General features: G+C 33.1%; 1 protein-coding gene across 1 annotated transcript; it reads left to right on the top strand.

Moving 5' to 3' along the window:
• Window positions 1-19,542: 19,542 nt before the first annotated feature.
• On the top strand, window positions 19,543-120,572 carry LOC114337893 (acetyl-coenzyme A synthetase). Its single transcript, XM_050656586.1, has 7 exons — window positions 19,543-19,758; window positions 26,602-26,835; window positions 56,820-57,128; window positions 69,157-69,290; window positions 78,193-78,382; window positions 83,889-84,078; window positions 114,246-120,572. The coding sequence occupies exons 1-7, from the start codon at window positions 19,687-19,689 to the stop codon at window positions 114,689-114,691; spliced, it is 1,575 nt and encodes a 524-aa protein (XP_050512543.1). The 5' UTR covers window positions 19,543-19,686; the 3' UTR covers window positions 114,692-120,572.
• Window positions 120,573-120,791: the final 219 nt, after the last annotated feature.

Genomic DNA, 120,791 nt, shown 5'->3' with positions numbered 1-120,791 from the left:
ATCCTAGAGTGCAAAATTCGTAGAAATATCTTTAAAACATGACTCATCAAGCTAATGGTTCGGTAGTCACTACATCTTTTCGCGTTTGCTTTTTTAGGTATCGTCACAAAAGTCGACAGCAGCCAATCCGTTGGTATATAGCCAGTTTGATAAACTTTATTAAAAAGATGAAGGAGAGATCTTTTACCTGAATTTTCGAAGAGCTTTATTATTTCATTCGGTATTTCGTCTGGTCCCGTCGCTTTTCTGGTCTTTGCTAATCTTATTGCTTGTTCAATTTCGTCCATAGTTATGTCAGGTCCTGTAACTACTTCGTTAATTTCAAGCTCGGGCCTTTCATCATTAAACAGTTCCTCAATGTATTCTTTCCATCTGTCTATTTTATCCAAATCAGTGATAATCAGTTTTCCGTCTCTATCAACGATGTTATTTGCATGTTTTTTGTTCTGACCGGTAAGTTCTTTTATTTTTTTATACATATTAAATGAATCATGTTTTCTCTGCAACTCTTCAATTTCTAAACATTTTTTTTCAAAGTATGTTTCTTTTGCCGCTCGTATTTTAGTCCTTATCTCTTTATTAATGCGTTTATATATTTCGATGTTTTGATTCTTAAATTTGCGTCTTTTTTCCATCAAATTCAAAATCTCATCGTTCATCCACTGTTGCTTCTTTTGATTTTTCTCTTTGAAGTTTGGAGTTGAGTTGCTTATAATCGTTTTGATTTGGTTCCAATGATCCTCGATGGATTCTTGTTGTTCGCTATTCTCAAAATTGCTCTCTAAATTGTTTGAAATCCCCTGACTGTTGTTTCTAATAAAATCGGTATCCAGTTTGTTAAAGGATCGTGGTTGTTTTATCCGTTTAAGTTTTAATTTTATTTCGGCTAACAATAGATTGTGATCAGATGGCACATCGGCGCCAGGATAGGTTTTTACAGACTTTACTGCATTTCTGTAACGCTCACTGATGGTTATGTAGTCAATTTGGTTTCTTACGATATTATTGGGGGTATCTGCTGGAGATTTCCACGTATATAATCTCCTTTTAGGTAATTTGAAAAAGGTATTCATTATACATAGATTATGTTCTTTGCAAAAATCTGCGAAATAGTCTCCCCTTTCATTTCTATCGCCCAGTCCATAACAGCCAATAATATTACTTTGTCTGCCTTTTCCTATCTTAGCATTAAGGTCACCCATCAGAATGGTGAGATCTCTAGTCTTGAGTTGGTCGGTAATAGTTTTTACATCGGCGTAGAACTTGTCAAGTTCTTCCAGTTCACTTTCCGCTGTCGGTGCATACACTTGTATTAAATTTATGTTTCTGGGTTTCGCGTTCAACTGAATCATTATGACTCGTTCAGATACCTGGCATACCGCTCTAACACATTTGCTAACCTCGTTTGAGACTATGAATCCTACACCATGACGATGGTAATTACTCTCTTCTCCTGCATAATATACTTCATGATCATCCACATGGCATTGGCCAGATCCGGGCCATCGCATTTCACTGATACCCAGAATTGATATTTGCAGCCTTTTCATCTCATTTATGGCATTGTGTGTTTTTCCTGGTTCATATAAACTCCGCACATTCCATGTGCCTATTCTACAACTTCTCTGTATATCAAATTTGGCCAAGCGGGAGATTCTTCGCACCCCTGCCCCATTTAAGAAGCGCCCGTACTCGGGGCCATCGTTTATTTCCTCAGCCATATTGATTAACCTGGGAAAAATAGTGTAGTAGTCATTCCCTTGGCTTTCTACACCGCTGTGTACACGCTGTTTAAGTGGTTGCCACCGCACCGAGTACTATTCTGTATTTACCGTTCTGGCCTAAATGACTTCCGCTCAATACAGATACTGAAAAACCAGCTGCCGATTTCCAGGTTCGATTTTATACAAGCCCTAAAACCAGGGGGCTGCCACCTCCGTCCTCCAGACCGTTGTGAAGACCTTCTTCTCCGCCCTGGATGCCGTTGTGGGCTTCATCCGTGACCCTGGACAGGGGACCCTTAGCAGGTACTAGTTTCCCTGGTCAGGAAACACCTGGAATCTCATGTAACGGTCACGTTACGAAATTAGCTCTTTAATTATTATTATAATTATTTTCCCTCGGTCTCCATTTAAATTCTCTAATTTCTCGTATAGGACTACTGAGGTGACGTCATACCTCGGTGATGGAACGTACTCCACCTATCGAGAATTATTTCGTGTTCTGAGAGAATTTGACGTTCACCTTGGCGGAGAAACGTCTCTCGTTCGTCACTTGATTTGTGGCTGCTAAGTGGGTTGGTTTGGTACTTGGTACTGGTACCATGAAATGGGGGATGAGTTCCATACACCCTATTTTATAACATCGATCCAGATTTTAAAGTAAAAAGTTACCAGCAAGGGTTGTCTGGAGTTAGGGAGACATGTGTGTGACAACTCCTGTTGGAGCCTAATATGAATCATTCGCCATTTGGAAGAAACCCTAACATGAAAACGTAGCCCTTTGACCACCTAGGGAAACCACTGCAGCCACGGCCAAGTCACCATTGGGAGTATGTCTAATTGGGAGCAAGCTATGGGAGCGTTCCAGCTCAATTTTCGTCTTGGCACCTGGGCCTACAGGAGTCATGGGGTCGCACCATCCTGGTGCATCATTTTCTAGGATGCAACCGCAACCTCGTTTGGGAACATTTAGTGAGGTGTTTTAGTAACTATTGGTTTTTTTTATATTTCAGACTATCTGTTAAATACACTATGTTTTTTCCAGATTTAGGTTACCTCTGGTTTTTTTTTGACATATTTGTATATTAGATTATTTGGTTCCCAAACTTTGTATCTACGGTAACTTCTTGTGCACAGGAATAAGCCTAGAGAAAATTAGGTTTTTAATACTTTATTATTGCTTTGATATTGGTTTATGTAATTCGGGTAAATTTATTTTTTTTATATTACTAGCTTGTTTCCCAAATATTTTACTGTTATTCGCTTTATTCCGTTTGTTCGGTTAATTTAGGTCATCGTCTGTATTTATCTCAACTTCATTTCTACTTTAGTCAATTGTATATTTAACTTTATTTATTCATTATTGTATTTTCCCTTAGTGAGGCTTGGGCCTATTTATTTGTAGTATTTTCATCTTTGTCAGTTTCCTTTAGTTGTACGTAGCAGGCGTACTATAACCATTTGGTAGAAGACTTATGTAATTTTGTACCCTATATGTTAGTGAGAGGTACTTATACCTGTAATTTTGTAACAGATAACATTATTGTTGTTATCTTGGATATAACTTTTGTATAACTTATGTCATTTTAGAGTCACATGATATGCACTTTATGTAACTCAGAGATTGTCAAAGATCTAGCAGTTATTTTTAATAAATATTTATTTATTTTGTATATCAATTATTTTATTACTCCTTTATGTTCATTATTACAGGTTTGATATATTTGACAGCAGTATAAGATACCTGGGAAAATGATCGAAGATCATTTTCATGGCGCCCATGATTTGTTAGATTTATTTATCTTGTTCGTCTTTAGCAATTATCCATCTTCATTCAGTTTCAGTAAATTATTCTTATTTTATTATTTCATCTTTTAGTCATCATTACTATCTATATAGAGCTACTGTTCTTCGACAGGCATGCAAACGAGCCGTATCCATCCTTGAGTGTCAAGTGGTTTTCTTGCATGTCTTGCTAGCCAACTCTATTCAGTTTGCCTCTGTCTCTTCCCACTTCTACTTCTATCCCTTCTAATCCCCCTTTCTTCAGTACTACTGCACTTTAGTAGTATTTTTTTTTATTTTTCCTATTGCGGCTTCTCAACGTAGAAGTCACTTCACCCTTTTCTTTACACACCCCACATTCTCTTCTTTTCAGCCACAACTATTTAGTTACCTAGTCTTTTCTTTTTTTTTCCTTACTTCTGTTGGAGTACCTATATCTTTCTTTTTACTTTCACTCCAACAGAAGTTTTCTTATTTTTGTTACACATATACTTGGATCAAATTTAGTTTCGTGTGTGATGTCCTTATTTGTAGTAGCATCACTCTTTCTGAGATTGGGACAAAACCCTCTATTGACTTGTTGACCTCTGTATCGTATTGCTACTCCACGTCTATGTTGGTTGTCAGTGTTTCCCGAGTAATATAATGTACCGGATTTGGTCGAAAGGCATCCTGAGTTAGGCCACCACGTTTCGCTTACTCCTAGTATATTTATATTTAGTCTTCTCATATCTTCAAGTATGTTATGCATTTTACCCGGCTGATACATGATTTTGACATTCCACGTACCTATCTTTGCTTTCGTTAATTTTAATTTGTCTTTTATCGGTGTTTGACAAGGCTTTCGCCGGTTAACGACCTGGGAGTCCTTGTCTGTTTCCCCCCTGCTGGAGCTTGGGCTCCGATTCCCATGATCAGTTTCTTTTTTTCTTTTAGTACTCATTGCCATGATAATTGTACTAGATATATCCAATTGGATCTTTAATACAGTGGTTTCTCCTTGCCTTCTGTATCCTTATGCCGTTGATCATTTACTTGAGTCATTCGCCTTTGGTGCCAATTTCTTAGCACCAGGACAAAAGAGTGCCCTTCCACTTACCAACTCATCCGCCCGAAGCCGTTGGTCAGTAAGTGTGGGATTGCTTATACCGGCAATCGCTCGGTGGAGTTTTCGCCATATCTGGCTACCCTCACTTAGTTTAGCCTGCAGACCAATGCAATTGCCCGGGGTGTGGCACGTGGAGCCATAAGGGAGAGTTAGTTGTCTTATGAGAACCAGTTATCAAGTACTCGTTGTATCTCCCGTTGTATCTCCCGTCTATGACGCTCGATGTGGTCGTTCCGATAAAAGGTGCTACCTCTATAACACAACTTTACATCCCGAAGATAGGATGCAATGGAACTATTTACGGGAAGCCTTTCTTCAGTACCGCCGATTCAAAACGGCGAATGATGAGTTTATGATTATGTGTTCTCCGAGAGTTAGAAGTTTTTAGTGTGAAGTGTGAATAAGCTGTTTGCTGACAGTAAAGATATGAACTGCTTCAAATCATCTTGGAAGGTAAAGTACAGGGCAAAAATCACAATACAGGGCAAAGTTAGGAAGACGCCAGAACTCGTGGCTGAAAGACCTGAAAAGATGGTTGTTATTGTACAGTTGCCATTTGTATCATCATCCTTCAAAAAGAGATGGCGCAATAAGAAGAAGAAACTGGCTTGCCTCATTCATCAACCATCCTTTATCTAGGATTGGAACCAGGAATTGTATCTAATGCCTACTCACGGTACTGCGGCGTCGCTCAATTTTGTTGAATTCGACTAATTGGCAAAAATTTTTGATCGTGTATAACCATGCATTAAACAAATAACTAAAAATCGTACAATTTGACCACAGAGATACTGGCCTGTCTGCTGCAGAATTGATAATATATCATCGATGATCTTGTCGAACGACACCGCAGTACCGTGAGTTTCCGGCTTAATCTATCATCTGAATCTACTAGAGCCACCTCAGACACCGACAAATGACACATCTTTTGCATATTTTTAATTGTGTTCTGTTCAGCAAGTTTGTATTCGACATTCGACACACGTATAGGTAGGTATTTAAAATATTCGGTGCTTGTGATATTTTTATCACGAGTGTACTAATGATTCTTTTATATTTTTCCAGTTGCGCTTTAATTAAGTATTAAGGTTAAGTGGTATTTTATTTAAATCCATATATGCTGTATTAAAAAGCAATTAATAGAAACCACTTAACACCTGTTCTGTTTAACGATTATATTAGACGAGGCAACGAAGCATTAAACCTAGGAATTTTGTGCAGTAAGATGAATCGTCATGCAACTTATTGCATTCGGTTCGTGAGAGTGTCAGGCAATTTTGTGAGCTAAATTGGTCTCCGGCAAAAATTTTTGCACATGAGAAAAAGCATCTTTAAAGTGCATCTCGAAGAGATGAAAAAAAAAATTAGGACTCACGAAATATTGACGGAAATGAGTTAAATTTTTATACTTGGGGTTTTGGAGGTGCCTTAACACGAATTTCATGACAGCGATGGTCTCCGAGGTACCTGGTGCCCAGGGTGGAACTCGTCGCCTGGGACGACCGAATAATTAGCAGGACGATCGAATTATTCGCGAAATGAAGATTGGATCGAAAAATTGAAAAATACGTGTTCAACATTTTTCAAAAATCTATCGAATGACACTAAACACGACCACCCCACTCCACCCCCTGGAGGTGGGGTGGGGGTAACTTTAAAATCTTAAATAGAAACCCCTTTTGTTATTACAGATTTGGATTGCTTACGTAAAAGTAAGCAACTTTTATTCGAGATATTTTTTAGAATTGTGGATAGATGGCGCTATAATCGGAAAAAACGATTTGTTCGTGATACCATAGGTACCTAAATTATGGAAACGGTCTAATATCTCGAGAAATAAACTTCCAAATAAAAAACCAAAAAATACGTCTTTTATATTTTTTAAGAACCTATCGAATAACAATACACGATCCTCCACTCCACCCCCTGGAGGTGGGGTGGGGTGTAACTTTAAAATCTTAAATAGGAGCCCCTATTTTTTATTGCAGATTTGGATTCCTTACATAAAAATAAGTAACCTTTATTCGAGACATTTTTTCGAATTATGGATAGATGGCGCTATAATTGGAAAAACACTATTTATTAGCGCCATCTATTAACAATTCTAAAAAATATTTCGAATAAATGTTACTTATTTTTTCATGAGGAATACAAATCTGCAATAAAACATGGGGATTGCCATTTAAGATTTTAAAGTTAACCCCCATCCCACCTCCAAGGGGTGGAGTGGAGAGTCGTGTTTGATGTTATTCGATAGGTTCTTGAAAAATATTAAACACTTATTGTTTGCTCTTTCATTTGGAAGTGTATTTCTCGAGATATTATTTCAAATTTATTTGTGGGGGGGGGGGGGACATTTTGTAGACTAGTTTTCAATTAAATTACATTAATACTCTAACGGGGGAGGACACAACCCCCAAAATCTTTAATGGAAAGGGGGGTTGGGTGATACCTCATTTTAAAGATCGTTCGATTACCTTTTCAAAAATACCACATACATTATATTTATTTTCAGTAGTTTTGGAAAAATCAAGTGAAACCATACAGCTATTAAGTATCGAGTTCAGAACTCCAAAACTTTTTTTGGAGTGTTGAACCCAATTTGATTTTTTTTAGGTATTTTAGTATTTAGAGTATATTTGGAGTATTTTTGGAAAAATCAAGTAAAACCGTAAAGATATTAAGTATCGAGTTCAGAACTCCAAAATTTTTTTAGAGTATTGAGTCACAAGATTTTTTCAAAAGTACTGAACAGAAATATAAGGTGTGTGGTATTTTTGAAAAAGTAATTGATAATACTTTTAAAATGAGGTATCACTCAACCCCTCTTTCTGTTAAAGATTTTGGGGGTAGCTTACTCCTCCGCTAGAGGGTTGATGTAATTTAGTTGAAAACTGGTCTACTAAATGTCCCCCTCACAAATAAATTTGACGTATTTTTGCATATTTTTAGATTTTCTATAGGGACCAAATTATAGGGGGTGGCAACTTTTCAAATTGACACACTGTATGTATTTAAACTTCTATTTATTTTAGAAATAATACCTAAATCATGATTTTATGATCTTTGTTTATTTATTCTAAGATAATTTGTGTGTCGCTAATATCTTGTACTTTATACCATGGATTTGCATACAATGTCAATTTCCTAAAACGACAATAAACAGTCAGGGACATTACCTTAGAATGTATAAACTATCTCATTTTTAAAATTTACATTTAAAAACTAGTGATTTTACTGAAATACTTACGTGTAATGATAAATAAATAGCCCGATCAAAGAACAATCTGACCCCAAAAAAAAATAAAGGAAGGATGAAAATTTGGGAATAGGTAGTTGAAATTGTCTATTATTATATAAGAAAAAGTTTAAAATTCTACATCTCCTCCATTTAAAAAAAATGGAGGGGAATAACCCCCTCTCGAAGATGAAAAAAATACATCAAAATAAGACCGGAATTGAATAAAATGACTAATTCTAAACAACTTTTTTTCTATAGAGTTTTTTCACTAAGTCAATACTTTTCGAGTTATTTGCGAGTGAATATGTTCATGATTAACAAAAGAAAACATGTTTTTGGACGGTTTTTCGGAGATAACTCAAAAAGTAAGTATTTTAACGAAAAAAATATTCTTAGCAAAAATATAGCACATAAAAAATTGAAAAAAAAAAGGTGTATACATGAGGTCTGTAGACCCAGTAGAAGCAGAGTTGCAGCTAATGAAAAGCAGGTTCTTCTTCGTCAAATTCCAAATCGAATATTTCAATGTGAAATAACCCAAAAACAGAGTACTTTTAGGGGAAAATTCATGTTAAATTTTTTAAAGTGTTTAAAAAAAGGTTCATTTTTGTTTTTTAAAAAAACTTGTAATATTAAAAGTAAGTGAGTTACGCTCAAAATATTGTTGGTCCCTTTTATTTTTTCTTAAAAAAATCGCGAAAATCACCCCCTAATTAGCATCACATATAAAGTTTAACATTACCACTTCACAAATTACTTTGTCTATGTATTATTTATATGATCTGCAAGTTTCATCGGTTGAAAGTGCTTCGTTTTGAAAAAGCTGTAGTTAAAATGGCTTGAAGGAGTAACTAATCACGAGTTTAGGCAAATTTTGAACAGCCATAGCATAACCAATTTTTGTCTAACAAGAAAACAAAAAATCAAAAATATTCAGAAAAGCAAAACGTAGGTACATTTTATTACTCTTTGAGATTTTTGGAATTCCTAATTTTTTTTTTAAGTTAATTCCATAAACAATGAGCAATTTGAACCAATGAAACTTATAGATAATATAAACAATCCATAAGTAAAGTAACTTGTAAAGCGATAACGATTAATTTTATTTGAGAAGCTAATTAAGGGGTGATTTTCACCATTTTTTTACCAAAAAAATAAAAGGGACCAAAAATATTTTGAGCGTAACTCTTAATGTTAGAAGTTTTTTTAAAAAACAAAATAAACCTTTTTTTAAAGACTTTAAAAAAGTTGTAATTAATTTTCCCCAAAAAGTGCTCCGTTTTTTGGTTATTTCACATTGAAATATTCGATTTGGAATTTGACGAAGAAGAACCTACATTTCATTAGCTGCAACTCTGCTTCTACTGGATCTGCAGACGTCACGCATACACCATTTTTTTCAATTTTTTATAAGCTATATTTTTACTAAGAATATTTTTTTCGCTAAAATACTTCCTTTTTGAGTTATCTCCGAAATACCGTCCAAAAACATTTTTTTTTTTGGTTAAAAATCAACACATTCACTCGCAAATAACTCGAAAAGTATTGACTTAGTAAAAAAACTCTATAGAACAAAAGTTACTTAGAATTAGTCATTTTATCCAATTTCGGACTTATTTTGAACGTAAGTATATTTTTTCACCCCTGAGAAAAAATTTTTTCTTACATAATATTAGACGATTTCAACTACCTATTCCCAAATTTTCATCCTTCCTTTATTTTTTTGGAGGTTTTCGTAAAATTTTGCGTTCCCTGATCGGGCTAAAAATCAATAGCGTCATTTGCCTAACGTAGTTTTTCGTGTTTTCCATTGAACCCCCGTGTTTTCGTGTATTGATAATGTTTTTAAACTTGTTGACTACGGGCTCTTATTTGTTAATAATTTGTATATTTCATACGATATCATTTGAATCTACTTACCATCATCGCCTTAAACTATTAGGGGAAGGTGACCTGTGATGGCCCCCCCTAAACATTTTTTGTTATAACTTTAAAACTAGTTGAAATATAAAAACAAGCTTTGGTGAAAAATTATATTATAATATGTTGTTGTCATTGCTACATAATCAACTTTATTATTTACTTCTAGTTTAGAGTAAAATATAAAAATAAACTTACGTGCATAGAAATCGGCCCGCCTAAAAATTTGGTCATGTTTGAAGTCTCGTATTTCCTAAACCTGTTGGCCGATTTAGGTGATTTTTTTAATATTTTATAGCCTTATTCTTTAACAATTCCGCTGTGATAATATTATTGTTAAACAGGTAAGTGTTATTTTATACCGGGTGTAACAATGATAGTGTGTTTTTTCCTGAAAGTTCGGAACACCCTGTGGAATATTCTAGCGTATTTAAAATATTGAGTTAGTTTAACAACTAGCAACGTTCTTCATCAATACAGGGTGTTTCTAAATAAGTGCGACAAACTTTAAGGGGTAATTCTGCATGAAAAAATAATGACCATTAGGTTTATAATCATATGTTCGCAAATGCTTCGTTTCAGAAATACGGGATATTGAATTTGTTCGTACAATTTGACGATTTATTTATTGCTCTAAAACCGCATGAGATATACAAATGAAATTGGGCAAGTTTTAAGAGGTAATTATTGCGCATTTTTTGCATACAGTTAAGAATTTTATATTCACCATTGACGTGCATACTGGTAATATGACCGGGTAATATGACCCGTATGCACGCCAATGGTAAATATAAAATTCTTAATTTTATGTCAAATATGCGCAATAACTACCTCTTAAAACCCACCAAATTTCATTTGCGTATCTCAACCGGTTTTAGAGCAGTAAATAAATCGTCTGTTTGTAAAAAAAATTCAACATCCCGTATCTCGAAAACGAAGCATTTGCGGACATATGTTTATAAATGAAACGGTCATTATTTTTCATGCAGAATTTCCCCTGAAAGTTTGTCGCACTTATTTAGAAACACCCTGTATTGATGAAGAACGTTGCTAGTTGTTCAAATACTTAACTTTTTTATTATCCAACATAAGCGAATGAATAAAAAAGCAAAATGTTAAGAAAGTCTAATGCTACAGTTGAGTTTTAATTTCAATATTTTATATACACTAGAATATTTCACAGGGTGTTCTGAACTTTGAGGAAAAAACACACTATCATTGTTACACCCGGTATAAAATAACACTTACCTGTTTAGCAATAATATTATAACAGCGATATTAAGAAAATCACTTAAATCGGCCAACAGGTTTAGGAAATACGAGACTTCAAAAATTACCAAATTTTTAGGTGGGCCGATTTCTATGCACGTAAGTTTACTTTAAAAAATGAAGAGGCCGTCATAGGCACATGTTATCTAATGATGGCCCCCTTAAAAAAATTTAAAATCGGGTTTTATAAATAAAATTATTTAAAAATTTTCAATTAAAAAACAGTCAAAAAAAACGTATTTACGAAATAGGTAGGTACTTATATTTTATAATAAAAAAAATTTAAACATTAAAAAAATAAACAGCAAAGAGCTAGAAATGCTTTTCTCGCTGACAAACATCACAAATAAAAGTCTTTTTTGACCTAGGAACATCAGCACATTCCGTGTGACACCAGCTATTGCAGTTCTGCCACTTTAGCTAAAATTCGTTAGGACGGGAATGAGAATAGAGCTCGTTGCAGTATAGACATGCTGTATCTGATTCATCACTATCGTTCTGATCATACATTACTTCCTCAGGACTATCTTCTTTTATTAGTTTATCAATTTTTCTTCTGGCTGTATTTGCTGTTTTTCTTCTCTCTCTTTCTAATACTTCTTTTTTGGTTTCCTTGATTTCTTCTATATCTGGGGTGCTGTTGATAACACCTGTCTTTCCACGTTTTCTTTTCCTTTCCTTTATTATTGTTGCCTTCGGAAGAGGGGACAATTCTTCAATTTGCTCTCTGCGTATGTAGTGTTTGGATGTGCTTGGAATGTGGTCATTTTCATTTCCCTGGGAATTATGTAAGATTGTTGTAATGGAATTATTGCTCACTAGCTGACTTTCATTTAAGATAGGATCCTCGATTTCATTTTGCGGTTTTTCTTTACTGTTTGAATTTATGAGTTGTGATTCTTCAGATATATTTTCCAACTCCTTATATGTTGTAGAAGCAGCAGAAAATTCCCAGTCTTGAAAAACATCTGGATTAAACGGATATATTCCAGTTTTTGTAAAAGAGTTTATTGCATTTGATGGAGTTGCAGTCTTGAGATATGCATTATTAAAAAGTTTTGCTACTTGGAAGTAAGTGACAGTGCGTCCTGAGTTAACTCTCATCCATTTTTGTATTTCAGCATTATAAAAAGTTTGTAGTGGTGCAAAAACGCTAACATCAAGGGGTTGGACGCGATGGGAACAATGTGGCGGAAGACAAAATAGTATTATTCCATTTGCCTTACTATATTCCAGTACTTCCAACCCCTTGTGGCTACTATGTCCATCAAGAGTTAATAGGACTTTATTTTGGTTCGATGGTTTAACGTGCAAGACAAAGTGCTTTAGCCACTTGACAAATATTTCTGTAGTCATCCAGCCTTTGTCTTGGCAAAATGCTACACTGCGTACAGGTGCGTCATCCATTAACTCGTCTTTAAATCGTTTTCGAGGAAAAATAAAGGCGGGAGGAACGAATGTTCGTTCATACAACAAACAGCGGTATAATTTTGTCCACGTTCAGCGCTGCTAATAAATCCAATTTGTTTTCTTCCTTTGGTTGCAAGAATTTTGGGAGGTTTTGTAGGAACTGTACTCATACCAGTCTCGTCTACATTGTAGATATTCAGGAGAAAACTGATATTTGTCCATAACTTCTCCAATGGAACTGAAAAACTTCCTAATGTTCTCTTTATTGAAAGCCTCTGCTCTTGCGATAGATGTCTGCTCGGGAGTTCTAACAGTTATCTGTGGGTTCCTTGCGAGAAATCCCTTCAGCCACTTTCTACCAGCAATGCCTTTTTCTTTATTAAATCGGTGGTTAATTTTATGCTTCTCCGCTATTTGAAAAACAATCTTTCTTAATTCTGTACTGGTAAGACCAAAAAGCCTGGTTTCTAAATTAACAACATGCTTTGCTATTTCGGCTTCAACATTGACATCAAATGTAGGCTTATATCCACCTAAATATCCTTTTATACTGCCTTGTTCATTTTTAAATCTCCTACGTAGAGTAGTTCGAGGTACTTTAAAGGTTTTACTGCTGTTGTATAACCCATTGTTTTATTTCGCAATGCTTCTAATGCTTGCGCCATATTTTCTTCATCCCACTGCTGTCTGTTTTTTAAATTATTCTGAAATAAAAAAGTTTTATTATATCTATCCCTACGATGGTCCCTGTGCAAGTGTGCATATGCTTATGATGGCCCCAGGGCCATCGTAGGTATACTAACCTGGGGCCATTACAGGCAAAATGCAGTGTAACACAAAAACACTAAAAACTTTCCACATATGAAAACATTAGCGTAAAACTACTATCGTATATGTAACAAAGAACTAACTAAAATCTCTTTCTCCAAATGATATCCCATTATCCCTTTAGATACAAACGTAACATGCATTTTCAAATATCAATTTTTAACATCATTTACTTACCGGATTCATTTTTTTTTATAGCAGCCACATTAGACACTGATGCTTCAACAAAATTCGTTTACAAACTAAGCGGCCGATATCGAAAGCACACGGTAAACAAATTAGGCAACCAGAGCTACATACTGGAAAATAAAAAATCAGGGCCAGCACAGGCGCAGGGCCATCACAGGTCACTTTCCTATTTAATAAATCATTCCGACACCAAACTCCAAGTGCCAGCGTACTTGTAACTTAATCCAAGTTTATGTCGACACATTATTTGTTATTTGAAACGGTCCAAATGTTTGGAATTCCTTTTTTCAGGTATCTATAGCTTCCTCCTTGAACGTGTTAGCTGTTGCTTTGGAATCCTCAAGGTCTTATAACACGACTACCAAAAATTAGTTGCATTGCTCTAGTAATGATTCTTTACCAAGTTAGCATACCCCCATTCTAACTTGCTACACCGTACCTACTGATGATGACCGACTAGTCAGAAATACGTATTTACGATTGTCTTCCATCTTATATACATATTTTGTGCATTTCTTCCTAGTTGCGCGAGATGCTGATATATACTTTTTATTTCTGCCCGGTTATTACTTAATTCGCGTTAACATTTTCTTGTCATTTAAAACGTTCTATATGTTTGGTATTCCTTTCCTCAGGTAGCTGTAGCTTCCTCCATGGACGTGTTAGTTGTTGCTCTGGAATCCCCAGGGTCTTCTAACGTTACTCTCACAAATTGGTTGGACTGTTCCTGTAGTGATCCTTTCCCAAGTTAACAAACTCCTACTCTAACTTGGCTACACCGTACTGATGACGACCAACTAGTCAGAAATGAGTATTCACGGTTATATACATATTTTGTTTTTTCGTCCTTGTTGCGTCCTACATATACATATGTATATAAATACATTATAGGTGTTTGACCGTCAATGTTGATACCATAATACGTAGTTCACAGGGATATATTTGTGAGTTATATCATACATTGGTGGAAATGGTGGTATTTGGAAATTTGACATGTACAACTGAAAGGAATTTATATATTTGTCTAATTCTGTATATCATACTACCGTTATGATATCCTATTAATTATCGAAATATCTTTGTAGTAATCATTACCGGATACTGATTGTGTAAGAGAAAGTTCAAGAGCAATTCTAAAAGATCAATATCTTTTGTTAGGTACTAAGGAAGTTCAGGGTTGTAGCAGAATTATATTATATGCCTGACAATGTGTTTTAATCGATAACCTGCAAATATCTGCCTTTCAAATTGTAACTAATATTTTATCTGATAAAGTAATAATTAATGTTATATATCTGATTTTTAGTAAGTACTGTATTTGAGTGTCCAAATAATTTTGTCTAAACTTATAAAGATATTAAACTTTTTGGTTTATTTAGCGGCATATATTATTTTCTATATTTATTTTGTTGGTATGGTATTGGGTGCGCAAATAAATTTTAAACATTATAATTACATGCATATTTTATATGTATACAGAGAGAGGCAAAGTTATGGAATAAAATTTATTTTTTCGAGAATGGGACATTTTGGAGAGAAATAACGAAATAAGTCGATTTTTATTTTTAAATTATAATTTTTGGCATATGTACTATACTAATGACGTCATCCATCTGGGCGTGATGACGCAATCGATAATTTTTTTAAATGCGAATAGGGGTCGTGTGATAGTTCATTTGAAAGGTAATTCAATTCTCTATTCAGTAATATAAACATTAATATAATTAGGCTAAGTTTTCACTCTAATGGCATATAAAACAACATAATGCTATTCTACACCCCACCAGAATGAAAACAATGGGAACCTTCTCTGGTTACACCTCCGAGGCTTCTACAATTTGCAAGCCATACGGATGCTGAGACTAAGGAAGATGAGGGAATTCTACAATTTACAATTCACGTCCCATCTGCTCAGCGCGGTAAAGTTCCAACGAGAATGGTTCCCTTCATACTCCACACAGAGTAAATGTAAATCAAAAATGAATAACCATTTTCAATTTCGTTGCAAAACGAAAACACAGCCGAACCATATTCTAGTCCAATCAGAGAGTGCTGCAAGCACCCCTACCGGTTTCGAAACTTATTAGTCTCTCATCAGGAGGCACATATGCTGCTCTCCCTGATCCAACCAAAACAAACCCCAGCGTGCAGTCCCGGATTGCAACGAACGAAATGGCATAGATGCCCTAGCGGCAACTGCTAGCAAAAAGACTAAGTTTTCACTCTAATGGCATATAAAACAACATAATGCTATTCTATGCAACCGTATGGCTTGCAAATTGTAGAAGCCTCGGAGGTGTAACCAGAGAAGGTTCCCATTGTTTTCATTCTGGTGGGGTGGAGAATAGCATTATGTTGTTTTATATGCCATTAGAGTGAAAACTTAGTCTTTTTGCTAGCAGTTGCCGCTAGGGCATCTATGCCATTTCGTTCGTTGCAATCCGGGACTGCATGCTGGGGTTTGTTTTGGTTGGATCAGGGAGAGCAGCATATGTGCCTCCTGATGAGAGACTAATAAGTTTCGAAACCGGTAGGGGTGCTTGCAGCACTCTCTGATTGGACTAGAATATGGTTCGGCTGTGTTTTCGTTTTGCAACGAAATTGAAAATGGTTATTCATTTTTGATTTACATTTACTCTGTGTGGAGTATGAAGGGAACCATTCTCGTTGGAACTTTACCGCGCTGAGCAGATGGGACGTGAATTGTAAATTGTAGAATTCCCTCATCTTCCTTAGTCTCAGCATCCGTATGGCTTGCAAATTGTAGAAGCCTCGGAGGTGTAACCAGAGAAGGTTCCCATTGTTTTCATTCTGGTGGGGTGTAGAATAGCATTATGTTGTTTTATATGCCATTAGAGTGAAAACTTAGTCTTTTTGCTAGCAGTTGCCGCTAGGGCATCTATGCCATTTGGTTCGTTGCAATCCGGGACTGCACGCTGGGGTTTGTTTTGGTTGGACCAGGGAGAGCAGCATATGTGCCTCCTGATGAGAGACTAATAAGTTTCGAAACCGGTAGGGGTGCTTGCAGCACTCTCTGATTGGACTAGAATATGGTTCGGCTGTGTTTTCGTTTTGTAACGAAATTGAAAATGGTTATTCATTTTTGATTAATATAATTATTTATATAGGATGGCCGGAAAAATAATTTTTGAATTAAATTAATTAACAAAAAAAGAAGAATGTATGTTATTTATTTGATTCAAACTACATTTCACTGCTGTCAGAAGGCAGAAAAAATGTCTATTTGTCTATTGACCAATAAACATTGCTTTTCGCTTAAATTCAATGTTAAAGCTGCCACCCTGCCATCCACCTGCCTCTTGGCAGTTTGAACATCTAGTTTAAGCGAAAAGTAATGTTTACATTTGTCATATAGACATTGGTTTCGGTTTTCTGACAGCGGTAGAATGTATTTTAAATTAAATAAATTACATACTTTCTTCTTTTTGTGTGAACTGGGCAGTTTCAAATTGAATAATAAAAAGACACATCTTCGTACAAAAATATTTAATCATTACTCCTCTTAATTACCTGGTAAATATTGTATCTCAAAATGTTCGCTACAATAAATGTTAGAAAAATGGAAATGAATAAAAAGTTATAGAAGAATTTATTTTGATTATGGTCATATCATAAATGTGTATTCTTATTTAAATCTTAACAAAATCTACATATACAATTTAATCACTACTAATGACCTTGTAAATACTGTATATGAAAATGTCCTCTATAATAAACGTTTGTTGTTCTTTAATAAAAAAATGCTCTTGTTAATATAAATTGTTAAAATAAAAAAACTTGTTGCCCTCGTGCCACTTTGACATAAATTAAAACTGTCAAAATGTCACTCGGGAAACAAATCAATAATTTTAGAGTTTTCGTGCAATTACTACTGATTATTTCATTCATAGGAAATTCTGACCAATAGAAAGCTACAGAAATCTAAATTAAGCTGATAATTTTTGATAATTTCCCGTCGATAAGTATATTACGTCAGATACCCTTCGTTGCTACGAAAAAATACATTCAGTGACATTAATGACAATTAATGTTTTAAAAATTATAAAAGTGATGACTTTCCACCGTCAAATATTTATAACAACTGTGTGTTTAATTGTACTAATTTGTACTTACATAAATAAATTACAATAAAATTTTGGTTTTGAACAGTTTTATTCATGAAATAATCGCAACAAATTGCACTCGATCTCTAAAATTAATATAGAATTTTAGTGCTCTTGTGCAATTACTACTGATGATTTCATTCATAGGAGATTCTGACCAATAGAAAGCTACAGAAATCTGAATTAAATCGATTATTTTTGATAATTGCCCGTCGTTAAGTATATTACGTCAGATGCCCTTCGTTGCTACGAAAAAATACATTCAGTGACATTAATGACAATTAATGTTTTAAAAATTATAAAAGTGATGACTTTCAATCGTCAAATATTTATAAATCCTTTGTGTTTAATTGTACTAATTTGTACTTACATAAATAAATTACAATAAAATTTTGGTTTTGAACAGTTTTATTCATGAAATAATCGCAACAAATTGCACTCGAACTCTAAAATTAATATAGAATTTTTGCCCTCGTGACACTTTGTCATAATTTCACTCGCCTTTGGCTCGTGAAATTAAAACTGTCAAAGTGTCACTCGGGAAAAATTCAATAATTTTAGAGCTCTTGTGCAATTACTACTGATAATTCGTTGATTATCAGTTGAATAGGACAGTGTGGTTTTGGGTCGTCGTCATGGAAATCAATTTTATTTTTTTGAAAATTTGGTTTTGATACCCTTGTCAGGGAACGTACCTATTGAACAATTCAAGGATCAGCTTGCATCAGTGTTACATTTGCAAAATGCCACGAATTGCTCGTTTACATTAATTATTACAAAGTAAAGACATTCTTGCTTTTCCAAATGATTAAATTTGCATATATTTTTGTATTTCGTACTCGTGTTTTAGTCTTAAATAAAAATTGATGTTTTACTCTATAGGTTGTGGCTTTTTTCCAAGCGTACGGCCGTAGAAAAAATATTATTCCTAACTCATGCGAAAAGTGTCTTTCTTGTACTCGACTGCTTGCCCTAAATCCGCTATCGCATCGTTCGGGTTAACTGCAGTCGCAAAAAAGTATGGCTTTCCGCACTTATCACAAAAATAACTATTGCAGCGTATAACTGGATACATTGACAGATATTATTTCAGCTTTGGTCTTGTATGTAGGCAGCAACTATCTTAGTAAGAGGTAAACCAGAAATTAAGAAATCCATAATAGCTTACACAAAAGCTTCTCAAGAAACACCTACATTGACAAAAGTGTACCCAAGCAAGTGTGGCGTATACAGCAATGAGCGCGCTTATAACCGGCAAAATAACGCAAAAGATGGAAAACAAAAGTTGTTTCCCACCTTTAGACGTATCAGAGGAGTATGTGAACTAAAACTGTCACTGTCACAGTGGCAGTTGCCAAACTAGTCCGATACGTCTAAAGGTGGGAAACAATAAATATAATGTAAATATATAGGTTTTTATAACTAAATCTCCCACCTCTATTAGTTCCATTTCTTTTTATCTCACAACTTAATATGTTATCCATCTTTTACGTTATTTTGCCGGTTATTAGCGCGCTCATCACTGAATATCCTCAAGCCTAACTTCCACGAAAATCTAAATGGAAGTAAAGTAAAATGTTTCTCCTTCGTACTAATTGCCTTAACCTTGAATATTTGTAGTTAGAAATTCTCAATCTCTACTTTCTCGAGGCATATGCCCTAGGCATATGGCTGAGGTATATCCCAAACGTAACAAACACGTAGATTATTCTAGCGGCATTTGTCAATGTAAATAAACAATTGGACCATGTTTATTCTCTTCCAAGATTTTAATACGCAACAATAAGTGTTTTTCTTCGAAGATTTTTAAACGCAATTCGAAATATTATGTAAAGCCTTTTAAATTTTTTTTATTACATTTTTTTAACATACAGAGTGGAAAAAATGCTACAGTAACCTTTACTTTGCTAAACGCACTATGTGTTCTTTTTGCCGATTGTTTATCTAAAATATTCCTTCTGTTGCAGGGAAGGAAACCATCCTGACGATTACAGCAGATTAACCTACAAGAAATTATTGGAAGAAGTATGTAGATTCGCAAATGTACTTAAAAGTAAAGGAATTCAAAAAGGAGATAGAGTAGCTGTGTATATGCCCATGATATTAGAAGCAGTAGTTACTATGTTAGCTTGTACTAGGATAGGCGCTGTACATTCTTTAGTGGTAAGTGTATTTAAAATTATATATTATCCAGTACACTCTTTGTAGTTAGCAGTATTTCTAAGAGTTCCACAACACCTATTATTTATAGGGTCTCTTATGCTCTTATTTTTATCATCATTATAAAATTACATAAAGTATATCAGTCTTCTTGGACAGTTCCAAATATGAAATATTTCCCAATGAAATAATGTTTTATAAAAATATACCTGTACAAAAATTGTTTTTTTTATGTATGGGAAAAATGAAAAAATAATGTGTGTGTGTGTGTGTACTTTGTACGCACTTAAGAAGTTATACTTTTATTCTACGATTTCAACGAAATAAAATACTTTTTAAACGGTTTAATTTTATTTTATTTAAATATTAAACTAATTTTAATACTTACCACATTCCAAACATCCAAAAATTAAAAAAAAAATCAATGTTTATACGGCTTCTCGGACATTATGACAAATCACGGTATAGACAAGTCGAAAACGGCGGGTCCGTTGGGAAAAATATTCCCATGAGATTTTTTTGGATAATCACATTCGTGAGACATCCCAGAATAAGATTCAAGAATTCGCCCACGTGAAAAGTGGATCAATTTTTTTAACATTTTTTTAATCAAATTGCAAAAAATCAATATTTTTGGCTCGGACAATTTTTTTTTAGGTTTTTTGGACCATTCTGGACAATAAAGGTTTATTATAATTTTTCTCTAAAGTTGATCTTTTTCGAGTTATAAGCAATTTAAAATTTGAAAAACGCGAAAATGTCTCTTTTAAGACTTAATAACTCGGTTAAAAATTATTATTATGAAAGTTAGAAAGTGACTAAATCAAAATTTAAAGCCTCCGCTACATGATCTTGAAGAAATCTGTGTTATAAATTTATTACTAAGCAGTTATTTTTAATTAATAACAATGGGCGGTTAGATCGTATTGACGCGGCTGTAAATGTGAGTGCAAGTACGATGCACAATTGGACTGCCGGAATGGCATATCTCTCGCACTCAGCATTTACGGCCGCCTAACACGTGCATGGCGCTCAATATTATTACTTAAAAATAACAGCTTAGTAATAAAATAAGGGCAAAAATTTCTTCAGGATCCTGTAGGCGGGCTTTAAACTTTGATTTAGTCACTTTCTGACTTTCATAATAATAACTTTTAACCGAGTTATTAAGCCTTGAAAATCGACATTTTACGTTTTTTTCAATTTTAAATCGCTTATAACTTGAAAACGATCAACTTTATAAGACACCTTTTTTATTCAAAATGGTCCAAAAAACCTACAAAAAAATTGTCCGGGCCAAAAACACTGATTTTTGCAATTTGAATAAAAAAAATTGTCAAACAAAATTTGGACCACTTTTCACGTGGGCGACTTCTTGAACCTTATTCTGGGTGTTTCACGAATGTGATTCTGCAAAAAAAATATCAAGGGAATATTTTTTTCAACGAACCCGCCGTTTTCGCCTTGTCTAGTAACAAATAGACGAAGTGAAATAAAAAAATGTAAAAATATACGTATTATATTACTCCCAAGGAAGGACAAATCAAAAGACACAAAAATTATAATAAATATATTTACTAAAAACATTAATATATTCTTTACACACCTTTTTTGGACTGATACATACATACATATATAACTTAAAAGATTTAGCAAAGCATAGAAGTTAAGAGAGAGTATATACTTTGGATTTAGCAACGAACTCCATACTGTCTGTGTGCGCATGCGCGCAGAATGATAAAAATTCACTCCTAATCGCGCCTAAAGAAGTATAACTTCAAAAAAATATATTTTTTATTAAAAAAATCTTTTTACAACCGGTGAGTGTCTAATGAAAAATCTGTGTCTTCATTCCCGTAACCGTTCTCTATCGTATCATACTCTATTATTGTAGTAATCGCAGACTTTTGTATCGACAGCTACAGTTAAATATACTCCTTATAAACTAGCAGCATGGTACATCAAAGCGTTCAGTTGATTCTAACTATGCCCAGCTCCTAAGGTTGTGAAATTATTTACTATTTTTGTTGCCATTTAGACGTTATCTTCGATACTTTCAATCTTGTTCAAGTAAAAACTAATTGTATGAAATCGTAACCTTCCTCTAATCATCGACAAACTAGCTCTGTGTAGAATTTTTTGTGACCTTCCGCTTGAATATGATTTCGAACGAGAATGTCTTCTCGTTAAAAAATTTTGAAATGCAATTCGAATGTTCATAAAAAACTCTCTTTAAAAATCAAAAAAACAAAAAGTCTACAATACTATTAGTTTAGATGTTTTTATGAAGTTTAACTATATCACCTTGCCAGTCTCTGTGTTTGAAAACTTAATTATCTTTTAAAAGTTCCTGTATTCCTTGTTGACGTGCATATAATTAACTAATCTCTTTTGATGATTTCGGTTTATTGAAGTTCCTTGTTATGCATGAATAATAATCAATACTTCGCGTTGGTTAATTGTGTATTTATTTACTTTACTATCTTATCTCAATAATATTCTAAGTTTGCTAAAGAGATTTTTTTAATTAAAAAAGAATGTGTGTGTACTTTGTACGCACGTAAGAAGTTATACTTCTATTATAGGATTTCTTAAAAATAAATATACTTTAAACAGTTTGTCTTAATTTTTTTTAAACACCAAACTAATTTTGTGCTTACCGCTTTCAAAAAAATAAAAAAAGTATAGGATTGCTCCGGATTCGAACTCAGACCTCTCGATCTCTGGCCGAATGCTATATCAAATACGCTACGAGGACTGTGTCTGTATCGGTTCGGACGTCATCATCATCATCATCATCATCATCATCATCATCATCATCATCATCATCATCATCATCATCATCATCATCATCCAGCCTCAGAAGTCCACTGCTGAACATAGGCCTCCTCCCCTCGTTTCCAACCCCATCTATCCTGCGCCGCTCTCATCCAGTTTTTATTTACCTTTCTTAAGTCGTCAGTCCATCTTGTAGGCGGCCGACCGTCGCTTCTCTTGTATTCTCTTGGCCTCCATTCCAATAACCTCTTCGTCCATCGCCCGTCGGACGTACCTAAGGACAATTCACGGTAACAAACAGACAAGGTGAAGTATAATAAATATACAATAAAAGGTTTTAATAATACTCATCTTACTCCTGAGGAAGACAAATCCAAAAACACAAAAATTATAATAAATATATTTACTAAAAACACTAATATATTCTTTTCACGCCTTTTCTTGCACTGATATATTTATATACTTCGTCTAATTTACTAACCGTTGCACGTCATCCGCGTCATAGCCTGTGACGTCGCATGATACCAACACGAAATATTTGGCGGTAGGTGTGTTCTTTTTTTATAATCATTTTGCCGAGTACACTGGAATTACAGCCACTAGACATATTTTATTATATACGCGTAGAAATAATATTTGAAGATTTCTATTAATGTTAACCTAAAGAAATACACAATATAATATGTTTCATTTAATTTGTATAAATGGATTCTAAAGCGTTTTTATGAAGCACATTTGTTCGGAGCACACTGTGACTGTAATCGAATGAAGGTGACATTTTAGAATAAATTGGTAACATTTATTTGACAGTTGCGGTGATGACACTTCATATTTGTTTATATTCTTTACTATACATAAGTATCTGTTCTATTATATTTACTGTTTTTATTATTTACTTTACTATAGAAAGATCCTCTACTATAAAAATATAAATTTCACCTAATTTTATCACGACTTGGAATAATCGAGGTATCTGACAACTTTTTTAGTTGTTATTGTAGATATATACAAAGAAACCTATCAGCTTCTCCCAAGAGTTCGGAGCCGTTTTTTAATAATAATTAAACAATGCAGTGCAAAAACGCTTGCACTGCAAATCTTAAATGATTATAACTTAATTCTTGTTCTCTATTTCTTAAGTTTTTATTTATTTACATTGAATATTAATTTGTTTTGTTGTATAATCCACGTTTACAATAATTATGTGATCTATTTGATTTAAAATGGATTCAGGATTTTTTATACTTTGGGTAACTATGTCAACTTAGATGTCTGGCGTAGATAATGACGTGAAACGGTAAGTAAATTAGACGGACTGTATACATAACTTGAAATATTTAGCAACTAAACGGCATACTGTCTGTGTGCGCATGCGCGCAGAATTATAAAATTTTACTCTCAATCGCGCCTAAAGAATTATAACTTCAAAAATTTTAACGTAATAAAAAATATATAAACGTTTTTCGAAAGAAATGGAACATACTTTTTTTTGGTCTCCAAAAGGAAATATGGCGCTTTATAAGAGGTCAAAGAACGGAGGTAAAGGAACTAATAGAACTAAAGCACATAGAAAAGGATACATGTATTGACTATTTAAAAAAGATATATATATATATATATATATATATATATATATATATATATATATATATATATATATATATATATATATACAGAGGAAGAACAAATGATGCTAGAACCCGAAACACCAGAAATTACCACATATGAAAATATAAGTACACAGAAAGTCCGAAAAGCATTCGAAAAGCTGAAGAACAGAAAAGCTGCAGGTAAGGATTGAATACCAAACGAATTACTGAAATATTGTGAAGAAAAAATGACATAACAATTAACAACATTAATTACCAAAATCATAAAACACAATAAAATACCGGAAGAATGGAGAACGAGCGAACTTGGTTTCAACTTGTTAAATACTACCCTATGGGCCGGTTGTTCGAACGCTAATCAACAATGATCACTATCAAATATTTAATTACTGTCACCAAAACTGTCAATGTCAACTTTTATTGGGTTGCTGAAAACATAATTGATTAAAATTATGAGATTGGTTAATCAATTAACATAACAATTATTAACATAATTAATTAAGTAATTTCATATTATGTTTTCAGGAACCCAAACAAAGTTGACATTGTCAGTTGGTGACAGTAATTAAATATTTGATAATGATCATTGTTGATTAGCTTTCGAACAACCGGCCCTAAAACTTACAACTAAAGTTTAAAAAAATCATTGGGAAAAAACCCAATAGTTGGCTGTATACCATGGTTTAAAAAACTCATACAGAAGTAAAAACTTCAACTTGTATTCTGGTATAAAATCATTTATTAAAAACTATTTAAAAAGTCATCCAAATGGATTGCAAAACGTTTTCGTTCTAATTCCGAACATCTTCAGTGCATTCTGCTAGGTAGTTTGAAACTAGCACACTAATTAAAGTGATAACCCCATAATACATGGTTTAAATATCGTATTTTAATAGAACATGGTGGCTACAATTCGATGTTGTTAGATATAATAGAACACATGCTCAAAGGGCAATATGGTTCCCTGCTCGAAAATGCTAGGTACTTGTCAGTTCAATGGGCACAGACCAACTCTGTAGCCACCAAGTTCTATTAAAATAAGATATTTAAACCATATATTATGGGGTTACCACTTTATTTAGTGTGCTAGTTTCAAACTACCCAGCAGAATGCACTGAAGATGTTCTGAATTAGAACGAAAACGTTTTGCAATCCATTTGGATGACTTTTTAAATAGTTTTTTAATAAACGATTTTATACCAGAATACAAGTTGAAGTTTTTACTTCTGTATGAAAATTTAAAAAGACCTAATGAATCAGAGTATAACTTTAGCAGATGAACAACAGGGTTTTCTTAGTGGAAGATCGTGTAGAGATGCAATATTCGCCATAAAACAAATTACTGAGAAATTACTAGAGTATAATAGTCAAGCATTTCTATGTCTGATTCACTTGAAGAAAACATTTGACAGAGTAAGACTCAAAGATGTAATCCATCTTCTGTATAATAGAGACGTGCTCCTAGATATCCTAAAAACTATTGAAAACAGCTACTAAAACAACAAATGGAAGTCAGAATAGATGGACAACTGACAGAACCTATAGATAATAAGCAGCGGAATAAGACAGGAAGACTCATTGAGTCCTATGCTCTTCAATTTAGTAATGGATGGAATCATCAAAAACGTAAACAAAGGAAGAGGATATAAAATGGGAAACAAGGAAGTAAAAATACTCTACTACGCAGACGACCCAATATTGATAGCCCAAGATGAAGATAGTCTGCAAAGATTAGTCCACAGATTTAACAAGAGCAAAAGAATTCAATATGACAATTTCATATCAGAAAACCAAAACAATAGTAGTCAGTAAAGAACCAATCAGATGTAAAATAGGAATTGATGGTATCAGTATTGAACAAGTAATGGAAGTAAAATACCTTGCAATTACATGGTCAAGTTACGGAGACCTGGACAAAGAAGTGAGAAATCAAGTACAAAAAGCAAATAGACTGGCAGGATGCATTAATAACACAATATGGCGAAACAGACATATTAACACTAAGATGAAGTTAGGAATTTATAATGACAGTGTAAGACCAATAATGACATATGCCTCAGAAACAAGACCCGATACAGTCACAACACAAAGACTACCGGAAACGGAAGAGATGAGAGTACTGAGAAGAATTACAGGAAATACGCTGAGAGATCAAAAGAGAAGTGAAGACATTTGAAGACAATGTAACGTACAGTGTATAAACGAATGGACACTAAATAGAATAAAAAATGGAACAACCACATAACCAGAATAGGGGAGACACTTGTGGTTAAAATAGCAAGAGATAAATCACGAAACGGTAGAAGAAGTATCGGCCGACCGCGCCAAAGATGGAGTGACCACCTTCCATAGAGGTAATCAGAATTGTTTATAAAGAGGAAGAAGAAGAAAAAAGATATAACTATTTAACATATTTTGCTCCGATTACTTGATTCTAAAATATTTTTTTCTATTTCAGTTTGCCGGATTTTCGGCCGACTCTTTTGCCGAAAGAATACTAGACTGCGAAGCCAAAGTTTTGGTTACATCAGATGGAGCATGGAGAGGTGAGAAACTTCTTCAGCTTAAAGCCATCTGCGATCAAGCTATGGCTAAATGTGCACAAAAAGGACACAACGTTGAAACTTGTATAGTAGTATCACATTTAGGAAGAGTTACGTCACCAACAGGCGTGCAGTATAGTAGCAATAAGGTAAGGTTTATATTTATTTAAAAAATATCTAGGATTGGTAAAATATATAACTTTTAATCGGTAATCTTATCGGATTTTCTTTCGGTATACTAAGTAGGACTTCGTGCAGGGCAGAAAGGGTGGGAAAGTTACCATAGCCGACATGGTGCATGCTAGTACTCTATAGTCTATAGGGAATGTCCCATGAATATCTCGGATAATAGAACAGGTGTGAATAAGGTATAACCTTAATACCCGCATATCAACCTTTCCTTCCGTTCGTCATCGATCCACTCCTAAATATTAGTATCTTCCAATTGCTTCCATCTTTCTCTGTCTTGTGCCAATCTTATTCAATATTTGGCTCTCCACTCTATTATATTGTCTACTCATCTCTGTTAAGGTCTCTCTGTGCTCATTTCTATTTCTCATGGTTTCCACTTTTCTCAGATTTTTTCCATGACAACTTCTTCTTATCACGGTGTCTGGCTGTGGTTGCTCCACCCTCATTTGGTTTTTACTTCCTACTTCATTCAGGATGTACCTAACTTTTGTTCTCTTTTTTATCTCGGTGTTTCTAATTCTGTCTTTCAGTGAAACTCCAATTATGTTGTTTTTAGTTGTTTATGCGGCTTCATGGTAACGGACATGGTCTCTAATCCACAGTTACATACCCGGAGTAAAAAAGTGTTCTTTTTTAATTTTATAGGAATTGAGCTGTTTTTTATGTATACCAATTTATCATAAAGAGGCGCAGATTAATTGCGTCCTTCATTTCATTTTGACATCTTAATTTGGTTTTTTTAGCTTAACGAAATGACGTAACTATACCCATGATACTATAAATAACAAGATAGTATCTTCCCGTAGCTCAAATTCGTCCGAGTTCGCGCATGATGACCTAAATGGAGACCGGAATTTTAATTTGAATATTTATTGTTAAAGTTAAATGGAATTTGTATGCATTCTGTGATGAACTGATTCAATTCGCAAAATAATATTAAACAAATTTTTTGTGTCATTTTTGTTTATAAAAGACATCTCACTTTTACAAAAATAAAATATAAAATACACTTAGATTACAACAGCGAACGATTCAAATTAATCGGACCAAATCGGACATTTTAAACCATTACGATTGTACTTGCGGGTCTCCAGTTACGTCACGATTCCCCTTCTCTTCAGGATGTGCAACATTATAATATTATTATCTCGTTATTTATAGTATCATGGGTATACTTAAATTTTCGAAATTGTCTGTGATGTGATTATATTGTTGTACTTGTCGAGTCTTGGTTCGTTATTTTTATTGCATTGTACTTCATTTTTAAGCCTACCGTTCTTGATAGGTACTTGTTTAGTTGTAACATTTCGTTCAATTATATGATATTCTTTGCTATTAATACTGTGTCATCAGTTACTCTGAGATTGTTTAGGTATGCATAGTGGATGTTAATATGCACACAATGTCTGGTGTTTCTTCGTAGTTGCCTAAACATTATTAGTTTCTTTTCCTTTAAATATAAACATACTGGAGAAATAAAAAAGACTTCCTTTTGTAGCTGGTATAAATTTTATTAAAAAATTTTCTTAAAAAGATCAAGTTTAACAAAAGCTTTACATCACAGATGAACGAACGTTTTCGGTCTTACCAGACCATCATCAAGCAAGTTAAACTCTAAATCGTTGTAGTTGAAACTAGCCACAGAAATTGGTCACATAATCTTTGAGTAACAAATTTTAAGCCATATTTGCTTAATTTGATGCGACAAGTCGATGTTAGAAGATTAAAAATTTATCAAATGTGCGTATTCAACTTTGCTTCAAGTTTGCACCGTACACGTGCTGGTTTTATGAGGAAGTCGGACCAACTTCAGTTGGTCCGACCAGTTCAGTCCTTATAAAACCAGCACGTGCACGGTGCAAACTTGACGCAAAGATGAAGACGCACATTTGATAAATTTTTAATCTTTTAGCATCGACTTGTTTTCCCATCACATTAAGCAAATCTGTAACTACTGCTTTGCTGTACATCCGCAAATAGATAGTGTGGCAAAGCCATACCGAAACAGATCGATTTTTGATTTTAAATTACGATTTTTGGCATACTTATCAAGCTAATGATGTCATCCATCTGGACGTGATGACGTAATCGATTATTTTTTTAAATGAGGATAGGGATCGCGGGATAGCTCATTTCAAAGGTTATTCAATTCTTCAGTCAGTAATATCAACATTAACATAATTATTTATACAGGGAATTTTTTTCGAATTAAATTAATTGACACAAAAAGAATTTATTTTATTAATGGACACAGAAGGAAATTTATTTAATTCAAAATATATTTTATTAACTGCCAGAAAATAGAAAAAAAAAATGTTTATTTCACAAATTTAATAAACACAGATTTCGTTTAATTTAAACGTTCAAACTACCAAGAGGCAGGTGGGTGGTAGCTAGAACAATTTATTTAATCGAAAAGCAATATTTATATGCCCAATAAATATTTTTTCTGTGTACTGACAGCAGCAAAATGTATTTTGAATTAAATAATTTACATACATTCTTCTTTTGGTGTCAATTAATTTAATTTAAAAACCTCTGTTTACATAATTATGTAAATGTTTACATTACTAAATAGAGAATCTCATAGCCTTTCAAATGAGCTAGCACACGACCCATATTATTTTAAAAAATCATCGATTACGTCATCACGCCCAGATGGGTGACGTCACTAGTATGATATATATGACAAAAAATCGTAATTTAAAAATAAAAATCGACCCGTTTCGGTATTTTTTTCCAGAATTGCTCATTCACGAAATAATGAATTTATTCCATTTGGTTTTGCCACACTCTATGTATAGGTATTGAAAGTTTACTTCAAACCACTGCACTCGTGGTTAAGTACAACTTTGTTATGTTATCGATAAAAAAACACTTATGATACTAAAATAAAATGTAGCATGTAGACTGTAGACTGAACATCTTTGTAACTGAACGAATTTTACAAAATAATTGATATTTATTTTAGACTGCCGTCTCTAATGATTTTCCTTAATTTTAAGGCTTAAGGCTTGTATTGCATAAAAATGATATAATGTTAATTACTAAAAAATAGGAGTACACTAACAAACCGGAGTAGCTTAATGGCTATTAAGATACGTGGTTCGATACGTTGTTTTTTATATGCTATCTATTTTTACTAAAGTTCAGCTTTATCATTAATTGCAATATTGTTTACATTTTGCAGTAAATAGTAATATATATAAATAGAAAAAAAATTTATATTGAACTTAAAAAACTATCATATTAATGTTTATATTTTTGTTGTGGAGTTAAATAATTATATTACCAAATAAATGGCGATGATGGAATATTCCCTGAGATTTTAGTCTGAATATATTACACAAAATTCCATTTTACATAAATTTATTTTGAATGGATTCTTTAATGTAGATATTTTCGTGTAGGTTCTGTCATGAATATCAATTATCCCGAATATGTTATCGTCATTGTATCACCACCGAAACCAATTATTATTTCTTACTGGACTTCTTTACTTGTTTTTTTGCGGAGACTTCCACGTATATCGTCTTCGCCTAGGAAGTTTGTAGAAAGTCTCTGTGATTATGAAATTATTCTCTTGACAGAATTGTAACAACCTCATTTCACTCACTTCTCTTCCGTAATCGTCTACACGATTTTTCGCAAGTTCCGTTGCCAATCTTGGCATTGACGTCCCGCACAATTGTAATGTTCATGAATTACCCTACTGAATTCATATTCCCGTAAAACAACTCGTTATCTTCGTCGTGTAAATCGGCAATAGAATTCTATCAATTTATTCTGAAATAGATTAGTACTTTTTTATTTAATAAACACCAATAAGATTCTTAAGAATATTACAATCTGATCAAACGGTATGAGCAGTGATTAACTTTTTCCTAGCCTAAATTACTACGAAAAATTTAAGACTAAGGACAAACTCACTAGTATCCCTCCAACATTACCCAGCCTTCTGCATCCAAAGTTAAACATAAGCCTCCTTTAATTTCTTCCAGTTCTGTCGGTCTTGGGCTTCCTGGAACCAATTCCCAGCAACTCTTTTGACTCGCCGTCGTCTGTCCATAGTGTAGGTGGTCTAGCTATACACCCTTAGGGTCTGATTTATTGCACATATACCATCACTTGCACTTTACTCTGCTTTTTTACTTAGCTAACTCTAAGGGTTTCTTCCTCTACTAGACTCGCTTACTGAGCCACAGAGGGGGTTATCGGCATATAATATCTGATTATTATTTACATTAACAGGACTGTGTTGTTTTTGCTTGTTGGTAAAATTAATGTGCACTGACTTCATTTCGTTTAATGACTTCATTTCGTTTAATTTAATTCGTCAGCTTTTAGTCCGGTTGTTAAGCCCGTTAACAGTTGCTTTTAGTTTTCTTCCTCTGGCCTCTACCTACAGCCAAGACGACGATATCAAGAGCAAAGGTACCTATTATGGTTAATTCAGGGATATCACCAGTGTATATTAGGAACAGGACTGATCCTATCACAGTACCTTGTGGTACACCTGCATTGATTTCTTTTAGTTCCGTTAGCTTAACACAAAAACTGTATCTGGAATATATGATTCCAGTTATTCTGTGTATTTACTTCGCAAAATCCTGCTTTATTTGTATTTATACTAAATTTACAATCAAGATGCAGTAGAAATAAACAAACCAAGATACGTTAAATGCTACTAGGAGCACTCCCGAGTCATAATTTACTTTACTTATAAACTTTGGAAATCATGATTTGGGATTTACAATGTACATACATCAGTGTATATGCATATGATTCGGGAGTGATCCTAGTAGTAGCATTTAACGTGTATTGGTTTATTTATTCCTACTACATCTTGATTGTAAATTTAGTACAAGTTCTTCGTGCCATACTTTATCAAAAGTTTGCGCCACGTCGAGGAAGATGGTGGAGCAAACTTTCTTTTCTTCTAGTGGCCTCTCTATTATATCCATTATTCTATGGATTTGGTCAATAGTTAAATGACTTTCTCTAAACCCAACATGATGGGATGGAATTAGAGCCTTTTATGAGGTTTCAGACTTTTCAACAACAGCTTCTCTTATAGCTTCGAAATTACAGGTAGTAAAGAAATTGATCTGTACGATGATACTGTATTGGTATCCAATACAGTATACTGTATGGTTTCCAGGGTTAAGCATATATCTTAATCCGAACGAGGCATTTATAAGATATATCAGTTTTACTATGGATTTTTTAGAGAGTTGTTTTAATACTCCCCAACTAATGATTATAAAATCTAAAATAAAATTAAAGTTCCTGGGATTAATGTGTGCTTTAATTTCGTTGGATATTTATTTTAGAGGGACTAGTTTAATTTTTTAAGAAAATAACAGAAATTGTAAATAAATATTATATACCACTACTTAGAGTACTCGATTTTGAAACAGAATTTGATTAGGTGGAAAATTCGAATGTAAAAAATGTTAGAAAATAGTCGAATTAGTTATAGGCAGGCATGAGTTTTGATACACAATGCCCATCTATTTTGAAAACCATAAAACATAAATTAGTTTTGTGGATAACTAAACTAATTCACCTATAGATTGTTTGGATAATATTCTAGTGACGCATTCAATTAAAATTATCATTTGTTAAATATCATTGGTTTTATGATATTCTAGTTACAATTAAAAATGTCGAGCAGGCGCCATCTTATATAAGCTAATTTAGTTAATATGATTATAAGAAAAGTAATACCTGATCTGAAAACGCCTGTGTCACTATATTATGTTCCTATCTCTTTGTGCTATTCTGTCATACCATTTCTAAATAGTGACCGTTCAATGTCCAATTGTGACTACTTAAAAAAATCATGCATTACCTTGATAATTTGCTGCTCTTCAGCATTATTTATAAAAAACGCGAACTCGAACAGGTGAATTTATTTCGGTCTGAATAGAGTCAAAGTTATATATTGATAATAGCGAAGCTTAACACACCGGGACTATTGCATTTAACGCCTAAAGATAAATGGACTAAATTGACAAATATGAAAGGTCATTCTTACGGCATGCGGCAGCTTAATCAGCTAATTTTTGCTCCCTTTTTATAAATTAAACTATTTCGTGTTATATTTCACATTTGAATTACTTTGTATTGCATGTTCTAATACTTTGTTTTAAACCCCATAAAATTGGAGAAAAGATTATTCCAATTGAAAATCGAGAACATCAAACATTTATGTTTACATAAATTAAGATACCCATCTTTGCCATGTAAAACATATTATTTACTTGTTGTTCAGTGTATTAATTATTTGTATGTATGTATGTATCTTTGCAAATTTTAAATTCGAAATTTTATCTATGTAATTTTTTTTAATAAGATTAATACAGAATTCCAACTACAGTGGAACCCCGATAAGTCGGCCTCCGATAACCCGGAAATCCGGCTAACCAGGATCGATTTTCATCAGATAAAATAAAAATGTTTTGACTTTGACTGAGATTTTTTACCAAGAAATAAACTATAATGTATACAACTGTACGTAATTTAGATATACTGGACATAAGTATTTCATTTTTTGGCAATTATACATAATTAAGTTTATTTGTGAGAGTATTATTAATTTTTACCATATTCTCCGGCTAACCCGGATTTTAGATAACCCGGATCGGCCGTGGTCCCGATTAGTCCGACTTATCGAGGTTCCACTGTACTACGAAACCAATTGTATTTTTATAATTGGCAATTCTTATATATATTATTATTTTGTTTGAATTTTTACAAAGAAAATATTAATCAAGGACATCTTCCAAAATGAGAAATCCAAATAAACAAAGTATGTCAACGTAAAACCTCCATCATATGAAATTAATGTTTAACAAAACCTTTTAGGTGACAATTAAATAAAGTGTAAGTTAAAAACAGTGTTTGTTCTATGATATGTAGTATCAGATGAATTAATAAATCGCAGGAAATTAACCAAAAAATCATTGCAATATATTATATATCTAAACAAAATATTTACCAAGGATATTTTTGTCATACAGCTGTGTACGTTAAATTAGATCAAACAGTTTAAAGACATATAATTAGGAATTAAAACATAAAAATATTGATCAATAATGAAATTTTTCAATATTACATAACTTATATTATTATGTAAATAATGGCATTCTAATGGCTTTCGAGTATTATTCATTTCGTATTTACATATAAATTTTTAATTTATAATTTTTTCTTTGAGCTGCATTTGTAACACATTATCTTGACGTTGTTCAGCTAGATTCCCAGTACCTCGAAAATGCCGTAATTGACTTTAAAAATAATACTTTATGAGTCCTATTTATTTCGTTCAAATTTAAATGATAGCAGTCAATCTTAAAATACAGTATTTTACCGTACCTACAACTAGACAAGAAATGTATAACACCCATGAAATCGAAACTACCATACAGTTAATGTACGAAAATGCCGTTGTTCCCCTTCCTGTAAATAAATTTAGTAACTAGTAAGTGATGCGTTTTTTGATAATCTATAAAAATATACAGACTCAGCATTTTTAACAATAAAATATAATTTAGACATCCGCGAAAGATTTTTACTAATTTTATAATTTCACAAAAGATTCCCTAACCTGGCATCACTAATACACTTGGTACAGTCTACATACACTACACTGTACTAATTACACTGTACTAATTGGTTTACAACCAATTTGCGACTCGAATGCAAAATGCTTTTTTTTGTTAATTTTTGCTCTCTGAATATGATTACGATAGTAAAAGAGTTCCTAACAGATTTTTGAGTTATGATTTGTTCAAAAAATGAGTTATGATTTTTAAGTTTGTGAGTGTTTTACTATTTTTTTTAAACAGTCATTTGTAATATATTGGGCCGTGATCTTATCAAATTAACGTTTTTTCTAAAAATTATTGGAACACTGGGGTATCTAATGACTAGGAATAACACATTAACATTTAAATAAATAATAAACCAAAGGTAGTCCTTAATCAGTAAACCTAACTTACATAGTTCTAAATCATTTTAACGACTGTTACTCCTGCATGACAAAAGTGTCTGGGTTTTCAAGGAAGAGCAAGCATAAAATTAAATATCCAGATATTACCTCAGCAATAAAACCGGTTTTTCGTGGAGAAGATTTACCAATTCCAGCACCTCGGCAAATTGGGAGAAAGATTTGGAAATGTATGGTGACAAAAGTGAACCTGATGATATAATCATAAAAAAATGACTATTATTTTCCCGGAAGCGACGAAAAAGCACCTTATTGCATCAAACAAGCCGAATTACATGATTTAGTTCGAGATCTTCACTTGTTCAAAGGACTTGCTTAACTCTTAGGTTCTATATTAAAATAATGGATTTTTTTTAAATGGAATTTACTAGCCAGGACAACTTATAATATTTAAACCGTAACCAGGAGCTATCCTCGTTGTTTTTTACTATGCAGGATAAAATGTGTGTTTGTGTTTATACAAATAGTGATATGGGAAAATTGGCATATGCACAAAATTGTGTACAAAAGATTTAATATTATATACAGCTATTTTAACATCAGTCGCAACTTTTTTTTGTTTATTTGTTGACTAGTGTTATATGTTTTTGCGAAGTTGGTTAAATTTTGGCTGAGTGGAAATTATTATACAACCAAGAACCCATGCTTATAGAATAGAATAGAAATATGCTTTATTGTCACTGAAAATATTTACAATTTTATGGACAAAGCTTACATACAGTCAAAAAAATAATATCAATAACAAATAACAACTACAATTTACTCAAATTAAATAAATCGTCAATAGACAGTATACAAGATATAAAAACAAAGACAAAACAATTTATTGCAAAATTTATATAAATTGCAAATTAAACGTACTTACAACAAATAAAATACAACATTAGGAACTGACAAGTTTAAGCTACTGCGTATGAAGTTATTCATTAAGAAATTCTTCTATTGAATATGTAGTATGGTATTTTAGATATTCGGAACTTTGGGAAAGATGTTGCAGATTTAAGTTGTAAAGAGAGATGATTGTAAAGTTTTTTTTGCGGAATATAATATATATTTATTTACTAACTCAGTGGATGGGATCGGTAAATAAATATCAAAGATTGAATGTCTGGTGGAGTAAAGATGATTGGGCCTTGCTGGAAAGACATGAAGGTGTTTACGAATTAAACAAACCGTTTCTAGATTATATAAAGATGAAAGTGTTAAAATTCCGTGATCTCTGAAGTAACTTCTGCAATGTGCAGATCTTCTGAGGCCACACAGATATCTGATTGTTCTTTTTTGTAATTTAAAAATAACATCAAATTGAGCAGCTGTACTAGAACCCCACAAAGGAAGACCATATCGAAGATAAGACTCGAACAACGAAAAATATGTTACATATTTTAGAATATGCTAAATTGAGTCCCCCTGAGACAGATCTTATTGCATATCAAGCTGAGGCGAGTTTCTTAAATCGATATGAAGAGACCATTTGAGGTTACTGTCTAAAAAAAATACCAAGAAATTTTACAGAATCAACTGCACTGATCTGGCTGTTATTAAGAGGCAAAGGTTAAAAAGCTCCTTTATAGGATAATGCCACTGTTTATCTACGTTAAAAGAGAATAAATTAGAGTCAGATCAGGTCTTTATCGTCAGTAGATCTGAAGTTATAGTTTCATGAAGAGATGCAATAGTTGAGTTGCTCGAAGTGATACTGGTATAATCAGTAAAAAGAAAAATTTTCCCATCGATTTTTAAATTAGTGATGTCATTTATAGAGATAAGGAACAGAAGAGGACCCAATACTGAACCTTGTGGTACTCCACATACAATGTTTTTGATACTAGAGTCAGTATAATTTGCTCTAACTAGTTGTTTCCTAAAAAAACTAAGTTTTCAATCTAATAGCATATAAAACAACACAAAAAAATGTTATTCTACATCGTACCAGACCAAAAACAATGGGAACCTTCTCTGGTAACACCTCCGAGCCTTCTACAATTTGCAAGCCATTATGGATGCTGAGACTAAGGAAGATGAGGGAATTTTACAATTTATAATTCACGTCCCATCTGCTCAGCGCGGTAAAGTTTCAACGAGAATGTTTCCCTTCGTACTCCAATCGGAGTAAACATGTAAATCTAAAATGAATAACCATTTTCAGTTTCGTTGCAACACGAATCTACAACCGCATCATTATTCCAGTTCAATCAGAGAGTGCAGCAAGCATCTCTACCGGTTTCGAAACTTATTAGTCTCTCATCAGGAGGCACATATGCTGCTCTCTCTGACCCAACTAGGACAAACTCCGGCGTGCAGGTCGCGGATTGCAACGAACGAACTGACAGGGATGCCCTAGCGGCACCTGCTAGCAAATAACTAAGTTTTCAATCTCATAGCACATAAAACAACACAATGATGTTATTCTATATCCTACCAGACCGAAAACAATGGGAAAAAATTTCACCATGCCCCTCATCAGGTTCTGGTGATTTCCCATCTTTAATCCGCTTAATGACCATGGTTACTTCTTCGTTTGTTATTTCTGGGCCGTAGGGATTGTCTATTTCATACGGACCTCGTGCAGCATCTTTGAATAATTCTTGCATATATTCTTTCCATGTTCTTAATTTATATTTAATTGTAGTCAAAATCTGACCTTCAACGTCTACGACTGTGCCTATATTGCGTTGTTTTCTGATGTTTTGTACTTCTTTAATCTTTTTTTGCATATGAAAATCGTCATGTTTGCGTTGTAGTGTTTCAATTTCCGTACATTTCTCCATCAGCCATGCTTCTTTTGTCCCTTTTATTTCCCTTAGTATACTCGTATGCAACTTTTTGTATTTATTGTTATTTCTACCTTTTAATTTCCTTCGCTCTTCCATCATCTGCAACATTTTATGTGTCATCCATTCTTGCTTCTTTTCTCTTTTTGATTTAAGATATTCATGCGAAAGTGTGTTAATAAATGCCTTCATTTCGTTCCATTGTTCTTCTATGCCACTAGGAGTGTCTTCAACTATTTTCGCAAAATTCTTATTAATCTGTGTTTTTTACTTTTTCCTGGATGTTATTTTCTTTCAGTAGTTTTATATCTATCTTGGCAGCTGGTTAAATGTAAATTGTGACTCTGATGAAGAGATAATAACTAGGATCGAAATATCACGGAAGGCTTTTATGACCTGGAAACCAGTTTTATGTAATAGAAACCTGTCAATGAATATTCGAAAGAAGGTGCTGAAATGTTATGTGTGGTCTATCCTATTGTATGGTTGTGAGACATGGACGTTAAAAACCACAATGCTAAACAAAATAGAAGCATTCGAATTGTGGTGCTATCGACGAATCCTAAAGATATCGTGGGTTTCGCACACTTCCAATGAAGATGTTCTTCAAATGATGAATTCGGAACGTCTGCTCATAAGCATCATAAAGAGGAGAAAAACAGAATACTTCGGCCATATAATTAGAGGACCTAAATACCATCTGCTTCGCCTTATAATACAAGGAAAGGTGGAGGGAAAGAGATGGATTGGTCGAAAGAAGCTTTCATGGCTACGTAATATTAGACAATGGTGTGGCTGCACAGTAGAAGAATTATTTCGCGCAGCAGCCGATAGAGAGAGATTTCAAGAAATTGTAAACATGATGACGGCCAACGTCTGAATACAGACACGGCACCTAAAGAAAGAAGATATCTATCTTGGGTCTCATTTTCTTATGAATTATTTTGAGTCGTATGTTGATATTTACAACTAATAGACTGTGATCTGAGAAGACATCGGCGCCTGGATATGTTTTTGTTGAGGTGACAGAATTTCTAAACCTTTTGTTTGTTGATAAAATCAATTTGGTTTCTTATGATTTTCCCTGGGGTATCACCGGGTGCTTTCCATGTATAAAGCCTTCTTGGATGTAATTTAAAAAATGTGTTCATTACAACCATATCCGTCTCTTCGCAGAATTGTATCAGCCTTTCTCCTCTTTCGTTTCTTGTGCCAAGACCATACGACCCCATAACATTCTCGACTGTACCTTGTCCTATTTTGCCGTTGAAATTACCCATGATAATAGTTAGCTCATGTTTTTTTGTCAGCTTGAGAGAGTTTTCTACAGTCTGGTAGAAATTTTCTATTTCTTCTTCAGTTGATTCGGATGTCGATGCGTAGACCTGAATGATATTTATCTAGTAAGTATTTATCTGTAAGAAACTAACTGCGGTAACACAAAATGTGTGTAAGTAACTCCTTGGCACAAGTTAGAATAGGGGGAAAATATCAAATGCTTTCTGCGTAAATTCTGGACTGAGACAGGGAGATCCGTTGTCCCCATTGATGTTCAACCGGGCCTTAGAAAATGTCATGCGAAAAATTACTCGAGAAGCAAAAAATCGTACTTGCCTTTGCCGATGACGTAGATGCAGTGGCACAATCAATATTAGAAGTTAAGGATATTTTCTCGAGCTTTGAAGAAGCTGCATTAAACATCGGTCTAAAAATAAATGAAGACAAAACAAAATACATAGTTGTTTCAAAACAAGAACCTAGGCGAATAAGGCAAAACATTATTATAAACGTAGTAATTAAGTAAGTAATTAAGTGATTAAAGAATTTAAATATCTATGAGCGACAATCACAAATGACAACAAAATAGAGTGAGAAGTTGAAACGCTAATAAACCCCGGCGCAAATTGAACATAAGCCAGACACAACCTGCGTCGGCGGACTGCGTAGACCGTTCTGCGCATCCTACTATCAGTTCATGCGTTCGCAGGTCTCGCCTGGGAAGGTTTGTCGTCAGCGTACAATTTTCTTGTGCTTGGGACGGGTGACTCACCGCCAGATGTTAATTTTTACGTGTTTTTGTTTGCGAGATGGAAGTATCTGAAATGAATACGGATGATATTTACAAGTATTTTTCAGCTAACAGACCGCTTTGCAATTAAATGCTGATAACTTCATTACCAGCGGACCTGATAAACGGCGATAAATTTTACACTATCTTTATGAATAACATTTTATTGCTCTGTTGTATCAATCAGCACTACTCAAAAAGTTTTCGTTTATTCGTTTAAATATTTTATTGCAATAGTAGGGAATATAATATATCTGATTAAAACAGTGAATTTATTACATGTTAATTATTTTTAATTTCTTGTGACGTATCTAATGTAGATTTAGCCAATAAATCAAAGTTATGCGTTTACAAGAGCATACATACTATTTGAAAAATAAGGAGTACCGTGTGTCATAATTATAATCTCCTTTATACAGGTAAAAACATTGTTTAGTATGTATTTCTTAAATCCACACAATCATTGGAAAATGATTCATTGTATTTAAAAATATCTGTTAATGACAATGTTATCGATAAAGTCGATCAATTTCAAACTTGTCATCAAATTAGACTTTTGTTTATCGTTAAAAATTAAATGATGGTTGTGAATTGTATTTTTTGTGTTATTTAATATTTTAGCAAAATACACAATCAGCAAAAATCCTATTTAAAACATGCGAACCGTTTTTGCAATCACAATCAATGCAGTGTTTAACTTATGCTTGTTATTATAAAAGTATGTAGAAATAAGGTACTCAGTGTAAGATATCTTTTTATGCACCTGCTTATGATCAAATTCGATGTTTTCGAAAGTCATACCGCTACGACTACTAGGGACGTGTAAGATATTTTTAAAACGTTACTAGTTACAAGTACGGAACTACCGATTTTAAGTTGCCTACTCAATTCAGTACAAGGATCAGATACATCAGTATTTTGTAATCAGTATTTGTACTCAGTACCACTGAGAACCGGTATCAATAGTAATCGTTACACGTCCGCACTTATTTTGCCCGTCTCTATTCGTTACGGCGACAGCCGACGGTCGGTTTGGCTTGTGTTCAATATGCGGCACGCTAGAAAAATAACTGCACAGGTCACCCGTCCCGCCGGTGCAGGTTGTGACTCGCTTAGGTTCAATTTGCGCCGGGGCTAAAGGTACGACCAGCAGTCGCGTATGGAAGTGAAACATGGACGCTAACAAAAAGAGAGGTAAATAAATTGCTGGTGTGGGAACGTAAAATCCTTCGAACGATATATGGCTCTTGCAGAGACAGCGTGACAAACTAATGGAGGAGCATATTCAATAACGAATTAGAGTCTCTATTGGGAAAGGAAAATCTAGACATAAATATAAAGTCCAATAGACTCAAATCGACAGGGCATGTGATACGCAGTAACCACAATCGCCTTATAAACAATGTGTTCAGGGAAAGGTCAGATGGAAGAAGGGAGCCTAGAAAAAGGTGGAAAGATGCATTCAAAGAAGATCTGGAGAAACTGGTAGTGAGACAATGGGAATTAGATACCTCATTTGGCATTCTATTTATTTTAATAACGGAGGAGTTATCTTCGAGGATAGAAAGACAAACGGACCGAAAGGCATCAAATCGGAAGTATATATTTGTGCTCGTCTTGTTAAGGCGCGTCGAATAATATATCGTTTGTACTATTTCGGGACATTAAAACAGTACTTTATTTTGCAACTCTAAAACTGGAAGTCCTAGATCAAAGTTCTCACCTTAATATCATCTTTGGGCTATAAAATTTCATTCGATACCTCATTTGTCATTATATCTGGTCTAAAAACGGAGGAGTTGTGTTTAAAAAGTCTCTGGGCAGACAGACATGGATAATTTAAGTTTCTCACATTAATGGTTGAAAACAACAAAGGTTTAAATGATTATTTTTGAAATTTTATAGCGTTATGTTTAAAAAGTCTCTGGGACAGACAAACAGGGATAATTTAAAGTTTTCACATTTTTTTCAAAATGCTTGAGAAAAACAAAGGTTTAGATGTTTAATTTTTCAATTTTGTAGCGAATTAATATTTACAAATAGAAGGTTTGTAATCGAATTGACTGAATGTATACTCCCACTATCCATGATTATCCTTTTTTTTTTAATAAAAAAAGTCTGGAGCAGTAAGTTTATTTAAGATACCACTATGTGCTAGGAATTGTTGTGTTTTATGTTTCCGATCTAGCAAATCTAGCAAAATATCCCAAACTGAGCGAATCGAGTATATCGGCAACTCTAAGAAAAGGTGTATTTTTATACGTCAAAATAATGTAAATTAGTTAAATCCTTCTAGTGACTCCGGTTATACCTAAAGTTGGCCAAAATTTCTTTATTTTAAATATGACGCTCAGTACGTTATGATGCATTTCAATAGAACTGCTCTTTAAGATTTTCTCAAAACATATAGCTTTCAAAATCTTATTTTCCATGGTTAGTTTTCGCAATGATGCCTTTCCTGTTATTTTTTATTTTTATTTTTAATTTCAGTGATGACTAAGAAGTAGACACAGGCTTTCTTATAGGATATAGGTCCTTATTCATATTGTTCTCCTTTTTATGTAGTCTGTCTGTTTTTTGTCTGTTGAAGTCCATCGTTTTCGTGATATTCATCCCGATCGCAATCCTATTAAGGAACCTTCTTTCGCCGACTTAACTACTTTATTTTTTGTCATTCGGCTTACACAATCGTCTCATTTCACTCTTCTCTTTCTTACCCAGTCTTTGGTGTTTTCCACTTTTCATCTCCGTCATATGTCAGTATATAATATATAGACCTGGATCCCGCGTACCAAAAAAAAGTTGAATAATAGCAAGCTGAAAATTTGTTAACAGCTTAAAGTTGTCTAGTCGGACAAACTTTGATGTACTTATGGGAACACTGGAACAGGGGAAGTTTTAATTGTGGAATAGGTTAAAAATTTGGAACGTCAGACTACGAAAACGTTCCATGTATTTTGTCGGACATTTTTTAAGACAAGTTTTTAAGAACTTCCAATTGATTTGTTGGAATTTTATTAAACTCTCATGCAAAAATCAGACTGGTGTTTATCACCAACTGGGCATTTTAATGAGTGGAACACGAAGAACATGTCAAATGGCATGAAACATGTTGGTTAGTAATAGCAGTCTGATTTTTGCATGAGAGTTTAATGAAAGGTTAACAAATCAATTGGATGTTCTATCCGACAAAATACATGGGACGTTTTCGTAATCTAATCCAAACTTTTAAACTGTTCCACAATTAAAACTTCTCCTGTTCCAGTGTTCCCATAGATCAATGTTTGTCCGACTAGACACCGTTAAGCTGTTAACAAATTTTCAGCTTGCTATTAATTAACTTTTTTTGGTACGCGGGATCCAGGCCTAATAGTGTCTTGTCATTAATTTTTCTATGGATTTTCACATAATGTATGCTGCTTCTAGCATTATATTTTGTTATCTCTTTGACAGGTCGTGTTTCTGCTGCGTATATATCATTATTGGTCTGATGACTATGTTTTGTAAATTTTGCCTTTCATTTCTTTAGCAATATTTTTATTTCTCCATATTGTTTCATCCAACTAAGATGGGCAGGCCACGTGCACAGATTTTATAACGAGAGACGTGTAAGATGGTATGGGAGGAGATTCCTACAGGCAAAAGACCACTCGGCCGTCCCAAAATGCGTTGGAGAGATAACATCCAAGCAGATCTCTGGAAAATGAACATTCCATTTGACACTACGTTGATGGAAGACCGAACGAATTGGAAAAAAGTTGTAAGTCAGCAAAGACCCACCCAGGGTTGTAGCGCTGCGTGATGATGATGATGGTGATATTATTTCATTCAGGCATCCTACGGCTCTATTTGCTCTATTCAGCTGATCTTTCACTCTGTTGCGAGCTTTCTGTTCCAGAGAGTGTAGTGCCTAGATATTTAAACTAACTTAATCTCGAACTATCTTTGACTGACTTACTCTACAGCTCCAATTTACATGCTAGTAAATTTGCTGTGATATCTATGCATATTGTTTTTTTTACAGTACCGTCACGCGTACATAACATGGAGAAAGAAACCACCTAACTATATCACCAAGTTCAACATATAATCCCTACAAGACGAAAGTACTAAGGATCTCTACCAAAAAAGACTTGAGCAAAAGATCAATCTTAGCCCTATTGAAATCACAGGCAATATAAACGAAGCATGGGAAAAAATAAAAAATCATATAACTAGTAGTGCAAAAGAAGCCATTGAAGAAAGAAGAATTGACTTAAACAGTGGCAGAAACCAAAAACCATGGTTCACACAGGAAGTCAAAGATTTAGCAAACAAGAAGAAAGATGGATACGTAAGATATATTAACAATAGGACCCCAGAAGAGTATCAAAGATATAAATCAGAAAGACATAGAACAACTAACAGAAGCAAAGATCTAAAACAAATATATTGGGAAAAATTCTCAAATGACATGGAACATGATTTACGAGGAGGTCAAATGAAGTTATGGAACATGTTGAGGAACAGGAAGAAGCCGGTTAGCAAAGAATTACAAATTAACGCAAAAAAACCAGAAGAATGGGTAACTCATTTCGAGAATCTATACAAAGACGATAACGACGATAATAATGAAGTACAAAGAAATGACCTACAAAACATTCACCAAGAAGAAACAGAGCATGACAACATCACCCAAGAAGAAGTAAACGAAGCAATCAAAAGATCAAAAAATAGAATATCACCAGGTCCGGATAATATACCAAATGAATTAATTAAATACGGAGGTACAAAAATAATAGAAGAGATAACAACATTATTCCAAAAAATTGTAAACAACATGACAGTACCAGAGGAATGGAGAGATAGTATAACAATATCCATCTACAAGAAAGGCCTAAAGACAGATCCTACGAACTACCGAGGAATTACACTACTCAATTCTACATCAAAACTATTGACAAAAATTCTATCCCAAAAAATATATAAGAAAGCCGGTGTATCGGAAGAACAACAGGGTTTTCGACCAAACAGATCCACAATAGACGCTATTTTCATAATGCGACAATTAGTTGAGAAATCAATAGAATTCGACAAGCCCATGTTCACATGCTTTGTAGATCTGAAACAAGCATTCGACAGAGTGCGATTAAAGGACGTGCTCACTATCCTTGAAAAGAAAAACATAGGTCAGAGGTATAGAAACACAATCAAAGAGCTCAATAGATCCAACAAAACACGAAGTAAAACCACACACGGGCTCACGGAAGAAATCAAAATCAATGCAGGCATTCGACAAGGGGACAGCCTCAGTCCATGCCTATTTAATTTAATAATGGATGAAGTTCTAGGTAGTGTTAACATAATGAATCAGGGATACAAAATGGGTAACCGAACCATGAGAATACTTTGCTACGCAGATGATGCAATCTTAATAGCCGAAAACGAAGATGACTTACAACGCCTACTACAAAAATCCAAAATAACCGCCGAAAAGTATAACCTGACACTATCCAAAGAGAAAACCCAATCGATGGTAATATCCAGGAACCCAATTAGATGTAAATTAGTAGTAGACGACCATATAATCGAACAGGTAATGGATTGTAGATACTTAAGTGTGGAAATATCTAGCTACAGGCATCTGTGGCAATAATCAAAACAGCAGGCAACGAAAGCAGCGAGAATATCTGGTTTCCTGAGGGATGTAATCTTTCGGAATAAATATATGAGCACCGAAAGCAAAGTCCGCATTTATAGGACATGTGTTAGACCCGTACTGACATACGCAGCTGAGACAAGGGCCGAGACAACAAAGACCAAACAAATAATGAGAACAACAGAGATGAAAACCCTAAGATCCATAAGAGGTATCACACTCAGAGATAGAATACGAAACGAAGTCTCATCGAGAGAGCTAGGCGTTCAAGACGTAGTGAGATGGACAAGAGCGCGACGACGCATGTGGAGAGACCACGTAGATCGGATGGACCCTGAACGTATGGTGCATTGGGCGAAAACACAGAAGCCCAACACCAAGCGACCCATAGGAAGACCCAAAAAACGATGGTACGAGAGTTGGAGTTCCGAATCGCAGCAAAGACTGTAACAGAAGAAACAGGACATAGTCCTGTTACAAGAAGAAGAAGAAGAAGAAGGATTGTGAAAAACTACAGTACGATTTAAATAACTTGCTAGAGTGGTGTAAAAGAAATTGCATGCAACTTAATCCAACTAAATGTAAAACTATGACTTTTTCCCGTTCCAGAAATGCTATTGCTTTCGATTACAATATTGGTCACTATATTCTCGAAAGAACTTCCCTTTTTAAAGACTTGGGGGTCACCCTTGATACAAACTTACAGCTTTCTCATCATCTAGAGAATGTTGTTAATAAGGCTTTCCAGATGCTTGATTTTATTAGAAGATGCACCCAGGACTTCACAAATATTACAGCTTTAAAAACCCTCTACTGTGCATTGGTCCGTCCCCATCTTAAGTATGCCTCCTGTGTATGGTCTCCATTTTTATGGAGTACATACTAATGCTCTTCAGTTAGTTGAACATAAATTTTTAAAGCAAATTGCATATAAACTTAATATCTTGGACAACTACAATGATGCAGATATTCTTAATATCCTAAATATAGCACCAATCACTGCTCGTCATAAGAGAAGGGATCTTATCACTTTATACAACCTCCTACATGGAAAAACTGGAACTCCTGAGCTTATTCAAAAAATTAATATTCATGTCCCACTAAGAACAACCAGGGCTACAGTTAGTTTCCATTACCCAATCCAGCGTACTAACTATGTTCTAACAACTTCCTCACTAGAACTGCGAGACTAGCAAACCAGCACCTTAATATTGACCTTTTCCAAACGTATAGCAAGTTCCTGAGTCACAGTCCTGAGGTTTTAGTAAAAATTAACTAAGTAAGACTTATTATTCTGTAATCTAAAAGTTTAAAAGTTAACATATATTATAATTGGGCTTTGCCCGTTTATAAATAAATAAATAAATAAATAAATAAATAAATAAATAAATAAATAAATAAATAAATAAATAAATAAATAAATAAATAATTTCAATTGAAAATACGTTTATTCTGATGTTTTGATTTCTTCTACAGTAAACAATATAGCCTCTAAGATATGCACCCATATATAGTTTTTTTTGTGAATAGAAATCACTTCGACAGCATTTACCCTGTCGAGATGAGATTCCGATTATCGGAATTGTGGTTGACGCAAGCGCATTTTGTTTTGTTTTGACGTTTATATTTTATATATAAAAATAATTAATTACATACTACTTATTTATAATTATTTATAGTATTTGTACCTTTTTTTAGCTGCTTAATTTTTAGTCTGTGGTGTTATTTGTTTAGAGAACTATATATATTTCATTTAGACATGTTGTACGATGGTTGTACGAGTATGAATAATTGGACCTAACCTTATTTATTTGCTACTTGGCGTCTGAATGTTTCCCATTCACATTGTTGCCATATTTTGTTCGTATATTTCTTGTACAATTGCAATCAATGGTATAATGCACAAGAATAGCTTGATAAATAAATATTATACCAGTATACTTGTATATTTATCAGTCAACGCTCATAGCCTGAACAAATTATAGAAAAGATGCCATTTTTGGGAAAAGTTGTTTAGCAGTTATTTCAACTGAAATCGAATCTTAAAGATTGCATATTATTAGTAATATCAATTTTAAATAATTTATTAATAATAATGAATTAATAACATCAATTTAAATATCTTTGATTTAAAAGCATTTATACTTCTTATCTTCACTTATCTTTTTTATTTATCAGTTTATCTTCTTTTTTATATCAATTTTAATTAACTTTAATTTAAAACCATTTATCCTCTTTTAAGCTTTTTGCATCCAGTATTTACACGAATATTTTATTTACTTCTCAAAACTTTGAGGATAGTATGAAGAAAGTATGAAAACATTGAGGAAATGGCAACGGTGTCATATCTCAAGTAACAAAATAGGTCACAGAACACAATTTCGCTGGTTACTGCGCGGCTGCCACCTCCTCAGAACCGCGTGAAATAGAAGTCAGAGATTCCGATTACGATATGAGTTACAGAATACCGATCCAAACACAAAAATGACGCGATAGATATCAAACATTCCGATTTTGGGTAATTACGATTCGACTTGGTCATTTCTATTCGATTTGTTAAAAGTTACAGAATAGGGCTGAATGGCATAGACGTTACTCATTCAGCCAGTTGCAATAAAGAATATACAATCCTATCCCTAATACAAAAATAAACACAATCAATATACTAATACAATAAATAACACAATACAATAATAATACAATAAAAACAATGATGGATTTCTGATAAACTGATATAACATTTATGATAAAGGGATGCAAATCTGAACATAAATCATAAAAAATTTCACTCCCGCGTACAAATCTTATAGGACTGTTTGTGTATCTGACAAGAAATCTATAATGATATTATATATTTGTTGTGAGTCTGTAGCCAACAGAGACTGGATATTGAATGGTGCATGCATATTAAGTTTAATTAAATTTTCATAGAGAGAGTTTGAATGCTGTTGAAACTTAGTACATTCAAAAAAGATATGATCAAGATCACCCTGTTTTCCGCAATGTTTACAATTATCATCTTCAATCACATTTATTTTATATAAATGACTTGGATAGCAAGCATGCCCAAAACGTAGTCGATTTAGAGTTGTTTTATATTTACGTGGAGCTTTAAAACTCTTAAACCAAGAACTTTGTGGAATCACTGGTTGTAAAGTGGTGTATCTTGTGGGGTTTGTTAAGCAGTAAAGATTCCATTGATCTTTCCATATCAATAGTTGGTTTCTTTTAAAAATAGTAATAACATCTAATACACATAAAGAATATGACAATAAAGTGCCTGATGTTATACTGGATTTAGCTAAGTAGTCTACATATTCATTATCTTTGAGTCCAATATGTGCCTTAACCCAAATAAATTTTATATTGAAGTCAGAATCTTCTACTATAAACGCTTTAACATATTAGAGAATATTATCCTCTATTAAAAATATGTAAGGATTACTAAATGTTTTTGGCAAAACAGTATTTTTAATATTCTGTAAAACTGATAGGCAGTCTGAAAGAATTAAGGTTTTTTTAGTATAAGAGTTTTTAATATATTTCAACGCTTCGAGTATGGCCAATGCTTCCGCAGAGAAATTGAAAACTCATTGGGAAGTTTGTACTTGCATTCGAAACCTCCTGAGGGTAAAAAATAAGCACAGCCAGTCTCTTCTCTTGATTTAGATGCATCTGTGTATACAGAGAGAGTCTGTAAAGTGGAATAAATTCAATATCTCAAATACTAATTGTTTTTTTGGAAAATGCTCAGACCCGTCGATTAGTATTTCAAATTGTCCTTTTTGACATTCAATAAAAATATATACAGGGTGTCCCAATTTAGAGATATGACGTCATCGTCGATTTTCTTAAATGGCAACACTGTCATTTTGATAGCTATTTTGATAGGGTTTGTAAAGTTATACATAACTGCAAAATATCAAATTTTTATTCTCTACCATTTACAAAATAATAGAAAATAACAAAGTTATATCTGTAATTTGGAATATATTCAATAATTAAAATACTAACTGTTTTTTTGAAAAATGCTCAGACCCGTCGATTAGTATATCAAATTGTCATTTTTGACATATAATAATAATGTATACAGGGTGTCCCAATTTAGAGATATGACGTCATCGTTGATTTTCTTAAATGGCAACACTATCATTTTGATAGCTATTTTGATAGCGTGTGTAAAGTTATACACATCTGAAAAATTTCAAAATTTTATTCCCTACCATTTACAAGATAATAAAAAATAACAAAGTTATGAAGAACAAGAAGTAATCAAATAATAATTGAATTTATTTATTTCAATTAAGCAAATGCTCATAACGTTGCCCATTGACAATTTGACAATAATTGAGGGCAACATTATGAGTTTTTGCTTAATTTATTGAAATAATTAAATTCAATTATTAGTTGATTACTTCTTTTTCAGAACTTTGTTATTTTTTATTATCATCTAAATGGTAGAGAATACAAATTTGAAATTTTGCAGTTGTGTATAACTTTACACACCCTATCAAAATAGCTATCAAAATGACAGTGTTGCCATTTAAGAAAATCAACGATGACGTCATATCTCTAAATTGGGACACCCTGTATACATTATTATTATATGTCAAAAAGGACAATTTGATATACTAATCGACGGGTCTGAGCATTTTTCAAAAAAACAGTTAGTATTTTAATTTTGAATATATTCCAAATTACAGATATAACTTTGTTATTTTCTATTATCTTGTAAATGGTAGAGAATAAAAATTTGATATTTTGCAGTTATGTATAACTTTACAAACCCTATCAAATTAGCTATCAAAATGACAGTGTTGCCATTTAAGAAAATCGACGATGACGTCATATCTCTAAATTGGGACACCCTGTATACATTATTATTGAATGTCAAAAAGGACAATTTGAAATACTAATCGACGGGTCTGAGCATTTTCCAAAAAAACAATTAGTATTTGAGATATTGAATTTATTCCACTTTATAGACTCTCTCTGTATATCTGTGGCATCACTGTAGCAGTTCAAAGTAGATTTCAGGATATTGTCGCTGATTATGTTGTTTTCGTTGTATGTGGGTATTATTACGTCAGTGTTATGGAAGAGAGCGAAGTAGTCTAAGTTTTTGTCAACTGTGTTCAATTCCTTTGAAAAAATAGGATTGTTCTGTAATGCAGTGCATAAAGGCGGAGATGGTTTTTTAATCCAATACTTGTGAGTAAGATCTGATTCGTTAAGATGACATATACTGGAAAATAATTCGAAATTTGTAGAGTGTGCTTTGAGTACCCATTTTTCGCTTAGTAAATTTCTTCTAATCTCCAAAGGAGGCTCAGAAGCTTCAACATGTATTGGTTGTATAGGAGTAGATCTCATAGCACCTAAACAGATTCTCAAGGCAGAATTTTGGAAAACGTCAATTTTTCTTAAAAGGTTTTTGGAAGCAGAACCGTAGAGAGTAGCACCATAATCTATAATGGATCGTATATAAGTTCTATAAAACAATAAAGATGTTTCAACATCGTAGCCCCACCACACTCTAGTTGTCATTCTAAGGAAATTACTACCTTTATTACATCTATCCAGCATATATTGTATGTGTTGTTTCCAAGTTAGTTTTTTGTCCAGAATGAGGCCCAGATATTTGACAATATTTTTAAATTTAAAAGATTGATCACTCAGTAATACTACTTGGTTTATAGGAAGGTTGTGTCTTGTAAAGACAGATACTGCTGATTTGTTAATTGATAAATTTAAACCGTTCTCTAAGAACCACGGAAAGAGGGAACTACAAACTGCACTTAGGTTTTGCATACCGTTTTCATATTTCTTGTTTTCTGTATAGACACAAAAGTCGTCTGCATATTGTATGATTTTGAATGGGATGTTGTTTATTTGCATCTTGTGTATGTGAGAGGTGTACAGATTGAATAAAATTGGTGATAATACTGAGCCTTGTGGTATACCGTGATAATTATGTCGAGGTCCTATTAGTTTGTTATTATGATCTCTGATATAAATTACCCTATCTGTATAGACACCGATTATTGTGTTAACGAAAGCAATTGGCATATGAAAAAAATTTACCATTTTATGTTTTAAGGTTGATAAACAAACTGAGTCATATGCTCCTTCAATATCTAAGCATAGTGCTGCTAAGTAGTTATTTTTAGTTAAGTTATTATGTACATCTACAACAAGTGTTGTTAAAGCGTCTAGAGTTCCAAAACCTCTTTTGTAACTAAACTGGTTTACTGAGAGTAAATTCTCTTTTTGTAACCACCAATCTAATCTAAATTTTATAAGCCTTTCTAAAGTTTTAAATATACAAGACAGTAAGGATATTGGTCTATATGAACTTACGATTTTTGGGTCTTTTCCGGGTTTAAGGATGGGAACAACTAAGATATTTTTGAAAGAATCGATAACTATATTTTTTTGGATGATATCATTGAAGACATTTAAAAGAAGTTTTTTAGCAACATCTGGCAGGTTGGTTAACATGGGGTATTTTATGTGATCGATACCAGGAGAAGTATTTATACGGTTTTTAAGGGCAAAATCTAATTCAGTTTCAGAAAAAGGTTTTAACAGGAAGTGGTTATTTGAATGATGACTTTGTGTAGAACGTGTAGGTGAATTTTGAGCAAATGGAGGACATACTTTATTAAAAAAGTCGTCTAACAGATTGTCATTAAAGGGTTTTATACTAATAGGTGCTTTTCGATTCATTTTGTTGGCTTGTGACCATATCTCCTTAGAGGAGGTATTTTTGCTTAAATTAGAACACCATTTAATCCAACTAGCTTTGGCTTTTTGTTTCAACTATTTTTTAGTATGAGCAGTAACTTTTTGACAGTTTAGATAATTATCAAGGGTTGGTGAACGTTTATACAATGCTAATGCTTCTTTTCTGTCATTGATTATCAGATCGCATTCTGGGTCCCACCATGTTGTAGGCCATCGGTTTTTGGATTTAAAAATTTTGTATTGAGGGATAGATCTATCTGCAGCATCATTAATGCAATCTATTAGAAAACTATAATTTTTATAAGTATTGAAAGAGTTATTGTAGTTGGAAAACATGTTTTCAATTAAGGATGAATACAAGGACCAATTGGCTTTCTTGATATTCCATTTGCTTTTTGGATAAATTATTTCTTGTGAGGTGTTGGTTATTGAAAAATTCATAGTTATAGCAAAATGATTAGCCTAAAGTGTCAGATAAAACTGACCAAGTGAATTTACTGGCTATATTAGCTGTGCAGAGTGAAATGTCAATAATAGATTTTTGCGTACCATATCTAGGAAGATATGTAGGTTCTCTATTATTCAAAATTACAAGATCTAGGTCTTCGATACTGCTAACAATTTGATTACCAACTGGATCATTACGCAGTGAACCCCATAGTGAGTGATGAGCATTCATGTCTCCCTCAATTAAAAAAGGTGATTTGATTTGTGAGAAGATATTTATCCAATTATTTTTGGATGTACTAATATTTGGTGGTCTATATATAGATAAAAAATTTAATTCTATTGTGTTGCATTTAACGATAGCATCGCAAACTAAAATATCCTCATTAAAATTGTTTCTAATATTTATTTCACAAAATGGTATAGTTGTTTTAATTAAAATTGCAACACCTTCATACCCGTCATATCTATCTTGGCGAATTACATTATAACCTTTAAATGTATAATTTTGATTTGGTTTGAACCAGGTTTCACTTAATAATACAATATCAATATTTTCAGTTATTAAAAAATGAATTAAACTATTTTTATTCGAAACAACGGATCTACCGTTCCATTGCAAAATTTGTAATGATTTAAGTTCTGGGTACATGTTATTTATTAGTGATATCCTCTAAAATCGTTTTTATACAATGGTAAATACTATCTTGACTCATAGTTTTTATATCATCGACAGTTTGAATATTTGTGATCAAATTAAAAATATAATTGCAAATGAGTGTTTCCAATACTCTCTGATCTGATTTGGTTTGACAAATTGGAGTGTTTAAATTAGCAGGAAGGGGTTTGGAGGGCCCAAAATTAAAAGGGAACATGGGTGAATTGTTTTGTGATTGGTTTGGTGATATTTTTCGTTTTTTAGCTATATTATAATAGCTTGAGGAGGGTTGGAATGTATTATTTGATGATATGTTTTGGTTTTTATGCGTGGTAGTAGAAGGGGTTGATTTTTTTGAAGATGTTGGGAGGGGAGGAAAACTGTCTCCGATATTGTCTAGTGTGGAATATCTATTCTGAATGAACAATCCCGAGGAGGACGATTCACAGTAATTTTTTGCCTCGATAAAGGAAATTTTTTGCTCAATCATTACGTTCTTTATCTTCTTTTGTTGTTCGTATTTTGGACACTTCTTGGATATGGAAACATGATCTTTACTATTACAATGTATGCATTGAACATCATTATCTTGACCTGTATGATCTTCATTTTTGAGTTTTCCACATTTTATGCAATGTCCTTGTGGACTGCGACACTGCTTGGAAATGTGTCCAAATCTTAAGCAATTGTAACACTGTATTACTTTGCCAATGTAGGATTCAACTGGAAAAAATACACTATTTTATTGCAATGTAGCTAGGAAGAATATTTCCTTCGAAGGTGACTATCATTGTCCTTTTGTGTACATAGTTAGCTTGACCATCGGTGTCAACTTGTCTGTAAGTTCTTCTAAAGGCTACTATGGGGGAGGGAGATTTACTATTATCTAACAAATACTTTTCATCATGTTGTGTATCAATATCTCTTATTAGACCTCTAATTTCTAGTAAATGGTTAGGGACATACGCTACTAAGTTTTGGTCTTTTAATTTTATATTTTTCACCAAATTATTTGCATATATTATTGACCTTAACAAAACTTTAATTCTGTTTTTTCCAATGGCTTTAATTTCAAAAATATTAGGAATGTTCAATTTTTTATGCAAGATGTCTGCAACAGTAAGTGGATGTAAACGACCAATATCCTGATTGTTTGATTTTTCTATATACAGTAGAACCCCGTAAATCCGAACCCCGCGAATCCGAACTTTCGGCAAATCCGAACCAACGGAAAGTGAAAAAAATTTAAAAATTCAAGACAAAAACTTAAAAATATGTTTATTATACAGAGTAAATCCAGAACATTGGACAATGTAGGATTACTAGGACTTTGACATTTAAAATTTCTTAAAAATAAATATTATACTTTAATATAGAGGTTTATAAAGTGTTTATACAGGTTAAACACAAACTTACTTTGGTTCTCTCGTAGTCAACTTGAGTCCAAAAATATTGTCCACACTCTTGCGAGAACGTTTGGCTACTCAAAATCACAATGAAAGCTTTGAACTAAGGCTAACTTTCGGATAATCCGAACTTTTCGGAATCCGAACAGGCTGTCCCCCCAATTAGTTCGGATTTGCGGGGTTCTACTGTATACATAAACGTTATTAAAATTGTACTTATCTGATGCAACGTTGAACAATTTTTTCTCTAAAACTTTTTGCGGAGGTGGGATTTGTTGTGTCGGCACTTTAATAAAATCTCTGGTTTTAGTTGCAATTTTCGCAGTAGAATCATTCAAATTTTCGATTAAACTTGATTCAATGATATCCATTTCACTATTCTCACTAACACCTAAAAAGTTTTCACCTAATGGTGTCCCTGGGGAAAAAGCTTTCCCCATTGGGGGTCGCTTATAGACCTGTTTAGCGCACTCAATCAATATCAGTTTTTAAAACACCTATATTAATTAACAACAAACACTAATAGTGTCCTTTTTTCTACTAATTAACTCACTAAATAGTTAATTTTATTAAGAGCAGATTTTAATGGGCACTGTCAGTTTGACGTTTTGCGTGACAATGCATATATAGTTATTTAAGTAGGAAAACAAACTCCATAGAAAGAACGCTAAAAGTAGTAATACGTTCCTTATACTGCAAAATATATCGTGTCTTCCTTGCCAAGAGTTTCCGAACCTATCACCTTGGCCTAAAAATTAAATTTTCATGCTTGCCCGAATAACGTCACTCCACCACCGTGAATGTTTTTAGAACAAGGTCGCTCCGGCTCCAGACTCATCCCCGAAGATTGTGGAATCGGTGGAATGTTTAATATGAATTCTCATTGTTCGTATTTTTGTAGTGATTGAAAACTAGAGTCTTATTACAATTTGAGACAAATTAAAATCATATAAGGTATAAACCGTTAGAAATGATTGTATTTGTTATATCTATATCTGAATGCCATTATAATGTTATTAATATATTAGTTTTTAATTTTTCTACATATTGCTTAATGTGACAGAAATTAATTTATCAATCATTATTTTATTTATATTTTGTCGTGGTGAATCATACCGAAATATGCTCTCAACCAAATATACAGAGTGTTCCAACGAATATTTGACCTCCACCCTAGTAACTCAAAAACCAAGAGTTTTTTCGAAATTTAAAAAACATTTCAATTTTTTATTAAGGGGGAGAGGGACGAATTTTCACACAAAATTCGCCCACTTTCTCTGCCCCGCATCAGATTATCAGTTTTTTTTTAAATAACAAGTAGTCGAGTGGCACATCATTTGAAAGGTATTTGTTTTCTCTGCAGGACCCTCTATTTTTTTTAATTTGCGGAATAACCTTAAAGATAATTTTGGATTTATCTAATTTATAATAAATTTGTTAAGTCCAAAATTATCTTCAAACTTATTACGTAAATTAAACTGCGTCGTTTAGAGAAAAAAATGCCTTTCAAATGATGTGCCACTTTACCACACTTGCTAATTAAAAAAAAGTGGGGATCAATGCGGAAGAGTAAGGGGTTACATTTGAGGGCAAGAATTTTTCATGAATATTCGTCCCCCTTCCATTAAAAATTGACGTGACTTTTTATATTTTGAAGAAGCTCTTGGTTTCTGAGTTTCTGAGGGGGTCAAATTTTCGTTGGAACAGACTGCATATTAAAATCACCATGTATTTCAAACTAATATTATTTATTGATTTTGAATCACTTGCTACTATTGGGAAGAATAAAGCGTTTTTATTGAAGACAAACATTCCGGTAAAGCAATCACATAAAACAGCTTCGTATTACGTTATGGACTATTTGCTTTAGCTATAAATTGAACAAAAATAAATAAACTAACTTTTGTATTTAAAAACGAAAATATGCCTTATATGGGGTTAACAGACATGAAAAGGGGAATGATTATTGCTTTGGTGACGAAAGGAATGTCTCAGAGGGGCATAGTTGCAGTGATACAGGTCGTTGTGTTACAAAACTGTGGTAACAGGGATATTTTAAATTTGTAAGTGTACTTCATTTACACAAATTTAAATTAACCTGTTTAATATATTTATAAAGAAAATTTTAACTTGAATTAGATAGGTTTTATATAATTTAACATTTTATTAACAAAAATTATTTTTTTCAGACACCTATGACACCAGGGCGAGATATCTTCTGGCACGACATTGTACCCCAAGCCTCTACTAGTTGTTATCCGGAGTGGATGGAGTCAGAGGATCCTCTGTTTATGTTGTACACAAGCGGCTCAACAGGAAAACCAAAAGGTGTACTCCATACAACAGGCGGTTACATGATATATGCAGCTACAACATTTAAATACGTTTTCGATTATAAACCCAATGATATCTATTGGTGCACTGCTGATATTGGGTGGATAACAGGCCACACTTACGTTGTTTATGGTCCTTTAGCTAATGCAGCTACGTCAGTATTAGTAAGTAAAAATTTGTATTATTTATTTTTAATAAAAAAAAACTTTTAAGAGGTGCCTTGAATATTTAAAACTAGTTACAAAATTTAGACTAACCAGCAATTCATTTTAGGCCTGGATCCCGCGTACCAAAAAAAGTTGATTAATAGCAAGCTGAAAATTTGTTAATAGCTTAACGGTGTCTAGTCAGACAAACATTGATGTACGGGAACACTGGAAAAGGGGAAGTTTTAATTGTGAAACAGTTTAAAAATTTGGAACGTCAGATTACGAAAACGTCCTATATATTTTGTCGGACAGAACATCCAATTGATTTATTACCCTTTCATTAAACTCTCATGAAAAAATCAGACTGCTATTACTAACCAACATGATTCCTGTCACTTGACATGTTCTTCGTGTTTCACTCACTAAATTGCCCAGTTGGTGATAAACACCAATCTGATTTTTGCATGAGAGTTTAATGAAATGGTAACAAATCAATTGCAAGTTCTTTCCGACAAAATACATGACGTTCCAAATTTTTAACCTGTTCCACCATTAAAACTTCCCCTGTTTAACCATTAAAACTTCCCCTGTTTCAGTATTCGCATACATGGTTTGTCTGACTAGACACCGTTAAGTTATTAACAAATTTTCAGCTTGCTATTAATAATTTTTTTTTGGTACGCGGGATCCAGGTTTATTTCTATTAACAATCGTAATACTAACGTTTGTTTAGTTTTTCCTATGGTATATAATTTTCCCTTAAAAAGCTTCCTTAAGTATTTGAAGGGCGAGGGGGAAGAACGATGAATGTCTATATATGTAAGCATTTTCTGTAAAATGAGAAACAAAGTTACAAATTCAATGTTTTCCCCCTTGCGTCCAATCTTGTGACGTGTTTTTAAGACGATTCTCATCGTTATTTGCCCTTTGCCATTCACAGGTTGGTAGTACTCTTTCTAAGCTAACAGATTCTACATAAATCGCAAAATGACCAAAAATTGACATTCATCGTTTTTCCCTCTGACCCTTCATTTGTTTATTGACTCACTTTTAAAGTATTTAAATTTCTCTTTTCCTTTTGTGTCTGGCAGTACCTATGACGGTAAGTCGAAGCAAAAAAATTCTTTCCGTATATTTTGACTTATTTGATTAAACAAGCTTTCGTTTATACACAATATATTAGATATATACCCATAATAAATAGTGTAAATAACATACGCGGCAGGAACACGACCCGACAAAGAGACACTGCCGAAGCAAGAGTTAAACTTCTTTTTATTTCGCATGTTTGGTTATCTCTACCAATTCTAATTTCATGACCCAAGTAAATGTACTTTTCCACTAGTTCTACTTTTTGTTCACGTATAATCAGCTGTCTGATAGGAATCAGGTTAGTCCTAAATTTAGTTTTAGAAAAGTTAATTTTCAGGCCTATTTTCCAGCAGATAGCGTCTAACTCATTTAGCATTTCCTTTACTTTTCCTAGGTCATCAGTTATAAGGACTATGTCATCTGCAAAACGAAGATGATTTAACTTTTCTCCATCTATTGTGATCCCTTTATCCTCCCAGTTGAGCATCTTAAAGGCATTTTCCAGAACAGTTATGAATAGTTTTGGCGAGAGTGTGTCGCCTTGTCTTAAGCCGCGTTCTATGCTTATTTGTTTGGTTTTATCATGTATTTTAACACTCATTGTTGACTTTTAATACATATTATAGATGAGTGTACTGTAACGATAGTCAATGCCGCATTCATTTAGAGCTTCTAAAATGCTATCCAGCTCTATCGTGTCAAAGGCTTTATAAAAATCCACAAATGCTAGGACAAGGGGCTTATTATATTCTATTGACTATTCAATAGGTAATTTTGCTGCCTGCAGATGGTCGTTTGTTCCAAAGTTTGATTGAAATCCAGCTTGTTCTTTTGGCTGGTAAAAATCTAGCTTCTTTTCTACTCTTGATGTCGCTACTTTTGTAAAGAATTTGTACAAGTGGTTTAGCAGGCTAATGGGTCTGTAATGTTCTAAGTCTGTCTTATCTCCCTTCTTATGCAACAGTAGTGTTACTGAGTTTTTTTATTTTTCAGGTATCGACTTTTGATGAAGGCATGAGTTGAAGAGATTTTTTATTTTACCTATAAGAATGTGGCCTCCTTTTTAATGGCCTCTATTACGACTCCATCTTCACCTGGTGCTTTTCCATTTTTCATTTTTCTCTGTGCTTGATGGATTTCGTTAGTGGTTATCTCTGGTAGTATTTCGGAGCCTTGGTTGATTATTTTCTTTGAAACCGCTTCCCTCAGATTATTTTGATTTTGCCTTTGGCTCTTATATAGTTCCAAATAAAATTCTTCTACGATATTTAGTGAATCTTCTCTGTTTGATGTTATTTCGCCCTTTTTATTTTTTAATTGATATATTTCGCATTTTCCGTTGTTCAATTTCCTTCGTAAATTTTCAAACTTTTGTTTACTTCTATGGTTTTCTGGATGCCTTGAGTTTTAAACTTAATTAGGTCTTTTCTGATTTCCTTTGACACTTTCTTGTTGATGTCTGTTAACGCACTATTTTCAGTATTTTCGCTTCCTCTCATTTTACTTCGAGTTTTGATTAGTTCTCTAGTTTCTGGGCTTATTTTTTCATCTCTCTTCTTTTTTGGGCCTTTTTTTGTTGACTTTCTTCAATGGCTCTAATTATGTTTTCATTTAAGTTATTTATACTTTCATCTGAAGTTGTATTTATTTCCAAAGCAGCGTTTATATGGTGTTGGTATTTGTCAATATTTAATGGGGGCGGGCGTCCAGGCTTGCAAAGTTTTCTTTTTTATCAAACGATTTCGTTCTTTTTTGAGATCTATTTTTATTGTGGCTCTTACCATTCGATGGTCACTTCCTGTAGTAAATTTATTAAGGACGCTCTCGTCTGTGATAATCTGTTTTTTGTCGCTGATAATGTAATCTATTTCATTTCTTGTTTTACCGTCAGGACTTTCCCACGTCCACCTTCTATGTAGTTTTATAACGAAAAAACTGTTCATTTGGAACAGGTTATTCTGCAACAAGAAACCTAAGAGTGTTTCTCCCCGCTTATTTCTACATAGAGTTCCAAAATTTCCTAGTGATGTCTCTGCTTCGTCTTCTTTAAGGCCTAGTTTTGCATTAAAATCCCCACACAAGATTGTAAAGTGGGTGGGTGTGTCTTTTAGAGCTACAGTTATATCATCATAAAAGTCTTCAACTTCTTCGCCTGGATGTTGTGTTTTTGGAGCGTATACCTGGATAATTTTCAGTTTATACCTGTTGTTGAGCTTTAGGGTTACATAGGCAACTCTTGTAGACACACTTTTTATATCAACTACGTTTTTCTTATGATTTTTAAGGATGAAGAAACCGGCTCCTCCAACTGCTTCGGTTTCGGAGCCAATGCTATAGAAGAGGTGTCCTCATTTCAGCGTCTCTAAGTTTTCACCACGGTGTCTTATTTCGCACACTCCTATTACGTCCCATTTAATTTCTTTGATTGCATCTTCCATTTCGAAGAATTTTTCTTCTGACAATAGAGTTCTGGCATTATAGGTGGCAATATAGAATGAAAAGGGTTTTCGTATTTCTCGTTTCGTCAGTTTTTTGTCCCCCCAGAATCCTTGGGACAGACTGATAAATCAGTGTGAGACTCTGGATTTATCCTACTCACCTGGGGTATTTCCATCTTTGTTTCAAAATCTGACATTTCGATTTGTTTGAGGGGATATTGGCAACATAAAACACCACGCTTGCCGAACGGGTTGGTGAGTCGCAGTATAGAAGCAAATCAAACTGCTGCAGTCTTACCTGATATTATCCAATATTAGGCCGGTTCCGGATCAATTCCCATACGCTCCAACATGGTACTGGAAATGCTGCTTACCATTTTCAGGAATATTTATGGACCTTCCGGTCTAGATCTGCAATGTTCTGCGTTAACAGGGGCACCTCGTGTAGGATGTGTCTTTTCACCACGGATTACGGTCTTGACTAGAGAGAGGCTAAGGCTCCACTTGGAAGAGCTATATTCGCTTCATCTAGCCGTGCGAGCTTGTGAGGACCAGTTCTTAGTCAATCCGATACAAAGGTACTACCTCTCTAAGCCCACTAACCCCCCAGTGGTGGATCATAACGGGTTAAATTCACAAAAAATCCAAATATTTTTGTCCATTCAGCTTAAGTAATATATTATATGGGACAGTACTCTTGGTACCGATCATACTTACCAAAATGGTAACTCTTGCGTCTTCTGTTTCCAAATTATGCATCTAAAAGTAATGCCATGTCAATCTCTGCAGTTTTATATAAACATGTTTTTTAGTAGAAAAAATCTTATTTGAAAACTTAGGTCCAACATTATAATTTATAAACATGACTGGCAATAATTTTCCTTGGCTATAATATAAACTTTTTACCTACACTATCAAATTCTTATGTATTTTTCCGAATGAATTCATAAAAATTTGTGGAGCTGTTTGTTGAATAATGTTCAATGAGTAAAATGATGTTTTATGTATTATTACTGATGAATTCAAATATGCAATAGAGAAGAAAAATGTTTGAAAAAACTGCCAGTGTTTTTCCTGCATTATTCCAGTCAAAAACAATTGTCTATAACTGTAGTGTTGAGTAATGACGCTCTTGGTAAATTACTTATGGACTTACTAGATTTATCCGAAAAGCATTTATCAATTAATATGTATTAATAGTCTAATTTTCACATCCTCTAAGTAGCTAGGAGTAGCATGATATATTGCTCTGTTTGGGATCTACCGTATAAAAGAAAGGTAGGAAGACTAGTGTTCTACTTCAGCTGCCTCTTGCGGTACATTTTTTATTCAGTTATAGATATTCATTTTATTTAGGCTATATTCCTTTTATTTAACTTATGTTATGCCGGTATTTTAGTTTTAGTGATTTGTTCAACCTAATCTTACTATTAATCCACAATACATCGTCCTTTTTGGAAGATGATTACAGAAGTCTTAAAAATGGTTTTAACTGCTTCGTTTGAGTGAGTTTACCACATTCTGGAAAATTTCACAGTGCAGGTTGGACACGTTTCCGCGTCCCGCGTCATTAACATATTTACGTTGTCGGACTAACGAAACGAGGCTATAAATTTGTCTGACAAGAGATCTACAATCTTTATTAATTAAATATACCTACACTACGTACTTTTAATTGAAAATTAAGAGTTTTGTAACAAAACTACCGCGGTAGAGTGACATTTTGCGGGTGTCGGACTCTACTATCGCGCCCTCTTTTTTGTCCGACAAAAATAATATATTTTATTTTAGCGTATAACTTTTTGATTAAAATTAAATTTTTTATAGTTTTGCAATAAAGAAACCTAACCACGCTAGAGCTACATGTTTAGGCGTGGGGCGTGCGGAAACGCGTCCAACCTGCACTCTGAAATTTTTCAGAAAGTTTTGAAAATTTCGAAACCAAAATCATGGTATTCCACAAGAACCCCCATGAACAAATTACACTCAACATACAAATCAATGGTATCACCCTTCAGAGTTCCCAAAGCTTCATATACCTGGGCAGAGAGCTACACAGGCAGCTAGACAACTCAAAAGAAATTAGAAGACGCATTGAAATAGCAAGATCTGGATTCATGAACATGCGTAAAATGCTCTGTAACCCCAAGCTATCAGTCACAATAAGATTGAGAACACTAAAGTGTTATGTGTGGTCTCTATTAGTACATGGCTGTGAGACCTGGACATTAAAACAGTATGACGTCAACAAACTGAACAAACTGAATTCAGTCGAAATGTAGATGTACCTCCTGTACCTCCGGTACCTACCTGCTACCTCCGGTAGTAGGTAGGAACTCCTTTTGGATAGTCCTATCAGGAAAATTGAATCAATCCCTGCCTTCTGCAGATTCCAGGTGTTTCCTGACCCGGGAAACTAGTACCTGCTAAGGGTCCCCTGTCCAGGGTCACGGATGAAGTCCACAACGGCATCCAGGGCGGAGAAGAAGGTCTTCACAACGGTCTGGAGGACGGAGGTGGCAGCCCCCTGGTTTTAGGGCTTGTATAAAATCGAACCTGGAAATCGGCAGCTGGTTTTTCAGTATCTGTATTGAGCGGAAGTCATTTAGGCCAGAACGGTCAATACAGAATAGTACTCGGTGCGGTGGCAACCACTTAAACAGCGTGTACACAGCGGTGTAGAAAGCCAAGGGAATGACTACTACACTATTTTTCCCAGGTTAATCAATATGGCTGAGGAAATAAACGATGGCCCCGAGTACGGGCGCTTCTTAAATGGGGCAGGGGTGCGAAGAATCTCCCGCTTGGCCAAATTTGATATACAGAGAAGTTGTAGAATAGGCACATGGAATGTGCGGAGTTTATATGAACCAGGAAAAACACACAATGCCATAAATGAGATGAAAAGGCTGCAAATATCAATTCTGGGTATCAGTGAAATGCGATGGCCCGGATCTGGCCAATGCCATGTGGATGATCATGAAGTATATTATGCAGGAGAAGAGAGTAATTACCATCGTCATGGTGTAGGATTCATAGTCTCAAACGAGGTTAGCAAATGTGTTAGAGCGGTATGCCAGGTATCTGAACGAGTCATAATGATTCAGTTGAACGCGAAACCCAGAAACATAAATTTAATACAAGTGTATGCACCGACAGCGGAAAGTGAACTGGAAGAACTTGACAAGTTCTACGCCGATGTAAAAACTGTTACCGACCAACTCAAGACTAGAGATCTCACCATTCTGATGGGTGACCTTAATGCTAAGATAGGAAAAGGCAGACAAAGTAATATTATTGGCTGTTATGGACTGGGCGATAGAAATGAAAGGGGAGACTATTTCGCAGATTTTTGCAAAGAACATAATCTATGTATAATGAATACCTTTTTCAAATTACCTAAAAGGAGATTATATACGTGGAAATCTCCAGCAGATACCCTCAATAATATCGTAAGAAACCAAATTGACTACATAACCATCAGTGAGCGTTACAGAAATGCAGTAAAGTCTGTAAAAACCTATCCTGGCGCCGATGTGCCATCTGATCACAATCTATTGTTAGCCGAAATAAAATTAAAACTTAAACGGATAAAACAACCACGATCCTCTAACAAACTGGATACCGATTTTATTAGAAACAACAGTCAGGTGATTTCAAACAATTTAGAGAGCAATTTTGAGAATAGCGAACAACAAGAATCCATCGAGGATCATTGGAACCAAATCAAAACGATTATAAGCAACTCAACTCCAAATTTCAAAGAGAAAAATCAAAAGAAGCAACAGTGGATGAACGATGAGATTTTGAATTTGATGGAAAAAAGACGCAAATTTAAGAATCAAAACATCGAAATGTATAAACGCATTAATAAAGAGATAAGGACTAAAATACGAGCGGCAAAAGAAACATACTTTGAAAAAAAATGTTTAGAAATTGAAGAGTTGCAGAGAAAACATGATTCATTTAATATGTATAGAAAAATAAAAGAACTCACCGGTCAGAACAAAAAACATGCGAATAACATCGTTGATAGAGACGGAAAACTGATTATCACTGATTTGGATAAAATAGACAGATGGAAAGAATACATTGAGGAACTGTTTAATGATGAAAGGCCCGAGCTTGAAATTAACGAAGTAGTTACAGGACCTGACATAACTATGGACGAAATTGAACAAGCAATAAGATTAGCAAAGACCAGAAAAGCGACGGGACCAGACGAAATACCGAATGAAATAATAAAGCTCTTCGAAAATTCAGGTAAAAGATCTCTCCTTCATCTTTTTAATAAAGTTTATCAAACTGGCTATATACCAACGGATTGGCTGCTGTCGACTTTTGTGACGATACCTAAAAAAGCAAACGCGAAAAGATGTAGTGACTACCGAACCATTAGCTTGATGAGTCATGTTTTAAAGATATTTCTACGAATTTTGCACTCTAGGATGTACCAAAAAATAGAAGAACAGCTTGGTGATACACAGTTTGGATTCCGCAATAACCTTGGGACCAGAGAAGCACTGTTTAGTATTCAGGTTATGGTACAGAGATGCAGAGATGTCGGACATCCAGTTTATATGTGTTTCATTGACTTTGAGAAGGCCTTTGATCGGGTAAAACATACGGAAATGATTGCTATTCTTCAGAAAGTGGGTATTGATGATAAAGACCTACGCATTATCAAAAATCTTTACCGGCATCAACGTGCAAACATCAGGATTGGCTGGGAGACGTCTGAAGAACTTCAAATACGAAGAGGAGTAAGGCAGGGCTGCATTTTGTCCCCACTAATATTTAACATCTATTCTGAGTTTGTTTTCAATAAAGCAGTGGATAATGCTCAATGTGGTATCAAAATGAATGGCGTCAATATTAATAATTTGAGATATGCGGATGACACGGTGTTAATTGCGACCAATTATGAAGAACTTCAACATCTGATAAATAGGATTACCACAACGTGTGATGAATATGGACTCAAGCTAAACACCGCAAAGACCAAGGTGATGGTTGTCAGTAAGACGCCAATACAACCGGAAGTAGTAACAGCTTATGGTGAACAATTAGAAAGAACTAACAGTATCACCTACCTTGGTTGTAATCTAAATGAGAACTGGGACATGAGCAAAGAAATTAGAATACGTATTGAGAAGGCCAGAGCTGCATTCTTTAAGATAAAGAAACTTTTATGTGGAAACAACATTACTTTGAATCTTAAAATTAGATTAGTGAGATGTTATGTGTTCTCTAGTCTTTTGTACGGTGTCGAAGGCTGGACTTTAACAGATACTCTTCTCAAGAAATTGGAAGCCTTTGAAATTGGGGTATACCGAAGAATCCTACGAATAAGTTGGGTGGATAGAGTTCGTAACGAAGTTGTTTTGCACCGGATGGGAAAAGTCACAGAAGTCGTCAGAACAGTTAAAAATCGAAAACTTGAATATTTTGGCCATGTTATGCGACACCCAGAGAGATATAATATACTCCATTTAATAATACAAGGCAAGGTAGACGGAAGAAGAGGGCCAGGTCGAAGAAGAACGTCATGGCTTAAAAACCTGAGAGAATGGTATAACAGATCCTCTGCATCCCTTTTCCGAGCTGCCGTTAACAAAATTACTATAGCCAATTTGATAGCCAACGTTCGATAATCGAGCACGGCACATGAAGAAGAAGAAGTAGATGTACCGCCGAATGCCAAGAATAAGCTGGACCAGCAGAACTACAAATAAAGAAGTACTGGAAATAATGAACACACGTCCTCATCTGGTCAATACAATCATAATTAGAAAGACGTCATATCTAGGACACATAATGCCCCATGGGGAATTTGAGCAGCTTCAGGTAATATTAGAAGGCAAATTCGAAGGTAAAAGGGGTATAGGAAGAAAGAAAAAATCTGGCTTAGAAACATCAGAGATTGGACCCACACAACAGGGAATGATTTAATCCACCAATCCCAGAACATAGAGAAATTTGCCATATTGATCGCCAACCTCAATAGAGAAGGCACTTAGGAGGAGGAGGTTACTCTGAATTGAGAACAGTTGATGCTGGAGTACTCGAAGGTAGTATTTTAGGTCCATTTGTTTGTCTGCTGTACACGATACATCAGTATTAGATACAACCACAACTGCTACATTTGATGATGACACAAATATATCAACAGTTGATGATGATGAAATTAAAGCAAAAGTAAAATTGCAAGAGACGCTCAATGAGGTTAATGCATGGACCAAGAAATGGCGTATCAAACTCAATGAGACTAAATCAGTACATGTAGATTTCACCAACAAAAAGAATAAATAAAACACTAATAGTACTAAATGGCACTACTATACAATATGCCAATACATCAAAATATTTGGGTATGAACCTAGATGTCAGGCTGATAAGGAAAGAACACTTAAAAAAGAAAAAAATAATGTGTGTGTACTTTTGTACGCACTTAAGAAGTTATACTTTTATTATGATTATATGATTATAAACGAAATTAATATACTTTTTATTTATATTTTATTTAAATATTAAACTAATTTATACTTACTACTTCTCAAACATTTTTATTAAAACAGTGCCAAAAATTAAAATAATAAAAGAATAAAACACACACAAACACATTAAAAATGCCACAAATGATTTCTGAACATTAATTGTCGGAAAATTTTTTAACTAAGTACGTATTTTCTAAAAATAAAATTATATAATAAATAAACTTACAATCATAAAATGTATAAAAAAATAAAAGTTTCTATTGGGATTCGAACCAACTTACCAGCGCTCCTGTTATTGGCGTTGTATTGGGGTTCACTCGCATTAAACGCTTCGCCTCGGAGACAGTGTGTCATTATGTGCGAAGATCGACTAACTAAACGGATAAAACTTTTGACGTTTTTAAATTATGTAAATCAAATTATTTTGATTTTGAATTGAAATGATTTAGAATTGAAAAAATACAACAAAACATAGAGTAAGAAAACAATATATTAGGTGAATATTGATAGAAATTTTGATGGTAATCAAATTATGTAAATAAAAGTATTACATACTATGTATCAATATAACGACTAATAAATTTCGCAATCACTTGCATCGTGCAAAGTGGCTATGTTCAAATATCATAACAAAATTTGATCAACTATTTTTAAAACACTTACCAGTGTAAGATTCTTTAGCTTTGAATAAGCGAGATCGTAGATCGTCCCGGTTGATTGTTGTTATCCACAGTTCTCTTCGCCTTCGAGCTAATAGGTTTTTTATCAGTAATTTTGCGGCACTCATGCTAGTCACGGTTTGATGGGCTTTCACATTGGCATGCAACAATAATCTCTTCTATGTTAATAAGTCCAAAAATATAATATGAAAACTATTTAAAAAGGCAGTATAACCATTAACTAACTTTTTGTTTGTTGTTTCTCTTCCTACAAATTTTAAAACGCAGCAACCATACATAACCAAACCACAGTCCCACAGCTGCCATATTGGGTAATTTTTGTCATGTCATTTGAACATCCAATCAGAACAAAGTTGTAATGCGACTGCGCCGGAATCAAAGGTTTTAATCCTATTAAAATTCACCCTCATATCGCGCGTAGAGAAGTATAAGTTCAAAAATGGAATTGAACATCAAATATAGAAAATTATACTGGTTCCTCGGAAGAAATTCAGAACTGGCAGTACATAATAAGCTAATGATATAATATAAACAAGTACTGAAGCCTATAATACAAACAGATGGCATATAGCTCTGGGGATGTGCCAGTGCGAGTAATATCAAAATGATCCAAAGTTTTCAGAATAAAGTACTAAGAGACATTCTAGATGCTCCCTGATACATAAGAAGTAGCGGCCTACACAGAGACCTAGGTGTGGAAATGGTGGCAGATGTCATTAAAGTATTCGCAAAGAAGCATGAAAACAGACATCATAATCATGCAAACGTAGAGCAACTCCTGGATCAGCATGGAATAGTGAGAAGACTCAATAGAACTAAACCTTTCGAGTTAGTGTGAAACCTTTTGAGTTAGTGTAAATAGTAAATGTTAGTATAAATAGCAAATAGTCATGTGCGTGTTAAGTGCTAGGTTTAAGCCGGCTAAAAAAATTGAGGAATACCATTGGGGAGAACTCAACAAACATTAGTTTTAAGATTGTCAATAAAGAAAATTTGCTCGTTAGTCTAATATTTTGTGACTAGTTGTAAATAACCAAGTGTTGTTTAAAATAAAAAAAAACTTTTTTTATATTAAAAATGCTTAATAGTAGATAGTTGCGTTATTATTTGGTAATAATTTTCAAAAGAATTGTGTTTTCGAGAACTATAGGTATTTGTAAAAATAGGCTGAAATTAAATTTCTAAATATTTGTTAAATAAAATGCTAATGTTTTATAAATATAACATATAAAAAAAAATTAAATGATTTGTGTTAAACTGTTTCCTAGGCCTAATATATTAATGTTTTGCATATCAAAATTTTTATAACGATTTTTATGCTATATTTTTATTTCAGTACGAGGGTACACCCTTTTACCCAGACAACGACAGATTTTGGGTGGTAGTTGATAAATACAAAGTTACCCAATTCTACACAGCTCCAACTGCAATCAGAGCTTTAATGAAATTCGACGATGAATTAGTTACTAAGTAAGTTGATAATGTTAATAGTAGAGTAATTTAAAAAGAAAATGTGCAAAATTTTCTGCATAATGCATATGCCTGCATCTCCATTTATTTCCCCACTACTTTGTAATACCTAGGTAGTTAAAACTATTACTTTTCACAATAATTTCACCGTCCAATCACATTATTTTATTTGTATGCTCCTTTTCAGAGGCATATTTCAGTGCGTCACAGTTTTTCGATTTCTTTCTAACGCATTAAGTTGTAAGTGACAGAAAAAAAGGTACGTCCGTGATTAAAGTAATTTATAACCTTTATTCTAGTTGTTGATAGATGGTACTATAATCGAACAAAAAATGATTCATGTATTATCTATACGACTATAATCTGTACAATTTATAAAACTATACAAATCAAAGAACGTTCCTTTTTATAAATGAAATAAACACAATTGATTTGTTTTTATACCAACTTACGATTACGATTCTGACAACTGTCAGATTTAACTAAAATGTCATGCTATGATTCTCTAAATTCTTAAAATCATATATTACATCATTAATGATACTGAAAGACTGAGAAGAACTTTAAATTATCGTCGTATAGATAATAATAATATTATTATTTACCTATTACATATTATGTAATAGGTAAATAATGGTTAAATACCTAAATCTTTTTTCCGATTATAGCGCCATCTATCAACAACCGGAATAAATATTATAAAAATTGTACGTATCCTACCTACCTACGGACCTACCTTTTTTTCTGCCACTTGTGACGCACTGAAAGATGCCTCTGAGAAGGAGTATAGTAACTCCATCTTTAAATGGACACTTCCAGTAATCCGTTTTTGTCCTACTAAGTTTTTAACGTTTTTCCTCAAGGGCCTCGTGTCCACTATATCAGTTTTGGTCCTAAATTGCTTTTACTATTTCCTACAAACACTACGTCATCAGCATATATTAAACACCAGGGAATATTACCCTGTAGTTTCGCTATTATCTGATCTGACGCCAATGGAAATAAATAAATAAGCATAGGTCGTATCAACGTTTCTCATGTGTATTGAGTTTCTGTCATAAATATGTCGTATAATCCGTGTATAATATTATTAATAATAATAAAGTAAAGGTCTTCAAAGTATCAAGGTCTTCATTAAGGTCTCTGAAAAAAATCTGGAAGGTCTTTATTAATGTCTTCCAAAAAAAAATACATAACTAATAGAAAATAAATTTGCTTTGCCGAGCTTGGGTGCAATCCTATTTGACGTAAGTTAAACTTTTGAATTCTAAGATCAATTATTCATTAGAGACCTTTCTATTGTAGCATAGCTCCGAAGATGGCTTTATAAGCCGAAAGCGCTCAGCTAGGAATTATTTGTTTTACACACTTCAAAAGTACACCTTTCCCTGTTGACCTGTGTACAACAGTGTTGACCTGTTCATAAGTGTGTATAAAACTATTTCAGTCTTTACATTTGCAATCCTATTTGTAGTACAGTCAAATAAGTCGTCAATTAATAATGAAATGAATAAAATTATTAACAAAAGCAAGGTAATAAAATTATTATCAATGAAGATACAAGTACACGATAACTAAAACACTATTCACAAATACATACACATTAGGGTGGGTCGAAAAACAATAATGTTTCATTTTTTAATCGCTATACCATTGAAACTTGCCTTTGGGGTTTATATGTAAAATGCAAAGTAAAATAAAGTTTTTTTCAGAAATCAAGACATTTTTCAATTATTTTTACAATCTTTAGCCAATAATATTTAAACGTGCTATAGTGAAAACTGTGTAGTTAATAGTTTAAAAAATAGGAAATAAATTTGAAACAGACAATATCTTTTAATTTGCGGTAGCGCAAAATACTCAAAAATTGTTAAAATTCACATATTAGCACCTTAAAAGAAGGTGTGGTCTAGTATGTTGTGTTGGGTGTTAATAGCACAATCCATTTTTTGTTCTTTTACTTTACACCCCATTTAATAGAAATAGAATTATTATAGTGTGTTTAAAGTTATAAAGGATATTAATTGAAACAAAAAAGAAACCAATTTGTAGCCAAACAATGTCAACAAAGTGAATGAAATTTTGACTTTAGGAAGAGTCTTAGGCTACGGCTCCACGGGCGGGAAATTGACGCTAGCAGTAGCAGTAAAATGAACTTAAGGTTCCGCGGAACGGAATGGGAATAGCCGAACTGAACCGACTACGCACAAGTCCTGTAATCGGTACAGTTCGGCTATCCCTATTCCGTTCCGCGGAACCTTAAATTCATTTTACTGCTACTGCTAGCGTCAATTTCCCGCCCGTGGAGCCGTAGCCTTATACTCATTTTTTCTGAGTGGGTACGTTGAAGCTGCGCTTGCTGTCAAACTTTGGCATCGAAGCTCTGGATGCTACGGCAGATCTTATGAAACCATCTCGTTCCTAACGACTAGGAGTAGGGATGGCGGTTTTTGACAAAACACCGGTTTTCGGTTATACCGGTTTTTGTTGCTTACGGTTATAACCGGCCTGACGACCTGGCGGTCATAACCGGCCAAAAAATCGGTTTTTGCAAAAACCGGTTTTCGGTTTTTTAATCCAATAGGTTACAATGTTACATTTACAATATACTTTAGTTTGCGATACTCCACGCGACTCGATACTCGATATCAATATGATCAAAATTAGTACTATCGAAGGAACATCAATATAAATAAAACACAATTTTTAATAAAACCATTTTATTCTATTAATTATTATATTTATTTATTATTTTATTATTATTATGTATTTATTGATTACTATTAAATATAATATAGTCCAAGTAATGAAGCTTAAAATAGAACAAAACCTCGCAATTTTTACAGAATGGATCGATTTGCTTGAAAATTTGAGAATAAGTAGTGGATAGTCCAAGGATCAAAATTTATATGATGCCAAAAGGCGCTTTTACCATGGGGGTGGTTGCCACCCCATGTCGGGGGTGAAAATTTTTTATTATATTTTGACCGCAAAAGTTGGTAAAAACATTCATTCTAAGCAAAACATGTTCTATACATTTTTTGATAAAATTAATAGTTTTCTATTTATTCGCTATCGAAAGTACTAGTTTTATATTAAAAAAATTAATGTTTTAATCAGTTTTCTGCAAATAACTCAAACAGTTTTTGTTTTATCAAAACAACTTTGCTTAACAAAAATGTACCTTTTGAAAAAATCAACAAAACCGTTTTTTTTTTAATTATCTTACAGACCAATAGCAATCGAGCTATACTATTATATGTTAGGTCTTCTTCGGCAAATGCTAAATATTGTAGTTTCAAAGTCAAAAGGGAAAACTATATATTTTTCAGGATCACTTGTTTAAACTAATTTGAAGTATTTAAAAATGTCTATCTTCAGAAATAAAAAAAAGTCTTTAGCTCAAAAATTAGGTGGCTTATAATGAAAAGAATGTCAGACCCTATATTTTTCAGCGAAAAAGTGATCGAAAGCAAACCCCTAATCACCATCCTGAATAAAATTAGTCATTAACCTTATTTCGTCTTCTTTACTTATGTATTATTAATAGGTTCTAGAAGTTTAACTGGTTTAGGATGATTAGTTTTTACAAAAATGGAGTCAAAAGCAAATATCGAATTTTTGAAGTTTGGTAAAAAATTCCCTTTTCTTCAGAATAGAAAGATTATCATCAAAAATACAAAAAAAATATTTAAATATAAAATTGTCGCTTATTTAATTCCCAAGAACTTGGTTAGCAAAAATTTTCTCTACGGTAAAAATTAAGTGAGCTATTGACAATTAAAACTTGTAATAACATGCAAAAATCACCTTTACCAACCCTTTCAAAGTCACCACTTTTTGCGACTGAGGATTTTAAAAGGATTTGGTATTAACAGTCTTAGGCCGTCCGCATATGAGTCGATCGAAAACAGGTCTCGAAGTTCGCTCGTCTTGTACGAACCCTGCGGCACAAGCGATTGCTCTCCGCACACTAGTCGATTCAGTTTGCTCACATCTTTTTTTTATCAACCCAAACGACTATTTAGATCTGTAAAAAGTACGGTATTGTTACATTTTTAGTATCATTTGTATACAATGAGCATTATACAATTGAGGGTTCTATTTCCCCAACGAATTTTATAATAAACACCTAGAAAAAAAAGTTCAATGTTTTCAGAATTTTATATTACCAACAATATATTTCCACAAAGTCAGTAGGTAGTACTACAATCAATGAACATAACATGCACCGATCTTTAAATAAAAGTAAAATTTCATTCAGCGCAAAAAAACAACAAAAAACGAAGGAAACAAATAAAATAAACTACCTATTATGACTAAAAACGTGCGTCTCACTCGAACTTTCTCGTGCACTACGGATCGCAAGAGACGAGAGTCGTACAAGAGAGGAGACTTTGCAATCGTAAACGCCTCGTGCTCAATGCCACAACGAAGGAACTTGAGTGGCAGGGAGAAATCTACGCGATTTGAATCGAGCCGAGTGCTTCGAGCGTCGCTCCATATGCGGTAGGGATGGGAAAAACCTACTGGTTTAAACCTAAAACCGGTTTTTTTACTTCGCAATAACCGGTTTTACCGGTTTTTTTGTCCCGGTTATAACCGGTTTTTTCTTTTTAAAGTAAAAACCGGTTATTAGGTTTTTACCGTGATTAGGATTAGGTTAGGTATTATTTTTTATCCCAATCACAATTATTATTCTCAAGTAATTATTCCCAACAAAACCATAATTCAAATTTTATTTTATTTTATAAATACAGAAGCAAACTGAAAGTGCAATCTCACATCAGCCAGAAGCAGTTATTTTTCCTTGCTATATTTCCTTGAAAAGGTATCTCTAATCATAATATTTACATAAGAAGTGTCTGTTTGAATTAGAGGCAAACATCATCTATTTTTCACACTAAACTCTTAACTCTTGACATTGAAAGTGGTTGAATGACTTTTTCTGATTACCAAAAATAATGCTCTGACTATGCATATCGTATTACTGATTACGAATACGAATCTCCAAGAATTTCGCTACGTTTTCAAAACGATACACGCATACAGGAAGTATTAAATGAGTTAAAATGTAGGTACCTATTCTACAAATATATAAAAACGTGTTAAAAGTAATACACGATAATTTTTTTTGATGGTAGTAAAAATAAAAGATAAATTGCATTATCCAATTTAGTTTTAAGTAAAATATTTATGTTGATATTATTTTTTTTAAATCCCATTTCAAAGAGTCTGGGAAATTTTTTATAAGTTGAAATGGTTGGGGAATTTTTTAAGTTTGGGAGGAGAGGAACATTGGTGGGTATTTTAGAAAATAAATAAATATATTAATTAATAGAATAAAATGGTTTTATTAAAAATTTTGTTTTATTTATATTGATATTGATGTTCTTTCGATAGTACTAATTTTGATCATATTGATATCGAGTCGAATGGAGTATCGCAAACTAAAGTGCATTGTAAATGTAACCTTGTAACCTATTGGATTAAAAAAACCGATAACCGGTTTTTCCAAAAACCGGTTTTTTCGGCCGGTTATAACCGCCAGGTTAAACCATAAGCAAAAAAAAAACGGTATAACCGAAAACCGGTGTTTTGTCAAAAACCGCCATCTCTAATGTGCGGACGGGCTTATAGATCCTGTAAAAACCTACAAAATTATTTTTTAACAAACTTTTTAAGATAAAAATTAAACAGGTTACGGTTAAAAAATCAATATATTAAAAAAAAAGAAATCCAATTGGAAGCATAATAATGTAAGTTAGCTTTGCTTTTAGTCATTGGCCTTATTAATTCTTCTTTATTTATGTATTAACGGAGCATTCTTTTCTTAATGGTTGATACGAATCATATTCTGGCGATATTTTGTGCTTTTTGTAAAATAAATATTTAATAAACTTGTTTTGAATTGATTCAATTTGCCGCATGTGACCACTATTTAATAAGGTACTCCAGACAATACTCCCAAATTCTAATTTGCTTCTAACAAATGAATTAAAGAGCCGTTTAATTGAGCCGTTTAATGAAATTTATATGTTACACGTTTAATAAGTCACCATAATTTTGTATGACTGAGACATAATATTTTGAACATGTAAGTTGAAACTTAAATTATTTACAAACGTAATACCAAGATCCGTCACTTCATTGACCCTATGTAAGTTATTATTTCCCATATTGTACATAAAATAACTAGGGTTTGCCTGACGACTATATGTCATGATCGTACATTTGTTCAAATTAAAATACAGTTTATTACGTATTAACCAATCATAAGTCTCGTTTAAATCGTACTGTAATTGAAAATAATCATTCAAATCTTTAATTTCTCTAAATATTTTTAAATCATCCGCATATAAAAGTCACCGAGATGTAATTAAAGAAGGTAATTCATTCACAAACAGTAAAAATAATAGCGGTCCTAAATTTGAACCTTGTGGTATACCTGATTCCACCAGGAAAACTTCCGATTTATCTCCTTTATATGATACAAATTGCCATCTATGTGTCAAGTATGTTACAAAAAGTTCTAGCAATGAATGGCTTAGCCCAAAGTACAATAATTTTTCTAATAGAATATCATGGTTGACCTTATCGAAGGCTTTGGCGAAATCAGTGTATACCACGTCTACCTGGTTATTGTTGACTATGACATCATTAATATAATTAGTAAATAATAATAAATTAGCTTCAATAGATTTATTTTTACAAAATCCATATTGTTGTGGGCATATCATTTTTAAAAGAAGTTTGACTGGCTTTAGTCCAGAAAGCCACGGCGCATCCGCTAGGAAAAATATTCTAATTCGGATTTTTTGCACAATCTTACTTAAAAAGGACCCCTTTTAACAAATTTGCATGTTGCCAGAACCAAAAGTTGGTTAACAATGTTTTAAACGTTTTTTTTTGTTTTCTCCTAAAATTATTTTTTTTTTGCATGGAACAAATTTTTTTTAGGTTTTTTGGATCATTCCAAACAGAAAAGGTCTTTAGTGACTTTTCTCTAAAGTTGATAGTTTTTGACATATAAGCGATTAAAAATTGAAAAATTGCGAAATCGGCCATTTTAAACCCTCAAAAACGATGTGAAAAACTGAAAATTTGAATGTTACCAAGGTAGGTAGATATTCTTTAAACATCGATTGACGAAATCACAAAAAGTTTTTTGCAATACAATATCAAAAACCCCTTTGTTTTCTGATTGCCAATAAAGCGTGCGCGACACTATTTTCCACCGTTGCATGTGTATGCAGTATGGTGCAAATGAAAGGAATAAATTCGTTATTTCGTAAACCGGCGACTTTAAGGAAAAATCCCGAAACAGGTTGATTTTTATTTTTAAGTTATGATATGGTGACATATATGTTATACTAGTGACGTCATCCATCTGGGCGTGATGACGTAATCGATGATTTTTTTAAATGAGAATGGGGGTCGTGTGCTAGCTCATTTAAAAGGTTCTTCAATTCTCTATTCAGTAATATAAACATTTACATAATTATTTATACAGGGTGTCCAATAATTTAATTTTTTGTCAATTTGCCAAATGATTTAATTTAATAAGAATTTTTTGGACACCCTGTACAAATAATTATGTACGTGTTTATATTACTGAATAGAGAATTGAAGAACCTTTCAAATGAGCCAGCACATGACCCGTATTCTCATTTAAAAAAATCATCGATTGCGTCATCACGCCCAGATGGATGACGTCACTAGTATACTATATATGCCACAATATCATAATTTAAAAATAAAAACCGACCTGTTTTGGGATTTTTCCTTAAAGACACCGGTTTACGAAATAACTAATTTATTCCTTTCATTTTCACCATACTGTATACACATGCAACGGTGGAAAATAGTGACGCGCACGCTTGATTGGCAATTAAAAAACAAAGGGGTTTTTGATATTGTATTGCAAAAAACTCGTCGGGATTTCATCAATCGATGTTTAAAAAATGTCTACCTACCTTGACAACATTCAAATTTTCAGTTTTTCACATAGTTTTTGAGGGTTAAAAATGGCCGATTTCGCAATTTTTCAATTTTTAATCGCTTATATGTCAAAAACTATCAACATTAGAGAAAAGTCACTAAAGACCTTTTCTATTTGGAATGATCCAAAAAACCTAAACAAATTTTGTTCCATGCAAAAAAAAATAATTTTAGGAAAAAAACAAAAAAAAACGTTTAAAAAATTTTTGACCAACTTTTGGTCCTGGCAACATGCAAATTTGTTAAAAGGGGTCCTTTTTGAGTAAGATTGTGCAAAAAATCCGAATTAGAATATTTTTCCTAGCGGATGCGCAGTGGCTTTCTGGACTAAATCGCATCAATTGTAAAATCAATTGTAGATTCTGTTAGTCTGGTGACGAGATGGGGGAACACGTTCTGAGCAGCTACCCAGGGTTGGATAGGATAGGGCAGAATGTATTTGAATGATAGTCTTTGTAAAACAGGCTTGGCTGAAAGGACTACTTTAACCTAGGAATGAGCCACAATCGAGCTCTTATTGAGTGAAAGGGTAGTGGTTAATATTACTCGTTTTGAGCATAACCTAACTTGTATGTATATCTATGGCCCTGTATTTTTACATTATTGTATATCTCCCTTGTTTCTGTAAGCTGGTACTAATATACCTACTGCTTCTCCATTTGTCCGGCATTTGTCCCACTTTTATAGTTCTATTAAATAAACATTTTCAACCTAGTTTTTTTCTTATGCTTTATAATTGTTACGACTTGGCGAATGGATGCAGTGTCCGCAGTAATATGAACTCAAACAAAGAACTGTTCCCTAACCAGACTTATTTCAAACAGGATAATTAGTCGTTCTCGTCTTGTTTAGAATATGTAACTTATTCATTGTTTAGAATAAAACATCATTTTATTTTTAGACATGATCTCTCATCTTTACGGGTATTAGGATCTGTAGGAGAGCCTATAAATCCTGAGGCATGGCTATGGTACTACAAACTAGTCGGAAGAGGAAGGTGTTCAATAGTGGATACATTCTGGCAAACAGAGACCGGTGGACATGTACTTACTCCATTACCAGGAGCAATTCCAATGAAACCTGGATCAGCTGTAAGTATATGACTTTGATATTTATTGGAATATAAAACAATCTTTTTATCAAATTGTTAAAATCTAGAATTCTACAAACATTGTATATCTGATATATGAAAATTAATGAAAAGTATGAAAAATCATTTACGAAAACAAGATAACCGATGGACAAAACGTATTGTCGAGTGGAGGCCACGACGAGAAGCACCATGGAGCAGAGCACGCCCACCAACCAGATGGACCGACGATCTAAAGCGTGTTATCAGTAACTGGATGCAAGCCGCACAAGACATATTTATTATTATCCCGGTTATTTAAAGCGTTCTTCGCCTTCCGGTTCCCAGTTTCCAGCTTCGTCGGTCGTTCTATTCCCCAAGGTGAAGATTCCTTTCCGACATTGCCTTCTGAGTGCCGCCTAGCCAGGATTATTTCGGCATTCCTCTCTCCCTTCTTTCACTTGGCGGCCATTTTAGAATTTGTTTTGGCAGTCTGTCTTCGTCCATTCTTTCTACATGACCATACCAGATCAGTTGTCTCCTTTGAATTTCGTTTATGATGGTTGACTTGACTCACATTATATTTCTGATTTGGTCATTTTGTATTTTTTCAAGCCTTGATTTTCTAGCCGATCTTCTCCAGAAGTCCATTTCCAGTGCAAGTAGGCGTCGTTTCAGAGATTTAGTAAGATGGAGTTAAAGATGAGACGTTTTCTTTGATTAGATAGTTCTTTTGACCATAGCATCGGGTTTAGGCATCCAATCACCCTTTTTCATTTCACGATCTTTTGCTCTATCTCTTTTTCAGTGCGTCCACTCTTGTTGATTGTTGTTCCCAAATATACGTATTGTTTATATTTACAGAAATTGCATAAACAAGACATATACAGATGGAACCAGCAGTGGACGCGTACAGGTTTATGATGATGATATGAAAACTAGAATTAGGATTAGGATTACAATCGCTGTATCATTATTTGATTTTTATATAAAAAGTTTTAAGACAATTAGTCAATTACAATAGGTTCTCTAATCAGACAAACACACAATGGTATACCTACCTAACATGATATAGGCGAATAATTTATAGATGAATTGACATCAAGACAATTGTTACGGACAAACAATACCTTGCCACGCAGAAAGTATTGTCACATCATAGTCCCTTAGGCCAAGTTCACATGACAGGCGCTTAACGCGCGTTTTGGCAACGCGCTTTTGTGTACCGACGCAATTTCTGTGTACATACGGTCTTAATAACATTTATGTAATAGATACATATTTCAAAATATCATCTTTTATTATTCAACATGAATCCTAAATTAATGATAGGTATACAGAGTTTTAAATAATTTTCCAAGATAAGGATATAAACAATTTTAATCCATAAGTAGTTTCCGCACTGTATTAAAACCTAATTCTACATATTTTATTGATAAAAACAGAAGATTATTAGAAAATACCATTTTAATTTGATTGTATACCCTTGTTATTGCTTAATTATTTATATGGGAAATAAGCCACAATTAAAATGAAAAAAATAATTTTATTAACGTTTCGACTCCCAAATCGGGTGCCGTTGTCAAAATACAAAATAATAATACCAGTATTATTTTGTATTTTGACAACGGCACCCGATTTGGGAGTCGAAACGTTAATAAAATTATTTTTTTCATTTTAATTGTGGCTTATTTCCCATATAAATAATTAATCATAAAAATGCCACAAGGAAATAGCTTCAGAACAACACTTATTATTGCTATTAGTGGTATTACTTACTTTAATATTATGTTTTTTTACCCCCTCTGTGGCTCAGTGGTAAGAGCGCCTACCTTTGGATCGAAAGCTCCGAATGGTCATGAGTTCGAATTTCACCAGGGTAGAGATCATTTTGTTTATTATAAATTAATGGATGAAAGTGGTTTCTATTCTTGTGGGATCGGTACTCACCGGAGGGACCGCAGACGTTCGGATAAAATTAGCGTCTCTTTGCAAAGACAGTGACGTAGACTTTGCAAAGTAACAAGACACTTACTCAAAACACACACTACACATTACACTAGATACCTAACTGGAACAATCCACTGTACCATCACCATGCCAATGGCCATTAGTTGTCGAGGCATTAGCTAAATAAAAAAAAATGTTTTTTTTATTTTGTATAATCATAACAAATAAATAATCGTGTAGGTGTATAGCCTCTATAATTTCATAAATAATATAATAGCATAATTTGACTAATTTCGTTGATTGTTTCGTTTAAAAAAAAGTTGGATTGTTTTCGATTTGAAATTAGACCTAATTCTGCAAATATTAACGTAAAAATTTATTACTTGATATTGAGCCCGTTCACATGACAGGCGCTTAACGCCCGTTTTGATAACGCGCGATTACAACTACATACATTTTATTTGAGACCCATCACATGCCAACGCACGTTTTAATGACTGAATAAAACGCGCGTTAGAATGTGAACGGTCTCAAGTAAAATGTATGTAGTTGTAAACGCTCGTTATCAAAACGCGCGTTAAGCGATTGTCATGAGAACGGGGCCTAAGAATATCACAGTTGTTTATAAGACCCCGCTCTCATGACATGCGCTTAACGCGCGTTTTAATGACCCGCGATTACAACTACATACATTTTACTTGAGACCGTTCACATGCAAACGGGCGTTTTAATGACCTAAAACGAGCGTTAGCATGTGGACGGTCTCAAGTAAAATTATACATATAGTTATAATCACGGGTCATTAAAACGCGCGTTAAGCGCCTGTCATGAGAACGGGGTCTAAGTTAGGTACAATATTATGATGATGCCATTGTGAATTCCAGAACCGACTTGATGCTATTTATAATTCTTTTTCTGCCCCTTTCATCAATTTTGTATTTTCTGTTTAATTATATTTGAATTTCTACATAAGTTACGATTCAGTTGTATTTTACTTTTTTTAAGTGTACCTATAGGGGAGTGCAATTAGAACGAAAACATGCATTGTTTCGGAAAAATTCAAACAAGCTTATATTTTTCTAAAACTTTTTTGTTAGTTTATATACATGTTAAAGTAAAAAGTTCTACTCGCAGATTTTCTACAATAAAAATTGTTTTGTATAAATAATTTTAAAAATATCGATAAATTCAATATTTTACTTAGATCAAATATGTTTCTATTTTGTTTTTGATTATGCTGAATCCGAATATGGCATTGAAAATTCTTATAGAGAAGCTCTTATATAGTGTGTCTGCGTAGCTAGGAGCCACATGGAAAACTTTTTTGTTATCAGTTTTACGAAAAAAAGTTATTCTTAATAAAATGCTCTGGATAGTCAAAAATCTAAAACTCAACCATCAGATATCAAATTTTATCAATTTTATACGAGTTATGTCAAAAATATGAATTTCGTTAAAGAGTAAAGTATCTTTATATTCCAGAATATAAAAAAATTCTATTTTGAAAAGTTGTTTGAAATTAGAAACTATGTCTAAATATACAATTACATCATTCTAATCGAAAAAAAAAAATTTTAATTTTTTCTCAAATTACCTACGCATACTTATCATCATTTTATTACAATTATGATAACTATTTTATTATCACTTTTACGAAAAAAAGTTATTCTTCAGAAAATGCTCTCCCTGCTCTAAAATCTAAGATACAATCATCAGATATCAAACTTTTTTAATTTTATACGAGGTATGTAAAAAATATGAATTTTTCTTAAGAGTTAAGTGCCTCTATAATTAACAATACTTTAATTAGAAGGATGTAATTGAACACTAAAACAAATTTTTTAATTCCAAACAACTTTTCTTAATAACAATTTTCGATATTGTGAAATGTAAACGTACTTTACTCTTGAGTGAAATTCATATTTTTTGACTACCTCGTATAACATTAATTAAATTTGATATTTGATGATTGCATCTTAGATTATATACGATGCAGAGTATTTTATAAAGAATAACTTTTTTTCGTAAAACTGATAATACAAAAGATATCAGTAGGTTCCAAGTTACGCAGACATACTGTGATTTTTTTGCTGAACATTTATTATTGTTGAAGCTTATTATTAAATGTATTTTAGGTAAGTTTCACAGAAAAAAGTTTTGATCACTTTGTATAAACATTTTTTTAGCTGGTAATTTTCGATTTTTGTATTACATTTTTGTTATCTTTCTTAATTTTCTTAAAAAGAAATAGTTTATTTCATATATATAATTTAGTGCATTTTAAAGACATCCCAAGCTTTAAAAAAGCACTTATAAAAGTGTAATAGATCTGTTCAAACTTGAGTAATAGAGAGATATCGAAACCCTAAGTTAAAAGTTACTTTATTACAGGATCTTTTAATAAAGGACAAATACAGGATTTGCCTAATGAGAGTTATCGGAAACGCAGTTTTCGAAGGAATCTCTTATTTTGACAAATGACACATTAAATATTTTTGTAAATATAAAAATAACCTATAAAATTCTATTTGTTGATAAAAACATAAATATAAGCGAAGTTAGACGCCTTTCTTTTCTTGTTTCTTCACATAATTTGACAAATTTGTCACATTTTTGACACGTTACGTCAAAATAAAGGATCCTTTATTAAAATATTTTTGTCCTCTATTTTTCCTTAAATACGGGCAGCCTGTATTTTATTACAGGACAAAAATAAAGGACGTGATACTGCGCTTGCGTATATGTCAAAATAAAGGATCTTTTATTAAAGGACGTTGTTAAATAGGGTTTCGATATCTCTCTAATACCGTCTTAAAGTGGTGGTAATTCTATAAAACTACGAAGATTTCAAAAATTACAATTTTTGAGACGTCATATCATTTGAATTAAATTTTTGAGATTTTTTTTGAATGAAACATCATTTATTAAGATGCTTGAAAGGTAAGTTGTGCAAAATTGAGAGTTTTATAAGAAAAATTGTATTAGTTACACATTTTTAAATCATTTTTAAACAAAATTCATGTAAGGCTCATTTTCCGCCCACACCAAACTTATGCCCATACATTTTATTTCTTCCTTTTATAACCATAAGATAGCTTAATTATTCTTATTTCATGTCCAATTTGTAAAATTTTATTTAATCAATTAGTTAAAGAATTACATTAAAATAACCCAACCGTGCACTTCGCCGTACGTTAGTTTACAGTGCGCCAATGTTTGTGAGAAGGGTGACTTTAGCGTTATAAATAAAAAATTATACAAGATACAGATTTAATTTTAGAACAATTTTTATAAAAGGTTTTTTTTGTAAAATTTTCTAAATATTTCAATGGTCAAGTCAGTTATTTCCAAGATTTATATTTTCGGAGTTATTCAAAAAAACATCTAATTTCGTAGTGCATTTGTTTAATAAAAAATGAAGCACCCACTTCTCGAGTAGAACTTTTTGATATGTTGTTTATTAAACATTTCTTAATTAAATTACAAAAAGTTCTATCTTGTTTGATTTTTTCCGAAGTGAAAATCTATATGCACTCCCCTACTACGTATTTGTGAAATAACATGCAATATATTTTCAGGCTGTGCCATTTTTCGGCGTAGAGCCCGTCCTTCTCGATGAAGCAGGGAAAGAGATAAAGGGCGAAGGTGAAGGTTATTTGGTGTTTTCACGTCCGTGGCCTAGTTTGATGAGGACTCTCTTCAATAACCACGATCGATATGAGACTACCTATTTCACGAAATTCCCAGGATATTATTGTACAGGAGACGGTACGTAAACAGAATTATACTTGTAGATGTGCTCAGTTAAAAAGAATCATACTCAATATCTAAACGATTTTACACTATACAATGAAATTTATAAGTGAAACAAGAACAATTAATATTTTCCTATAATATTTTGTAGTATAAAATACGTGACTGTCCAGTTCTATCACATTTATTGGTTTCCTTTATTTAACAAATCAGAACGTTTATTATTTTACATAAATTTGTATTCCCTAGAATCTAGATAGCAAAATAATATTTTAATGTTATAAAAAGTAAATTATTAGCCTCATTAATAATTATTACTCATTGATAATCATGAAGCATAATAAAAATTGAAACATCTTAATTGGAAGGAATAAATTGAACTTAAAAAAAAATACAAAAAACACTAAAATTGCCAAATCATAGATAAGTGGTAGAATTTATAAAGAAAATTGTAAAAACTTATTTTATAGTTAAATAAACATATTTAGAAGATTGTGAAAATTTGTGCGATTATATTAGTACAGGCATTCTAAAAATACAACAACTCAGGAATAATCATTGATTAAAAAAGCAATCAGAAGTAGTTTTATATTGTCATGGGTCTTCTTTTGCCGACTTCTGTGCCGACACACTTCCGAATTGTATTCATTCGTTTTGTATGAATGCTAAATGCTTTGCTGAATAAAATGCTGCTATAATTAAATACAAAGCCTCATAAAGCAAACAACCAGGAGACTTGAGATATAAATAAAGAGTATCTTTTAAGCGATTTACCTTTTTTAATTAACCAAATAAAGATAAAACAAACCTACTACTAGAACTGCTACTCAACCAGCTAACTTTTTCTTCTGCTTCTTATTCTTCATTTTATGTAGAGACATGACTGTTTGTTTTTCAATGTGGTTCCAACAAGTTATAGTTCCATCGTTTTCGAGATCTTTCCTGGTCGTCTTCGTCTTGGGGAATCGTCTCGCGCCGTCTTTTCTACTATATTTTGTTATCATTATGCTTATTCGATCGTTCTATTTTAGTCTTTTCTTTCTTACCCAGACCTTGATGTTCTCCACTTTACATCTCTGTTGCATATTGTTCTTTCAGTTCTGTCCAATAGTGTCTTATTGTATTATCGTACCGTATCGTATTGTACCATTCATATTTCTAAGGCCTTGTTCATATAAGAGCGGTTTGCCAACGTCGACGCCGCGATTTAGCTGTTTTCGCCCTATTTTTCTTGGTATTAGGGTGAAACTTCAAAGGCGGCATTAGGGTGAGATCAAGTAAAACAGGCAAACCGCGCAGTCGACGTTGACAAGCCGCCTGCATATAAACAAGCCCTAAGGGTTTTCATCTCTGCTGTTTCTAGCATTATCTTTGTTCTCTCTGTTGCGGGTCATGTTTCTACCGCGTATGTCATTATTGATATGATGACTGTTTTTTAAATGATGCCTTTAATTTTTTGATGCTATAAAAATTCACTTTTTTTGGTGAAATTATGACGTTCAATTTTCTGGCAATTACATATTGGTACGTATTCATTTTGAGAGATTTACATTGTATCGTCTGCATATTCAGTTCTGCATATTTTCAGTTGTTTTTCTCCCATTTGCCACCTTTTTTTATCGCTCTGTTCTTTTTATTATTTTATCCAGGATCCACTACAGGGATCAGAGAATTTAGGAGATTAATCTTATCCGATTAATGGCCTCAATTGTGTCGGTTAGTTCTTCTTCTTGTTACACTTTTATTGCCCTTTTATGATATATATTTTTGACCGTTTTGATTATTCCCAGTAGTATATTTCTTGCGTACAAGGGGGTAACTTAATTTGTCCCTGTTAAATGCCTTTTTCAGGTCAACGAAATATAATTACGCCGGTTTGTTCTATTCTAGTGATTTCTCTTGCATTTGTCTTTGGATAATTTTTTTTTCTGCCAGTGTATTAGTCAATTTCATTCAATTTATTTGTTATCACTTTGATTTTTAATTTTAGTGTATAACAAGTATACTTGCATACAGATTGGAAGGAAACTCGATTTATACCAGTCAGAAAAACAAGAAGGGTTTTAGTCAGGCCACAGAACAAATGACCATCTGCAGTGTCTTAAAACTCTAGTCGAAATCTTTAGCGAGTAGGTGTAATAGTCCATTGTTTCTTACTTTTGTTGCCTTACAGAAAGCATTTGACATGGCTTGGAGATAATCAGTTACCAAATTGATTGAAAACAGTCATAGAGTGCGCATTAGAGTGGGACTGAAGAGGTATTAAATTAAATCATCTCTAATATGCCGATGACTGTTGATGATGTTCTTATAACAAATCACTTAGGAGTTGTACTACAACAAATACACAGTAATACAGAGAGCCGATTAAAGGATAAACTATGAGAAATCAAAAATGATGACAAATCTCGTCCTCAAAGAGCTAATAGAAATCGAAAAATCTCCAGTAGAAGTTATTGAAAGATATATATACTCGGATCACGAAATAGCATTAAGGGGATAGGCGCAAAATTTCGGTTCCAATGCTTTTTAAATACATTCATTTTTTTCGAACCCTGAGAAAACTAATAAGTATTTTTGAAATATTTAAACACAGAATATAATATTACGTTATTACCGAGGGCCGACATACAGTCCCTTAAATCTTCTATAATGTTTATTTTAATAAGTTACAGGGGTGAAAAAAAAAAGAAAAAATTTAGTGTGATGTTTAATTTCAAATATCTCATTTAAAAGAAACTTTTTGTTTATTCTAAGGGACTTTTGGCCCTCGGTAATAATATAATCTTTCATTCTGCGTTTAAATTTTTCATTATTAGTTTTCTCAGGATTCAAAAAAAATGAATGCATTTAAAAAGCATTGAAGCCGAAATTTTGCACCTACGCCCTTAACGCGAGACAACCAGACCTGTTAGCTACGCCAGAAGAATAACTTTAGGTTGGGCTGCATTCGGAAAAATGAGATTCGTGTTTAAAACCAATCTCCTAATCCATTTAAAAATAAAAGCTAACCAGTATTTCGCTGTCTAAGTTCTAACAGTGAATATCTCATTTTTTGGGGTTTTGAGTTAAGAGCGCTATCTTGTGTAAAATGACACAACGAATAGTTTGGTGACGTCTAATTTAACTTTTGACCAACAGAAAGCACTGCTTTGTGGAAAAATTCTAACAGTGAATATCTCAGTTTGTACCACAACAGTGAACAACTCACGTGGTTTTCAAAGCAATAACGGTCACCTCCTACTAGTCTTTTAAAAGGTAAGTGATTATTAATGTTTTATTATTGGAATAGTAGCTCTAACAATTTAGTTTTATTAATACATATCTTAATAATTGAAAACTACTCAAATATTTAGTTGAACTTTAATGTAATTATAGATTTTTTCAAGTTTAAAATACAGTGTGAGATATTCAGTGTTGCAAGTCTTGGCTTTCATGAGATACACACTGTTGAAATTCCAATTTATGTTCTAATATTGATCTAATATTGATATGTTAAACATTTTAATGAATTCATTTATACCCAGTTAGTGTATATTAAGTAAAAATAAATAAATATCTGGTATAATTTAATTTTATTTTTATTTTTAGCAAGTAATAATGGTTCGAGTGAGAAAAGTGGAGAATTATAATCGTCCACCCAAAAGAGGGCAGTTAATGGTTATGTTAGCGAAGAAGAGGTTGGTAGAAAATTCTAATATTTTTTATAATGTTTTAATTTCTTAATTGATTACTTACAGGTAATAATAAAATTAATTTTTAGGGAATGTGGAGAACTTTCAGAGCTGGAGAAAACTTCTTCATTAACACTAAACAGTACTAAAGATAGTGTGCTTGCAGCTCAAACTCATAGTAATTTAGATGAAAATAATACTTTTGACAAGAATAGGTTTGTGTCTCATACTTTTTAAAATATGTATTTTAACTTCTTCATTCTTTACCTAGGTATAGTATATTCGCTAAACTCAGACACAACTGGCCAGTAATTTTAGTAGGTAATTTTTTTGTTTTTGGCCAATTTTGCCAAAATTGTCAAAATTACTAACTATTTAGTAATTATTTTTTTGCAAATTTTACCAAATTGGCAAAATTACCTAGTAAAATCACTAGCCAGTTGTGTCTAAGTTTGGCGAACCGACTATAATAATAAAATTTATTTTTAGGGAATGTGGAGAACTTCCTGTGTTGCAAAAAACTTCTGGAGAAAGACATGCTAAAGTTAGTGAATTTACAGCTCAAACTTGTAGTAAGTTAGATACATTTGACTTGAATGAAACCCATAATTATTGTAATAATAATGAAGCAAATACGAGTGTTAGTGTAATTTATCTACCAGTAAATGAAGACAAGACTGAAGCAGAACTATCAGGAGTATGTGATGTAAAAAACATTGAAGTGGATATTAGTGAGTTTACAGCTCACACTCTTTGTAATATAGAAGAAAATAATTATACATTTGACTTAAATGAAACCAATTATGGTAATAATGCAGCAGATACTAATATTAATGTTATTTATCTACCAAGCGATGAAGACAAGACTGAAGCAGGATTTTCTGGACTATCTGTTGTAAATAACATTGAACTAAGTGTTAGTGAGTTTATAGCTCAAGCTAGTTGTAATATAGAAGAAAATAATTCTACATTTGACTTGAATGAAACTACTAGTTCAAATGAAAATGTGATTGGGAGTGAAATAACGATAAGTAATAGTGGTAATACAGAGTTAAAGGACTTAGAAGCAATTCAACAAAGAACTAGAAAGAGGCAAGAACTGGCCAATCCGAAGAAATGGACAAAAAACATGGTTAAAAGGCAAAGAATGATGGGAGAAGCTTATATGGGGTACAGAAGAGGCGAAGCTAAATCAGCAACCAATTTTAAAATTTTAAATGATGTCCCAAAAAGTGAGAGGACAATGGGCCCTACTTGTAACTCAACAATCTGCAAAAAATGGGCCACTAGGTTATGTGATTCAATTACAGAGGTAGCAAGGCAAAAGTTGTTCCATGACTTTTGGAAAGAAATGACTTGGGACTCTAAAAGAATGTATGTGTGTTCAACTGTAGAAATCAGGAAAACAATTCAAAAAACTACAAAAGGTACTTCTAAAAGGTCCTCAAGCTACTTTTATTTTTTAAAAGTTAATGAAAAAAAAAATACCCGTATGCAAAAAGATGTATCTCAGCACATTTGGCTTAAAATCATCTGAAGTTAACACTTGGCTGATTAAGTATCGTGATAACAACATACCTACTAATAAGAGAACATACAATGAAAATGTCTTGGGAGTAGATGATGAAGCTGAAATTTCCCGGGAAGTAAGCAAAACTATTCCAACGAGCTTGAAGAAAAGACACGAGACTCTACGTATGTATTTTGACACTCTACCTGTTCTACCATCGCATTACTGTCGAAAATTCACCAAGAAGTTCTACATTGACGCTGACGTAGCTTTTCTTCAAGGAGATATAAGGTCATGGAGGCAGTTATATGATATGTATAAATTGAAATGTATGGAAGTAGGAGAAGTACCGCTTTCAAGAAATACTTTCGATATGGCAAGACGAAAAAAGAACATTGACATCTGTCAACCCAAAAAGGATAAATGTGATACTTGCACACTGCACCTCCGTGGTAATGTATCAAGAACAACTTATGAAAAACACATTCAACTTAAAGAAGCATCACGTATAGAAAAAGAAAAAGATAAAACGGATGCAATCGATGGAAAGTGTCACACATTGTGTTGCGATTTAATGGCAGTACAACCACTTCCACTACTATCTAATGCATCGGCCTATTACAAATTAAAATTATCAATTTATAACTTCACGATTTATAACATGGCTTCTAGAGATGTCATGACATATTGGATCGATGAAACCCAGGAAAATAGTATGTGTTCATCTATTTTCGCTACATGTATGGTCGACTATATTAGTGAATTGCTGGATACCTCATTAAAGACGGTGATTATATACTCTGATGGATGTAATTACCAAAACCGAAATTCTGTACTCTCTAATGCTGTTCTTCATCTGAGCATCAACAAAAATGTTACTATCGTACAAAAATATCTCGAAAAAGGGCACACCGAAATGGAGTGCGACACTGTGCACTCCTTAATTCAGAGAAAATATGAAAAGATGGAGGTATTTCTTCCCAGTCACTATATATTGCACGCTATTACTGCGAGAAAATCCCCAATGCCGTACAGGGCAAAGCAATGTGATTACAGCGTTTTTAAAGATTATTCAAAAGAAGAAACAATGATATATTCCTCGATTAGACCTGGGAAACGGCCTGGCGAGCCCACAGTGGTGGATCTGAGGCGTCTTGTATACGAACCAACCGGTAAAATATTTTTCAGCTTGGATTATAGATCTCCACTTGAAGAACTCCCAAACAGCTCTAAAAGAAAAAATTCCAATAATTCTATAGAATTTCCTAAGCTATATGATACTAGACCAACGATCAAAAAAGACAAGTACGATGATTTGCAAATTTTAAAGCAGTTTATGCCGAGCGACACACATGGCTTTTACGACAATATTCCAAGCGACTCTCAAAGCATAAGAGAGATGAAACGAAAAAAGAAAAAGGAATCAGAATCCACTTAAGGTTTTTATTATTTTATTTTACCTATTTGTATTATTCTTTTATATCGATTCATTAAAATAAACTGTAGGTAGCACCAAAGTACCTAACCAATATTTGTGTTGTTTTTTTTTTCATAAGGCAATGGGGTGGCAATATAAAACCATATCAATTGTATTGCTTTTATTAAATTTCATTGTAAACTAAAGATAAAATAATTTTTTGTTTTTAATAGCAATATTAAAAAAGTTCTATGGTATTATAATGCACGACCAACACTTGATATCTCATAATCTAGTGCTACTGAAAATGGAAACCCTGAATATCTCAATCGCTCAACTCTAGCTATCTCAAGCTTTTGAACAACAACACTGAATATCTCATTCAATTTTTTAATGGTATATTTATTTTATTAATTAGTCATTTCATAACTTAAAAGTAATATTTACAATAAATAAAAACTAAAAACCAAAACTCAAAAGCTTTTGGGGTTACAGAGAAACAGTTAAAACGATCTCCTGAAAAGTTGCGAAAAATGAGATATCCACTGTTAGAACTTAGGCAACGATTTATATTCTACCAGTCCTCACATACAGGACAGACAAAATTGTGAAGGACACAACGTAGAATTGAAAGATTAATTCTTGGAACAATCTTGAGAAATAAACTACACAACGAGGAAGTTTGTCGATGAACCGGAGTAGAAGATATTATCGAACGTCTTACAAGGCAAAAATGGAGGTGGGCGTGGCCCATCTCCAAGAATTACCGTCTTGCAAGAATGAAAGACGACAAGTGAACAACAAATTTGCTGAAATGGAGACCGCGGGCAGACATGCGAAGCTGGGGAAGATACCAACAGTGAAGACCGATTACCATAAAAGAGTTGCAACCAACTCGATATAGATGTAAATATCTAGAGTAGGCCTATGTTCAGCAATAGACAAATCGGGGCTAAGTTTTTCCTCGTCTGATTTTTCCCCTTTTTTGAAGAGTTTCTTTAGGATCCTTGATCTCCATTGTTGTGGTATTGTGTGCTGTTCTGTTCACTTCTTTGCAAAATCGGTACTTTACGGCTAGAGCAATCCAAAACCGTTTTCAAAATGCTCATGGGTGGATAGCGCTTCTATAGTGAGAAGAAGGTTTGAGAATTTGGTTTGAGAGCTCGCTGCACATCGACAACGCCGACTTTAGTTTGCTAGAGACCACGAGCATTGGACGACAGAAGATTGAAAAACTGTTTTGTTTAGTGATGAGGTCAGGATGGTTCTTTATGACGCAGAGGGTAGCATCAAAACGTACAGAAGACGTGGGGAACGATATACTGCTTATGTTCGACGAGCACGTGTTGCTTTGGAGGAGGCTCGGTAATGTTTCGGGCAGGCATTTCATTCGAAGTACCGATCTCGTGTTTATTGATAGAGGGGCGTTGAATAGGTACTCACCGATACATTATCGAAATTCAGACGAGCATGTAATGCCTTTTGCTGGATTTGTGGACGAAAACTTTATTTTCATGCGAGACAAAGTGCGGCGACACGAAGCCAGGTTGATAACGCAATAACTGGAAACCGTCGGTGAGCCAAAAACGAATGCTCAAAGACCAAATTTGAACTGGATTGAGCATGTTTGGGACCAACTGAAATGAAGAGTAAAAAATAGAATACCTGCTCCAACAAATTGTGAGCAGCTTCATTTGGCGCATATGGTAGAATGAGAAGCTTGTCCTAAAAGCACCATCCAGAATTTGATTAATTCAAGGCCAAGTCTAATGAGGAGTGCAATACAAAATAGAGGTGGTGATTTTTATAAATAAAATAGAAAAAGACTAAGATTTCAATCTAATAGCACATAAAATAATATTAAAAATATTACTCTACATTCCACCAGATTGAAAACAATGGGAACGGGAACCTTCTCTGGTTACACCTCCGAGGCTTCTAAAATTTGCAAGCCATAACGGATGCTGAGACTAAAGAAGATGAGGGAATTTTACAATTTATAATTCACGTCCCATCTGCTCAGCGCGGTAAAGTTCCAACGAGAATGGTTCCCTTCGTACTCCAATCAGAGTAAACATGTAAATCAAAAATGAATAACCATTTTCAATTTTGTACCCAGAAATACGGAAGTTTTGATGTAGATTTGTCTTCTTGCATATCCTCCTTGACAACAGGTAGACCTAGAAATAGCGCTATCGGGGGATGGCAGGAGACAGATTTAAATCAAAACGAAACCGTCTGTTTTCTATTTTTACATTTTCAATTTCGTTACAACATGAAACTACAGCCGCATCATATTCTAGTTCAATCAGAGAGTGCAGAAATCACCTATACCGGTTTCGAAACTTATTAGTCTCTCATCAGGAAGCTCATTGAACTAGAATATGATGCGGCTCTAGTTTCGTGTTGCAACGAAATTGAAAATGGTTATTCATTTTTGATTTACATGTTTACTCTGATTGGAGTACGAAGGGAACCATTCTCGTTGGAACTTTACGGCGCTGAACAGATGGGACGTGAGTTATAAATTGTAAAATTCCCTCATTTTCTTTAGTCTCGGCATCCGTTATGGCTTGCAAATTTTAGAAGCCTCGGAGGTGTAACCAGGAGAAGGTTCCCATTGTTTTCGATCTGGTGGGATGTAGAGTAATATTTTTAATATTATTTTATGTGCTATTAGATTGAAAACTTAGTCTTTTGCTAGCAGTTGCCGCTAGGGCATCCCTGCCATTTCGTTCGTTGCAATCCGTAACTGCACACCGCGGTTTCTACTGGTTGGGTCAGAGATAGAGAGAGGAGCATATGTGCCTCCTGATGAGAGACTAATAAGTTTCGAAACCGGTAGAGGTGCTTGTTGCACTCTCCGATTGAACTAGAATATGATGCGGCTGTAGTTTCGTGTTGCAACGAAATTGAAAATGGTTATTCATTTTTAAAACAGAAAAAATTTACAATATCTATTATTTTTTTAAATTCACCATTAAAATCATCATTTAGAGAGAACTTTTTTTCGATATTTGTTATGGTTGCATACTGCTTTAGAACATATTATTAAACATTACACAATCATCTAATGACAATCAATTTCTTGTATGGTTCGTAAAAATTAAAAAATAGCAAAAATTGTAGGTGTTTTTTTTAATGACGCAGAGTGTATATATACCTAATCATCTGTTGATAAATATACATACCAATCCCCAGATTACAAGAACATCTAACCTTTATAATATAAATTCAGATTTACTTTTCTTTTGACCGACATGTCCAATTGCTATTGCCCGACCGATTGTTACATAAAGGTTATCATAGGTATATTAATAATGTTAGTTTCAAAGTCAACAGGACGTTAGTAACACGGCTTTGATTTAACCGAATCAGTTTTTGTCTCCACATTTAACATTTAAAGATATTAAACTATTGAGCAATAGTTATCATTTAATGATTATACATTTCTGGGGATTTCTTATATCTGTTATAATTTAAAGGTTATAATTGTTGACTAAACTATATGACGAAATAGTGCATATGAGTATCATGGCATTCGCAACCTTTAATTCAAATTACTTGACCTTGATAAAAAATATGAGATATTAAAATCACTTGACATAATATTGTGGCTAGGTATATAATAATTGTAAACATTTCCGTGTATAAAGTAATTAATTTATTGAGAATAATTATAGTAAAAAGATTTTTCTTATTCTTCTTCTTCTTTTATTGTAGACATGACTGTCTTTTTTTCAGTGTGCCTTCAAGAAGTTTGTCATTCCATCGTTTTCGTGGTCTTCGCACTGATCGCCTTCCTATTGGCGAACCGTCCCTCGTCGTCCTTACTACTTTATTTGTTGTCATTCGGCCTATGTGGTGGTTTCATTCTACTTTTCTGTATTTTACCCGGTTATTAATTTTGTTCATTTTGCATCTCTGTCGTATATCTGCGCACATATCCCATAAAGTCTTACCATCTATTTTTCGAAGGGTTTTCATCTCTGGTGTTTCTAACATTCTTTTTATACTCTCTGTATCAGGTCGTGTTTCTGCCGCGTATGTCATTATTGATCTTATGGCAGTTTTGTAAATCATGCCCTTTATTTCTTTTTCGATATATTTAGTTCTCTATATTGTTTTATTCAGGCAACCTGCGGTTATGTTTGCTTTATACACTTGATCTTTCACTTCTGTTTCGAGCTTTCCGTAGCTAGATTGTGTGATGCTTAGATATTTAAACTCCATCACTTGTTCTATTATCTGACCCTCCAGCACTAATTTATATCTTATGGTTCATTCCACGAAAATACGACTGTTTTGGATTATCGCGACAACGAATATTTTAGTGTACAACATAAAAAGTACAAAAGTAAATGGCTCTAATAATTATTCCAATAAACAACAATGTAATTATTATTTGCAATTTACTTTCGTTCTTCATATTTTGCACAATAAAATATTCGTTGTCGAGATAATCCAACACAGTCGTATGTTCGTGTAATAGGGTATAGGAGATTTGCTGTTATAACCATGCACTTAGTCTTTTTTGTGGAAATTAATATGTCTGTTAAATTTTCTGGAGATTATATTGATGCAGCATACGTTGTATATCGTCGTAACTTTGAGAGATTAGTATTGCTTCATCTGCACAGCAGATTATTTTAAGTTGTTTATCTCCCATTTGGTATCATTTTTTAGTTCTTACTTTTTTTTTATTTCATCCATGATCAGTCTGACTTGAATTTTCTAGCGGTTATATTAAATTTGTGCAGTACACGTTGTAAATAATTTTCACTTTGAGAGATTATTATTGCGTCGTCTGCATAGCAAATTATTTTTAAGTTGTTTTTCTCCCATTTTTTAGTTCTTACTGTTATTATTATTTCATCGACGATTAGGTGGAACAATATAGAACTCAGAGAATTCCCTTATCCCATTGCCAGCTTTAATTGGGTCAGTTAGTTCTTCTTCTATTTTTACTTTTATTGTGGTTTTCTGGTAGATATTTTCAATCTTTCAAATGTTTTAATTATTCCTAGAGGTACCGCTCTTGCGCACAATAAATGGATAACGTCCTTCAATTTAACCCTGTCAAATGCCTTCTTAAAGTGACCACAAAACATAAATATGCCGGTTTGTTTTATTCTAATGACTTCTCTTGAACCTGCTATATTATAAATATAGCTGCTGTATTATAATACCTTGTTGTTCTTGTGTTAATGTTATAATTTTATTCAGTTTGCTTGTTATTACGTTGATTGTTAATCTGAATGTGGTGTTTATTAAACAATTAATTCCTCTGTAATTCTTAGGGTCCTATTTGTCCCCCTTTTTGAAGAGAGGTATGAGGATGCACGATGCTTGATCTCCATTCTTGTGGTATTCTGTTTTGGTCTATTGATTTGCGGATTAATTTTAGTACTCATTTGGTCAGATCTTGTCCTTATTACTTCTTATTTTAGCAGTTCATTCGATATTATGTGCCCTCTTGGTGATTTGCTATTATAGTCCAGAGAAATAAGGTTTTTGTCGGGACACTTGAGCAGCCAGGTTTCAAATGGATTATTTGGGTAATATATACCTTATAAATATACATACAATATATATATATATATATATATATATATATATATATATATATATATATATATATATATATATATATATATATATATATATATATATATATATATATATATATATATAAACTAGAAATGATCACAGCTGATTAGTAATTATCAATTTACAAATTATTGGGTTAACAGCTAAAAAGGAAGACTCAGTGTACTCTTTTCTACGATTCCAATATTTCGTTAGTCGTTAATATCATCAGGGACGCTGAAATAATATTAAAGGTATAATAGTGAAACTGGGTATTAAAAAATAACTCACCAGTTTGAGATTTTAGTCAACGATGTTATAAATGTGTAAAAAAGCGGCATTAACAAAAAGAATTGCAGTGAATGTTATTAAAAATTAAAAATATAACAAATAAAGAAGATAAAAAATGGAACTATAATATAAATAACTACCTATGTTAAAAATCACTAATTATTAAAATCTTTTAAATTCGTCGCACAGAAAGGTATTAGAGACAATTATGTCAATATACTGTCAATTATGACAGAAATAGGTAGTATATTATGAACTAGAATCTAAACTAAAATCTTTATTGACATTTGAGTTTTTATCAAGTTCAAGAAGGAAAGAATAGATCTCTGTTAATTGCTTAATATCTGTTCTTTTATTAATTGTCTGTTCATTCTGATAAATAAATGCCATTTCAAGAAAACTTCTTTTGTGATAGTCCTTTTCATTTGTTAAAATTTTTACAGATTCAAAGTCCATATTATGGCTTTCATTTACAACATGTGTAGCTAAAGAGCACCTGTCTGGATATAATCTACAATCACTTTTATGACTTGTCATACGATCTTTGACTCGTCTAGTTGTCTGGCCTATGTACTGTTTGTCACAATCAATACATGGTATACTGTAAACTACATCAGTTAATAGCTCTTTTGGAGATCTATCTTTCATCTTTGAAAATAAGCTATTAATAGTTAAAACTGGTTTTCTAGCTATTTTGATGTTTAGCTCGTTTTTTACAATTCGTGTGAGTTTTGGTGTAATCTCTCTAATGAAAGGCAAAGAGATGAATGAAACTACTTCCGGAATGACAACACTATTATTGTTAGCTGTATTATGTAGTTACACCAAATTATATCGCACAAAAAATAATACTATCTTAAAATAATAAAAATGTGTACCATTTTTATTCGGCTGCAATACGAAGGAAAAACAATCTTACTTTTTAATTAGAATAAGGAGTGCAGCCAGTCCCTTTAACTGCAGTTTTCTGCTCTTATTGGAGCGTCATCAGAAGGAACGTAGGCACTGTTCTCCTTAATCCAATCAAATTGCATCGAAAGGTTTTCCCAAATATTGCAGCCAAAGTGATGGTAATGGGTGGCTAGCCCCATCTGGCCGTAAAAATACGAAGCAAGTTTTCAATCCTAATAGCAAATAATTAATATTGAAAAATATCAAAAATCACTAAAAGATTTTTAAATTGAAAACTTACTGGTACATCCCCATGTATACGCCTCCAAGACTTCTACAATTTGCAAGTCATATGGATGCTGCAGTAAAGACGATAGGGAAGGAATTCTAAACCTTGCAATTCAAATCCCCCGTCTGCAGCCGGCTAGGAACTGAAAGATGCACCATAGTTACTCTACTGAGTAATACGAAAATAAAATAATAAAAATGTGTACCATTTTTATTCGGCTGCAATACGAAGGAAAAACAATCTTACTTTTTAATTAGAATAAGGAGTGCAGCCAGTCCCTTTAACTGCAGTTTTCTGCTCTTATTGGAGCGTCATCAGAAGGAACGTAGGCACTGTTCTCCTTAATCCAATCAAATTGCATCGAAAGGTTTTCCCAAATATTGCAGCCAAAGTGATGGTAATGGGTGGCTAGCGCCATCTGGCCGTAAAAATACGAAGCAAGTTTTCAATCCTAATAGCAAATAATTAATATTGAAAAATATCAAAAATCACTAAAAGATTTTTAAATTGAAAACTTACTGGTACATCCCCATGTATACGCCTCCAAGACTTCTACAATTTGCAAGTCATATGGATGCTGCAGTAAAGACGATAGGGAAGGAATTCTAAACCTTGCAATTCAAATCCCCCGTCTGCAGCCGGCTAGGAACTGAAAGATGCACCATAGTTACTCTACTGAGTAATACGAAAATAAAATAATAAAAATGTGTACCATTTTTATTCGGCTGCAATACGAAGGAAAAACAATCATACTTTTTAATTAGAATAAGGAGTGCAGCCAGTCCCTTTAACTGCAGTTTTCTGCTCTTATTGGAGCGTCATCAGAAGGAACGTAGGCACTGTTCTCCTTAATCCAATCAAATTGCATCGAAAGGTTTTCCCAAATATTGCAGCCAAAGTGATGGTAATGGGTGGCTAGCGCCATCTGGCCGTAAAAATACGAAGCAAGTTTTCAATCCTAATAGCAAATAATTAATATTGAAAAATAACAAAAATCACTAAAAGATTTTAAAATTGAAAACTTACTGGTACATCCCCATGTATACGCCTCCAAGACTTCTACAATTTGCAAGTCATATGGATGCTGCAGTAAAGACGATAGGGAAGGAATTCTAAACCTTGCAATTCAAATCCCCCGTCTGCAGCCGGCTAGGAACTGAAAGATGCACCATAGTTACTCTACTGAGTAATACGAAAATAAAATAATAAAAATGTGTACCATTTTTATTCGGCTGCAATACGAAGGAAAAACAATCTTACTTTTTAATTAGAATAAGGAGTGCAGCCAGTCCCTTTAACTGCAGTTTTCTGCTCTTATTGGAGCGTCATCAGAAGGAACGTAGGCACTGTTCTCCTTAATCCAATCAAATTGCATCGAAAGGTTTTCCCAAATATTGCAGCCAAAGTGATGGTAATGGGTGGCTAGCGCCATCTGGCCGTAAAAATACGAAGCAAGTTTTCAATCCTAATAGCAAATAATTAATATTGAAAAATATCAAAAATCACTAAGAGATTTTTAAATTGAAAACTTACTGGTACATCCCCATGTATACGCCTCCAAGACTTCTACAATTTGCAAGTCATATGGATGCTGCAGTAAAGACGATAGGGAAGGAATTCTAAACCTTGCAATTCAAATCCCCCGTCTGCAGCCGGCTAGGAACTGAAAGATGCACCATAGTTACTCTACTGAGTAATACGAAAATAAAATAATAAAAATGTGTACCATTTTTATTCGGCTGCAATACGAAGGAAAAACAATCTTACTTTTTAATTAGAATAAGGAGTGCAGCCAGTCCCTTTAACTGCAGTTTTCTGCTCTTATTGGAGCGTCATCAGAAGGAACGTAGGCACTGTTCTCCTTAATCCAATCAAATTGCATCGAAATGGTACACATTTTTATTATTTAATTTCGTATTACTCAGTAGAGTAACTATGGTGCATCTTTCAGTTCCTAGCCGGCTGCAGACGGGGGATTTGAATTGCAAGGTTTAGAATTCCTTCCCTATCGTCTTTACTGCAGCATCCATATGACTTGCAAATTGTAGAAGTCTTGGAGGCGTATACATGGGGATGTACCAGTAAGTTTTCAATTTAAAAATCTTTTAGTGATTTTTGATATTTTTCAATATTAATTATTTATTTGCTATTAGGATTGAAAACTTGCTTCGTATTTTTACGGCCAGATGGCGCTAGCCACCCATTACCATCACTTTGGCTGCAATATTTGGGAAAACCTTTCGATGCAATTTGATTGGATTAAGGAGAACAGTGCCTACGTTCCTTCTGATGACGCTCCAATAAGAGCAGAAAACTGCAGTTAAAGGGACTGGCTGCACTCCTTATTCTAATTAAAAAGTAAGATTGTTTTTCCTTCGTATTGCAGCCGAATAAAATTGGTACACATTTTTATTATTTTATTTTCGTATTACTCAGTAGAGTAACTATGGTGCATCTTTCAGTTCCTAGCCGGCTGCAGACGGGGGATTTGAATTGCAAGGTTTAGAATTCCTTCCCTATCGTCTTTACTGCAACATCCATATGACTTGCAAATTGTAGAAGTCTTGGAGGCGTATACATGGGGATGTACCAGTAAGTTTTCAATTTAAAAATCTTTTAGTGATTTTTGATATTTTTCAATATTAATTATTTGCTATTAGGATTGAAAACTTGCTTCGTATTTTTACGGCCAGATGGCGCTAGCCACCCATTACCATCACTTTGGCTGCAATATTTGGGAAAACCTTTCGATGCAATTTGATTGGATTAAGGAGAACAGTGCCTACGTTCCTTCTGATGACGCTCCAATAAGAGCAGAAAACTGCAGTTAAAGGGACTGGCTGCACTCCTTATTCTAATTAAAAAGTATGATTGTTTTTCCTTCGTATTGCAGCCGAATAAAAATGGTACACATTTTTATTATTTTATTTTCGTATTACTCAGTAGAGTAACTATGGTGCATCTTTCAGTTCCTAGCCGGCTGCAGACGGGGGATTTGAATTGCAAGGTTTAGAATTCCTTCCCTATCGTCTTTACTGCAGCATCCATATGACTTGCAAATTGTAGAAGTCTTGGAGGCGTATACATGGGGATGTACCAGTAAGTTTTCAATTTAAAAATCTTTTAGTGATTTTTGATATTTTTCAATATTAATTATTTGCTATTAGGATTGAAAACTTGCTTCGTATTTTTACGGCCAGATGGCGCTAGCCACCCATTACCATCACTTTGGCTGCAATATTTGGGAAAACCTTTCGATGCAATTTGATTGGATTAAGGAGAACAGTGCCTACGTTCCTTCTGATGACGCTCCAATAAGAGCAGAAAACTGCAGTTAAAGGGACTGGCTGCACTCCTTATTCTAATTAAAAAGTAAGATTGTTTTTCCTTCGTATTGCAGCCGAATAAAAATGGTACACATTTTTATTATTTTATTTTCGTATTACTCAGTAGAGTAACTATGGTGCATCTTTCAGTTCCTAGCCGGCTGCAGACGGGGGATTTGAATTGCAAGGTTTAGAATTCCTTCCCTATCGTCTTTACTGCAGCATCCATATGACTTGCAAATTGTAGAAGTCTTGGAGGCGTATACATGGGGATGTACCAGTAAGTTTTCAATTTAAAAATCTTTTAGTGATTTTTGATATTTTTCAATATTAATTATTTGCTATTAGGATTGAAAACTTGCTTCGTATTAATACTATCTTAGTTGATTGGTACATGAAACCAATAAGTTCAGGTAGATACCTGAATTATTGGTCTTACCATAAACACTCAATAAAATTTAACTTAGTAAAACAAATGCGAACTAGGATTGAACGAATTACTGATAAATCATTCCATCAAACTAATCTAAAAAAACTATATAACATGTTTTTAGACAATTCTTATCCTCCTGTAATGTTAAACAGTTATTATTTAACACTCCATCTATCACACCAACTATTGTAGATAATCATAATACAGCTAACAATAATAGTGTTGTCATTCCGGAAGTAGTTTCATTCATCTCTTTGCCTTTCATTAGAGAGATTACACCAAAACTCACACGAATTGTAAAAAACGAGCTAAACATCAAAATAGCTAGTAAACCAGTTTTAACTATTAATAGCTTATTTTCAAAGATGAAAGATAGATCTCCAAAAGAGCTATTAACTGATGTAGTTTACAGTATACCATGTATTGATTGTGACAAACAGTACATAGGCCAGACAACTAGACGAGTCAAAGATCGTATGACAAGTCATAAAAGTGATTGTAGATTATATCCAGACAGGTGCTCTTTAGCTACACATGTTGTAAATGAAAGCCATAATATGGACTTTGAATCTGTAAAAATTTTAAAAAATGAAAAGAACTATCACAAAAGAAGTTTTCTTGAAATGGCATTTATTTATCAGAATGAACAGACAATTAATAAAAGAACAGATATTAAGCAATTAACAGAGATCTATTCTTTCCTTCTTGAACTTGATAAAAACTTAAATGTCAATAAAGATTTTAGTTTAGATTCTAGTTCATAATATACTACCTATTTCTGTCATAATTGACAGTATATTGACATAATTGTCTCTAATACCTTTTTGTGCGACGAATTTAAAAGATTTTAATAATTAGTGGTTTTTAACATAGTTATTTATATTATAGTTCCATTTTATATCTTTTTTATTTGTTATATTTTTAATTTTTAATAACATTCACTGCAATTCTTTTTGTTAATGCCGCTTTTTTACACATTTATAACATCGTTGACTAAAATCTCAAACTGGTGAGTCATTTTTTAATACCCAGTTTCACTATTATACCTTTAATATTATTTCAGCGTCCCTGATGATGTTAACGACTGTTAACGAAATATTGGAATCGTAGAAAAGAGTACACTGAGTCTTCCATTTCAGCTGTTAACCCAATAATTTGTAAATTGATATATATATATATATATAACAAACAAATGAAATAGAGAATGTGGAAAAATCCCCTTACGAATAACTCACACATCCACCATTTCTGGCTGGGAAAAATTTTTCGAATAGAATCAAAGATCCAAACACCAGTTCTTAGAAATGTGTTTCGCCCTCTTCAACCTCCGTGGGCTCATCGGTAAAAATGAGAGGTTGAATATCTTTAGACACATTCCATCAAATATATATATATATATATATATATATATATATATATATATATATATATATATATATATATATATATTATGCACAGATATCAAAGTGAGGTCCTGACATTACGCGCACTTAGTGAGGACCGGTAGAAAACGTAGACATAATCGTTTCAACTCTTCATAGTGACCTTGACAAGTAAATAGCAATTGAAAAATAACGAGTATACACAAAAAAGATTGCGTATATGTGCCCCGTATTGTTCAAGTATATTGCCACCCAAGTGAGGCCATTATACGCAGCTATTAAAGTGAGACTGTATATACTTTTTCGTTATGCGCACAAAGTGAGGACAACTTTACGTGTATATTTCCTTACAGCTCATCAAGTGAGGACCATACAGTGTTGTCGATAAATATGAGATTAATCGTTTCTACTGCTTTTTTCTGTATAACACAGTAAGAATTATTATTGTTTCGTTGTTTCAGTCACTTGTAGTTCTGAGCTAGTGTGCTAGCTCATTTGAAAGGATATTCAATTCTCTATCCAGTATTATTAACATTGACATAATTATCTATACAGAGTGTATTTTAGTATAGGTACTGTTGCCCCTGTCGATTTTCATTTTGAAACGACAATTTTCCAACCTTAATTTTAGTATACAAGATGATTTACTTAATTTAATTAAACTTAATGTACCTTTTTTACTGACTTAATTTTACAGTTATTCCACTAGATGGCAAATACAGTGAATATGATCATATGTTTTATTTCGAATAATCATTTGAAAATAGTTTTAGTTTTCTATTTTCTCTGAAAATTGTTGCAAGCTTCTTGTTCTTATACTTAAAATCATGTCACTACAAATTTATACGAGACTACATATTAAGAGTATAGAAAGTATTATAATATATAACATACATGCTTTTTTCCATTTATTGAAGATATTTCACCTTATCCTGAAACAATGCAATGTGACCAAGTGTCCTCAACTAAAAAAATATATCCCACTATTTTAATACTAAGTGTATAGTTTGTACTATAAACCGTATTGAAATAGATTGCAACATGTGTGTGTGGTTGGGATATTGACTGCGAAACCTAAGGCTTCATTCGCCTAATCATATTTACCTTTGATTCTTATAACAATAAATAAAATTGATTAACATTTTATATCAATATTATTAGTGTTTTTAAACAATATCAGTATGATATATCAGTATGATAAAGTCAAGATAAACAATACTATAACAGAAAGCTTTGAGGTCAAACAATGACTGCGGCAGGGTGATCCATTATCGTCTATAACAGCGTTTCCCAACCGGTGGGTCGCGACCCACCAGTGGGTCGCGGGCGGATTTCAGGTGGGTCGTGGCGTAGATCTTACAGTAGCTGAATAACGTACATATATATAATCATGGATGAGGGATGGGTCGCGAATATGAAAAAACATCAGAAGGTGGGTCGCCAGACATAAAAGGTTGGGAACCACTGGTCTATAATGTTTAGCATATTACTAGAAAAGGTTATACAGGAAGCAAACATTAATAGAACAGGTCTGATCTACCACAAAAAACATCAGTGCTTGGCATTCGCAGACTATTTGGTAATCTTGGCTAGGAGCAAAATAGAACTTATAGAAACAGTCATGAGACTCGAGGAGAGGGCAGCAACCAAAGGATTGTATATAAATGAAGCAAAAACAAAGTATATGGAATGAACAAATAAGCAATTCGTTCGGGGGCAATACATAACAATGACAACAGCGAAGGGAACACAGTATAAATTCGAAGAAGTTTAGAGATTTGAGTACTTAGGAACTGTCTTCACAAGAGATCCTAACTGTGAAGAAGAAATACAAAAGAGAATTATGTCGGGCAACCGCGCTATATTTGCTTTTAATGGGTTGTTAAGAAGTAAACATATATCACGAAGAGCAAAACTAAGAACTTACAAGACCGTAATAAGGCCGATAGTAACGTATGCTTCTGAAACATGGGTCACAACAAAAAAACATCAAGAGTTGTTATTAGTTTGGGAGAGGAAAATACTGCGCAAAATCTTCGGTGGGAAAAACTTAAATGGACAATGGGTAAGAAGAACAAATAAGGAACTAACTGAGCTCTATCAAGATCCTAACATACTAGCAGTAATTAAGGCGCAAAGACTTAGATGGTTGGACCATGTGCAGAGGATGATTCCATCTAGAATTCCCAGAATGGTACTATCTAGTGCATTGGCAGGGAAAAGACGAAGAGGAGGACCGAGGTCACGATGGAGTAATGGAGTTAGAGAAGATATGAGAAGAATTAACTTAAGGAACTGGGAAACAAAAGCGACTGACAAAAGGGAGTGGAAAAGAATAGTACATCAAGCCATGGGCCTACTAGGCTCGTACTGCTTACATATTATAATATCAGTTTTCTAATATTATCCAGGTCCATATCCAGTTCCGAATCCAGTGGTTATATTTCTTCCGTATTGTTCAGTTTCGCTTCCAGTGATTGTATTTTTTTTCTTGTTTTTTTTTGAAATATTTATTTATTATTTTATTACTATATTTTTTTATTGTGCTCATAATAGATTGAAACATTGTCTACAGACATGAATGCAGTAACAATAAATAAAAAATCGGAGATCCACACCCCGGATTTGAAATCGAAACCTCTGCTTTACGAATCCGAGATCCGAGGTCTACCCACTAGGTCACTAGGCTATCGCTCTTAAGACAATATTTTTTCCTGAAACGGGGAACTTCTAAAGCCGGGTCTAGACTATGTAACAAAACATGCTAATAACAAAGTTGTACAACAAATTTGTTGTACAACTTTGTTATGTAACTTGGTATAATATAGCATGAGTATCCAGACTATATAACAAAAAACAAAACAACAACATGCGCATAAATTTTGCAGCATTTTAGATGGATAGCTGGTAGGTTAGGTAGTATATAGAATTGCGTCATATAAGTATGGAGGATCTCTTCATAGCAACAGCAGCTTGTGTAATATTGTGGAGGCGACACCGGCGTGTTAAATTAATATTTTGGATGTGTCCTTCATTAGCAGCTCGAGCAAAATATAGGTAGTGGTACAGCTCTTTTAGCTGATCTGGAAAGAGATAACATAGACCCATCGACAGGAGACATTAAATGTGATGGCAGTTTTAAAAACTTCTTAAGAATATAAAGTTCTGATTTTGAATTTCTTATAAATGACATCGGCCATAAAGTAGGCAGGAAAGACATTTCGAGATGCAATTCCAATAAGAGAAAGATTAACAGTTATATTATTAGCAAAGTATATTTTTTAAACTTTTTACTCATTGTTTCAGAGAGGAAGTATAACATTTGTGTAAAATTTAATTCCTCAGTATTATCGTCTTCACCTGTTCATGATTGAGTGTCACTGTCTGTTTGAATTGGTGTAGCTGGAGAAGTAGCGGATGTAGGTGTAGTGGACGGAATAGAAAGGCTCAGATATATTGTATGATTGAGTGCCTGTTTGAGTAGCTGATGAAGCAGTCTGCATCTGTGTAGCGAATGAAGTGAATGTTACAGGTTTTATGTCTGAACACTCTGCTCTGTAGAGAATAGTATTTATGTCAAATTTAGAGTTGATTTGCACCGATTTGCTGTTAAGGTTCCGCGTACTGCTTTTCTTTTGTTGGCTTGAGTTATAGGCGTACGTGCATTAGTTTTAACTACAGTTTCTGTATCTATTTTCACTTCTATTTCAGTCTATTCATCGTGTTTTTTATTTGTTTTTTAAATCAATAAATGTAGCTCATCCCATAGCAATCCCATAATACTCGTTACTTACGAAATAGCTCAATTAAATGAGTAGTCAGTTCCTCAGTTCTTTCGACAATTTCATCGCGTAAATAACCCTACGTGAACAGAGCAAAGAAAAATCTAGCACAATCACTCCAGAATGAACAAGGCGATATGACTCCAACGGTTGCTGCTCGCGTAGGTACTATGCCAGAGAAATGTTTCAATAACATGTTTTTAGGTGTAGATCAGTCGCGGTGCGGTTTTATAACTTTCTTTGATGTTTACCGACATCTGTTGGATAACATAAAACATGCTATATAACCAGAAAAATGTTATACAACACTGTGTTTTAAAACTTGTTTATTTAAAATTTTGTAACAAGTTACAAAACTTTGTTATTTAACATGTTTTGTTACATAGTCTGGACCCGGCTTAACGGTAACTGCTTATAGGAAATACACTACAATTTCTGAATATTTTTTCCAAACACTGGGGGGGGGGTTGGGTTACTTTAAAATCTTAAATAGGAACTCCTTTTTTATTTCAGATTTGGATTCTTTGCGTAAAAATAAGCAACTTTTATTCGAAACGTTTTTTCTAATTACGGATAGGTGGCGCTATAATCGGAGAAAACGGGTGTTGGAAATGGAAAATTAAATTAAAATATGGAAAGTCCCCACTAAAATGGAAAATTTTACTTAATTTTTTGGTTTTAGAACCTAATAATCACAACCCAATAGGTCCCCAAAGCGCTCGAGTGACTGCACATTTAGCATACTTTGCTCCCCTACTATATGTATTATAAATAATATGCGAAGTAATTATTAACCCAAACAACCATAATTCAACTTTTATTTACTAATAAAGAACTGGACGAAAGTGTCACATCAGCTTTTATGAAACACATGAATATTTACATAAAAAGGTATGTGTGCTTGAAATCGATATTCCCAAAATCATCTAAAAATTGTTTATACTTGAGTACTTTGAGACTCTTGTATGAAATGTGAATACCGAAATACGATTAGGAATCTCCATTATGTAATTTTTAAATAATACATTACATCATTCTTAGGAAATGAAAGGTATCATACAAACGTGTTAAAAAATACTACCTACTGAAATTTTTCGATGGCAATAAATGATGAATTGGTTTATCGAATTTATTTTTAAGGTGATACAGTAGCGATCAACAGGTAGCCAAAACGCGTTCCAAGATTGAGGCTGTAATTTTGAATATTTTTTCGAGATATTTGGCACACGTATTTATAATATAATAAAGAATGGCGGTACAGAGCCCAATTTGAAAAATATATTAATATGTGGAAATTACTCTGTAAATAAATACAATATTAAAAAAACGAGTCTGTACCGCCATTAAGAAGAACAAAAAAATACACTTTCTTCAAATAAACTTTTTTATCAGATGCCTAGATTTTGTGTCATTTTGGAACTACTAATGAAATAAAAAATATTAGTAGTTCCAAAATGACACAAAATCTAGGCATCGGATAAAAAAGTTTATTTGAAGAAAGTGTATTTTTTTGTTCTTCTTAGTGGCGGTACAGGCTCGTTTTTTAATATCTATTGTATTTAATTACAGAGTAATTTCCACATATTAATATATTTTTTAAATTGGGCTCTGTACCGCCATTCTTTATTATATTACGAATACGTGTGCCACATATCTCGAAAAAATATTCAAAATTACAGCCGTAATCTTGGAACGCGTTTTCGCTACCTGTTGATCGCTACTGTTTCCTCTTAAGTAAAATATGTCATTTGGATTTTTTTTTTAAACTCGATAGATCCTAGGGACATGTCGGTAGATCGGTAGGATCATCACTTTTGGGAGTTTGGGGAATATCCCAATTGACAACGCAATATACACCGACGCCGTCTACAACGGGCGACGAATCAGAGATGCCAGATTGGGGTACTTTCGCTCATTTTTAGGGTAATTTGAAAGCACATGGGAAAATTTTTATAGGTTGAATTGGTTGGGGAATTTTTCGGGAGGAAAATTGAGCAAACTGAATTGCAATATAAATGTATGTAACATATAACATTATATTAACATTATAACCTATCGAGTATATAAGAAGGAAGAGAGACAGACCCCGAAAATCTTTTAGAGATCCTGCAGGATGCAGGAAAATGGACGAAGCAATATTAGAAAAGAAACCTGCAGGACTGGAAAAACAGAAAGAACTGAAAATAACGGTCAAGTGAAATAATACAGGAAAAACTATGGAAATTAAGGGTGGTCAAGAAAAAACAGGATGTTTCTAAATAAATGCGACAAACTTTAAAGGGTAATTCTATATGAAAAAATAATGACAGTTTGCTCTATAAGCGTATGTCAGCAAATACTTCGTTTCCGAGATATGGGGTGTTGACATTTTTCTTACAAACTGACGATTTCTTTATTGTTCTAAAACCGGTTCAGATATGCAAATGAAATTTGATGTGTTTTAAGAGGTAATTATTGTGCATTTTTTGACATAAAATTAATAATTTTATATCTACTGTTGAAATGGTGTGAATTTTTTTAAAGAAAAACATAGTACGCCACTGAGATATTTCAAATAACAAATCATTTTGGAATTACTCGTTCAATTTATGATATATACAAAAATCTATTATTCCTTTTTTTCATACGTCGTTCGTGCCGTTTTTATGCAAAAAGTGAAACATCTTAACGCGTACAAAGTATTCGAAATAAATTTCTATATATTCATATTATGAAAAAGAACTTGTCAATTCTAATTCATATAGATATACCTGGTTTGTTTTTTTTTTATTTCAAATTACACACCCACGGACACACGACAATGTTGATAAAGCAAAGTTTACAGAACAGGAAGACAAAACTATTTAACCATTGAGGCTATAATGACAAGCAGCAGTATAATAATATCACTGACTATTCATAAATTTGTTGATACTTCGTAAATCTGATCTTCGTGTATTTTAAGTATGTATGTATAACATTGTAATACCATAAAAGTGATAGGTATTACCTGACAAATGACCTTTAAAAGCCATAACAATTTTTAGGTTGCATTATTTTTATTAGAGAATTTTTGTGAGCTAGAAATAGTTTTCTTATTGTTACAATTATTTAATATTAATTGTCTTAGGAGTAATCTTAGCCCAAAGATAATCTATAAAGTCCAAAAAAATAATGAATGTAAAAAATATTATATTTTTTTTTGTTTAGCTAATGCCTCGACAACTAATGGCCATTGGCATGGTCGGTACGGTAATTTTGAACAGTTGGGTACCTAGTGTCATGTGTAAGTAGTGTGTGTTGAGTAAGCGCCTTGTTACTTTGCAATGTCGCCGTCATTGTCTTTGCAAAGAGACGCTAATTGTATCCGAACGTCTGCGGTCCCTCCGGTGAGAAACGATTCCACGAGGACAGAAACTATATTCATTTATTAATTTATAATAAATGAAAAATTTCCGACCCTGGTGAGATTCGAACCCACAACCTTTCGGATTTTTTCGATCCACAGGCAGGCGCTCTTACCACTGAGCTACGGAGGGGGGTAAATATTATATTTATATATCAGCGTCTCTCAAAATTTGGCGCCCCCAAATTCTGGCGCCCCGGGCGGTCGCCCGGCTCGCCCGCCCCTTTATCCGGCGCTGCTTTAAGGCACTAGTGCTTTAAAATTTTTATGGCACTGCAATTCGTATTGATCGTATAGGCAATTTTGATATAATGTCAAAAAAATATAAAAATGGAATGTCAGTCAAGTTCAAGTAAAAGTTTTTGTAGATATTCTCCTGTAATTACGTTTGTAGAAAAAATATTGCATGATATGCCTGTTAAAAAGTGCATTTTTAAGGCACTCATGTGAATTGCAGAACTCGCTGTCGCTCATTCTGCAAACTTTCACATGCGTGCCTTAAACGTGTACTTTTAACACTTATATCATAAATAACTATTGAAATACTGATTACAAAAATTTATAGTATTTTAAGCCTTTCTGAGAGCATATGCGCAAAAATTTCGCTCGAATTATTTTTAAATGCGTTAATTTTTTTCGAATACTGAGAAAACCTTAAGTATTTTTAAAAAATTTAAACGCAGAAAGAAATATTACTGTATTATCCATGGTCGAAAGTCCTTGAGAACTTCTATAAATATTTATTTTAATAAGTCACATGGGTGAAAAAAAATAGTCTGATTTTTAATTTTAAATATATCATTCAAAAGAAACTTTTTGTTCATTATAAGGGACTTTCTGCCCTCGGGAATAATGTAGTCTTCTATTTTGCGTTTAAATTTTTTTAAAATACCTATTAGTTATCTCAGGATTCGAAAAAAATAAATGCGTTTAAAAAGAACTCGACCGAAATTTTGCGCCTAGGCTCTCAAAAAGGATTAAAGTATTAAACATTTTTGTACTGTTTGAATTTATGCGACGATTGACGATCCACTGTTTTAAAGATTGGTTGAACAGATGTTGCCAGTTGTATGGTCCTCACTATGTGTATCGTAAGTTATTCAACAGGGCATAGAATATACATGGTTAGAAAATATACGCCAAAGTCAGCGCCTCTATGCGGAAAATCTCTGAACTAAAAATTGATGTGGACCATACAAAGTGAGGTCCCACTTTTTTTTGTAAAAAAACAGTGTTTGCTATCAGTACATGTCTACGAAAAAGTCTTACATTGATTGACTAAGTGAGGTCCGTATACTGGACCTCACTTTGTACAGGACCTCACTTCAACCGCAGTTTCTTTTGATATGTGGCTCACTTCATACGCTGGGAGTAATATATATATATATATATATATATATATATATATATATATATATATATATATATATATATATATATATATATATATATATATATATATATATTAAATATAATTAATATACATACAACATAAATATATATACATTATAAATACAAAAATGCCCGTCACAGTTCGGACGAGAAACTTAGTTATTAACAAATAAGGGTCAAAAATGGCACTTTTTTCATTTAAATCGCTACAGGTAAAAATAGGGTTATTAAAAATCTTATTTATAATATTCTTCTTTTTCTAGATGAGTCAAGGTTTAAAATAGCACTTTTTGAATTTTCGTCCGATCCTTTTTTGTTTCGGAAAGGGCAAAATAAGACGAAAATTTCAAAAATAAAAAATGTGCTATAACTTTTTCAAAAATGGCCTTAAGACTTTTATATTGCACGAAAAGTTGAGTCAAACATTCCGTATAATGCACAAAAATTTTTAAGACGATTCGTCAATTAGTTTAAATTTTATTCAATTTGTTTATCGCAAAGAGCTTTTTTTTCGTAATGTTATTATTCAGAAAATAATAATGACATAGCAATTCTGTGGAAACCACATGCAAGAATAATAGTTATTTTTTTAAACTATTGACAAAAATCATTAAAAAGTCGTTTTTTTCACTCCGAAAAAATTTTAGTAAAATAGAGTCATTTTTGGCTTCTAAACATTTGAATAACTTTGTTAATATTGACTATAGAGTAAATCTACTTTCGGATTTCAAAAGCTGGTATTTTTATACGAATTTTCAGAAAAAAACTTTTTGCCTAGGTTAATTAGCTTCAAAGTTAGCCACTTTTATTATTTAATTCGCAGTTACTTCTATATATGAAATGGTTGAATGCTCGAATATATGAAATTTACGGAAATAAAAGGCAGATATCGAGCACTGAGTTTATTTAATCTTGCCCAAGTATACTTTCGCTATCTAGAGCATCTTCAGGGGCATTTCGTCAATAAAAAGAAGGTATTATCCTCGAATGTCAGCCAATAAAATAGTTTGGTGGCAACTTAAATTAACATATAAATACACACTTAACAAAGGACAAAACAGATAAATTTGAGTGCGTGGTAAGATTCTACATTTTTGCAAGATGGAAACAGAATGATTCTGCTATAAAAATACCAGTTTTTTAAATTCCATTGTAGTTTCAATATTAACAAAGTTATTCAAATTGTTATAATCCAAAAATGACCCTATTTTAGTAAAATGTTTTCTGAGTGATATAAATGACTTTTTAATGATTTTTTAAATGCTTTGAAAACATGACTATTCTTCTTTCATGTTGTTTTCACAGAATTGCTGTATCATTATTATTTTCTGAACAATAACATTGCGAAAAAAAGCTCTTTGGGATAAACAAATTGAATAAAAGTTAAACTAATTGACGCATCGTCTTAAAATTTTTTGTGCATTGTATGGACTGTTTGACTCAACTTTTCATGCAATATGAAAGTTCTAAATGCATTTTAGCAAAAGTTATAGGAAATTTTTTATTTTCGAAATTTTTGTTTTATTTTGCAATATCTGAAGCAACAAATAATCGGACCAAAATTCAAAAAACGGTATTTTAAACTTTGGCTCATCTACTAAAAGAAAAATATTATAAATAAGACATTTAATTACCCTATTTTTACCTGTAGCGATTTAAACGAAAAAACTCTCATTTTTGACCGTTATTTGTTAATAACAAATTTCTCGTCCAAACTGTGACGGGCATTTTTGTATTTATAATGTATTAGGTATATAGTACCTAAAAAATCCATTTGCAACCTGGCTGCTCAAGTGTCCCGAACATGGTATATTTTTGCCGTATTTCCCTAGTGTATTATGCTTCCTTTACCTCTGCTTTTTCAATGTTTGTTTCTTCGTTTGTTGTCACTTTAGGTGTTGGTGGTTCATTATTGTCACCTTTAGCATATTGAGATCAAAAGTTGTCTGCATACGTTTCCTTTTGAATGTATTTTGTTTTTCTTGCTTCGTTCATCTCCTTTCTTTGTCCTCTGATCATTCTCCATATTTCCTTTTGTGTTCTGCTCTAGAAGTCGTGTTCCATCTCTTTTGAGAAGCTCTCCCAGTGTTCCCTTTTTATTTGTCTGACTAAAGTGTTCGTTTCGTTTTTGATTCGTTTATAGTGGTTTTATGCCTGTTGTGTTTGTTTTGCTCTGTATGGTAAAAAAGCTTTCTTCTTTTCTTCACATTTTATCTTCACTTTCTCTCTAAACCATGGGGTTTTGTTTTTGATATGTTAGTATTCGTTACTTTCCTCTCTCCAAGTGATTGTATTGCTGCGCTAATTAGATTAACTTTAAGTTTTTCCCTGCATTTATCGTAGTTATCGTTTTCTAATATTCCATTCTCAGCAATATTCTCTGATATTCTTTTTCTGGATAAGTATGCCGTGTGGATTCCGAATTTAGTCCTTCGACTCTGATTTTTATTTATGTTGGTGCAACTCTTTTAGGTGTGAAGTATTTCATGATGATTCTTATTTTACATAATACTAGGCTGAAATTACTTACTGCATCTGCTAAGTTTAGGCATCTTACGTCGATTATTTTTGATTGGTATATCTCTGTTGGTTACAACATAATCTATCATAGATCTTTGTCCACGGGTGTTATTGAATGTACATTTTTATTAGTATTTGTGGTAAAAAAGGCGTTGTTTACTCAATTAGTTGTTCGTGCAGAAGTTTATCATCAGTTCTCTATTATCGTTTTTGACACCATTAAAAAGATTTTTCTGTATCAATATATTAATTATCAAATCAAAATTAGCTATTAAATTTTAACATTTTGTTATTTTTGTAGGTGCCAGACGTGACGCAGATGGTTATTTATGGGTAACTGGTCGGGTAGACGATATGTTAAATGTTTCTGGTCATCTCATGTCTACTGCAGAGGTAGAATCTATTTTAACTGAACATCCATCAGTAGCAGAAGCAGCAGTAGTTGCAAGACCTCACCCTGTTAAAGGCGAATGTTTGTACTGTTTTGTAACTCTTACAGAGCATGGAGTATTTAACGACAAACTGACTAAAGATCTGAAGCAGATAGTGAGGTCAAAGATAGGTCCTTTTGCACAACCAGATATCATTCAGAACGCACCTGCTTTACCAAAAACTAGATCTGGAAAGATTATGAGAAGGATCCTAAGAAAAATCGCTGTAAACGACAGAGACGTTGGTGATATTAGTACTTTAGCTGATAGTTCTGTGGTGGAAGTCTTATTCGCTTCAAGACCTCAAGAAGCTTAATTTTAGATTAAACGTAGGTACCTACTTAGCATATAATAAATAAGTGTACATAATCTAGTCTCGTATACAAGTTTGTTACCATTCTGTCTTGGACTATTCTCATGTAAATAAACAAACTAACTACCAGAGATCGGCAAAACTGGGTTTTAACTGTATTTGTTAACGTAAGTTTATGCATACTCATTGTAAACTAGTTTTGTCTTGTATTAACGAGGAAAATTGAAAAAAGCGACCTATAATAAAATTTACTGGATTTGTTATAATAAAAATTGTTGAAATTCTCTTAGTTCGATGTGAACTGAAATTCTGAATTAAAATGAACCAAGAAAAATGGAAGTGTTGTAAGGGAATGTTCTAAGATGTTTCTACAGGAAACATTCGTTAGAATAAATTAAGAAGCAAATTAAAACGTACCAAACGTTCTTTAAGCAGAATTAAAACTTTATATAGGTACAGGACGGGAATTTCAAAATAAAACTTGTAGGATTTTTGAATCGCCACACTTCGTCAAATGAGACAGGTGACTTGAGATAACTAGAATGCTTGTCATAGTCTGTAAAAAGAGGGAGAATAAAGAGTACACTTCGACTGATTGATAAATATGGATAAACATGGATACTTTTAACAGTAATAATTTTTATTTACCTATACAGCTCTAAACGTTGAGATATAACATAAGTGGAACTAATCGATCATCAATCTAACCAAGTCGTCGTGATCTGTTAGTCATCTGAAAAGATTCTTTAAGATTAAAATTGTCTGCAATATTTCGAATTCTGGTGCTCCATTTTTACAAGTAAGAACTAACCAGTTACTACCGTTGTGGCATGGTACTAAAATATATTATGAAAAATAGGATACAAACAGTAAAACATGTATTGAAAGCGCAACAATGCGTAGACAAGCTGGTTGACCACTTTTCGGGTTTGCTTTTCCATAAGATTCCGAGATTTGGTTCGTTATGGAAATATATAATAATTAAAAGAGAGCCAAAATATATCTATTACCTATTAAATTTTGCGTTCGTCGAGGCTTGAAAATTTTTGGTTTAATAGAATATCTTAACGCCACCTGTTATACATAATTAATATAAAAATTATTAATATTGAAAATCTAAGATGGAAGTAGCACTACATTTTAAGAAAAACATTGAATACACTTTGCTATGATATTGCGCAATCTCATTATCGTCGTACTGTATTATAGATATTAGTTCCCTTATTACGAATATGTAGAAAGTAGTGTTAGTTTTAAGTTATATGAGAATATAAATATATTTTGTTTTGCATTGCGTTATTGTTACTTAATAAAATTATATGGCCGAAATTGGCTAAGAGTATTGGCTTGTGAAACAAAATATCGTCCATTTTTGAAAATAATTAGAATACATTAATAAACTTAATACTTACTGATGATCTTATAATTAATAATTATTGTAATGAACCCATTTGGCAGAAAAATGTATAGAAATAAAATTTTAAAATACGATTAGTAATATAACTTAAAAAGTATTTTAAGAATGCGGCTTGATCTTTTTAACTATATTACACAATTAAGCACAAACTAATACACCCAAAAATGATAAAATACACATCAAATTTTATTTATTCTTTTCTGTTAAGACATATTTTCTAGCTAATAAGCTATTTTTCACAAATAATTGTTTAAATAAATATAAATGAAACAATCCTGGTGTCAAAAGATTTGATGCAGAGGTAACGTTATATTAAACTTGACACTAGATTTTATTTATGGTTTTTGACAAAATAAAAATTGTATTTTAAATATTTTAAGTAAAATTTAACGTGTGAACGCAGTAATCTTTGCGCTAACAAAAAAAAAACCTTATTGTATAGATACTGACACTAAACAAATGTCGGTAAAATTGTAGATGGTTTTATAATTTTTTACTGAACTTTCGTTGATTTATATATTTTTTGTTATAAATACTTTCTTGTACTGAGTAGGCTCTGTACTGTTGTTTGTATATTGAACTCAATATACAAACAAAATTTGCCTATTTTAAATGTTGGTAATGCAGAACAAAATAATATCGTCAAATCCTTTAAAAGTAAGGGCGTCTTACTTGAATGTAAGGGACGATTTGATGATATTATAATCCAGGAACCGAAGCTTTTCACCTCACAATTTTTACAGAATGGATCGATTTGCTTGAAAATTTGAGAATAAGTAGTGGATAGTCCAAGGATAAAAAACTATATGATGCCGAAAGGCGCTTTTTCCATGGGGGTGGGTGCCACCCCATCTCAGGGGTGAAAATGTTTTATTATATTTTGACCACAAAAGTTGATTAAAAACATTCACTCTAAGCAAAAAATGTTCTATACATTTTTTTGATAAAATTAATGGTTTTCGATTTATTCGCTATCGAAAGTGTTTTACATATAAAAAATCAATGTTTTTTGATATACTCATTGACGATGCACTCAATTTTTGCCGTAGAAAAAAATTTTTTAGACCAGGTTCTTGGGAACTAAATAACCTACAATTTCATATTTAACCATTTTTTCATATTTCTGATGCTCATCTTTCTGTTCTTAAGAAAATGGCATTTTTTACCAAACTACAAAAATTCGTTAAGTATTCGCTTTTAACTCCAGTCTTTTAAAAACTAATCATTCTAAGCCAGTCAAACTTGTAGTATCTATAAATAATACATAAATAAAGAAGAATGAATAAGGCCAATGACTAAAAATACCGCTAACTTACATTATTATGCTTCCAATGGGATTTTCCCTATTTTTTTTTCAAAAAATTATATTGATTTTTTAACCGTAACTTTTTATTTTTTATCTAAAGTTTAGTAAAAAAGAATTTTGTAGGTTTTTATAAGATCTATAAGCCGATTAATATTAAATCTTTTTATAATCCTGAGTCGCAAAAAGAGGTTACTTTGAAAGGGTTGGTAAAGGTGCTTTTTGGATGTTATTACAAGTTTTAATTATCAATAGCTTACTTAATTTTTGCCGAAGAAAAATTTTTTGCAAACCATGTTCTTGGGAATTAAGTAAGCTATAATTTCATATTGAAACATTTTCATATCTCTAATGCTAATCTTTCTATTCTGAAGAAAAGGCCATTTTCTTCCAAACTAAAAAAAATCGTTATTCGCTGTTAACTCCATTATTTTAAAAACTAATCATTCTAAGCCGGTCAAACTTTTAGAACCTATTAATAGTAGGTACATAAATAAAGGTTAGTACATAAATTTTAATTAGGGTGGTGATTAGGGGCTGCTTCCGATCACTTTTTCGCTGAAAAAAATAGGGACTGACATTCTTTTCATTATAAGTCACTTAATTTTTGTGCTAGATACTTTTTTTACTTCTGGGGATAGATATTTTTAAATACTTTAAATTAGTTTGAACACGTTACCCTCGAGAAATGCATAGTTCCCGTTCTTTTACATATAATATATCATAAACATTATATAAAGAAATTAAAAAAACAGTTTTGTTTATTTTTTCAAAAGGTACATTGTTGTTAAGTAAAGTTGTTTTGATAAAACGAAAACTTTTGGAGAAAAAATTGATTTTTTCGATATAAAACTAACACTTTCGATAGCGAATAAATCGAAAACTATTCATTTTATCAAAAAAAAAATATATATATAGAACGTTTTTTGATTAGAATGAATGTTTTACCAACTTTTGCGGTCAAAATATAATAAAAAATTTGCACCCCCGAGCTTCATTACTTGGACTAATAAACCATATCCAAAGAACTCAATTTTCATTATTTGTCACCAAAAAATAATGCCTAATTTTTAAAGACGTAAATGTTATGAATTGGCGTAAAACCCTTTAAAGATATAATTGCTATGTGCTAATGAAATTAGTTTTCTAGTAAATTCGAAATATCAAATCCCAGCGATTCGCTGGCGTGAAAATGTAGATATTTTTAAATATCTACTGGCCCCAGGTCGTCTCACCTTAAAAAAATGAGTATTTTGTATTAAAACTTAAAAATCAGGGATAATAATACTCGGTTAAAGGGTAGCACTGGCCCTGTTACCTTCCTTGTATACCGTAGGCCCAAGAGATAACAGACTAACCTGCTATAAATCCAAGGCCGCGGTAGCGGTATAAAAGGGAGTCTATTATTATTATGTTCTACTACTTTATTTATATTTAGTGTGTTAGCTTTTATTTATCATATTTGCTTGTCGGAGTCAAATATGACTGGCCTTTTGGCTTTGCAAGTGCTATTAACTTAGCAAAAAAAATGTCGAAGTTAAAATTTGCTTTCTCTTCTTCAAAGCTTTTCTAAAAAATCTACAAAATGTTCTACCAACATTTCAATATTTTTTTATTTGATTTATTGCGTAATATTCTGTAATTTCAATTTTTAATTAAATACATTCAACAGTACAAAGTTTTGGTTGTTTAACGCATTTATTTTTTACTTTACAAAATGTTTAACATTTGGACAAGACTAAATATTTCATTAGGTATACAGTGTGGCACGCACTTGTGGAATAATATATTTGTGCCCTTGTTATACAAAATTATTAAATACGCTGAGACCCGTCGATTTTTATATACAGACATATAGGTCTGGATCCCGCGTATGAAAAAAGTTGATTAATAGCAAGCTGAAAATTTGTTAATAGCTTAAGGGTATCTAGTCGGACATATATAGGAACACTGGAACAGGGGAAGTTTTAATTGTGGAACAGGTTAAAGATTTGGAACGGTCAGACCACGAAAACGTCACATTATGAATTTTGTCTGACAGAACTTCCAATTTATTTGTTACCCTTTCATTAAACTCTCATGCAAAAATCAAGCTGCTATTTATCACCAAATGGGAATTATAATGAGTGGAACACGTAGAATATGTCAAATGACAGGAATTATGGCAGGTGATAAATAGCAGTCTGATTTTTGCATGAGAGTTCAATGAGAGGGTAACAAATCAATTGGAAGTTCTGCCGGACAAAATACATCTGACATTTTGGTGGTCAGACCGATCCAAATTTTTAACCTGTTCCACAATTAAAACTTCCCCTGTTCCAGTGTTCTCATATATCAAAGTTTGTCCGACTAGACACCCTCAAGCTATTAACAAATTTTCAGCTTGCTATTAATCAACTTCTTTTTCATACGCGGGATCCAGACCTAATATAAATATGCACGTTTTAACCAAAAATTCAAATGGTTAAACTTTATTTTTAATGGACTGGAACACTCTGTAAATTCAATTAACAACCTGATCTCAACGAACTAGATGTTCATGGACTATGCTAGGTTTGCCTGAATCACCCTGCACATTTTTTTAATTCATGTTCTAAAAGAGCACATTTATATATAAGAATCGACGGGTCACAGCATTTTTTTTTGTATTTTTTTTTAAACATGGACAGAAATAATTTTATTCCATATGTGCATTCCACCCTATACATTAAATTATTAAATTATTAAACATGAACGCTGTAGAATACATTTCATACATATATATGACGAAAACATTATTGTTTATCTGCGATATTGATATTTAATATATTTATATTTATATTATTATTATATTATTAAATGATTTTATAGTAGATATACAAATAACACTAGTAATAATATTACACTAATATAGTATTAATTTTAATGAAAATAGGGTGTATGACTGTGGGTGAATATTTTTGTACAGAAAAGAAAAAGAAAGAATTATTTTTTTAATATTTACTTGAAGCTAATTCGCTAATGTGCTGTAGAAAACTTTGTTAGATTGAATTTGTTAATTATTATAATATGATTGATTGTAAATATAATTAGTCGTTTGTTAATCTAAGCATTCGTTTATGTGAAAAAGCCTTCATTAAACATATCATTCCATAACTAGAGCATAATAAAAAGTATATTGTTGATTCTATTGTACTTATTTTTTGTTAAGCTCCTTCATACAGGTGTAATATATTATCAACTATAATAAAAATATTACTAGGTACAGTACACGTAGATAGTAAATAATTTCTATCAATTAGGTACAAAATAGTTATTTTCCTAACTAGTGCGGAAAGTGATACTTTCACGCACGAGACTGCCGTTGACCCGAACGACGCGATAACGGAGTTCGGGCAAGCAGT

The sequence above is a fragment of the Diabrotica virgifera genome, chromosome 7, assembly GCF_917563875.1.
Source record: "Diabrotica virgifera virgifera chromosome 7, PGI_DIABVI_V3a".
NCBI classification, from domain to species: domain Eukaryota; kingdom Metazoa; phylum Arthropoda; class Insecta; order Coleoptera; family Chrysomelidae; genus Diabrotica; species Diabrotica virgifera.
This window is presented reverse-complemented; position numbering and strand designations above follow the sequence as displayed.

Excerpts from the sequence above, each read along its gene's own strand:
- LOC114337893 (XM_050656586.1), top strand. The coding sequence starts at position 19,687 with ATGCCCATGATATTAGAAGCAGTAGTTACTATGTTAGCTTGTACTAGG. Across the intron at positions 57,129-69,156 it reads ATGCAGCTACGTCAGTATTA|TACGAGGGTACACCCTTTTA; the intron begins GTAAGTAAAAAT and ends TTTTTATTTCAG. Across the intron at positions 78,383-83,888 it reads CAATGAAACCTGGATCAGCT|GCTGTGCCATTTTTCGGCGT; the intron begins GTAAGTATATGA and ends ATATATTTTCAG.